This window comes from Rattus norvegicus, chromosome 7 (assembly GCF_036323735.1).
Source record: "Rattus norvegicus strain BN/NHsdMcwi chromosome 7, GRCr8, whole genome shotgun sequence".
Taxonomy (NCBI): Eukaryota; Metazoa; Chordata; class Mammalia; order Rodentia; family Muridae; genus Rattus; species Rattus norvegicus.
This window is the reverse complement of record NC_086025.1, coordinates 118,024,841-118,169,019: the sequence shown is the minus strand read 5'-3', so window position 1 is coordinate 118,169,019 and position 144,179 is coordinate 118,024,841. Positions and strand designations below refer to the sequence as shown.

Below are 144,179 nucleotides of genomic sequence, written 5' to 3'. Positions count from 1 at the left end.
TCCCTCCCTCCCTCCCTCCCTCCCTCCCTCCCTCCCTTCCTTCCTTCCTTCCTTCCTTCCTTTTTTTCCCCTTCTCCATGACAGGGTCTCACTATATAGCCTTGGCTGGCCTGACACTGACTATGTAGACCAGGGTGGCCTCAAACTCATGGAGCTTTCCCTGTCTCTGCCTCTGTCACCATGCCAGTCTCCATAGAGGAGCCCAGGGAGGTAAGAAGTGCTGTTGGATTCCTTAGAGCTGGTTTTACAGGCAGTAATTAGCCACCATGTGGTTGTTGGAATTGAACCAGGGTCCTCTGGAAAAGCAGCCCATGCTCTTAACCATTAGGGCATCTTAATCTCCAGTCCCTTCTTTTCTTTTTGTAAAGAGCTTATCATTTACCATTCATGTCTCAGGTAATCTTTTATATTATTTATTTGTAGTTGTGCCCGTGCATGCATATCTCTCTCTCTCTCTCTCTCTCTCTCTCTCTGTCTCTCTGTCTCTCTGTCTCTCTCTCTCTCTCTTTCTCTCTCTCTGTGTGTGTGTGTGTGTGTGTGTGTGTGTGTGTGTGTGTGTGTGTGTGTACAGTGGAGGCTGGAGGTGTCAGATTACTTGGCGCTGGAGATTGTCGTGAGCTGTCAGATGTGGGTGCCAGGGATGGAGTCCTGGTCCTGCGAGAGCAGTGTGTGTTCTTAACCACTGAGCTGCCTCTCCCACTCTCTGTCCTTCTGTGCTTAATACTGTCACCGGGATACTTTCTGACTTTTTCCCTCAGTCGTGTAGCATGTCAAGAGCCTGCCTCCTGACCACATGGTTCGGATGAGAACTCTGCAGTAACTTATGGCTTCCCCACAGGAAGAAGCATATACGGCTGTCAAGGATCTCCCTTTGTCATGACCGTGCTGTGTCTTGGTGGTATCAAGTTTGTTCAGAGTTGAAGGTTAATTAAGCCCCTCAGAGGTGTGAGTATTCCCCCTCTTTGGGGGGGGTCTTAAATTATGTCATCTCTACACCCTTTTCTTCATACAGAATTCCATGCCACAACCGTCCCCAGAGTCCTGCTGGGATCTCCTTTGAGGCTTTCTTCTATTGTTTTTATTGGACAGTTTCTATTTTTCTACATTTCTGTTTATAGAATCTGTTTCCTTTTGTGATCGACACTTACATGTCGAGGCTCTATTTTTCTTTTCTTTTTCAGACGTAATTGCCTTCTGAAACTTTTATCATTGCGGCCTCCAGACCTTGGCCTGATAACCCACCGTTCCTGCCGTCACCGCTGGCGATATCTATTTCTTGTCATTTTTCACGCCAATCGCCATCTCTCTGGCAGTCGGCGTTACGATGAGTGATTTTCCCGTTGAAGCCTGAACAGTTTCACATTTCACATGAGACTCTGGATCTGATTTAAGTGTCCCACCACAGCTGGCTGTTTCTTGTGCAGCTCTGGCAGCGGGAGGGGAGAAGACCAGCTTTCCTGCTCAGCCTTCCCAGATAACCTAAGGTGGGAGAGCTCTGTTCCTTGTCAGTGCTGAGTGGAAGTGACAGTTCCAGTTCTCCACCAGCCTCTTCCACCAATATCTGCCCGGAGCCATGAAGCTGGTGGAGGGGCAGCTCTGTCATCAGGGGGTGTGATGAAAGTCTTGAATCCCCTCCCTGTAGGAACGAGAAAGGCGCCGTACTATTCTAGGTGAGCGTCCTCTCTACTGACACCATGGCAAGGGTCCTGTTTACCCTGACAGGAATGAAGGTCTCTCTCTCTCTCTCTCTCTCTCTCTCTCTCTCTCTCTCTCTCTCTCTCTCTCTCTGCCCTGTCTTCTGCAATGCCAACTGGCAGAGTGTTTGTACGTTTCCTAGGGCTTGGCATGTGTATGATAATAGTCCCATCCTGTCTGTAGTGTCTCCCCCACCCTGACTGTTGGGCTCAGAGAAAGCACACCATTATTCTCTCTTGGTAGGCTGTGGTGTCCTGCCTCTGTTTGGCTGAATTTAGTCTGTGCCTATTCTGGCCAGCAACTTCCTGGGCTCCTTAGATCTGGATGTCCGTAGTTGGTCTCAATCTCTCTGTCAATCTCTCTGTGTCCAAGGATTTCAGTTTTACTTGCTGGGGGGCAGGCATGAGGGTAGTACCTCCATCTATCTGCCCCCACACAGTCTCTCTGGGTTGTCTTCCAAAACTTAAGGACTGTTGAGATGGCTCAGCGGATAAAGTACTTGCCACACAAACATAAGGACTGTAGCTCAAATCCCCAGAGCCCAAGTGACAACTAGTCCAACGTGGTGGCCACCTGCAATCCCAAGGTGTGGGAGGCAGGCAGGCGTCCCTGGGGCAAGCTGGTTAGATACACTACCCAAATTGGTGAGCTTGTGGTTCAGTGAGAGACCCTGCTTCAACAAATAACATAGAAGGCATCAACTTCAGGTTTCCTTGGGCACATACATGTGCATGTTCATCTGTGTAAATGCACATCCACACACAAGTGTATGCAAACATGTATACACACATATGCATGAAAAAAGTTAAAAATGACTTCCAATATTGAGGCCTAGTTTACTGAAATATCGGAATATAAGAAAGATATGACAGTGGTTCTCAACCTGTCAGTCACGACCCCCTTTGGCAAACTTTTATCTCTAAAAATATTTACATTATAATTTATAACAGTAGCAAAATTATAGTTACAGAGTCGCAATGAAAATAATTTTATGGTTGAGGGCCACCACAACATGAGGAATGTTACTAAAAGGTCGAAATATTGGGGAGGTTGAGAACCCCTGCTCTAAGAGAAGAAAACTATTTATCCATCCAAGTCAGTGCATGGCAAACACCAAAGGTGGAGCAGTCACAGGCCCTGAGGGTGGCTCAGAGTCACCAAAGGCTTTTCAAATGAAAAGCAGGAATCCTCACAAGGTTGATCTTCATGCTAAGGCCCTAGTAAGCCAATGAGGCTCCTAAAGTGGATCTTAGAGCTGAAGGTCTGCAGAGGAGCCAGCTTGGCCCTGTCTACTACAAGAGGCAAGGCCACAGGCCTAGCCCAAGTGGGTGTGTGAGACTCTGGGCTGGGAAGGTCCATCTGGCTGTGGACAGCCAGACCGAGGGTGGGAGCCCAGTTGGCCAGTCAGACTCCTGGCTGGAGAAGATTGGAAGCATCTGGAAGCATCTGGAAGGCATCATTCCCTTCAACCAATGAATGCTGGGACACTGAACAAACTGCAGTAAGCAGAGGCTGGGTGGAGCGCTCTCTCTCCTCTCTCTCTCTCTCTCTCTCTCTCTCTCTCTCTCTCTCTCTCTCTCTACCTTCCAAGTAGATTATCCATTTGGGAGTATTTCATTTAACTTCAGAATCTTCTGGAGAAGTCATGAGCATCTTAAGATCAAAGACATATTGATTTGCCCTCCCAGACAGCCGGCTGTATTCCCGAACAGAGAAAAATGTACCTGCTAGGTGGATGTAATTATCTTTGTGTTTTTGTTTTCATTCTGTTCCCAAACCATGGCCCTGAGGTGATGAAACTCAAATGCTGTTCCTCACTGTGCCCCGTCCTGTAGAAGACACAGAGCTGAATGAGAGCCAGGAATGAAGAGACTCTGGAGCTAGGGCGTGTGTGCGTGTGTGTGCACGTGTGTGTGTGTGTGCATGTGTGTGTGTGTGCACGCATGTGCATGTGTGTGTGTGTGTGTGTGCCATAATACTGAGAAATCGGACACATGGAGACCACTCCTTAAAGCAGTGGTTCTCAACCTTCCTAACGCTGCGACCCTTTAACACAGTTCCTCATGCTGTGGTGATCCCCCCAACCATACAATTATTTTCGTTGCTACTTCATAACTGTAATTTTGCTTCTGTTGTGAATTATAATGTAAATAATTTTGGAGACAGAGGTTTGCTAAAGGGGTTGAGAACTACTGCCTTAAAGTCACCTTTCCCGGGGCTGGGGATTTAGCTCAGTGGTAGAGCGCTTACCTAGGAAGCGCAAGGCCCTGGGTTTGGTCCCCAGCTCCGAAAAAAAGAACCAAAAAAAAAAAAAAAGTCACCTTTCCCTTGGAACTTCGTTGGACTCTACCTACCCCCGCCCCACCATCTTTTGATTCAATGGCCATAGTTCCCATCTGCTGTCCGCCCTGTGGTCCTAGACATTGGTTCTGTGCTCTCCTGCCTCTCCTTTGTGTTGATTCTGTTGTTCCTTGATTCCTCTCACTGTTCTTTTTTTTTTTTAAGATTTATTTATTTTATGTATACGAGTCCACAGTATCTGTCTTCAGACACACCAGGAGAGGGCATCAGATCCCATTACAGATGGCTGTGAGCCACCATGTGGTTGCTGGGATTTGAACTCAGGACCTCTGGAAGAGCAGTCGGTACTCTTAACCACTGAGCTATTATTTCTCCAGCCCCCTCTCACTGTCCTTAACTCCTTACACCTGGATTCACATCCCCAGTCAAGCTGTCCCCCCTTTGAATAGATACATACCCCCAACACTGTCACTTACACGCTTGCCCGTTTCTCCAAACTAACTCAGCCTATTTAAAATTATTGTTGGGATTCTGTCTAAGCTCCACCCCCACAGTTGCCTAGCAACAGCCAGCTGTGCCTGATTATATAAGGTGCTGCTTGCCCCCTCTTCTCTCTCTCACCCCATCTTGCCCTTTGTTCTTCCATTCTCTGCTCTTCCCTGTCCCTTCTCTCCCCATCCCCTCCTTTCCAGACACATGCCCATGGCCAGCCTCTTTTACTTCTCCCCTCCTTTATTCTTCTTTTCTCATTAAACCTCTCCACATGGAACCATGTTGGCCTGATGTGTTCTGTCCGGGCACGGGCCAAGATTTAAAGCCTAAGAGCTGTAATGGCTGAATCATGCCCCTGCCACCCGAACCCTAGGATCTCGCCACCTGACACGCTTGGAGTTAGTAAAGCACTGAGGTTTAATGAGGTCATCATGACTTGTCCTCATCCATTTTGGTGATGTCATTACAAGGACAGGGGAATATACAAACACACAAAGAACAACCATCTAAGGACACAGGGAGAAGATGGCTGTCTGTAAATAGCCAAGAAAAAAAGGTCTCAGAAGAAGTCAGCCTTGGGAACATCTTGGCTTTTCTGTTTTCTAGAAATGCAAGATGCCTCGTCCTACATGGCTTGGTCTGGAAACTTGAGTGGGCAATGAGCAGTGAAGAAAGGACAGGAACTCATACAGAAAAGCTGAGCCTGGGCAAGGTGCACTCTGCTTGCTCTGAGGGAGAGCACCAGCTGCAGCCCGGAAACGCAGCATACTTATTGTATCCCTTATCTCAATGGAATGGTTGTGTTCAACCACATATAGAGACAGGTTTGGCTACTCTGTGTTGGAAGTCCCTGTAGGGGACCTGTGTCAGGCTGCAGACATCCCCAGGAGGAAGCTTCGTTGGGGATTTTTGTTCACCTGTCCCTCATAGATACTTGTGTACTCAGGTCAGGAGAAGGCACTGACAATTTCCCTGAGCTTAACCCAGGGAAGGCTTTGGATGTCTATGGACCTGAGGCATTAGGATCTTGACATGGCCATGCTCATGTCAACGATACACATTCACAAGGCTTCGTCTTCTCCTTACGCCTTCACTCACAGCTCCCAATTCCCCACAGCTAGTTAGCTCATTTCAAAAGTTTAAGTTCCCTAGACTGTGGCCTGTTGTTATAGCAGTCATGGTCAATTCTTACGTGTGTTCTCACACCGAAGCTGGCTAACTTCGGTGACTGATACCACCAGCTGGCCAGCTGCAAGAGCAAAGCAAGGAGGGTTGCTTCTTCTCCCCTAGGATCCATCCCTGGCCATTCATGACCTACGTAACTGAGCCTCCTGAACAGGTTTCCACTATATTCGCATCTTTCTGCCTATGCAATCCTCCTTCACTCCAAAGGCTGACTGACCACCCAACAGGTGGAGTGGCCAGCCAAGCATGTCTTGGGATCTGTAAATCCAGCATACGTAGCAGCATAGTCACAAGGCCTTCTCCTTTTATGACTTCTGGGGCCTAAACACAGGTCCTGCCTGCTCAGAGATTACTACAAAATCAGGGTGCTAGGTTCTGAGACAGCACCATGCATGACACTGAGAAACTGCCCATTAAATCCAAGCATCATTCTATCTTACCAGAGCCACACAAGGCAGGGTGGAATACTTGGGGGCTCCATTATTTAGGCTTCTCCCACCTTAGAAACACCTCAACCCAGACTAACAGAGTCTGAGTATGCTTCCTCTGCAGAGCTATGAGGCCTTGTACTCGGTGCCTCATAGCCCGGATAGCTCTTAGGTGCTCTGTAGCCTCAAGGTTGCCAGGTGGTGGTGGTGCACACCTTTCTTTCATCCCAGCAGCACTCCGAAGGCAGGGGCGGGTGGATCTCTGAGTTTGTGGCCAGCCTGGTCTACAAAGTGAGTTCCAGAACACAGAGAAATCCTGAAATCCTGAAATCCTGAGCTTACATCGAGAAGCTGAGGATGTAAGCTCAGCTGGATCCGTCTCTGTGGGACTGAGACAGAGCTGAATATTCTGACAGCAGGATCATGTGGTGGGGGTAGATGCTTGTGTCAAAGCAACAAGTAATTAGAAAAACACAGGAGAAGGTAGCAAATATATATATACCCTTCAAAGACGCCACAAGTCATCCCCTTCTTCCAGTCAGGCCCCTCCTCAAACCTCTGCTTGCCAGCTGTAGTCTGCTCAGTTATTAATCCTTTGATGGATTAACCCATATCAGAAGTCAGATCCATCATGACGAACCACCCACCAGTGCTTGAATCCATCATCTGGGCACCGAGCCTTAAGCACCGGTCCCTTCAAGGGACACTTATGCCCAAGCCACAGCGTGTATTTTGTTCATGCACAGGACATCAGCAAAGCCGGGGCCCAGAACCATGAGGAAAGAGCAGAATGGAAGAAATCATGAAGAATTTAGCCGTCCTCAGAGAGAAAGACACTAGGGTTCTAAGGCGAAGGTTTGAATTACCAGTGAGAAGACTTAACTGGGGTAGCATGGGTACCAAAGGAAGGCAGAGGTTTAAGGGCGGAGTGACTCGGGTAGGGCCGGGCACTGGACCCTCTACAAATTCACTAGTCAGTATGGGCAAGCCTTGGAAGGATTTGAAGGCACAGACATCCACACTGCCCATCTTATGGTTTTTATAGCTTTGACAAAACACCATGACCAAAAGCAAACTGGGAAGGAAAGGGTTTATTGGCTTACACTTCCATAGCACTGTTTATCTATCATCAAAGGAAATCAGGGCAAGAGCTCAAACAGGGCAGCAACCCAGAGGCAGGAGGGGTATTGGCTTGCTTCCCATGGCTTGCTCAGCCTGCTTTCACATAGATCCCAGGCCCACCAGCCCAGGTATGGCACCATCCCCATCCATCACTAATCAAGAAAACACCCCACCAGCTTGTCTATAGTGGGATCTTATAGAACCGTTTTCTTAGTTGGGGTTTCCTCCTCTCAAATGACGTTAACTTGTGTCAGGTTGACATCCAGCACACCACATTTCCTTTCCGGTCCTGCTGTCAACCACAGGAGGAGGACAAAGGGCAGAGGTGTTGCCTGAGAGGCGCATACTACAGTCAGCATGGGAAAAATTCAGAAGCCAGAGCAAAGAAGCCACTGCCAGGGAGGGAGAAGTAGAACCATTTGCCAGGGAGATGGATGGGTAAGGGCAAGGCTGGGCTAGCATACAGGGCCATCATTATGGGGCTTTAAAGACTTTGTGCACGCCTGAGGTTAAACCTGTGGGAGTGATGAAGTCGGGCTTGCTTCTTGAAAGAACCTGGTCCCAAAGTTCTCAAATATCTTCATAAATGACAGCTTTGGGGGAGCTGAGGGTATAACTCAGTTGGTAGAATATTTATTGCCTACCATGCTTGAAACCCTGACTTTGATCTCCATTACCATGTAAACTGGGTGTGGTGGTGCGTACCTATAATCCCGGCACTGGGGAGGTAGAGGCAGGAAGATAAGAAACTCGACGTCATCCTCAACTACATAGCAGTCTTGAGGATAGCCTGGGCTACAACAAACCTCCTTGCAAACCAACCCAACAAAATGTGACAGACTTAATTTCTTCTTCTGTGGGGTAGAGGTAATAACAGAATGTGCCATGTGGCCTGTTTCACTGCTGAGTGTCACGGTTGTTCTGAATTTTCTGGAGTGGCATTTTCGGGAGAATGTAGCCTTACTGTTGAGGCTGGCCCTCCTGGAAGGAAGTCAGAAACCACACAGCAAGGAAACTGTCGGCTGCTCTCTTAGACAGGCCTAAGCCCAAACAACAGTGTGAATGATGGTTTGTGAGCTGACCAGACCAGGTATCTGAGTCAAGGGCCATACACACCAGGGTGCTAATCTTCAAGGCAGGGCTGATTTAGGGGAGATTTTCTGTTTCACATCTGTAGTACTAGGGTCCCAAGAACAGTAAAGGGAACTTCAATGTCATCCTCATGTTGAGGGGGAGCCACATGCAGAGAACAGACTTCTAAGAGTGGGGCTGAAGTTGGAGAATCACTGTACTAAGTGGGAGACTCCCATGATCCTCTTCCATGTCAGAGCCCTTCCTCAGAACTCATTTCCAGATTTTCATGGGATTCTGTATGCAAATCAAATCTGGACTCTCAGAAGTCAGGGTGTCTAGCCTGCCTGTTCCAGCACTGTGTGTCACACAGAAGAGAGGCTTAGTGTCAAGTTGTATAGCAATTTCCTCAGAAATAAAATATTCCATCTTGGAGGGAAGTTCATGAAGATATTCTAGGAAGAAAATAGTCCATCCTTGGGATAAAACACAGGATGTTAAAAGGGAGGGTTAACTGTTCTACAAGGAAACTCCTTAAGACACAGGATGTTTTGAGGGAAGGTCAAATGCTGCATCCTGTAGATAGGCTCCTCACGTTCAGGAAGTAAACCATTCAAAGGCTTCAGGAAGTCCCTGAAACTGACCAGAATCACTAGGTATCTCCCTCTCTGTGCTTATCTGGGCAGTAAGAATGGCTGAAGGGAGCTCTCAGTTATACTGAGCTGCCTGGAGAAGACAGATGAGCCAAGCTACCTGAAAGAGGCTGAGACCAACTGAACTACCTGGAAGGTAAGCTTTCCAACATGTTGAACCTCCTGCTGTGTATTCAGCGAACTCCAGGTTTCCAGCTTTCATGAGCTATCACTCATGCTGAGGAGGGTTTTCTTGACGTAGCTGCTGTTGAGACATTTCTGCTCCTATAAGTAACCCCTCACTCATTCGTATTCCTGTATGGAACGCAAATATGACTCACTGATGGACTTTGGTGTTATCCATACCTTGGTCTGACCTCTCTTCCTTACCTGGAGTAAGTAAATACTCATGCATACCTCTCCAGGAAAAGTGTCACACCACACAAATCCCAGGACAGAGTCAAGAAAACCTGGATCAGACCTTGCCTGGGGCTCCCTGAGGCTATGGCGGTGGGGGCTAGCAGCTGGACCTCCCTAGTCTTCTTGTCTCTAACCTGGTGTGATGGTAACTCATAGTTCCCACAACTCACAGGGGACAGGAGCCTGAAGTGAGCAAACCTGTATATAGCGCAGAGCAGGGGCCTGGCACAGGGCAGGTACCTCATAAACACCAGCAGGGAGTCATCGGGGGTGGGGAAAACACATGCCAGTACTTTCCACTGACGCCTGAATTCCGTTTGAAGGTTGTAATTTGGCCAGGGGTTTGTTTTAATTAGCAAGCTGCAGAAAGAGTGGGGGAGGGGAGGGGGGAGGGGGAGGGGGGATTCAAATGCTTGACGATTTCTCCAGGTGGCAGGGAAAAATATTAAATGAAAAAAAAATTTAAAAAAGCCTGAGAAACATTCCCAGGAGCAGGGCCTGTGAGCATGGCCTAAATATAGCAAAGGGCATTTTTGTAGATGGCAAAATGGTGCCCAGGGCTTGGAAGAAAACAGCATCTTTCCCAGAGTTTCCATCCAGCTCCCTCATGAGTCAAGGTGATCAGCAAGAGCTGGCAAGAGTCAGCACATGAGTGTCAGCCCCACAGCCTGGCTCTGGGCACAGCCTGGTGCAGAGGGGTGAGCACTTTTCCAGCTCTGGCCCGACTGCAGGAGCCTGCTCAACCGCACCTCCAAGGCTTTTGCAAATCTGCGTTTTGAAAAGGAAGCAGAGCTCCAAGGAAGCAGGATTCAGTCAAAGAGCTTCAAAAACAAGCTTAACAGCCTGAGTCCCACAAACCCCTAATTGGGTCCAGGTTAGCAGAGCCACAGCGGGGACTCCACCATGTGGTGTCTGACAAAAGCCTTCCTTCCCCAGCGGCTTCTTTCCTGATTTTTTGACATAAGCCATAACAAACACCATACAAAACCAATTACTCGGCGCCCCGTGGAAGAGGCTATGCTCTGGCCGGGATGGTTGGCTGTGGGCCCCTCTTAGGGTGCCTCCTCTGTGCAAAGGCCACTCCACTGCCAGTTCGGTCCAGAGCCAGGCCTGCCAGTCACCACAGAGTGATTGATGGTGAATTCGGAAATGTGGGCGGTGTGGCGGCTTCCACTCAGAAAGATGGGTTCATGAACGCTAAGTGACTGAAGAGATGCCTTTCTGGGGCTTTTAATGTCATAATCCAGGAGGGGCTCACACTGCAGAGGGAGAGTTTAGTGGGGTCAGGGTTGCTGTGTGTGCGATTAAGCAGGGCACCTCATGCTCAGTTGACAAACCTCTACTGAGTACTTTGTTCGAAGCTATGTGCTTTGTGGTTCCCTTAGAACATGCATTCCAGTTGTTCACGGCCTTACAGGGAGAGAGTACAAGAACATAGAAGGCGATGGTTCAGGGCTGGAGCTTGCCCTGCCACGGGATGGCACATGATGGCCAAGCGTGTTTTCAGCGGTGAGATGCCGGAGTTCCAGTCCTCGCTGCCCGTGTGACTTAGTTGCTAAGGGCTCAGACCTCTCATCTGAAGCTAGGAGTCCTCTGACCGTGGTACCCTCAAGGGTGGTCCTCCATACACCGAGAAACCCAAGCTAAAGGTCTCGGGACAAAGAGGGGGCTTCAATTTCCTTTCTGCTGAGAGTCTGTGGAGTTAACAGAACCCCAAACTGAGCTCTTCTGAGCTTGTCTCTTTGGGCGTGTCAGGACAGCCAGGCAGGGAAGGGAAAGGGGATAAATCATTTACCTAACACATGTTTATTTCCTGGCTGCCTTTTAAAAGCGATGCAAACAAATGCACTCCAATCCGCCCCAGAGGTGGTAGCAGACAGGCATCCCTGCACCACAGAGATGCTGGTCTAAGTCTACGGGGCTAATCCAGGTGAGGGATGGTGGGCCTATGTGGGCCTCCATATAGAGCAATGGTTCTCAACCTGTAGGTACAACCCTTTCACAGGAGTGACTTGAGACCATCAAAAAACAGACATTTCTATTATGATTCACAACAGCAGCAAAATTACAGTTATAAAGTGTTGAGAAAGTAATTTTATGGTTGGGGGTCACCACGGCATGAGGAACTGTCTTAAAGGGTCACAGTGTTAGGAAGGTTGAGAACCACCGCTGTAGAGGCTTCAGGGCACAGCCCTTGTGAAGGGCAGTGGGAAGTGAAAAGGAAATCAAGGGGCACATGCAGCTTTAGCCTTCTCTCTCAGTAGCCTGCCATTGCTGTACACTAACGCTTTGCTGGTCCACAGGGACCGGCTGAGCCTTTGGTCTGCCTTCAGCATCTCCTCTGTGTCTGGACCCTCTAGGACCCTTCTTTAGCCAACTTTACTTTCAACCATCCCAGACCAGAGCTCCTCGGTAGCAGGGGGCTTCATGACTTCTTTTGGTGAGAGACTAATAGGTGAGGGTTTCCTCATAGGGCTGCCGGTAACTCAAAAGCTGTTGCATCACCAGAAAAGCACACCCAGCACCGGTGACCCCAGTGTAGGTGACAAATCACAAAAGCTACACCCCTGGAGTCCCCGCCTCAGTCCATCTTCTACCTCATTTGGATTCAAGTACATCAAGGTGATGTGCACCTGAGGGTGCTGGGGAGGGGCAGGAGGGAGGGAGTGGCTGGAATCTTAAGTGACCCTCATCAGACACCTCTACTGCACCCCCAATCCTATGAGGGCCTCTTGCTGGTCATCACAGTTGCTTTCAAAACAGCAGTGGTGTGTCATACCTGGGGACAGAGGTCCACTAGATAGGACTACGTCAGAGCTATTCTGCTCCAGGACCTGGCCTGTGTATTACTAAGTCCCTCCACTAGACCACGGGTCCCTCTGGGCAGGACAAGGTAAGTGAACAGGAGGGATAGGTGCAGCCTGTGCCCTGTGTATCGGGCAGTAAGGGCGGTTTCTGAAAGGTCTCCCTTGGTAGATCCTAAATATGGGTGTATATTGATGACGTTTATAACTTTTCCTTGCAGGTGGAGCTCAACTTGTGAATACGGAGGGAGCCAGACCCCGGTTCAGGCTTTCGGGTTTTGTTTTACCATGTGTGTACAGATGCATGTGCGGAGGTCGGAAGGTCAACCTTAGGTGTGGTCCCTCAGTAAGCATCTAAAAAAAATCATTTGTGGGTTGGGGATTTAGCTCAGTGGTACAGCGCTTGCCTAGGAAGCGCAAGGCCCTGGGTTTGGTCCCCAGCTCCGAAAAAAAAAAATCATTTGCGTATGTTCAGCCTATAGTACATGTGTGTGCCGATGTGTGTGGAGGCCAGAGGCCAGTGCACAGGGTCTTCCTCTACCCTTCCCCACCCTGGTGTTTGAGACAGGGGCTTTCCCTGAGCCCAGAACTCACAGATTGGCTAAGCCGACTGCCCAGTGAGCTTCAGGGATCTGCCTGTCTGTCTCCGCCCTGCTGGGACTGGACTTACAGATGCATGCCATTGTGGCCCCTTTGTGATTGCATGGCAGCCGCTCTACTGACTGAGTTATCTTCTCGCTTCCTTTTTTTTTTTTTTTTTTCTTTTTTCTTTTTTTCGGAGCTGGGGACCGAACCCAGGGCCTTGTACTTGCTAGGCAAGCGCTCTACCACTGAGCCAAATCCCCAACCCCTCTCGCTTCCTTTTTGAAAGAGTGTTTCTCTCTGGGATAGTTTACCAGTCCATCCGTCTGGTTAGCCAGCGAGCCCCAGGACTTCTGTTTCCCCTGGCATGGGGATTGCACGTGCATATCACTGTGCTGGGCTTTTTACCTTCATACTAGATAGAGATCAAACTCAGTTCCTCATCAAACGCTCAATTGACTGTCTCTCCAGTCCCATCTTCAGTTTTGGTTATGGCTGAATAATCTCTTTTTTCTCTCCCCTGCTGCCCCCCAAGAGATCATTTTGGCTGGAGGTAGACTTGAAAAGACACTATTGGAGTCCTGCAAGGATTCGGTGTCTGGAGGGAGGCTGGATGCCAGGACTGGGCCAAATGTGTGGATAAGAGGGAATGATGTCAGGGTGAGAGGGGTCACCGGCTGGTAGTGGCAGCACGGGGAGGGGTCAGGAATGATTTCCAGATTTCTCTTGCAGGATCAAGGCTGGCTTTCATCAGTGTAGCATCTAGAGGTTGAATAGCAAGCCAGGTTGGAGGCAAATGATGGGTCTGGTTTTGACATGTCTAGGTAGAAGTTTCTAGGTGTGGTCAAGGAAGGAGCTCAAAGGAGAAGGCTGGAGATCAGATTGGAGCTGTGTGAGGTATCTACACCAGCCAGTGGAAGTCTCTGAGGAGGCTGCCACAGTCCCAGCCCACCCATGCCTGGAGAGAAAGCAGCAGGAGCCCTCAGGGTTGCGACATCCCTAGGAGATTTGTAGGAAAGATGTCTTGTGTGTTTGTTTCTCAGCAGGCCTTCTGGAGGGAATCTAAAACCCCACATTCTGATGCTCAGTGTAATTTCCAGTCATTTCCACCAACAACATTTGGTTCTTATTATCAAAAGATACTCACACAGATGCTGCATTAAAACCTTGGCTTCCATGGATAAAGAAAACAAGATAATCTGAAGTATTGCAGCAGCCCTCAGACATTTACGATTCCAAGAAACGCTTGTTGGCTAACTCTCCAGCAGATCCATTTCCAGTGTTTCTGGGTGGATGAAGGCCAGCTGCTCGCTCCGGGGATTCGAGGCTGTCATTTGAACTTTCAGCTGGGAGAGCCAATGGGAGGAGGCCTGGGCATTCCCCCCAACCTCCTGTCTCACATGCTAGGGGGGCCTTCAGACATGGCTAATCAGGGCTTGTTTACTGAGAAAAGAAACAGGCCAATGTCACAAGCCATTGCATGCAAAGCATTCTCAATTTGATGTTACTTACCAAAGGTTCTAGCAGCTTCTTACCAGGAGGGGTGATTTTTCTAAGACAGAAAAATATTTATGTGGAACTCTTGGTTTGGACTTTAGTGGGGAGCCTTCCCCTACCCCCTGTTAAATTTGATTTCAGTAAGTTTTGGTTCTTTCCATGTAGCATTTACTGGTATGTCATGCTACATGCACGAACTCTGGATATCCCCAAAGCATATTTTTTTCATGTAATTGTCATTTAAGTCTTAGGGTGACAGAGTGTTTATTACCCCATTTACAAATGTGGAAGCCCAGTCTTGGGATGTCTAAGTTATGGGCAGTAAGGGGATAGAAGATATCTGAGTGCAGGATGTGATACTGGGTTTGAGTCTCAGAGGTCACAGTGACCCAGGCCAGGCAGGATGTACCTTGTCACATGTCTCATCAATGATCAGACTCTTAGGTAAGTGGTTGGGGGTCAGATACTTGGTCAAAGTCACAGGAAGCAGAGAAAGGTGCACCTGGTCCCTGGGTGTTTCTCCCCATAGCCTGGACTCTGCCCCTCTCCCTGCATCCCCAACTTGGGCGGTGTAGGCGAATGACATAGCCTCCCTCCAACAGTTGGGCTCAATCAAATCAAGTCCTCAGCCCTGAGAACCCAGAACACTTCAGACCCCAAACTGAGAGGCCTCACTGGGTGGTGTGGTCAACATATATATAGCCCCTGCATGGAGACTGGGCTCCTAGAAAACAGACTCAAGTTTCTCAGGATGCTGAGAGCCACAGGGCTGACACCCAGAGTCATATCACCCACTCCTTCATGATGACCACAGGATCTCAGACATGGCTGCTAGTGTCACTCACTCATGGGGGTGGGCCTTCACATATGCACTGCATCCTGCTGTCCCTCAGCATCTACCAGGTAAGCAGGTGGAAGGCCAGAGTCCCAGATGAGCCTTGGAGTCACATGGCCTGGTTTCCTATCCATGCTTATTACTCTAGGGTCTGGAAGGAATCCTTTCCTTACCCTGAGCCTCAGTTTATCTTATCAAAATGGGTATAAGATTTGTTGTTGTTTATGTTTTGAGACAGGGTTTGTTTGTGAAGCCCTGGCTTTCCTGAAACTTACTTTCTAGACCAGGCTGGCCTTGAACTCACAGAGGTCCACCTGCCTCTGCCTCCCAAGTGTTGGGACTAAAGGCATGGCCACCACACCTGGCTAATATGAAGATTTAAAATCTGGGCCTGAGGACCCCCTCCCACCACGTCCGTGAAGAAGAGGAGTGGGATCCATGAAATGGACAGTAAGAAAGCACCCTGCAAAAATGCAGCCCCTCCCCTCAGGAAGATATGGAACATTCTAGAAGAGTATCCGCAGCAACTGTGTAGGCCACCTGAACTTCAAAATTAGAAAGGCCGTTTGGTTTACCACTGGATCTTGCTTAGTGAGTTAATTTGTAAACAGCCTCCTGAGAACGTTCCCCACCATAGGAACCTGGGTTTGTAGGCAGCTGGGTATGTCCCCTCAACTTCCTCGTATGAGCTTCCCCATCTGTGCTTCCACTGTGCTTGTACCTGTTTGGCTTAACCACCTGCCGCAGGTGTCGCCCCACCAGAAGACAGTGACTCTAAATGCCAGTAGGCAGACCTGCCTAGTGGGCTCAATCCAGTAGAACGTTCTAGAAGACGGCCTCCATTTTGTAATAGCAATACCACCCAGACAGTTTCAGTCCCCAGGCCTCAGATTGGTCACTGGCTTCCTTCTCCCTTCACATCAAATGTGACAGGATGCCCATATGATTCATCCTTGGCTCTGCCAGGTAGCTGATCCTGTTTCACCTTTTCCACTGCTTTGCCATGACTGGGTGATTGAAGCAGCCATGTCCTTCTGGTCTTTCTGTTGAGCCCTCGCCTTATCTCAGAAGCCACAGAGTCACCTCTTCTCCTTGGGGCCTTTGCACGGCAGACCTCCTGCCTTCAGCCTCGAGTGCTTACTGAAATACTCTCTTCCCTTACTCTGAGATGTTGAGAGTTGTCATTCAGACCCTCAGACGATAGATTTACCTCCCTGGATGGCTGTTGCTCTCTGAAGATTGTCTTGGCCGAAAAAAAAAAAAAAGTTGTTTGTCCTTCTAGAGTGGCCACATCTAATCACCAATGTGTGTGTGTGCATCTAATGGTTGGCTCCTATCCCCAATTCCATACAATTCTGACAACTTATTCATATGTAGAGCTCCTCATGGGCTTGTCTGGGGCCTTTGTGCCCCTGGGTCCCAGCTCAGTTTCTGTCTCTCTCTAAGCCTGGTTCCATTGGCTCCCACAAACCCGTTCATGCTAATGACACTGTCTGGAAAAAGCCCTTCATATTAACAACCCAGAGTCTACTCCTTGGGAACCAAAACAGTGGTCCTTGTCACCCACCTCTAGTAGCAGCACCCTTCCCAAAATGTGCCCACTTTCGTTCTCTTGGGTACCTGTCACCATCTGCACAAGTAGATTTTATTGTTCATATGTCTATGATTTATTCTCCCATCAAAATATAAGCCCTATAAAGGCAGGAGCAGGTTTGGTTTACATGCCTTGAATTCTGTGGCCTATTCTAGTGCCAGGTCCTCTGAGCATGCAGTCAAGACGCATAGACCAAGTAAAATCAATCTACACATCACGGTCAGTCGACAAGATTCCCCAGGTCAACTGTACGCCATCTGAGACTGTGACATACTGGGACCCTGTGACTAATTTTCAGAACTTGGTTGTAGACCTGATACCTTGTCACTCCTCAAGTCCAGAATTCTGCTCATTGTGTTGTGTGGATCCTGATGTTTGACTCTCACCTCCTGGAACCCAGGAGATCCGGTGATGCTTTTGGTTTTATCTGCCCCATCGGCATGGCTTTGGAATAGACCTAACTTGGGGGATGGGGAATGAGGAAATGACAAATACACACAGAGAAATGCTGGTGTTGGGTGGGCTGTGGTAGCTGGGAGCTGTGGTGGAGAAGCTCCATGTGTTTGTTTGAATAGCTCAGGGAAGGGGCTGGTTGAATGGTAGGGTCTGTCTGTAGGGGAGCAGTCTTAGGGAGGAGGAAGCTGTGGTTGATAATTTCTACATACACTGTCATCATCTCTACTTGGACCAGGACAAGACCTTGCTGTTCCCCTGAGCCTGACCCAGGGAAAGCCTGGCATTCCCACGAGTCTGAGGCATTGGTGTCTTTCCCACGGCCATGCTCTGGTCATGAATACTTGTTCATACAAGGGTACATAAGTTTCTTGCATTTATCCAACATGCTAATAAAAACATCAACATCACACTCAGCCATTTTGTGGGTCTATTTGAGTCGGGTCTTCTCTGTGTATTTGCTGATTTGTTTCTGTCCCTCTGCTCTCTAGACTGCATGGCATTTCTCACCTGCTCCCCAGTTGTTAGGTTTGAGCCGTAAGAGCTCTCCCACTGCGATGGGTTGAATTAGAATGTCTTCCATAGGCTCAGGTGCTTCAACACTTTGTCCCCAGTTGGTGGCGCTGTTTGTGTAGGTCTTGGAGGTGTGGCCTTGCTGGAAGAACTATGTCGGTGGGGGTGAGGTTTGAAGTTTCAAACGCCATATGGCGTTTAGAGTTTGTTGGCTTTGCTTCCTGCTTATCATTCAAGATGTGAGCCCTCACGTCCTGTTAAAGCCTGCTGCTTCTGTCATAATGGGCTTTTACGCCTCTGAAATCATAAGCCCAAATAAATTTTTCCTTCCGTAAGTTGCCTTGGTTATGATGTTTTATCACAGCAACAGAAAAGGGACTAAGACAGCCACTGTCACCACCCCAGCCTCTTAAGAGACACAGCCAGGCCCATATCACTATGTGTCTGCCATAGCATGAGCTCTGTGATGGCTTCAATAGGTATGACCCCCACAGACTAGTGTGTGTGTGTGTGTGTGTGTGTGTGTGTGTGCGCGCGCGCGCGCGCGCGCGCGTGCGCGCACTCGCATGCTTGGCCCATAGAGAGTGGCACTATTAGGAGGTATGTCCTTGGAGTAGGTATGGTCTTGTTGGAGGAAGTGTGTCACTATGGAGATAGACTTTGAGGTTTCATATATGCTCAAGCAATACCCAGTATAGAACACAGACCCCTTCTGCTGCCTTTAGATCAAGGTGAAGAACTCTCAGCTCCTCCATCGCCATGTCTGCCTGCACCCTGCCATGCTTCCTGCCATGACGATAACGGACTAAACCTCTGAAACTGTAAGCCAGCCCCAGTGAAAGGTTTCCTTTATAAGAGCTGCCTTGGTCATAGTGTCTCTTCACAGCAATGGCACCCTAAGGTAAGCTCTCTATAGGCACATGTCAGATAAATGAAAACAACAGCCCTTCCTTCCAGAGTGTGAGCTCTCGGGGACAGAAGCCCCATGCAGCACGTTTGAGTCTACAGAGAAGAGCTGCACAGCATTAGTGTACGACTTCCAGCCAAGCACAGGTTGAATGCGATTCAGGCTGAGTGCTGACAGTCTCTACATGTGGCCTTTCCAACCTAGGAAATGGTTGTCACATTCACTGACACTGTTGAAGGATTCTTCGACTGGGAGATGGACGTATTCATACTGCTAGTGGGGTTCGGGTGGGGTTTTAAGGCAGATGTCAGAAAGGTGTGTATTACAGCTGTCCATGGAATCCACCAACAGCAGGAAAACTGTCTTGCTTCCCTGGGTTGTCTTTTCCTTCCCCTTATAGAGTAATAAAGTGACCATTTCATCCTTTCCCACAGGGAAAAGCAGTCTTTCCAGAAGCAAAGGCAGCAGTTAACACTCACAGCCCATTACCCCAGTCTTATTTCACCTGCAGGCCATTAGGATCTCACAGGCATTCCCGAGCCAACGGCCCTTACTGGATGCCTGACTTCATAGTTAAGTCTCTTTGGACATCACAGGGGACTTTTGTAAATTATCACTCAGGTCTGAGCACTCTCCCAGGATAGAGCAGTTTATTTTCAGGATGGACAAAAAGCACAGTGTCATCAGGCTAGAGCTGGCTGTCATGTCCCTACAACAGCAGGCTTGGCTGAACATGCTGTCTGATAACCTCAAGTGTCTGTTTTTCAGATGCCACATCAGGTTTACCTTGCCTGGTTGTCCCTCGTGTCAGTGTCCTCTCCTCCTCCCCCCAACACACCACAGAGCATTCTCCATTATCAGCTAACACAGCCAGATAACTAGGCTATAACTAGGCTACAGTGAGCCTGGCCTGTTGATCCCCACCAGGGTGAATTTCTTCACTGGTGACTCCTCAATCACCATACCAGTCAGCTCCCAGGCTGCTCACCAGGGGCGAGCAGGAGCAGCAGCAAGGATACCACAACCCTGGCTGTTTAGGCTCACAATGGGAAACTCTCCCCAGACAATTTCCCCAGGCAATCAACATGTATCCTGCTGTGTTTGGGGCTCTGGGAGTAGCAGTGAGTGAAGCAGCCCCTTCCCTGGAGACACAGGCATCATAGTGTTGAAGAGGATGGCAGAGGTTGGTTCCCACAAATCACGGAGGTAGGAAGGGTGACATGGGGGAAGGGTAGAGAGACTCTCTACCTGGGGGCCAGGAAAAGCCCGCCCCCTATAAGGCAACTGCTGACCTGAGTTCCAAAGAAAGCGACAGCCAGTTTGCATCTGGAAGAAAGCTCAGAGCAGAGGGGTTGGTGAGTACGGAGGATGCCCACCGCAGGAATGTGGGGTAGGATCAGGGGCCTGCAAGGAAACAAGGTGGCGGGGATGGAGGGTGAAGAAGGGAAGCAGAGAGGGTGGTAGCAAAGTCATGTGACCTTCTGCTCATCTCAGTTGAAAAGACCTGCCTTGTGTGCACGAGAACACACACGCACACACACACACACACACACACACACACACACACACACAGAGAGAGAGAGAGAGAGAGAGAGAGAGAGAGAGAGAGAGAGAGAGCTAGCAAACAGGATTTGCTGATAGGGTTCCTCCCCCTCCCCCTCCTTTCTGTGTAAGAGAGAGAAAACCCAAACTTTCTGCCCAGAACAGTTACAAGATGGGGTTGACATGGATAGAGACAGGAAAGACTGTGGAGTGGATTCTTGGATTGGGGAGGAGGAAGAACAGCTTGCGCAAACTAACTTTTTAAAATAAAAATTTACTTTATGTATTTGAGAACACTGTCACTGTCTTCAGACGCACCAGAAGAGGGCTTCGGATCTCATTACAGATGGTTGAGAGCCACCATGTGGTTGCTGGGAATTAGACTCGGGACCCCTAGAGGAGCAGTCAGTGCTCTTCACTGCTGAGCCAGCTCTCCAGCCTGACACATTAACTTTTAAACAGGAGCTTTATTTACGGGTTGGCACGTTTTGCCTGAATGTGTTCATGCATCACTGTGTGCCTGCTGCCTAGATAAGCCAAGAAGAGGGCACCCGATCACTGCGACTGGAACTACAAATGGTCATGTGTTGCCATGTGGGCACTGGGTCCTGTGGAAGAGCATCCAGTGCTGTTAACCAGTGACCCATCTCTCTAGCCAGGACACTAATTTTGTCATGAGTTATCCTAGTTGCCTGGTCAAGATGGAATTCAAGACAGAGACTGGGGTGGAGAGCTACAGTAGAGCTCCACTCTGCAACTGTCTGCTGTACTTAGCTTCCTGCCTGGTACCCTTCTACCTGTAGCTTCCTTTCAAGGCCAGAATAAAGACAGAGCCAGGGTTGGAGAGCTGTACTAGAGAGTTGTGGGAATTTAGACTAAACCTGTCTCCATACTTGGATGATACAGTTTAACCCAAAGTGGCCTCCATGAGTGTTGGCCAGTAGCCCAGCCTGTTGTTTAAACATGGTAGAATTAATTAGCCCATGAGTTACTCCCGTTAATAGTAACTGAGCCTCAGCCTGTCACAGCACTTGAATTACAGCCGATCACAGGTTACCGACTGATCAACATGAGCTTGTTTCTGTGTAAATCTTCCTTTTTTCTGACTCTAAGTATGGCCAGTACACTGAGATTGGAGCTCTGTAAACTACCTTTGATCTCAGTCATACCTGCTTCTAGAGGCTTTTTCTTGTTTCAACAAAGTAAATTAACCCATTTCAGATTGTGTGTCTGATTGTGCATGTGTACACATACATGTAGAGGCTGTAGGTCTTTGGTGTCTTCCTCAATAGCTCTCATTCGACCTTGTGCTTTTCTAATGAATTAATTTATATTTATTTGTTTGTTTACTTATATATGCAGAGTTTCACTGTGTAGTCCTGGCTTACCTGGAGCTTGCTCTGTAGAACAAGCTGGCCTTGAACTCACAGAGATTTGTCTGCCTCCTCAGTGCTGAGATTAAAGTCATGTACCACCATGCTGGGTTCTACCTTGTTTTATGAGACAGGGTCTCTCACTGGCCTGGAGTTCATCAAGTAGGATAGGCTGGCTGGCCAGCTGAGCCTAAGGAACCTCCTGTCTGCACTCCCCCAGTACTGTGATTACAGGTATGTGGGACAATTTTTATGTGGGCCTGGTGATTGAACTCAACTTAGGGTCTCATGCTTATGGAGGCAAAATACTGAGCCATCTTACGTCAGATTTTCAAAAATATTCAACATTCCAAGAGTGCACGTGTATATGTGTGTGTGGTATGTGTGTGTGTGTATGTGTGGTGTGTAGTGTGTGTGTGTATGTGGTATGTGTGTGTGTGGTGTGTGTGTGTATGTGTGGCGTGTATGTGGTATGTGTGTGGTGTGTGTGTGGTGTGTGTGTGGTGTGTGTGTGTGGTATGTGTGTAGTGTGGTGTATGTATAGTGGTGTGTGTGTGTATGTGTGGTGTGTATGTGGTATGTGTGTGGTGTGTGTGTGTGGTATGTGTTTAGTGTGGTGTATGTATAGTGGTGTGTGTGTGAATGTGTGGTGTGTATGTGGTATGTGTGTGGGGTGTGTGTGTGTGTGGTATGTGTGTAGTATGGTATGTGTGTGTAGTATGAGGTGTGTATGCATGGTGTATGTGTATGTGTAGTGTGGTGTGTTTGTATGTATATAGTGTGGTATGTGTATATAGTATGGTGTGTGTGTGAAGTGTGTATGTGTGATATGTGTGGAATGAAGTGTGTGTGTGCGTGTAGGTCAGAGGAGAACTTGTGAGAGTTGGTTCTCGTCTGCACTATAGATCACACTTAGATTTTTAGGTGTGTACAGAGACACTAACTCCTTAGTTTCTGTCAGCTTTTGCTGAGCACCTCTCTGTAGGGAACTCTGCTGATGCTTACCTGTGGGCCTTCTATTCTGTGGGAGGTGACTTTGGAATCAGAATTGGATTCAATGCCTGACTTCACCTTCACCTGGCCCTGAGGACTTGGCAAAACTAGTTCAACTTTCTAAGGCTCTGATCTTCCACTGGGATGAGGAATGTGTGATAAAGGACGGTGAAGGTTTCAATGAGGTAACAGCATTGGACCAGCATGGTGCTGTGCTCCACAGCTGCAAGCCCACTGCTCCTTCCCCATGGGATTAAGGTCTGACCTACGACCTTCCCCTGGAGAGGATGAGGTTGGAGGTGGGGCCTATGAACTGCCCAACTAAATAGATGACTCTGGCTGAGAATGAACACTGGACCAGTTAGTGGACCACTCTAGACCTCATACCAGAGAAGCAAGCCAAGGACACTGAGTGATATTAAATAAGAGATTTAGTGGTGGCTGTCTGGCTTCTATTCTTGTTCCTAGCAGATCCAGATGCTGTGAGTCTTGCCCTAGGTTCTGCCTGGACATCTTGTCAGCAAAGGTACACTGTGGACCTAAGCCCTAGGTGGGAACCTCTGGGGTGACTAATTCAGAAACTAGTCTGTGTGGAGGAGATGACCCTGGCATTTTTTTCTTCAATGAGCTCTGGAGCATTCTGGTCCCCAAATTGTGGCAAGAAGAATTGGGGTTTCTCTGACACCGTTGAAAGGAGAGAGTTTAGGGCATTTCCTAATGACTGTTCCATTTCGGGGCCATGCTAAGACGCTGACCTCCTTCATGTTAAGTTTCCAACCCGGGACAAACAGCCGTGGTACCTATTTATCATATCAAATCAGACCTGGCCTCCAGGTCCTCCCAGCATCCCTCAGTCCCTATCTGTTACAGAGTATAGCTGGTCTACCCTGTCCTCTACCCTGAATGCTCCAGCCCGGGGTCTGGGCTGCCCTGCCCCCAGAGGCTCTTCCTTATATAATTCGGGCGTTTTGATTACCAGCCCCCTTTTGTGCCTCCTGGCTGCTCATCTGGTTCTCCTCTCTACTCTCCCCCCTCCCCCTCCCTCATACGGTTCAAGGTCACAATCGCTCTGGACTCTCGTAGACATGTCTGCCCCTGACTATGCTCTCTCTTTTATCATCTACAATGAACTTTCTCCTCCGCCATACCCAGGAGCAGTCAATGTCCTTTCCTTTTTCCTTCACCTCATTCATAGGAGAAAACAAAGAGGGCAGCTCTGGCAGAGGCCAAGGGCTCCACGGTGGGTGGGCAGTGTGTGCCTGAAGGTCATGGTTAGGGAAGAGCCCTGGACATCTGGGGCGTGGGGGAGCAATCAGAGAGGAAGCCCCACTCTGTAAATGAGCTCTCCACTTAGCTCCCTGCTTGGCTCCCATCTACGACCTTTTTACATCACTGTCTTCAGCAGTCCCCAGCCCCTCCCCATGCTCTGCCTGAGCCAGGCTCATGACTGCTGCTCACTGGACATCGTCTAGACCTATTGTCTCATGGCAGTGACACAGTGGCTGCTGCTCAGGTTATCAAGACGACCTTCCCTCTCAGCCTCCTTTATCTGCAGAGACTCCAGTGCGTGTGGAAACAAGATGGGCAGGGCTGAGCTGAGGATTGAGAAGCAAGCCAGGACCGCCACCTGCTGGTGGATGTGGCAATGGCCGAGAGCGACAGAGCTCGCTGAACACTGAAGCACCGGGTTTGCTACGGGTCCTCCTGGTAGCAGTGGAAGGGGGTAAATGTTATATCTGTACTTTTCCTCCACTCCTAGCAAGTAGCTTCATGTTTCTCTGCAGTCACCCCTCTGCCTCCCTGAGGGAAAGGATAGTTTTGCAGGTTCTGGGAACTTCCAACATGTAGAATCTTGTATTGCATGTCTTTCATATACAGTACGGTGTTTCTGCTCTTGGTTTCTGTCTCTTCCTTCTGGTGGAGTTTATCAGCACCTTGTTTCTTGTGGTATTAGGAGTACAACACAAATGAACACTTGGTTACCTGTTGGTAAACGCCGTGGCAGATGGAGTGGGGATATATAAAATAGAGGCACTGTGGCCATTTCTGTATCAGCCATTTTCCAATTGAATTCACTTATTCACTTTACATCTCAACATCAGCCCCCTCTCCACCCTCTATCCCCTCATGGGGATCATCTTCATTCCTCCCTCCCCTTTTCCTTAGAGAAGGGGGAGCCCCCCCCCACGTATCACCCCCTCACAACCCTGTGTAACAGTCATTTTGTGGACATACATTTTCATTCCTTTTCTGGTCCCCAGGGTAAGCACACGACTTTGAAAAAGTCCTCTTCCCAGTTGCGTTTTGGCTGTGACTTCCTCATATTATCCATCTTCTGTGTCTATTCCCGAGGGTTTTGGTACACTCAGTGTTCTCCAGCCCTCAGAACTAATTCTACAACATTCTCAGCACCCAGAGGAACTCTGGACCTTTCGCTACCACTTAAGCCTGTCCCTAGCAAAAGTCTAAGCTGCTTTCTGTCTCTAAAGATCTATTCTGGACATGTTCTACATAAAAATGCAGTTCTACTATGTGTGGCCTTTTGTGACAGGCTTCTGCCCTTGGCATCTTTTCAAGGCCACACATAGTGTGTGATCTGTTGGCATCTCACCTCTTTCTAGAGCTGAATGATCACTGTATAGAGACATCACATTTGTTGATTCAGTCAACGGATGGACATATAGTGTTTCTGTGGACACTCAAGTTTTCTGGAGTACTACTAGGTCATGTGTCTCTGAACCACAGCTCACTGTTTCTCTCTCTCAGAGGTCGTAGCCCTGAGCTGTTGCAACATTGGAAATAATTTTTAACTTATTTGGTCATTTCCTATTGCTTATAGAAAGTAACATAGTCTAGTATGGTCGCCCATTGAAGCTAAGACACTCGCACTTTCAAAACCGTGGCATCTGAGAGGTGCATCACCTAAGTTCCTGGAGATCCAGTGCAGATGGTCACTTCCACTAGCAGCTACCCACAGGGGCCAGGTTTTTGTGTGCAATGCCCTCACACAAGTCTTCTTTTGGTTTAATGTGGAGAATTTAACATTAGGAATGCTGTGGGCACAGAGTCGTGCCTGCTCTCTTCCAGCGCTAATTTCTAGTACTGTCTAATTGTTACCATCAAGTGCTTTTCCAGTCAGCCCCTCACCTTGGCAAAACCAACCCGAGACTATCAAATTAGGTTTTCTGCTGGGGGGTTTCTCTCACTTCTGTGAATAAATCGGCATTCTGGGACTACAGAGGAGTGTGCTTGTGGGTGTGAATTCTCAAGGACCACTACAAGGCAGTGCAGAGAGACACGGGAAACTACAGGGGTGTGAGAAGGGAGCAAAGCCCCTCATCCAGGATCTAGTTCGTTTTCCTGCTGGGTGTCAAGGATTTAATGAGAATATTGCAAACAGAGGCAACGTTCTTTTCCAAGAGATGTCTCCAGCAGGATGCAGAAAGCAGTAGCAGGCTGGGCTTGCTCAGAGCCAGAATGTACCCCGCAAAGCCTCCTTACAATATTATTTGCAGAAGAAACCTAAGAAAGGTAAGTAAATGGGTTCCTATGCCTTTCCACTTTGAACCCAGATAGTACATCCTTTCAACAGTGTCTAACTTCAAAGGCCACCAGATCTCACGTGCAGCTACTATTTTTCCTCAACACAACATTTTTATTAGTTATTTGGGAACTTCATACAATGTACCCTGATCATACTGGCTTCCCATTTGTCCCATATCCACCCACCTAACCTTGTGTCCCCCCTCAAATAGATGAGAAATAGAAAAGAAAACAACAATTATAAGCAAACAAACAACCCCTTACCAAGTTCAATTTGTGTTTTTCATATACTCATTGGGGTCTGGTCAAACTCCCAGAGCCAGCATCTTAAAGAAAACTGAGTACACCCTTCCCTCCCCTCCCCGCCATAATGTATCAATTGCCAAGATCTACATTTCAGCATCTTTTTTTTATTCATTTATTATGTATACATCATACAGCTTTCTGTCTGCATGTGAGCCTGCAGGCCAGAAGATGACCCCAGATCTCATTATAGATGGTTGTGAGCCACCATGTGGTTGCTGGGAATTGAACTCAGGACCTTTGGAAGAGCAGTCAGTGCTCTTACCCGCTGAGCCATCTCTCCAGCCCCCACATTTCAGCATCTTTATCACAATTTTTAAGGGTTCTTTAGCTTCATGTCTAGACAGTTTCATTGGGGGTGGGGGAGGGTGGCAGCCCAGAAGCCTTCAATGTCTTCCATTCTTAGTTATGATTATGCAGTCATCACCACTGCAGAAGATGCCTCCCTGCCTATAGCAGCTGGCGGCAGCACAGATCATATATACAACATGGTTTCCGGCGGCAGCTCCTGTCATAGGCATCAACCTGGTTTGGGGCAGTACAGATCACGGACATCAACATGGCCCCTGGCATATATAGCTGTTAGTAAGACACTCGAGGTTTGATTGTCTGTATAGCTTGGCTGGGTAGTGCCTAGTTCCTTAATGCTCTCCCCCTTTCTCTCTCAATGTCTGGGCAATCTCTCAACCTCTCAGTAGCTCGACCTTCCTTTGATTCACTCTAACTCACACCACAGTCCTTTTCGGAAGTGAATTCAAGGACCTTGCTTGACCTGAGTGGAGGTCTCTAGGGTGGAAACTCCTCAGACTTCTGGTAGTAATGTTGGGTTGCCATGGATACCATTGCTATCCTCATCAACCTCTTACTACCCCATAGTCAGAGAGAAGACTCATGAGTTTCTGGCAGTCTTCTTATATACGAGTGTCACACATGTTACAATTAATGGCCTACTACATGTCATTGTAGCCAGCGCCACTGTTGACCTTAGAAGTCACCCTGGAATGTTAGCCTACGGGCTTGAACAAAAGTCTAACACAGGCCCCACCCACATTAGACCGTTCTGCAGCCTGATCATGGCCCTCGGGTCTCTCTGCCTTTTCATCTCCTCCCCACTGCAGCCTCACAACCACTCCATAACTTTCTGCTTTTGTAGGTTTCACTGGAGGTCACACAACATGGAGCCTTTTGTTTTTGGCTTCTTCCCCTAAGTGATGAGCATTTAAGTTTTCCTCGGGTCATTACTCTTGGTGGTGGAGTCACCGCTGCCTGGTGTGTGGTTTTCCATCTCTGTTTACATTGAACTAGTCACTTTCGAGTTCTGGCTTTATCAATGAAAGTGCCGCAGGCATTTCCCGAGAAGGCTTCTGAGAGCTCGTGGGTCATTCCTTCGGCTGAGTTAAAATGACTTCCGAGTGCTGTTATTCCACCTTCCTGAGCTCTTTTATAAAAGGGTGTTTTGTTTTTTGAGAGCGGGTCTTACTATGTGGTCCAGGCTGACCTCAAACTCTTGACTCTCCTTCCTCAGTCTCTGGGGTGCTGGGATTAATGGTATGTGCCCTCACATATAACTTAGATCTGCCCTTTACAGGCAGCATAAAACACATTTGAAATGTCCACATTTCAAGAAGTAGATGAAGCAAAGAAAGCAGAATATTAACTGTAGATGTAGGCTGTGGGTGTGTGCATACTGTACAACTCCTTTTAGCTTTTCTGGGTTTAAAGTTTCTCATAATAGAATAATAATAAAATTAAAATACAAAGTCTAAAAGACTATTCAGAAACATAGTAGAGGGCTCCTAATCTGGGCTCAGCTGTGGGAAATCTCTTAGCCCATAATGTTGCTGAACTAAAGTGGTGTCCCAAGCCCTGAGGTTAACTCCTTTTTTTTTTTTTTTCCTGTCTGGCCACAGGGAACTGTGCTGCTGACCCCCAGCAGATGATGTCTGTAATGGTAACAGAAAGGGACTTTCTTTTGGGGACACACAGGCATAATTAGATACAGAACACTGGTCTACTGGAAATCGGTAGCAAGCTATGTCTCTGCACCCTAAGTCCTTGTGTGTAGACATTAGGACTGCTAATGACTTCAGTCTTTTGTGCTCATGGGTGACTCAACCTTGCACTCCTCTGCAGGAATGAATACTCTTCAGATCTTCCACTGGGTCATAGGACATTCCCTGCCTAGGGACTGTCATGAGATCGTCATGAGATCTCGGACTTGAAGAGGCCTTGGTGCTCATAGAGTAGAGAGACATATCCCACCCCACCCCTTACTGCCCCAGTTCTCACCGTACCTCCCTCATCTCAGTTACATTGTCTCTTGCTGTGAAGAGACACCTTGGCAACTTTTATAAAGAAAAGTTTTTAGTTGGGGTTGGCCCTATAGATAGGTTCAGAGGTTTAGTCCATTATCATCATAGCGGGAAGTACGGAAGCGTGCAGACAGACAGAATGCTGGAAAAGGAGTCGAGAGGTCTATATCCGGATTGGCAGGCAACAGGAAGAGAGTGAGTCACTAGGCCAGGCTTGACCTTCTGAAAAGCCAAAGCCCACCCCCCAGTGACACATCTTCCAACAATGACAAGCCCAGTCCAACAAGGCCACACCCAGTAATGTAATAGTGCCACTTCCTATGCGCCTGTGGGGGCCATTCTCATTCAAACCACCACAGTCCTCAAAAGTGGGAGGATCCACCACCTCAGCAGGCTGCCTACTGTCCATCAACAGAATGGCATTCAGCGCAGACCTGTTGGAATCATTGACAGACCCCTGTGCTCCTAGGCATTTTATTCTGTGGTGGGATGACTTGTGTTTCTGCCTTCCGATAGTTCAGACTGTAACCTTACTTGTGATTAGAATAGGTTTGACCCCCATAGACTCATGTTTGAATGCTTGGTCCACAGGTAGTGGCACTATTAGAAGGTGTGGCCTTGTTAGAGGAAGTGTGTCACTGTGGGGGTGGGTTTTGAGGTCACATAGTGCTTAAGCTCTGTCCCATGTGATCCAGACCCTCTTCCTAGCTGTCTATGAAGACAGTCTCCTCCTGGCTGCCTTCAGATCAAGATATAGAACTCACAGCTCTTCCAGTATCGTGTCTGCCTGGATACTGCTGTGTATCCCTCCATGATGATATTTGACTGAACCTTTGAAACTTTAAGCTCCAGTTAAATGCCTTAGTCCTGGTGTCTCTTCACAGCAATAAAAACCCTAAAATTCTTGGAAATAGGGTAATTATAAGTGCAATTAACATGAAGTCATTACATCCTATCTCAATATGACTGGTGTCATTATCTTCCTGGCATCTTCATCACAAACTTCTAACCCTTGGAACTGTAAAGAACTAGGAATGTCTACTCTGTGGTCTGCTGTAGTGCTTTCAAGGCTCCCTCTCCAAAACACCCACACCACGCTTTCTTCCTGGCCTGTGTTCTTGTCTCTTTTTTCTCCCCAACCCCCCGGAGCTGAGGACCGAACCCAGGGCCTTGCACTTGCTAGGCAAGCGCTCTATCACTGAGCTAAATCCCCAAACCCCGTATTCTTGTCTCTTAATGCACTCTTAGAATCAGAAGAAATGATGGCTAGGTTCTAGAGGTGGGTGCCCTGGGTTTGATAGTGGGGCCACCCAAGTATATAGATGGGCACTGTGTAGCCCACAGAGGTTCCTCTGAAGGGACTGGGCCCTGGCCTCTTCTCAGATGAGAGTCTTTGGTTTCCATGTGGCAACATTTTAGTCAGTGTCATAGGATTCCACATTGCTCTAAGAAGAGAAGCCTAGTTTCCTTGTTGCTGGAGCCATTCACAGGGTGTAGGGGTGGTCTCCGAGGAAAACACAAGGTTGTATGGAATGAGCCAAAGTGAAGCCTGTAGGCCCTGCAGTTGACCAAACACCGTGAGCCACTTTGTCACTACCACTGAGTCTGGGTTCAGGTGGGAGTTTTTAAAGGACATGCCTCCAGGAAACCTGTTCATAACTGTGGGCAAAAGAGGCAGCCACTGAGTGCACACTGCTCTGCTGACCTCAATTCAAGAACAGTTTGACCTTCCTGAAAGCCCAGCAGCTTCAGCAGGAGCCTATTTCCTGGAGAATGCATCTGTAATGGGTAAATGTGTAGGTCTCCTTGGTCTGAATGTCCTACTCTGGGGATGTCCAGACCCAGGAGGAACACTATTGCTAGTGGAAGTTCCAGACAGAAAAGATGGGAGTAGAGGTGAAATGAGTGCCTCAGGACCATGTCCCTGAAGGGAGGTAATACTTACTGCCCAGGATCTGGTGACAGGATGTGATGCAGGGCTGCAGGCTGGAGCAGAGGCCTAGACACTAGGAAAGGAGATGCTATATTGGGCACCAGAGGCTGAGCAAGTAGCAGAGGGCACTGGGTCCTCCCCAACCAGCAGGGCTCCCAGGTCAGCTTGCTTTTCTTACAGCAAGAAATAAAAACTGATGCTTTCAAGAAGCCACTGCTGCCTGGGGTCTTTGCTATAGGATCTGGGAGATAAAACAGCTGAAAGCCAGATTTGGTGGGTTCAATCCTGAGTGCTGAGATATTCTGGGGGGAGGGGTGGGCGTGGGGGATCACCATAAGGCCCTAATTTAAATGTATTCCTTTAAATTAGGTTCTCCCACTAGACAATGAGAGTGGTTATGGGATTAGGCCCTCTTTGTGGTGGGAATCCAAGTAAGGGATGCTTTATGGCAGAAATGATGTTCGCTGATATGGCAAATGACTCAGCAGCCAGCTTGGAGCTTGAGTAGCACACAGGCCCTCAGTGTAGCCTCTCTAGAATGGTTCACTGTGCCCTATGTCCTCAGCACCCAAAGCTGTGCTAGAGACCTCCACAGAGCAGAGCTAGGCCAAGTGTGCACGTGCCCATAAGGGGATGTTCAGACCAAGGAGTAGATTCACTTGGGAATGAGTGTGACTCCTAGGGGACCACACTACTGTAAACAAGACAAGAGGAGTCTTTTCCATTAGCGGCTTCTTGTATTAAACTGTGAGAAATAGTCTTCTGTGGGTTGACTTGAGGGGGCTGCATCCAATTGTCTTTTCCTAATGACAAAAGAAAACAGATGAGCAAACGTGGGGCAAAGCTCATGAGCAGATTATCCAAACGCTACAGAATCTGTTCCAACACTAAGGATGAGCTCAAAACAAAGAGCAATTGCCCTTGCAGAGAACCTTGGTTCAGTTCCCAGCGCCCACGTGGAGGCCCACATTAGTATGCAATTCCAGTCTCAGGGGATCTGATGCCCTCTTCTGGCCTTTGTGACACTTCATGCAAGTGGTGCACAGGATTCATGTAGGCAACACACCTGCCTATACATATATAAACCGTCAGTGACTCACGGTATCAGTGACTCATGGGGACATCCCACATGAGTATGACCGTATCTTTTTTTTTTTTAAAGATTTATTTATTAGAGGGCATCAGATCTCTTTATAGATGGTTGTGAGCCACCATGTGGTTGCTGGGAATTGAAATCAGGACCTCTGGAAGAGCAGTCAGTGCTCTTAACCACTGAGCCATCTCTCCAGTCTCAGAATATGACTATATCTTGTCAGGTCAGGAGTGCTGCTCCTTTTTTTTTTTTTCTTTTTTCTTTTTTTTGGAGCTGGGGACCGAACCCAGGGTCTTGCACTTGCTAGGCAAGCGCTCTACCACTGAGCTAAATCCCCAACCCAGTGTTGCTCCTTTTAAGCCCCAGTGGTTGCCATGGCAACTGTCAGACCCTGTGGTGACAGGTTCTAGTTGGAGCAGATTCCTGGGTTCCCTTCAATACTCAAGGATAGAGTAGCTGAGTGGTAAACACTTACCTGGTGTTCGCTTGCTACTTTATCTGGCATGGACACACCCCAGCGCTACTCTTGGGGTTCAGCCTGTACCCAGCTGACTGACATGTGAAAGGGCCTGGAGACACTGAACGTGGGCTACTATTGGACCCCCAGGCTCAGCTGTGAAGCCTCCTTCAGGAAGCCTCCCTGATTTCCCATGTGACGGGTGTTACTCAGGCACATAAGGTACCCGGTGACCTATGGGCTGCCCACCTACTCTGCACCAACTTGAGGTCCCTGGCACTCACTGTAAATACTGCTGCTTGGCCAGGCTGAGGTTGCTGCAGTCCAAGGCCCTGCGCTGTTCCCGCAACAAACGCTGCTGTTGTCGCTCCTGCAGCAGGCTGGCATGAGCCTTCCGGGTCCTGCGCAGGTCCCAGTCCATGTTGTGCTGGCGCTCTTCCTCCTGAAGCCTCTGCGGGCAAGACACGGGTTTACTACCTTCTCTTAGGTCCAGGAGCCTGGGGGGCTCACCTGGGAAGCCTGGCCTCTTTTTATGGATGGGGAAACCGAAGTTTGAAGAAGGGGAAAGGAGGTGACCTCTCCCACTCTGCCTTCTTCCTGTGTGGCTTGGCTGCTTTCTGACCTCAAATGGCATGAATACTCTCTCATTCCTGAAGGAACAGTGGGGACCTGCCTTCCACAGTGCTTCCAGCCAGACTGATTCCTGTCAGGTCCAAAGGAGGGTTCCCAGCTGGCTTTGCAACACCAACTCCCGCCCCAGCAAGCTGTCCAGCGTGGGGGTTGCTTGTAGAATCCCTGAACATACAGACATAAGCCTCACTCAGTGAGAACAGCGTCACCCTGGGGGTGTTGGGGATAGCCTAGTTCCAGATAACTTGCCTTTCAGCCCTAGACATGCACTCCAGATCCTTCTTTGCCTAGCATGGAGTCCTCCAGAGGACAGTGGGGGAGAAGTGGCTCCCAAGAGGGCTCAGCTCAGCAGACTTGCCACAGTAATCTCCCAGGAGAAGCAACAGGGTGGGCCAGGCTGAAGGAAAGATGTGTATCCACACCAGAGCGGGAGGGGAGTCAGCATGGCCTCGTGTCAGGACCAAAGGTCAGCCTACACTGATTTAGCTACCTGCTACCTGAGAGGAGTGGCCTTGCTTCTGGGAATCTCAGAGGCCTCTCTGTAAAGAGATTGCTCAAAGGTACCCTGCCAGCTACATAAGATGCATTTGCTTCAACATGAGCTCCATTTCCCAGATCACCTGGGGCTCAGAGAGCATGAGGAAGACAAAGCAGCAAGAGCCACAGAACAAGGGCCTGAGCAACAATTTTAATGTGGTCTTTTCCCTTTGTGTGTTCCTGCCTTTAGATCTTGTAGATTAAAAACTGGACCAAAATGCTAGGTTCAGGGTAGGTGGCCAAACTTTGTTGCACAGTCTCGCTGAACAGAAGTATGATAGACAGGCAAAGACTGCCATTTACGTTCTCTTCCCTCCACTCAGGCCAGCCCTCCATGTACCTGTCACAGGACTGCCCACCATGTACACATCACAGGGCTGCCCTCCATGTACCTGTCACAGGACTGCCCACCATGTACCTGTCACAGGACTGCCCACCATTTACCTGTCACAGGACTGCCCACCATGTACCTGTCACAGGACTGCCCTCCATGTACCTGTCACAGGGCTGCCCACCATGTACCTGTCACAGGGCTGCCCACCATATACCTGTCACAGGGCTGCCTACCATGTACCTGTCACAGGGCTGCCTACCATGTACCTGTCACAGGGCTGCCCTTCCTCACCCCAGCACTTCTGCCTGCTGGGTTGTTGAGGGGCCAGTCCACATCCCGGGAGTCACTTTGGTGCAGGGGTTTCTTCTCTATTCTCCAGGGACATTTTCCTTCCCTGACCCTCCAGGACATCCCTCTGGATCTGTCTACCCACCCCTCCCCCACTGGCTTCAACAGGTCCCTGCTTTATAAATGATGACCATGCCTGAGCCCCAGACCTCAGGGCTCTCCTCTTGTCTGCATTTGCCCACAATGGCACCCAGGATTGCTGCCTTGCTACTCTTTGTAACAACTCCCACACTTAAGGCTCTAGCCGAGACCTTGGTCTGAGTCCTGATCACACACCTGCTCCTCTCGGCTTTCCCACACCTACCCTTTATCTGGAAATTGTAGGCAGAACATGATATGAATTCCTCAGTAGCCATTATTCTCTTGTCCTCGATAGAAAAGGACTAGCAATACATTTCCCATTGTCCTTTATAATCAGATTAACTTTCTAAATGTTGTCTAATAAAACATGACTGGAAATATCTTGTGAAATTCCTTTAAACTGTAATCTCTGTGCTCACTTCGGCAGCACATGTACTAACATTGGAATGATACAGAGGGGATTAGCATGCCCCCTGCGGAAGGATGACACACAAATTCGTGAAGCTTCCATGTTTAAAAAAACAAAAAAACTGTTAACCTTTCTTCTCCCCAGTTTGTTCATGTACGTGATGGCTGGCATTTAAACAGCCATTATACACAGGGCAGGACCAGATGCAAAGGACGGCAGAACACAGTGGCCACAGAGCTTCTATTCAAGCCTCAGGCTGTTCTGAGGATCAATACAGACAGACAGATTCTACCTTGCTTAAAATGCTGGAGTTGATGCTTTGGGGGTTTCTTCTCTTTTGCCATATCAGGCAAATGTTGTGGTTTGTCCTGAAGTTATCTGTATTTTGATGCTAATTCCACTGCCCCAAGGACAGCTGCCTAGTCACGGACTCAGGAATCAGGTGACTTCACCAGAACCTTCTCCCCATTGATCTTGTAAAGTACAGGTGAAGAGAAGGAAGGATGGGCGGAAGAGAAGTTTGAAGGAAGAGGAGGAGACTAGAAGAGAAAGGAGAGACAGGAGACAGGAGAGAGGGGAGAAGCCATGGCAGGTGATGTTAAGATTCTGCTCTGTGTATTTACAGGTTGTTATCAATGTTCCTAAGGGATGGATGGTACCGGGCTTTATATGTTTAAGTGGGCAATTATATCTTACCAATTAGGTCAAAGATAATAATTGTGTTATGTGTTCTTTTATGTGAGGGTTTGAGTGTAGGAAAGTGTGTGGCTGGGATGTGTTTCTGCCTAGATATCTAGCAGATATCTTGGGCACCACGGTGCGGACCTAGTGGGGTAAAAGACCACAATACTTTTTTATTTTTATTATTTTTACGACAACAGGCAAACCTAATCCCACAGATGCCTAATGGACATTATGCAGTCCAAAGTTGTACTTGTAAGCTCCCCGATCCTCCCAGCCTGCCCCTTGGCCCAGCTTCCCATCTCTGGAGATACCAGTTCTATCCTCTAAAAGGCCTGTAGTCACCTTCCCCTCCTCCCTCACATTTGCTAGATACATCATATGTGGCCAGAGTTTCTGGCTGTTATCTCTCACCACAGTGAAAACGGCCTGCAGCAGAGGCAGCTCTCAGAGTGAGCACTGACACAGAAGCTGAGTGTGTGGGTAGCTCAGGGGCGCAGAGGTGGCTCTGTGGCCTGGGAGGGACTCACCAGTTTCTCATGGATTTGCTGCTTCCATGTTGACCAGATCTCCTCCAACTGCTCCCGGTTCATGCCCTTCCAGCGGTCAAGCATCACATGGCGAGGTCCAAAGTTGCTGGCTGCCTGCTGAGGGTTCTCAGAGAGTAGGTCCCCATGCAGCAGGTTGGTGATCTCGCTCATGTTATCCTCTTGTTCTTGTTGTTTCACTTGCCTCTTCCTTTCTGCCAACTCCACAACCTATGCAGAGAAGGACGTCAGAATACGCTGGAGTGACTACCAGGTCAAGGCTGGCTGGGGACCCCAGCTATCAGAGCACTGCTGGGCAGTGGCTGGGCTTTGGGTCATTCCCCACAGCAATGTGTATAACTGTGGATTTCTATACCAACTTGTCAAAGCAAGGCACTGCCCATCGGCTTGTCCCTAGGCAGTGCATCCATGGTCCCTAAAACCTTTAGACACCTGTGCACAATACAGTGTGACATCTAAGAGTAGAAGCACACTGCTGCCCCAGCAGTCCTGACAGTTTCAGCATGGCCCTGGTTACAAATGAGTTCCTGTCCATTTACCATTCAAGGCCTGGAGGTGAGGGACTGTGTGATTTGTACAGTGAGTCGCCTGCCCTTGCTAGGCTGCAGATATTTCCCTGTACAGTCAAGAGATGATGTGACAGTTATTCCTGGTTGTCAATTTGATGATATCTGGACTTAACTAAAACTCAGGCTGCTGGGTACATATGTGAGAAACTTTTATTGGATCATTTGAGGTGGGAAGACTATAGCAGTTTGAATAAGAATGCTCCCAAAGGGATTAGAAGGATTAGGAGGTGTGGCCTTGTTAGCAGAATTGCGTTGCTGGGGATCAGCTTTAAAATGTGTGGACTTTCAAAAGTCCACACCAGGCCCAGTGTCTGTCTCCCTGCGCCTGTGGATCAGGACGAAAAGTTCTCAGCTACCTCTCCAGAACATGCATGCCACCATGCTCCCATCATGATAATCCTCTGAAATTGTAATGTTTTAAATGCTTTCTTTCATAAGAGTTGCTTTGCTCATGGTGTCTCTTCACAGCAATACAACACAGAGACAAAGATCCACCTTAAATCTGGGCTCACCCCTGCGGGCAGCCTATATAAAGGACACAGGAGAAGGAAACTTTGCTCTTTTCTTGACATCAGTTTCACCAGCAAGTTCATTACTCACTGGTGTTAGAGCCTACTTCTTTGGAATTCTGAGGTATACTGGTGACCACCTCATAGACTGAATAACAACCACTGGGTTTCTGGACTTTCTGTCAGCCATTGTTGGAATAGCCTGACCCATGACCTGTAAAACTATAGCTATATTCATTCACTCTGTCAGTTCTGTTTGTCTAGAAAACCCTGACTGATACAGATGGATTAGGAGACACTTCCCAGCATCAGCCGATCTGCTTAGAAAGAATGGGCAGAGGACTCACAAGGTGGGTGTGGAATGGGTTTATAATTCTAGCTAGTCCATGTAAAAGACACACAATCCAGGTATTTCATTTACAAACTGTAAGCCTAGATTGGGCAGGCTTGGAGTTCTATTAACTTATTTTTTCAGTTATAAAATTCCTTGTTGGGGCTGGGGATTTAGCTCAGTGGTAGAGCGCTTACCTAGGAAGCGCAAGGCTCTGGGTTCAGTCCCCAGCTCCGAAAAAAAGAACCAAAAAAAAAAAAAAATTCCTTGTTACTTGTTGTTTCTCCTGGCCATGTGCTCCTGTCCATCTCCTCTCATGGCAGCCTCCTCCACTCTGTCTTCTTTCTTCCTCCTCTCCCTCTACCTGCAACCCCCTCACTAGATCCTAAATCCCACCTTCCTCCCTCCACTGCCCAATCACAGGCTCTAGCCTTTTATTGACCAGTTAAACTGGGGAGCAAGGCTCATAGAGCATCTCCTGGTGCATATGTGATGTGCTCATTGTGTCTGCAGGCAACTACATCGCGAGAAGCCAGTATTTAGCCAGTCTACAAGCAGCATGAGACAGACCCACTACAGGCAGGGGTTTGCAGGAGGACAGCTGCCCTGTCACCCAGCACAGGCTTTGTGGCAGTCAAGACCAAATTCAGATACTTACCATTTAGTACTTGGATAGCCTCGGAAAACTGCTCATCAATGATTTGGCATTAGTCAGCCTCTTTGGTAGGGCTGTCAAATAGGCTAACATGTTAACAGGGAATTCTTGCCAGGGTTAAAAGTATCAGCCACCAGGGCTGGAAAGATAGCTTATTGTTTAAGAGCAGAGGCCCTAAGTCCTAGTCTCAAGCACCCACACCAGGCAGCTTCCAGCTTCCTGTAACTCCAAGTCCAGAGGATCTGACAATTGGCCTCTTGAAGGTAACTGCATTCACATGACCCAGAATAAAAATAATCAAATAAATCTTAAATCGTGGCTACCCTTCAGAGTCCTAACAATGTGCTAAACTGTCCTAACACCACATGGGTTCTCAGATTTAATAGCAGGTGTAATAGTCTAATGCTGACTGTGACACTGTGCCTGACCATGGGCTTATTCTACCCTACAAAATGTGAGCAAGGGAGGCTGTGTGGGTTCTTGGAGGACATGGATGGGAACAACACATCCTTTCCTTTCTGTGCTGCTGGGACCCTCTCCATCACCTGCCCTGACTCAGCCAGCCTGGGATGGACACACAGCTGGAGGGGACATTGGTTTTGTGCTGGGAAACAGTCACTGACTTCTAAGGTGTGCTTTACTAGAGCAATAATGCGTGCCTTTGGGTAAAGTGGGTGTTGCCTTCACCCTCACTCTGCACATGATAAGACAGGTGTCTACGGGCTTGCCTAAGGCTGCAGAGAAGGGCTTCGCCTTGAACCTTACACTTACGCTCTGAAGCCTGCATGCTAAACCCTAATATCACACCATCTTCTGATAGAATAAGCAGTCCCCACTGTGCCTGCCCTGCTGACAACCAATAGCCCGTCTGAGATGTTCTTTTCTTCGTTGGGACAGGGCCTCTCTGTGTAGCCCAGCAAGGCCAGGAACCATATCCTTCCTTGGAGTGTCCGAATCACAGGTGTGGACTATCATGCCCAGCATGGAATTTTCTTTAACTTTTAATATTCCTGGCTAAATGGCAAAGTCTCATACCAGTCAGGAATAGGAGCTGTGAAGGCAGAGGCACTGTGACAATTCTGCCCCAAGTGTCCATGTGAATGGGGAGTGGTGGCGTCTGAGGGTATCACTGCAGATGCTTATTAAAATAGTATGGACTAAGCCAACCAGAGTGGTGGTTCATGCCTTTAATCTTGGTACTCAGGAGGCAGAGGCATGAAGATCTTTGAACTCAAGGAGGCCAGTCTCCTCCACAAACTGAATTCCAGGACAGCCAGGACTACATGGGAAGACTTTGTCTTGATTTAAAAAGAAAATCAAGAGTAAATGTGAAGTCTTCCTAAGACCATCGGTTTAGAGCCGGGGTAAATCACATAGTACCACATGTGGAAACGAACAGACAAAACAGCAACCAACAAAAACAAAACAAAACAAACCTCAGAGGAGGATGCAGTTTCCAAAGGAATAAGAAACTTGGAGTCACTTCAGGAGGGGCTGGAGGACAAGAGGCTTATGGGGCAGCGGATGGTTGGGAAGAGGAGGGTGTATTAGTCTGATTACTGGCCTATGGCCCGATAAGACTGAGACAAGCCCAGACGAAGGGTTGCTCATCTGGGCAGATGTTCCCATCCTCATTCAGAAGGTTTTAAAAAGTGACCCCCCCAAGTCCTGCAGCCTCTTGCATGGAGAACTTTATAGGTTTCACTCTTAGTTGATGGACAGGCCAAATCAGATTTCATCTACCTCTGTCATGGGGTGAGCCCTGTCAGAGCTGGTGGCATGAGTGGTCTGGTTTTGGAACCCCTCAAAACTCTGGAGCCCCTCCAGGGAAGCTGCTGTGTGCATGCCCTTCCCCGCAGACTGAGCTCAGGGTGTCATACCTGTTTCTTGTTGAACTCTTTCACTGCTGCGCAGACTGCCTTCCTGGTGGTGATTTCCAGCCTCTGCAAGTCTCTGGCTGCTTCATCAAACTTTAGTTCCGTCTGTGTGTGGAGGTGTTCTGCCAGGAGAGAAGACATATGTGTATGCTGACTAGAAGTACCCCCAGTGGTGTGGTGATTCACTCATTCCTTACCATGGGAGAGAAGGGGGAGTGAGTAGAGGGAGAGGAGACTTTACGCCTCACAGGTTCTAGGAGATTTAAGTGTAGCTCCTACATCTTTGTGAACAGGAGTACTAGCGATCTCTATGGATTGATGCTGTCTGTTGTGAACTGATGACGTCTGCAGCAGTCCTGAGGTAGATTAGTCAGGCCTCTAGTCTATCAGGGGATATTTGATGATGTCTGCAGCAGTCCTGAGGTAGATTAGTTAGGCCTCTAGTCTATCAGGAGATATTTGATGATGTCTGCAGCAGTCCTGAGGTAGATTAGTCAGGCCTCTAGTCTATCAGGAGATATTTGATGATGTCTGCAGCAGTCCTGAGGTAGATTAGTCAGGCCTCTAGTCTATCAGGAGATATTTGATGATGTCTGCAGCAGTCCTGAGGTAGATTAGTCAGGCCTCTAGTCTATCAGGAGATATTTGCAGCCTGACAAAGGCAAGAAGTGGTAGCACTCAGGAAAAAAGACTGCAGAAACAGCCGAGAGGCAGAGCAGAGCGCCAGGTCACAGACACTTGTGGAGTAGTAGCAGAACTTTGTTAGGCCAGTGAAGGGGACAAGGAAGGATGAAGGTCAAGGGAGTGAAGTAGAACGGCCTGTAGCCAGAACAGGCTTCCAAACATGGCCTAGCACTGTTAACAGCAGCTGTTGCTTAGCCTCTGAGCCCTGCCCTCACAGTGCTGACCTATAGCTTCTGCTTTCTGTGCTTGTGCTTTGAGGGGCTCCTCCATATTTCCCAAACCAAAGGACACAGACTCTTCCTTGTGCTGGGGACAGAGCCTCACACATGCTAGACAAGTTCTCCAACACTGTGCTACACCCCAGTCCCAAAGGACCAGCCCCTCTCTTTTGCCTTGACTTTCCTGCCTCTGCCGTACCTGCATCCACAGCTCCTTCTTCATTTGTTAGTCGGCATGCACCAGGGGGCGATGAAGAGCCCCATATTGCTCAGGATGCACACATGGAACTTGGAAACACACAACCCTCCTCAAACAGATATACAAAGGGTGATAGTCCACAGAGGAAAGGGAGGGGGAGAGAAAATGTAGGCTGGAGTGTGGGGCCCAAGAACCAGCTTCTCTAGGAGGACGTGTTTATTCAGATTCAAAGGACTAAATGGACAGGGCAGATGCAAAGGACCTGAGGTGGGAGAGACACCACAGAGTCTCAACATGAAAGCCAAAACGTTTGAAGTGCCATGAGTGAGCGATGTTGTCTGGGTGGGCAAAGGCCCAGCACGTAGAGCCTATGGTGCGCGATGAGTTCAAGCTTATCTACACCCTGTGAAGACACGAGACAGTTTTGAGCTGGGATGAGAGCATGGGTTGGTGTGGTCACTCAACTTGACAGTTTGGGGGAAGTCTTACTCTGCCTGTCATGTTGAGAGTGAATTAGACAGGGGAGTAACAGTTACAAAGCCATTAGCAGAGGCCCATCCAGGTGAGTCAGTGCCATGGCCTGTCTCACGGTGGTGGCAAAGGTGGCAGGTAGGGGTGGTTCAAAGTGTATGCAGGAGGTAGAAGGGGCACGGTTGAGATGAAAGTGAGGTCAGGTTTCTGGTTTGACGGGCAAGGAGGGAGCTCAAGGAGGAGTAGATCCAACAGAGCAGCCCAGGGAGGGAACTGGCCTTGGAGCCAAGTAAATGTGTACATCAAAGAGGCTGAGGCTTAGGCTGACTTCAGATAGGGGAGCAGGACAGCCCTGGGTCAGGCTGCTCACAGCAGCTCTAGGACATGTGGACAGAGGAGGCTGGGAGGGAGGGAAGACCACCAGGGAGAAAGGAGGCTTGGAGGAGCCCAGGCTGAGCAAGGAGACTGAAGCGGTTGAGGAGGGAGGGTGGTGGCTCCCACTTAGTTCAGGTTTGCTCTTCCTTACTCAGTCACTAGTGTTGCACCCAGAGGACCAGATACTGCTGTGACTGCCTGCCTAGGAGGGGCTGACCGCTCCATGGAGGCAGAATATGCTGGTTTTTTGTTTTTCGTTTTCATTCCCCCTGGAGAGGTTCTTTCATGTCTGCAGCCAGAGGTCCCTGGGTCCAGAGAGACCTGCTAGCACTGGGTCTATAACTGGGCTCCCAAAGTACCCAACAGAACCTCCATTTCCACACCCAGGAGACTTGCAAGATCTTCTACACTTTTATCCACCTTCCATACAGGCTGTTGAGTTCTGCCTTGGCTTCCCTCAGTGATGGACTGTGAGCTGTTAGTTAGATAAACCCTTTCCTCTCAAGTTGCTTTTGGCTAGGCTGTTTTTTATCACAGCAACAGAAAGCAAACTAGGACAACGAACATGCTCAGAACACGTTCCCTGTACCATGGCGGCACTTGGAGATGCTGACTCCTAGGGTTGAGGGTTTTGACTTTTGTAATGTTAGTAGGGCTTTGAAAAGTGTCCACTAAAACTGAGTTAGACGGTGACTTGCTGTCAAGACTCCTGTGCTCACCTCATCTTCTCTTCCCTTACCTGCCAGTTTGTGTTCAGCCTGGGCTCGCTCCCATTCCCCGTGCTGCTGCAGAGACCATTCTCGGTTCTGTTCCTTCTGGATTCTCTTCCTCTCTTGGAAGTTTAAATCCTCCCCCATGAACTTCTGCATGCCTGATATGGTGTTCCGCATGTCATTGTCTGAAACCCGGGCTGGAAGCTCTTTCTTAAGGGCCAGGGGGTCAGAAAGATCAAATTCACGGCGAGTTTCTGGCTTCTGAAAACGCTGCTGGAAGTCATTGATAGCTCTACATAGCTGCTTCCTGTGCCTCAGTTCCCGGTCATGCATTATGCACATGACTTTGTCATTGTGCCTCATTTCGGCAGCTAGCAAAGACACAGCATTCATATAAGGCACGGTGGGTAAAAATGGATCTACTTTAAAATAACTTCCATGACTTAAAGACGAGGTTCCAAAACCATAACCATTAAGGAACAGTATCCACACATATAAAAACGGATCGTAAATACACAGGAAAACCAACTGAAAGATGAGCCTAGGCCAGGACAGGCGCATCACTGTAAAGAAACCCAAGTGGGCATCGCACTTAGAAAGAAACATTAACCTCTCGTGGGGAGCATTTAATGAACTTCAGGAAGAAAGTTTAAAGCGTTGCTGATGGCTGCATTAGTAGTGATGTGAGGGATGAGGCTGAGGTTGTCCCACGCACCGCTTGTTGAAGCATAACGTTATACACTTCTAATAAGGCAATCTGACCCACCGACTCCACTCCAGGGTCCCTCTCACATGTACACAGGGGACATGTACCCAGGGGACATGTGGACAGTCACTGCAGCAGTATTTGTCAAAAAAGAAAAAACTTTAAAAATCTGGGTGTGGTAGTGTACACCTTCAATCCTAGAATGTGGGATGCAGAGGCCAGCCTGGTCTGTGTGGCTTCTGTGCTACCTGTATATACCAAATGTGCACACAACACACACACACACACACACACACACACACACACATACACACACACAAAACATACAAAGATACATAAAAGCAAGTTCTTATTGTTGTGGTTATATAAACAGTACAAGCATAAACACATTGGAAATGCACACTTCTGTAGAAGAAAAAAAAGGGGGAAATTGTAACGGGGCACTTGTGCTATATACAACACAGTTCTCAGAATGAATTTTTTTTTTAAATATGGAACGCTTCGCGAATTTGCGTGTCATCCTTGTGCAGGGCCCATGCTAATCTCTGTATCGTTCCAATGTTAGTTAAATTGGTGCTGCTGAAGCAAGCACCAGAATGAATTCTTAAAGGAGAATACCAGAGGCCTAGTGGCAGCTGCATGTGTCTGTTATGTTGGTGTTTGAATTACTTTACAAATCAAAATAAACAAGGCTGAAAAGTTTGGAAAATGTATAATAGTATAAAAAAATGGCAATTTCCCTCATAGTCCAACTATTCCGACATTAACCGCTGACAACGGATTCTGTCTTTTTCTAATCATGCTTTAAGACGTAAGTTGGTGGCCCATTTGTCTCTAAAAATTTGTATGTCCAGTTTTTTTATATTTAAAAGCCCCTATGGTATTTTTAAAAAAGCCAAATGTTCAACAGTTGGTGAAATTGCTGGCCAAGAAAGGAAGACTGGATTCTGTTAGGAATTTTGATCTAGGACCTAGGACACGAATTGAGCCATGTAAATCACCCAGATGGTTCAGAACTTAAAACTCAAAGCTGCTTTTTCTTGACAGGAAGAAAATGCCCACTTAGTTAACCGAGCACAAGGAAGTGTGAAATTTTAAAAGAAAGACAGTGAAAATGATAACCACGTGTGTATGAGTGTGCAATCGAACACGTATGTGCATGAGCGGGTATATGTGTGTGCATTCATTCGTGCTCCAGCATTGCAAGTGTCACTTGATATCAGCAGCTGTCCTCCCTAGGCCAGTGTTAAGTTTTGAAGCAGAGAATGGGTACATATGTACTTAAAGCTTTTCCTTTTTAGAGAAAAAAAATTAAAGAAAACACAAAACAATCCTAACTTTATTTAAAACATGTCTCCTAAGATGTACATTAAAATTCAATAACTTCTTTTTCTTGAGAGGAAGGATATGCTTATTAAGTTAACTGAGCACAAGAAATCACAAAATTTTAAAAGGAGAAAGACCATAAAAATGATAACTCTGGGGGTTGGGGATTTAGCTCAGTGGTAGAGCGCTTGCCTAGCAAGCGCAAGGCCCTGGGTTCCATCCCCAGCTCCGAAAAAAAATGATAACTCTGTGTATGTGCTCACACCTGTGCGTGAGTGTGTGCTTGAGTGCATGAGTGTGTGTGTGTGTGCGTGTGCACGGGCTCCTGTGTGTGCACTCATGAACAGTCAGGCCACTGAGTCCCAGGGCCCAGGAGACACAAAGCAGATGCCATGGTTTTCTCAATCATGGAAAAAGAAAGACATGAGGCCCTAAGATAGATGGGCCTTTTAGAAATGCTCACCAAAGGTTTCATCCCTAGCTTTTTCAGTTACTTCTTTTATCTTCTGGTTACGAACTTGAACATCCCAGGCTTGTGTGTCTCCCTAGGAATGTTAAAGGGAAGAGAGGTTAGAGCCAGCTATCGGTATTCAGTAGGCCACGACTCTCCCCACCCCACCCCGTCCCCAACATTGTTTTTTTGTTTGTTTGTTTGTTTTTCTCCATCTTTATTAAATTGGGTATTTCTTATTTACATTTCAATTGTTGTTCCCTTTCCTGGTTTCTAGGCCCACATCCCCCTCCCCCTCCCCTTCTCTATGGGTGTTCCCCTCCCCATCCTCCCCCCATTACCGCCCTCCCCCCAACAATCCCATTCACTGGGGGTTCAGTCTTGGCAGGACCAAAGGCTTCCCCTTCCACTGGTGCCCTTACTAGGCTATTCATTGCTACCTATGCAGTTGGAGCCCAGGGTCAGTCCACTTATAGTCTTTGGGTAGTGGCTTAGTCCGTGGAAGCTCTGGTTGGTTGGCATTGTTGTTCATATGGGGTCTTAAGCCCCTTCAAGCTCTTTCAGTCCTTTCTCTGATTCCTTCAACGGGGGTCCCGTTCTCAGTTCAGTGGTTTGCTGCTGGCATTGCCTATGTATTTGCCATATTCTGTCTGTGTCTCTCAGGAGAGATCTACATCCGGTTCCTGTCAGCCTGCACTTCTTTGCTTCATCCATCTTATCTAATTGGGTGGCTGTATATGTATGGGCCACATGTGGGGCAGGCACTGAATGGGTGTTCCTTCAACCTCTGTTCTAAACTTTGCCTCCCTATTCTCTCCCAAGGGTATTCTTGTTCCTCTTTTAAAGAAGGAGTGAAGCATCCGCATTTTGGTCATCCTTCTTGAGTTTTATGTGTTCTGTGCATCTAGGGTAATTCGAGCATTTGGGCTAATATCCACTTATCAATGTTTAAATAACACTCCTCTGTGAAGCCCTCTCTGTTTCCCCTCCAGGCTCCAGTCGGTGCTGGTGTGGATCCCACTGCATTTTCTGTGTTTTAAAGTCTGTCTCTTTCACAGTAGTGAAAGGTCTCTCACTTCCTGGACCCAGGGCATTTGTCACCTGGGGAACTGGCTCCTGCTGGGCCATTCCTGAGCAGGTAAGGATTTCCAAGTCCACCCGGCCAAACTTGGTGCTTTCAAATAAAGGCTCCATCAGAGCCTTGGCTCCTCTCTGTCCCGTTCCAAGTGTCTCACCCCAATGATCCTGTTTCTGGCGTCGAAGATCTGTCCCTGCCTGCACAGGTCCATGTACCGCTTCTTGGCTAGGCTGGCCTCCTGTTGTAGGTCTTTAGGAATTGCTACCTCCATGGCTCTGGAGTTTGGCAAGGCTTCAGGGGCTTTCTGAACAAACACGGTAAGAAAAGCCCACAGAAATAAGCTACAGCGCCGAGAAGCAGCGCCCACAAAAGTTTGAGAGCAAGTCTGTCCCAGCGGACACAGGCAGTCCGCTTTCCGCAACGATCTTTGTGGCGCAGGAATCGGATTCCCCGGGAGACGCCAACCTCGGTTGCTAAGCAACGGCGCCTCGCTCGCTCGCGCCAGTCTCGCGAGACTTAGAAAAATTCTTCCCGCGCTTTTCTCACGGGCGCACGAGGGAGCGGCTGAGGCACGGAGCGCAGCCATGGGGCACCTTGAGTTGCTGCTCGTGGAGAATTTCAAGTCGTGGCGAGGCCGCCAGGTCATCGGCCCTTTCAAGAGGTTCACCTGTATCATCGGCCCCAACGGCTCGGGTAACCAGCACCCCAGAAATCCGCGGCCTCGGGGATCCACGGGCCACAGTCGCCCGCTGTAGACCTGAGGGGACCCAGGGACCTACTCTCGCCTGTTGTTGGCCTGAGGAGACCGAGCCACCCCCAGCCCCCATTGTCGTCTCCTGTGGGTCTGCGGGGACCGAGACCACAAACCCCAACTCCGTTGTTGCCGTTGTAGTCCGGAGAGGAGCCAGGCCCTCTGTAGGCCTTAGGGGACCCAGGGTCCCATGTTAGACTGAGGGGGCTCGCTGTCGGCCTGAGGAAACCCGGGGGCCTGTCCTCACCCACTGTTAGCCTGAGGGGACCGAGGCAACTCCAGGGCCTCGCTGTTGCCTGCTGACTGCCCCCTTCCTGCTCCTACTCCACTGTTGACTGTTGTAGGCTCAAGGGAACCCAAGGACCTTTTGTTGGTCTGAGGGGACGGAGCTACCCCAGTCCCTGCTGTTGACTGCTGTAGGCCTGAGGGACCCACTGTTGGTCTGAGGGAACCAAACCCTGTCCCCAGCCCAGTCAGTCCGTCTGTAACCCTCCTCCACCTCCCCACGCTCCCCATCTATCTGAGGGGATCCAGGGGCCTCTGTAACCCCATTGTTGGCCTGAGGGGACCGAGCACCTATTCCCCCCAGCCCATCCACGCCCTCTCCTTCACCCGCTGTAGGCCTAAATGGGACCCAAGGGCCTGAGGGCCCACTGGCCTGAGGATTCAGTGTTTGCTAATGGACTATGCCCAAGAGCCCAGAATCCTGGGCCACCAACCCTTGCTGGCTGTCCTCATCCCCCCTTGGCCCTCCTGCCCTGTAGTCCCGTGTCTCGTAACCCCCCCCCCCCAATCCCATCTCAGCCCAACAGCAGCAAGTACTAAGAATGAAATGGATTTGTCCTTTGTTGGAAAAAAAAAGCACTTGTAACCCAAACATAGATCCTAATTTAGAGCCTAAACGTTAATTTCTGGAATAGTTTTCCTAGTGCTGTGTTTAAATCATTCACTGCAGATGTCTTCAGTCTGAGCACTTAAAAGTTTTTTAGTTTTGATAGAACAGATTCATCTTTAATATTCATTATATAGCAAATCTACCATTGGGTGAAGATCTCCACGACTACCCTGTGGTTTAATGATTTGCTAAGAGATCTTTCAGTGTTTGATTTATTGTTTACTCAAGGTTATTATGCATTACAGTTGAGAGGTATAAAGCAAACTCAGCAGTGGGAAAAGATAAATTCCTTCAGCAGTAAGTTCTCATGTTGAAATGTCACCTACCAAAGAATCTCATGGACACTCAGTGCACAGGGAGATGGCCATGCCCTTTTCTAGCACATACCAAAATTCCAGACTCCTAGAAGGAAGCACATATTTAATCCTAGTCATGTCTCACCAAGTTTAGGCACCATGAGCCATTATTACCAAGACATTGTAGATCCCTGTCCAGATCCAAGTATAAAAATCATGAAGATTCTAGCAGTCTTATTCTATACCATTAGAAGAAGATCGTACATTCAGTTAGCATTTAGCATTTTCAATTTTTTAAGTGTAGAGGTATATTGTGCTGTTGTAATGTTTATGTAATCATTTCTCTATAAAATAGGAGTTACTAAAATAGAGATGTTAAAGGATTTGCCCTAGTGTGATATCCAGTAATGGGAGAGTGCTGAGATTCATGTTTATTTTGGTTAGTTTTATTGAGTTAATTCATTTTTGAATCATGTATTTATATCCTTACATTCATGCCTCTCTGCCATGGCTACATGAAAGAAGCAGTCCACCTACCTGGAGTGTTTTAGTCACATGGATATCTGTACATTGACCAGACAATGAGACTTCTGAGATTTGCGTATTGTTTATATTTCACTTCTGTTGGTAGTTTGGGTTTGGCTCTGAGAAGGTTTTCAGTCATTGAGATTGAATCTTTAACGCTTTTCTTCTCCAGGAAAGTCTAATGTAATGGATGCACTTAGTTTTGTAATGGGAGAAAAAACAACTAATTTAAGAGTAAAAAACATTCAAGAACTTATTCATGGAGCACACATTGGAAAACCTGTTTCTTCTTCTGCAAGTGTGACCATTATATACGTAGAAGACAGTGGAGAAGAGAAAACATTCACAAGGATTATCCGAGGTAGAGGTGAAGGGTATAAATTTTAGTACAGGGTCTGATTGCCTGCTCTCTCTTTGAAGCCTGGGACTTACTAATCACTGGTATAGTGAATACAAGATTTCTCTTAGAAGCATATAACAGAACCTGTTTTATTTCCTATTAAGACTCTTGCTTAAGCTGACTCACTCGTTCTATAGTCTTACTGTCAAGTAACATTTCTATACTAGGATGTTTGCTTAAGATGAAGGAAGGAGCCTACCTCTAACATGGAAACATCATACAACTTTTTCAGCTTCTCTTTGCTTGTTTTCTTAGTAAATAATTACTTGTATATTTTTGGCTTATATATACCTAAAAGCAACTTGAATAAAATGTTTATTATTATTCATGAATTCTCTGGGTTACTCTAATAAACTATTAATGTCTCATCTGTAATAAATATATCATGTTTGGACTTTATAGAGTTATAAAAAGTAGGTATATATTTTATTGTTTTTTCTTGTTGCTGTTTCTATTTCATTAAAATGCATACTCCCACCTTCCTTCTCCCCTTCATTCCCTTTCTTGACAGGGCCTTGTAGTCCAGGCTGACCTTTAGCTCTCAGTCCTACTTGGTCCCTAAAGTACAGACATTGCACGCATGCACTATCATGTCTGACTTTACTACATTTCTAAAGAATGAAAACTGTATTACTAACTTACATATTTAGAAACATAATTTAAGTTTTTCTACATTTTATTATTTGGAGTAGTCATTGGACAGTTTTCTCACTTCCTTTTGGACATTTATTAGTTGTGATAGGATCTCAGAGTGTTGTTAAAACAAGCTCAGGTGATCCTCCTGAAGGAGCTAAAACTGTAGGCCATGTCACCATACCTAGCCTTTGCTTTTTAAATGAGAATTCTGCCTTTTAATAAAAATTCTTTTGTTCATTGTATTAAAAAGTGTAATACCAGCTGGACATGGTAGTGCATCACTCAGGAGGCAGTGACAGGCAAATCTCTGTGATTTCAAGGCCAGCCTGAGCTACAAATCAAGTTCCAGGACAGCCAAGGCTACTACAAACCCTGTCTTGGAAAAAAGCAAGAAAAAAAAAATCAACACCCCCCCCCACACACAAAGAAACATTCCAACCATCTTTCTTTTACGTTTTTCCCACTCGTTTCTGATACCACTTTCTCACATGCTATTTTATTTGAATATTTTGTTTATATCTCTAAGATATGAACTCTTAAGATCAAACACTTTTTATCTGTTACTACTGTGAAATCTTTAGTATATATTTGTTGAGTAATTAAATGAGCTTATTTATAGATATATTAGTTCTATTGTTGTAAAACCAGTCATTTCAATAAGAAAAACATTCTGTAACAGCTTATTTTGCTTACTCTAGGGGGGTGCTCAGAATTTCATTTTGGGGATAAACCTGTGAGTCGTTCTGTGTATGTAGCCCAGTTGGAAAACATAGGCATAATAGTCAAAGCACAGAACTGTCTAGTTTTTCAGGTAAGTAGTTTTATGCATTTTATTTGATTCATTTTTAAAACATATTACCATATTTTACATGCCGTTGTGCTTTACTAATAGGGAACTGTAGAGTCAATATCCATGAAAAAACCCAAAGAGAGAACCCAATTTTTTGAAGAAATCAGTACTTCAGGAGAGTTTATAGGAGAATATGAGGCAAAGAAAAAGAAGTTACAAAAAGCCGAAGAAGATGCACAATTTCATTTTAACAGGAAAAAAAATGTAGCTGCAGAACGGAAGCATGCAAAAATAGAGAAAGAAGAGGTAAGGTGTCCTGAAGATGTTACCAGTTAATAAGTACATATTAAATAGAGAAAATTATGTTAAAATTTTAAGTTATTATCCAGAAATGGTGGCGCACACCTTTAAGTCTAGCACTTACAAAACAGAAGCAGGCAGATCTCTTAATTTGAGGCTGGTCTACAGAGCTAGTTCCAGGGCAGATAGGGCTATACAGAGAAAGTCTGTCTCAAAAAAATTAAACAACCCACTTTATTAGCTGTGGCTACTAAAAGATTCCATCAATAATGTGAAACAAATCTGGCATTCAGTAGAAATTAAAATCACCCCACGTCTCCTGGAGACTGAATGTGTCTAGCTTGGCAGCAAACACAACTACTTGCTGTGGCATCTTGCTGCCCCAAGATTTTTATATATCTCCCTATAAGAGTACAGCAGAGGTACTGAACACTTTTGGGTCTTAACTCTTCTACACCTGTAAAAGCGATTGAGGATCACTAAGAGTTTTTCATAACAAATCACATTATCATTATTTATTATTATATTTTATTTATGTTTGCCAAGGACCAGCCCCTCCCCCCTCTCTCTCCCCCTCCCTCCCTCCCCCCTCACTTGCCCCCCCCCCCCGTGTGTGTGTGTGTGTGTGTGTGTTCTGCTTTGCTCTAGACAGCTTTTTCCTTACTATTCTAAAAACTCTGGTTGAGACAGCTCTTTCTTCTAGTAAGAATAGCAAAAGCTATTTGGATAGCTCATGGGTTTTCTGTCTAAAATCAGAAAGCCAGAAAAAATTCTAAAAGAGCTGTGTCAGCTCTCTAAGTGATTCTTGTTAGAATTCCTAGAAAAAATTCTAAAAGAGCTATGAAAAATTCTAAAAGAATTGTTTGCTCTCCTTGAATTTTCAGACTAAAGTCAGAAATCCTGTCAGAAAAAATTCTTGAAGAGCTGTTTTGATCTCCAGATAGCTCAGCTCTCTCTAGAAAAAAAATTCTAGTTCTCTAGAAAGAACTAACTGCTGTACCTTTCTGCTAGCTCATCTCATGCAGACCAAAAGCTCAGTCTTTTATTGACATATCAATTCAGCTTCCCTTTTTTTTTTTTTTTTTTCTTTTTTCTTTTTTTCAAAGCTGGGGACCAAACCCAGGGCCTTGCGCTTGCTAGGCAAGCGCTCTACCACTGTGCTAAATCCCCAACCCCTCAGCTTCCCTTTTGATTATCTTTTTCTTTTCTGCCCCCCCCCCCCCAGCTGGGGACCAACCCAGGGCCTTGCCACTGAGCTAAATCCCCACCCCCGCCCTTTTGATTATCTCATGAATCAGCATCCCTATCCTCTTAATTCGGGGTTGGGGATTTAGTTCAGTGGTAGAGCGCTTGCCTAGGAAGTGCAAGGCCCTGGGTTCGGTCCCCAGCTCCGGAAAAAAAAGAACCAAAAAAAAAAAAAAAAGATTGTAAAAGAACTCTGCTATATCTGCTTACTTCTGTTAAGCAATAGAGGGTAAACTAGCTGGGTTGGACCTCTTCCTGATCACCTCTTCTTTTGATCACAGTTGGGTCTGGACTCTCTGTGTCCCAAGCTGACCTTAACTTGGGAATCTGTTTGCATTTTTATGTGCCTGTCTTTATCTTTCTGACAAGCGGGCTCAGCCTTTGTTCCTTTAGATCTGTGAAGCTCCTTATACAATTCATATTGCATTCTTATATTTTTGTATAGTTGAGAAATTATATATTTTCTTTAAAAAAGATTTATTTATTTTATGTGTATGAGTACACTGTAGCTGTCTTCAGACATGCCAGAAGAGGACAACTGATCCCATTACAGATGGTTGTGAGCTGGGAATTGAACTCAGGACCTCTGGAAATGCAGTCAGTGCTTTTAACCACTGAGCCATCTCTCCAGTGCTGAAATGATATATTTTCAAACTCGTGTTTTTAGAGTACATTTCCACAGTCTTAAGGGTTGTCCTTAAGGTCCCACTGTTTACCATTTTGCTGAGACATTAGCTGTGCTTCCTGGGCTCATGCTGTCTCAGGTTATCATGAAGTCGTTAATGCTACCAGAGAGGGCATTCCTTGAAGGAATGTGAAAATATGTATATTATTATACAACAAGCCTTATGTCCACAGCAGCCATTGACACTCATAGAGGCCCATGTCCACTGAGTGACCCTGTTCCAGGGGCAGAAACCATGTCATTCTGTCCCCACAAAGGCCACACTGGACCCAGCAATGTTTCAGCTTTATGTTTCACTACTGTTTATGTGCATGGGTGTTTTGTATAAATGTATATATGCCATGTGCCTTTTGGGGCCAGAAGAGGGCAAATGGATCCTCTGTAACTTGAGTTGCAAACTGTTGTTAGCCATCACGTGGGAGCTGGAACCCCAGTCCACTGGAAAAGCAGCCAGAAAGCAGTGTTCTTTCTTTCTTTCTTTTTTTTTTTTTTTTTTGGTTCTTTTTTTTCGGAGCTGGGGACCGAACCCAGGGCCTTGCGCTTCCTAGGCAAGCGCTCTACCACTGAGCTAAATCCCCAACCCCAGCAGTGTTCTTAACTGCTGAGCTATCTCTTCAAGCCTGTTCTTTTTAAAACTAAAACTCAAAAAATTTTTTTAATTGGTTAAGCTCATTTCATGTTTACATAGCCAACATTTTAATGCATTTAGCAAATTATTATATAATAATTTCCTAAGTGTACTTAATGAAAAATAACTAAATTTTTCCAAAAAATTAAAAGAGCAACACTATATGTTTTGATATCTTTAATGTCTGGCTTAATAGAAAATAGTTGGATTCTAACAAAGATTATTGAGTTGTTTACACGGGTGATACATTACATCTCAAACTTTCCCAAAACCATTTCCTCATTAAATACTTGTTGTTTAGAACACCATTTAAATTAGTATCTCCTTTTAAAAATATCATATTACTAATTTTATTTTGTAACATACACTTCTATATAAAACTACCTTGTTTATTTTTGTTTGCTTTTTTAGTAGTCTCTGAGTCCTCTGCCCTCTATTGGAAAATTGAAATATAAGCTTTATAAGAACAGGGATGACTTACCTCATTTCATTCTCTAGCATATTCCCAACACTCAGGGCAAAAGCTGATACGTAGTAATTAGTAAATATTTGAGAAAATAAATGAAAGGTGGATATATTTTTCCTTAGTAATATTGCTTAGTTTCTTTATATTATAACTGTGTATATATGTTCTATATCTGTAAAAGGGTGAACAGTAAGTCAGAACATAGTGTTCACAGCATACCGAAATAGCTTATAGAATGGGAGAACTTAAAACATTTTTATAAAGACAATTAGAATAATCCAGCTTCCTGATTTTTTTTACAACATTCTTAATGGACCAACTTCTGTTTACAAGTTACTTCTGAAACTTTGTTGACTAGGACCTCACATTATGAGGCGGTGACTCCCTTTTTTCTTCATTTTTAGCGCAAATATTAAGAAAATTCTCCCTTTTCATGTGTGATTTAAAACTCTAATAGTCATGTTAGGTTTATCAGTGTAAAATTCCTTTTAGAGCAAGAATTGTACTTGGAATCATTTACTGTAAAGTGTTTATGGACTCATTTATTTAATCTCCTTTCAGTTATGGTAAAGAAGCAGACTCAGCAATGTTAAGGGACTTGTCAGACTTTCAAGGACCCATGCTAGCAGGTGCCACTTCACTGTTACAGCCTGGTCTCTGAGTGCATGAATGCAGGCTTATCTTTTGGTTGCTGTTTTATTTTGGAAATATAGCCAGAAACCTCCAAATAATTCTACTTTTGTTAAGGAATACCGTCTTTTGACTGGATGTGGTGGTGCATACCTATAACTTCAGCACTTGGTAGATAGACAAGAAAATCAGGAGTTCAAGGTCATCCTTAGCTGAATAGCAAGTGTGAGAATAGCTGGGCTACAGGAGACCATGTCCCTTTCTCAAATAATGAGAGTGAGAAGGCAGGGAAGAGACTATTCTTTTTATGATATGTCATTAGAGATAGTGTGCTAATTCAGTAGTCGAGTTCATGAACAGAAGCTTAAATGTGTGCTCTTTGCCTTCCCCTGTCCATATATAGGCAGAACATTATCAAAGTCTCCTTGAAGAATTGAAAACAAACAAGATACAACTGATGCTTTTCCAACTATATTATAATGAGGAAAAAATCAATGTTTTAAACACTGAATTAGAGCATATGGACAGGAATTTAAGTGTTGTAAAAGACACTCTTTCTCACCATGAAAACATAATTAAAGCTAAGAAAAAGGATTATGGAATGTTAACTAGACAACTACAGCAAACAGCAAAAGAACTGAAGTAAGTTTTAAAAATAGATGTTAGCAGTTAAAATTTTTATGGTATTTATTTAATCTGCATATGTGTGTTCATGTGTAGTATGTGTACACTTATGCACCAGCTCATGCTTTCTAAAGCATGCATGTGGAGGCCAGAGGATAATCTGCAAAAGTCAGTTCTCTCCTCTTAACCATGTAGGTTCTAGGAATTAAAATCAAGTTAATTTTGTCAGCAAATATCTTTACCCCACTGAGTCACTTCTCTGGCCCAACAGTTGTGTTTCAAGTAAATGGGGAAAATATAATTGACATTTAGAAATTGATATGTTTGAGGAGACAGTACTGAAGCTGAGCTTAGAGCTTCACACTTGGTAGGCAAGTGCTTTACCACTGAGCTATAGTCTCAGCTTAGAAATTCAATTTTTAAAAATTTGTTTTTATTTTGTTTTGTTCTGTTCTATTTTGTTTTAGACATAGTCTCACTGTGTAGCCCTGGCTGCCCTCAAACTCACAGGGATCTGCCTGCCTCTGACTCCTGAGTGCTGGGATTAAAAGTGTGCACCACCATCTCTGGTGGAGATCAACTTTATAAAGTGAACATTTTAGTTGGGAATGCCTCTAGATACACAGAAAAGTTATAAAGATCATGCCTTTCTCTCAGATTCCCATGCTATTTCTCCTATTATTAACACACTACATTAATCTAGTCTGTAGTTGGAAGAAGGGAGAGTTGAATAGCAGAAGCAGAGGGGTATTTTTTAAGTGGTTAAACTATGAATTTGTCAAAATTAAAGAAACTGTAGCACCAAGAGTGAACCTTAATGTAAACAAAAATTTAAAAATTGATGTAAGAGTGTTAGGGATACTAAGTGTATTACAAAATGTGACAAAACATTAACTATATTACAAATATATCAAACAACTCTAATAGTGCAGTGGGAAGAGAATAGTGGCTTAAGTAATTTTTAGATTCTAAATTATGTTTGTATCTGTATATGTATATGTATATACATATACTAAGTGCCAGTGCCTCTGGAAGTATAAGATCTCCTAGACCTGGAATTCTGAGCCACCCAACATTGGCTAGGGGAATTTAATTTGGGACCTCTCTGAGAGCAACTCCTAAGCCACCTTTCTAGATCCCTAGCCTAAGTAATTTTTAAAGTGCATAGATTTCAAAATCTTCAAAAGAAGATACATTATACAGAAGCACTGTTTTATAAGTGTAAAATTGTTTCTCAAGGGAAAATGCTATTTTTTTGAGACAGGTTTTCTCTGTCTAGATCTTGCTGTCCTAGATCTTGCTCTATGGACCAGGCTTGTCTAGAACTCCGAAATCTGCCCGCCTCTACCTCCCAAGTGCTGTGATAAAAGGTGTATGCTACTACCACCAACAAAACAAAACAAAACAAACAAAACCCCCCCAGAATCTCAGTAGTACTGTTTTCTCTGGCATCTACGGATATGCCTAACAATCTCTGTAAGCTAATTTTTAGAATTTAATTTTGAATTTTATTTTATCAAAGTTACTTTCTTTTTGGCCAGGGTTGGTGATTTATATTCATGCCTTTAGTCCTGGTACATGGGAGGCAGAGACAGGAAGATCACTGCATTCAAATCCAGCTTTGTATACATAGCTAGTACCAGTTTAACCAGGACTACATAGTGAGACACTGACTCCAAAAAATAAAAATATAAATAAAATAATAAATTAATACTTGCTTATATGCTAAAAATAAAAAATTATTTTTTTTCTTTTTAGATCTGTCGAAGCAGTTTTAAATCAGAAGAGGCCTCAGTACATTAAAGCTAAAGAAAACACTTCTCACCATCTAAAAAAATTGGATTTGTCTAAGAAATTGATAACAGACAATGAAAAACAATGTGCTAAGCAGGAAGATGGCATTCGAGCCTTAGTGGCAGAACTGGTTGATTTAGATAGAGCATGGAGAAGTTTTGAAAAGCAGATGGAAGAGAAAATCTTACACAAAGGAAGAGACATTGAATTGGAAAATAGTCAGGTGAAGAAAATGAAAATACTGGAAACATTTTTATTGTTTTAATTTCTATTTTTAATAAGAAAAAAATTAAGAGATAATCCCTATGATAATTTATTAAGATTATCCCATCTATGTAAATTGTAGGAATTATTTTTTTAATCTGTTCACAGAATCTAAATTTAATCTTGATACTAAGGCATTTTTCCATCATATAATTAGATGGTGTTATAACATAAATTAATTAAAGCCTGGTACTACCTGGAATTATATAGTAATAAAAGTTAGGTAATTGTTACTATTTTAAAGATAAAACAATTCTATCTTAGATACTATATGAGTGTAAAGATCAGATGTATGTGACTTTGAAGAGACTTAATTGACTAGGAAACTAAGATGATTTTAACTGTTCAATGATGCGTTAATAGTCAGTGTAATACAGTACACAAGATTAAAATTATTAATCAGTAAAATACACAGATAACCAAAAACATGTAAGTCAGTTTTCAAATATTCTTTCAATTAAACTATCATCATTCATCTTTCATTGAGTTATGCGAATCTTGTATCACCATATACATACCCCAAAATAATTATGACTAGAAAAGTAAAGTGCCATTTTCTCCAGATAGTTTTTTCCCTAGATTTTCTATCAAAGACCTTATTATAGTGTTTGTCTTGATTACTTTGTTATACTATCTAAAGAGTTTTTAATAAGGAAAATTTCATATTAAGTTCACATTTTACCTGGAGAAGATAGCTAATTATGATCTAATTTATATAAAGATTTTTGATGAGAGCAGGATGTCATATAATTTCTTTAAGGTGAGTAATATGTCAATGCTGTTTATATAGCTGGACCGTTATAAAGAGCTTAAGGAACAAGTCAGACGGAGGGTAGGTATAATGACACAACAACTGGAAAAACTACAGTGGGAACAGAAGGCAGAAAAAGAAAGACTGGCATTTGAAAGGAGGAGGCATGGAGACACTCAGGTACTATGGATTCTATAGTAATAGTTTAGAATTAATTGTAGTGAGATGTTGCTCCCTTTTCAATATGTAAGTGGATTTATATCAAGAAATTTAAAAAATTCTGAAGGGATAGGAGCATATAGCTTAGTGGTAGAACACTGTTGTCCTGGGTTTGATTTCCCAAGCACAACAAAATAGTTAAATCTAGTTTCTCTGTTGTTCTTAGAATTTTTAATTTATGTGCACTTTTATAGTTAAAGTAGGCCGTGCTTTCATACCTGTGTTTAAGAAGTGTTTTCTGTGCATTTATATGGTGATGAACACGGTCTGAGCATGCATTTTAGTTCAGTAGTGTGAGGAGGAGGATGGGGAGAGTGGAGACATTAAATACATTTAGCTCTCTGTATCTGTGGGTCTTGAAGCTGTGGATTCAACTGAGGATCAACAATACTCAGGGTAAAAATGTTTACTGAACATTGTTTTAGTACTTTTTGTTGCTCCCTGAGCAATACAATATAATACCTATCTATATAGCATTTATACTTTACTAGGTATTGTAAGTCTTCCAGAGAGGATTTGAAGTATATAGGAAGATATGTGTCAATTATATGTGATACTCTGCATTTTATATAAGGATTTGAGTATATGTAAATTAGGCAAACAATCATTGGTTCTGGAATCATTCCTTAAATATGTTGCCCAAGAGGAGCTAGCCAGTCTATGTTGGGAACAAGTGTTAAGAGAGCATTATATTCTTCCTCAGAGTAAGACTTGGCTTCCAGCCTATCTTACTCTTTACTTACTGTGTATAATCTCAGTAAACAATTTATTAGATTGGGGCGGGGAGCTTTACATTTTCCATTTATAGGTACAGTCAGAAAAAGTATAGATAGGAAAGAAAGATGGATAGAGGGGAGAGAGAAAGATCCCTAAAGCTAGTGTCTTTCCCAACTGTCAGCTGTTTCTCACAGTCATTCCTCCCTTAGTTCCACACAGTCTGCTTAAACAGTTCCTTCTCCCAGTTTTCCTGATACTATCAGCTCCAAAGTATAACAACTGCTGTGGCCTATCTGCTCAACTCAGCTTCTCCTGACTCAACTGTCTCTGAACAATATCTTCTCCACCAACTGCCTTCTCTTCTTACTCTCCTAGCCCAACTCACTTCGGACTCAGCCTCAGCTGGCTTTTTTATATCCTATCCTGTTCCCAGAATTCAAGAGGCAACCAACACTAAAGGTCACATCAAGCGGTTCTAACAGCTAAGAATTCTTAAAGGACCACTTTACTAGCAACTGGGGAATCCTTTAAAGAGCCAGGAGCACAAGATAAATCACACTACAAAGTCAAGCTCACAATGAAGGACAGACTTAGTAGCTACTCCCTCTTAATGCTTTATGACTCCTTTTCTAAAGACTAAGAACTGGGTATAAGATTACTACACAATCAACAGTAATAGTTCATCATACATTATGAAGTTTCTCTGAGCCACCATGTTATTTGGGTATATAGCATGCTAAGTGCTGCTGCAAGTCCAATCTGTGGTTGTGGTTTCTAAGCTTTGGGCTTTCTCTTACCTGTATTTACTAACTTGGTGATCTATAGTCACACATATGTAAACACTGCTCTAAAAATGTGAACATTTAACCCTCAGACCTTCAAAACTCCAATCAGGTGTTTTTCCAGCTGCTACTTCAGGTTCTTCAGGTTAGGTGTTAAGCAAACATCTCAATCAATCTTGGACTCCAAACTGACCTTCCAATCTTCTCACAAAATGTGTTCCACAGTCTTTCACGTCAATTATGACAGTTTAATTTTATTAGTTGCTCAGGTCAAAAATGTGGAGCTACTCTGACTCTCTTTTAGAAAACTGTTGGCTTTACCTTGAAAATACAACGAATGTCTTACTTTTTCTAATTCTACTGCTATCACTTTTGTCCATACTTTTGGTTTGGATCAGTTCAGTAGCCTACCAGCTTCCTTTGCTCCCACTCTGTATCCTGGATCCTACACAGTAGTCTCAGCATAACAGCCAGTTAATGCATTCAGTAAGTCAAATCATGAAATTGGCTCTTTAAATTCTCCAGAGGCTTCCCAACTTACACATGAAAGTTTTAGGTCAAAGTTCTTAAGTGACCTATATGGGCCTACCTGAGCTGTTGCTCAGTTTTTCTTCCTGTTTTTCTTTCTTTGATCTGTTATGTTGACCTCCTGTAATATTACAAACATGTTTCTTCATGAGATTTTCTATCTACAAAAGCAGTAAATTCTTGTAATCACTGAGCTATTTCTCTAGCCCCTGAATGGATTTTTTCCTTTTGAGACAGTGTCTCATTATGAATCCCTGGCTGGCCTGGAACTCACCATGTAGATCAAGCTGGCTTTTAATTCACAGAGGTCTGCCACCCTTAGCCCCTTGAGTAGTCGGAATAAATGGGTGTACTGCCGTGCCCAGCTGTAAATGGACTTAAGTGAGATAGTAGAATTTCAGTGTTGGGCTTCTTAATTTCAACATGTGTGTTCCATTAGAAAGGAAGCTGTCTTGCCTTATTTTGGAGGGAGACATATACATGTGTGTGTGTGCAAGTGAGTTCATGTTCCTGTTTGTATTGGTGCAGAGCTCAGAAGAATACATCAAGTATCGTGCTCCATCACTCTCCTAATATCCTTGAGACAAGGATTTTTACTGAACCTGGAGCTAGGGTAGCAGCCTGCAAGCCCTAGCAATTGTTCTATCTCAGTCTCCATAGCACTGGGGTTACAGGTGTGCACAGCCACTCCTGACTTTATGTGGGGATTTGAACTAAGGTCATCATATTTGTGTAATCACCTGAGTCATATCCTCAGCTCATTGTGGTCATTTTTGTAGCTCTGGCATCTAGCCCAATAGATGTTTGCTTCATGGATTATTGTTGATTAGATGGAAAAAAGGTCGAAGGTTAAAAATCTGAAACTAGTTGGAGACTATTCTCCCCATCTATCCAGTTTCTCTTCCCTGAGAAGTTAAAGCTCCCCTTTCAGTTTTTTCCCTGGCTAACAAAATGGGAAATCCAAAATATAAACAATTCATAAATAACTTACATTGTTGAATTGTTCTGTTTATTATTAGTTATTATAAGTGTGATTGGTACGCTTGCATAGAAGAAAACATGATTTGTCTAGGATTCAGTGATATGTTTTTAGGCATCTAGGAACATGTCTTTCTCAGGTGACAGTTTCTGCTGCTCTGCAGTATTTGGATTTGATGATAAAGGACAAATAGAGCAAGACTTGCATGAAATCCTCTCCTTGTGCCTGTTAGTTGCCCTGTAGTTCTTGCATCATGGTGGTACTTAACTACTCTATTATAATCACTTATTTTCTTGAGGACTGAAACTATCTTGCTCATTATTGTGCCTCTAGTTCCTATTACATGGAAGCCAGTGAATGGATATCTATTGAATGAATTCATTTGAAAGATAGATATGAACTTTATAGGTACTTGAAAATGTTTTTGAACTGGAGAGAGAACACTTGTCAATCTTTTAGGATTTAGTTCCCAGCACATACATGGTGGCTCCCAATAGCTCATAATTCCTTTTCCAGAGGATCTGACACTCTCTTCTGTGAACACCAGACAGGAATGTGGTGTACATACATAAATGCAGACAAAACACTCATAAACATAAAATAAGTAAATCAAGAGATATTAAAAAATTACTCGAAGTTTGAATTTACCAGTAAAATCACTAGAGATCAAATATTCCAGCAAAATACAATCAGATTTAATCCCCAGTCTATTAGCTACTAAAGCTTTATACTAGCCGGCCTTTTCAAAATTAATTTTTCTTTTATATTTTCTCTTAATTTTTAAATTACATTTATTTATATATATTTGTGTGTGCCCACGCTTGCCCAAGCACACTGTGGTGTACTTGTAGAAGTTAGAAAACAACTTGAGAGCATTGGCTCTTTCTTTCTCTTCTGTTTAGTGGTTGAAAAGAGTTCAGCAAGCATCTGTTAAGCCATCACACAAATCCTAAATATATTCATATAATCATATTTGATGCATTTCAGACTTTAACAGCTTTAGCATAATAAATTCTAGATGTCATCTTATTAGTTTAGAATGTTGTGATTAATTTTAGGCTTATTTCCCATTGTAGGGAAATCTAAAACAAATAAAAGAACAAATAGAAGAGCATAAAAAACGAATAGAGAAATTGGAGGAATATACAAAGACGTGCATGTAAGTAGGAAAACAACCTTTGTAGCTTTTTCATATCTAAATGATCCAGTGTATTCTCTAAGTAGTGAATTAATGTTACTAATGTGTGATATTCTCATTCTTTTGTCTCTGTAGATTGTTAAAAATTATACTTACCACATAATAAATATATATAAAATTTGAAAACAAAAATAAATGCTTAAAATTTGAAAATATATTGGGATGTGTAACATTGGTAAAACTTAAATCTCCTTCTGACATTGACATTTCATAAATATATAATGAATTGTGGGATCTGGAGAGATGGCTCAGTAGTTAAGAACACTGGCTGCTCTTGCAGAGTACTGGGTTTGATTCAAAGCACCCACATGGTGGTTAGACTCAGAACTATCTGTAGTTCCAGATCCAGGGGGTCCAATGCCCTCTTCTTGCTTCCATCAGCACTAACTACATAAATGCTCACAGATATATATACAGGCTAACACTTGTACACATAAAGTAAAAATAAACTTAAATTTTTTAAAAATGGTAATGAATTGTGTCTTGAAAACTAATTCATGATATTCAATCTACCAGTAAGGAATTTTAGTTGATTTTGCATTGATATTAAGCATGTGATGATTGCTCTGGTTTATATTGATCTACTCTTACTCTCATAGTAACCAGAAATATGTATTTTCAAATGAACAGAAATAACCAAAAAGCTTTTTTGCCTGTTTAGTGTTGGGTATGTTTTTTTAAATTTCTTTTTTAATTGATAGAGCACTACTCCATTTTTATACAGTGCTAGACAAGATTGTTTTATGTTTTAACAAACTGGTTTTTTTTGGTTGTTGTTCTTGTTGTTACTGTTGTAGGGATTGCTTGGAAGATAAAAAACAGCAAGAAGAAGCCCTGATAAAAGAAATTGACAATACAAAATCAAGAATGTCTGAAGTTAATGAAGAATTGAGTCTTATTAGAAATGAATTGCAGAATGCTGGAATTGATAACCATGAAGGAAAACGTCAGCGGAAAAGAGCAGAAGTTCTCGAACACCTTAAAAGACTTTACCCAGATTCTGTGGTAATAGGAATGAATTTTAAAAGCTATGTTCTCTCATTCCTAAAAATAGTGTTCTTACTTGAGATTGGAAAATATAACTGATGTAAGGAAGCAGAATTATTTTAGAAATGTTGTGTTTTGTATTTGACAATTTATATTTATAATAGTAAATAGAGCAAGAGATAAATAATTTCAAATTATATTTCTAAGTAAGTATTGAAAATGAATACTAACATGAACACAGTACCTAGCCAGTATACATTATGGCTGATATCCCTAGAGGAAAGATAGTATGACGTAGTCTTGGTCCTCTCAACAAGAAACCTCTATGCTCAAGTTCTTCATAATTTTTGACAGTATCACTGCCATGTTTTCATTTTCTCTCTATACCTAGTAGTCTTTCATACTAAGGACTTTGGCCAAAATGCAACACTATCCTGCTATATGGAGTGTTAGCATCATAGCATCATTTTCTATTATATCATGGGCCTCACTTCTGCCTCAGTGTGCCCTGCGATTTCCTTATGGCCTATTTTTACTCTTTGACACTTCACCATTGCTCTGTTCCAAAACACTTGCCTTTGACCTTTATGGTATTACATTCTCATGGCCACCTACTTTATCTCCTTTACACTGTCTTACTAGAACACCTTTTTTTTCTTTAAGAAACTGTGGGGGTTGGGGGGACTGAAACCAGAGCCTTATGTATGTGAGGTCAACGTTCTACCAACTGAGTTATATATCCTTAAGTCTTTGACGTTCTTCAATCTCTTTTGAATCATGGATATTAATAGAGGAATAGGGCTACATTGCCCAATCTTGCTTCTTCAGTTCATAACAAAATGACACAGCCCTACTTTTTAAAAACCCAGTAGTTCAGCAATCATGTCTAATGGCAGAAAATGGCTACTGTGCAGACTTCTTTTTAAATAGAGAAAAGGCTGGAGAGATGGCTCAACAATTTAAGTATAGTTTTGGTTGTTCGGAACTCCATAGAAGCCAAGCTGGTTAATTGACTAAATTCTGAAAATTCTTACCCAGTATTCCTTAATTTGGCAAGAAGCATAACTTATATACTTGTTTCCATTCAAAAATTGAGGGAATTGATTTTAAAAACTAGTAAATCAGAAGAGGGGGGAACTCTAATGCTCTCTCAATGTAGATAAACTCAATTTCTCATTGAAAGACGACATTTTGACTCCCTTCCACCAAATAAGGTATGCTTTTTCTACACAGAACAGAATCACATTGAAACAGGATGTTAATGTAAAACTCCACAGAGAATGAGATGTTCAAACAGTGTATTTTTACAAAGTGTCCGCTGAGCCCTTATATTTCCTGCCCTCCAGGGAGAGTGAGTAGAGCAGGAATATGGATTCAGTCACTTGTTGCTCAAAGAAAGCACTTGATTTACTCTCTGGGAAAGGAGTCAAGAGGTTGTCCATTATCAAAAATGAAAGGTCCACATTAAATATAAGAATTTTGATGAATTTGAATGTGACTATTAAATTAGACATATGAATTGTATGCAGTTATCTGTCATGCTTTATTACATTAGAAAACAATGAATTATATGTTTCTCGTTAATGTATTTTTTTTCTTCTTCTGTTCTGAAACCTGCTAAGTTTGGAAGACTTCTTGATCTATGTCATCCTATTCATAAGAAATACCAGCTGGCTGTGACTAAGCTTTTTGGCCGGTACATGGTTGCCATTGTTGTTGCCTCAGAAAAGGTAGCAAAAGATTGTATTCGGTTTCTGAAGGAGGAAAGAGCTGAACCTGAGACATTCCTTGCTCTAGATTACCTTGATGTAAGAATTTTACTATTTGGTATTTATTAATTACCAAATTGAATATCTTTATTTCTCTAAACTGGCAGCTATGGAATGAGGGTAGGGTGGGTGCAAGTGGTGTAACTTGAATGTCAGCTAGCCAGTCATTCAAGTGGCTGATGTTTCTGAACTTCAGGGGAATAATATCAGACAACTGCTATCTTTATGATTCATGTTATTTTTCCCTAATCTAGTATTGCTACAATTCTTAATGTCTTCAGTTTCAATCCTGGAGAAGAGCATACTATGTAGACCAGGCTAGCTTCAAACTCTTAAGAGATTTGCCTGCCGGCATTGAGAGAGGGCTCAATGGTTAGGAGCACTGACTGCTCTTCCAGAGGTCCTGAGTTCAATTCCCAGCAACCACATGGTGTCTCACAACCATCTGTGATGTGATCTGATGCTCTCTTCTAGTGTGTCTGAATACATAAAATAAATAAATCTTAAAAAAAAGTTTGAAAGAGATTTGCCTGCCACTGCCTCCTGAGTACTGGGATTAAAGGCATGTAAACTATTCCCAGTATAAATCATTTTTATTTGTTACTCATTTGAATTTTTTCAAAGTAAACTCATATTTTACAAAAATATGATACAGGAGAGTCTGAAATGATGGCTTAGCAGTTAAGAATACTAGCTGCTCTAACAAAGGACTTGGGTTAGATTCCCAATGGATGTCTATAGCAGCTAACAATCATCTTTCTGTAACTCCAGTCCTAGGATATCTGATGCCCTCTTTTGTCTCTGTGGACACCTCATGTATGTGGTACACAGACATACATGCAGACAAAATTGTTTTAATTAATTAAAATCTTATACAGGAAAAAATAACAAAAATCTTATACAGAGTCATCAAATGACTAAATAGATAATGGTACTTGTTACAGAGCATGACAACTTGAGTTCAAGATTTAGTTCCTCTACTCACATGGTAGGAGAGGAACCATTTCCCACAGGCTGTCTTCTATACTTCCAGAGACACACTAGAGGACAACCTACACACACCTACACACACACACACACACACACACACACACACACACACACTCTCTCTCTCTCTCTCTCTCTCTCTCTCTCAATAAATAAATAACTGTAAAAAATAACCTTATATAGAAATATATTATAAAAGGAACATTTCCTTTTAGTACACAGTTCTTAAATATTACTTAAGAGGTTTCTATACACTCAGGCCATATGAACATATGTATGTATATATGTGTGTATATATCTACTGTTTCCATGTGCATACAGGCACACCTTTTAATATACATAGGATTTTTGTTTAACAGAAATGAGATTATATTTGCTAGTTTTCAGTAATATGTGGCAGATATATTTATGATTTATAGACAGAAATCTGAAAGTACATCTATAATCTGAAGGCTACCCTGATCATTTCAAACTAGAGGGCTTTTGTTTAGTCTCATTTTTATATCTGTAGTTCTGTGCTGCTTTTGGGTACATACCTAAGTGACTACTGTATTCCACTATGCTTTATGACGTAAAGAACACAAAGCACTTCTCATTGTTCTGTTCCAACTTGTTAGTGGCAGTTGAATCTGGAAGTAAGTTCTTTCTTGTGGCTTTTGATGAAGTTTTCCTATTTTTGAAAAATATTACATGTCATAATGTGGGATACAGTTTCTCATGTTTTTACTGCAAGTGCATTGCATTAGAAGAGCATGTTATCAAGCCTTGGCTATACTGTGGAAAGAATATAAAAAGCATTTGGTTTTTATTTTAGTGTTGTTAATATACCAATTTTCCTTTAAACCCTTCAGATCAAGCCAATCAATGAACGACTAAGGGAAATTAAAGGCTGTAAGATGATGATCGATGTTATAAAGACCCAGTTTCCTCAGCTGAAGAAAGTGATTCAGTTTGTTTGTGGAAATGGCCTTGTCTGTGAGACTGTGGAAGAGGCAAGACATATTGCATTTGGTGGACCTGAAAGACGAAAGGTGAGAGACCTGAACACTGTTCCAACTAAGTTGAAGTGTGTTCATTCATTCATTAGTTTGGTCTTTACCTCCCCCACCCCTTTACTAGTATGTTCTTTTTAATAAGGAAAACCAGCTAGGGAAGCCTAAGATGCTTTCATTTGATGATTTTTGTTTTGAGACAGGGTCATGTAGCCCAGACTGGCCTTGAGCTTGTTATATTGCTGAGGATAACTGATAACTATGCTCTCCCTGCTTCTGCCTCCCAAGTGCTGGGATCAGAGACATGCATTATCGTGCCTGTCTGCGGATACTAAAGATTGAACTCAGGGCACTGTATGTTTAGGCAAGTACTCTCTCCACCAACTAAGTACATCTTCAGCTCTTCCGTTTAGTTTTGTAAAAATTCACTTCTGTAACGTTCTCTATATCACACATTGTATTTTAGAAATTTGATTTATTTCAGTATTTTAAGGCATTTGGGTTTTTCCCCTTGTGTGGAATAAATGTCCTTGTTGATCCCTGTATTTTCCCTGCATTGTATTACGTTTAAAGAGCAGGAAAGATTTTTTTGTTCCTTACTTTACATTTTTTGTTCTTAGATGACTTAATAGGAATACTTTGTACACTGAAGCTTAACACAATTATATTTAAAATGGCACAGTTGAGATGTTACTGAGTACTAATCTTTCACGGGAGTAATTTTTCTTTTAAAAATAAATATTTTAGGGACAGAGGAGATGACTTAATGACTAAGAATGCTTCCTCTACGAGCATGCAGACCTGATTTCAAATCCATAACACTCACATAAACCAAGCATGACTCAACATACCTGCAACTCTAGCATTAGAAGGTAGAGACATTTGGATCCCAAGATCTAGCTGTTTAATATAAATAACAAGCTTCTGGTTTAATGAAAAACTGTCTCAGAATAGTAAGACAGAGAGCAATAGACATGAGACCCCATATCCTGCTCTGGCCTCTACATTCATGCACATTACACATATATCCCATACATGCATGCACACACACAAATACATATTTTTTCTTACATGGACAATTTATATTTAGTTGAATAATGCTAAAATTATTGCCCAAGTAATTATGTATTTTTATTTTATAAAGTATACCATTGCTTAAGTGCATAAGCCATGAAATAAGGCTGACTGGTGATGCTATACAGTAAGTAGTTATGTGACTTTAGGTAATTTCCTGAACTCTTAATTTTCTTATCTAAAACTGAGGAGATAATACTAATAATACTAATAATACATAACTATAATTATGAAGCTTACATTAAGTGACATCAAGCATTGTACTGCAGAATACCTAGGGAATAATCAGCAAGTGGTAGCCACTTCATGAACAATTAACAGTTATCTAGAATGTCTAGTATCAAAAATCAATACAAGATAAGCTTTTCTTCTGAGAATTTCCATTCTTAAATTTAGCATTTTTCTAAAATGATTAATGCTGTATATTTATACAGTAGGTTTTTATTTTATGTATATGGGTGTTTTGCCCTTGCATGTATATCTGTGCCCTATATGTGTGCTCAGTACCCATGGAGGCCAGAAAGGGTTATCAGCTTTCTTGGGACTGGAATTCTATTGTAAGCTTCCATGTGGATCCTGGGGATCTAACTTAGGTCTTCTGGAAGCAACCAATGCTCTTAACCACTGGGCCATCTCTCAAGCCCCTTAAAATAGATTTTTGAAGATCATAAACTCAGTTTTAAAAGGCCACTTGAAGATAAGGTGATTTGTCCCTTAATTTAACTCATATTTACAATTTATTTCTTGTTCACAGCAACATGCTTTATCTCATATAGTAACATGTTCTTAGTATTTGAAAATTTTATTCTGGTTTCTTTGCATATCAACAGTATTTCAGAAATTTAAAAACATTTTCTGTATTTTAGGTTTAGTAAAATGATTTGAATAGATACCACATTTTCACAGAAACTCTTTTTTTTTTTTTGGTTCTTTTTTTTTCGGAGCTGGGGACCGAACCCAGGGCCTTGCGTTTCCAAGGCAAGCGCTCTACCACTGAGCTAAATCCCCTCACAGAAACTCTTTAATTTTCAATTTGTACTTTTGATTTTCTATAGACTTCAGTATTTTAAAACTTTACATTTCAAATGACATTACAAAATAGTCTGGTTTGTTTAAATATATAGCACACATAAATTACATACAATACCTACAAACAGTATAATGTAAAATTAGCAATTCTGATAGACATGGTGGCAAACACCTGTAAGCTCAGGACTTGGGAGGCAGAGGTAGGAGGGTCAGTAGTTCAAGCTCATCCTTGGCTATCCAGTGTATTTCAGACCAGTTTGAACTACATAAGACTCTGTCTCAAAAACAAAACAAAGCAAAAAACATAGCTTCTCACAGGGCTGGAGAAATGGCTCAGCAATTTAGAGCACTTATTGCCGTCCAGAAGACCTGGGTTCAGTTCTCAGCATGCACACTACCATCTACAAGTCCTGTATTCATAATTATAGAGAATCTGATGCCATCTTTTAGCCTCCACAGGCACCAAAAATGCACATGGCACACAAAATCAAAACATTCATACACAAATGTTTAAGTCTTTAAAATCTAAGGAAAAAAGATATCATCAGCAAAAGAACATTATGTAAAGCTGAGAGGGTAGAGTGCTCGTCTAGTATGCTTTTGACTGTGGCTTTACGTTTTTGTACGCTAATGTGTAGTATGATGCCTGAAGGCATTTGTACACGCAAATATTTCTCAGGGAAATACCTAAGAATTTATATATGCATTTTTATTGCCTCTTAGGAAAGCAATTGGGAGGCTAAGGCCAGGAACATTTCTTATTCTAATTCAGTAGAAACATTATAAAATGTTGAAAATTGATTAATTTATTTCATTAAAGCACTCACTTAGAGTGATGTAAACTCTGGATAATTTTATACCTTGACTCAAGTTTCATTCTGTATTTATTTTGGAGAATACAATTGTTTGGGAATATCCTAAAGTTATTAAGTCATTTTCGTAATATGCTGTTAATAATATATGTCAAAATCTTCAAAACAAAGGATTATGTATTGCAAATGATTTAATATTAAATATGGTTTTGTATCTCAGTATTATGTATGTTTGGACCTAATATACAGCTTATTTTAAACCTGTATAGTGGCTTTTAATATGTTGCCAAGTTTTAGTAAAATAAGTTTTATATTTGTGGTTTGTATTCCTTTAAAAATCAGTATTTTATTAGTAAAGTTCAGGAAATGTTTTTTGTTTGTTTGTTTGTTTGTTTGGGTTTTTTTTTGATGTTTGTTTGTTTTTTCCGGAGCTGGAGACTGAACCCAGGGCCTTGCACTGGGTTCAAGTGCTCTACCACTTGCCTAGGAAGTGTTTTTCACATCCACAAAATCTCGGCTACAAGAAGTATCTTAAAATACATTTCTCTAAGGTAAAATGTTTTTATGATGTAGGCAGTAGCACTTGATGGAACACTGTTTTTGAAATCTGGAGTGATCTCAGGAGGGTCAAGTGACTTAAAGCACAAAGCTCTGTGTTGGGATGAGAAGGAGTTACACAGTCTAAGAGATAAAAGAAACCAACTTGTCCAAGAGCTAAAGGTAAATCCTCATCGTAAAAATTATAAAATATTATGGAAAATAATTATGCAAAAACTAAGTATTTTTTCTTATTTAAATAAGTTCTTTAAATTGCTTGTTAACTGTACCTTTTTATTTTTCTTTTGTGGTTTTTTTGAGACAAGTGCTAACTTGGCTATCCTGGAACTCACTGTGTAGACTAATCTGGCCTCACTTTCCTCTGCCTCCTGAGTGCTGGGATTATAGGCATGTGCCACCACATGCAGCTTCCTATACACATTTTTGTATTAAGTATTACTACCTATTTTAAGTTATTTATATAATAACTAAATTAGTACTTACTCCTGTATGTGGTATAGAATTTCTTCACATTTTTAAAAAAGATTTATTTTAGCTGGGTGTGGTAGCACACACCTTTAATCTTAGCACTTTGGAGGCAAAAACAGAGCAGGTAGATCTCTGTGCATTCTAGGCCAACTTGATTTATGTAGTGAGCTCTTAGACAGGGAGAACTATATATTGAGACACTTTCTCAAAAATTTTATTACAAGATTTATTTTATTATTTATGTTTGCATGCATATGTGTGTACTTGTACATGTATACATATAAGGGATACCCAAAGATGCTAGAAGAGGACATTGGATTCTCTTCTAGGAACTGGATTTACAGAGGGTTGTAAGCTACCATGTGGGTGCTGAGAATAGAACCCAGGTCCTCTGCAATGGCAACCAGTGTTCTTAACCTCTAAGCAGTTTCTCCAGCTCCAAGGGTATAGTTTCTAAATAAAATGTCAATATAGAATCTTGATCAATGTAATAAGAAAATATGTATGACTCTAAAATTTGTTCTAAAAACATGTATTTTCTTTTTGATATTACACTTTGCTGATTGGTTTTATAACAAACTGACATAAGCCAGAGTTGTTTTGGAAGAGAAAAACTCAATTGAGAAAATGTTCTTACCATACTGGTGTCGGGTGTATTTTTCTTTTTTCTTTTTAAATATATATTTACTTATTTTATGCATGTGAGTACACTGTCTCTTGTCTTCAGACACACCAGAAGAGGGCATCAGATCTTATTACAGATGGTTGTGAACCACCATGTGGTTGCTGGGAATTGAACTCAGGACCTCTGGTAGAACAATCAGTGCTCTTAACTGCTGAGCCATATCTCCAACCCCGTCGGTGTATTTTTCTTAATTAGTGATTGATGTGAGAAAGCACAGTTCACTGTGAGCAGAGCCACCCCTGAGCTGGGGTTATTGTATTCTATACACAAGCAGGCTCAGTAAGCCATGAGGAGAAAACCAGTAAACACTCTTCTATGGCTTCTCCATTAGTTCTTGCCTCCAGATTCCTGCCCTCCTTGAGTTCCTCCTCTGACCCCTCAATAATAAACTATTACCTATAAGTGTAAAATGAAATAAACCATTCACTCCTCAAGTTGTTTTTGGTCATAGTGGGTTTTTTTGGTTGGTTGTTTTGTTCTGATTTGTTTTGTTTGAGACTGTTTGTCTCTGTGTAGGTCAGGCTGTCCTGGAACTCAGAGATCCACCTTTCTCTGCCTCTTGAATGCTGGGATTAAAGAAAAACATGTACCACTACCCGGTTGTCATGTTGTTTTATCACAGCATTATAAAACCTAATTAGGACTTACTTGTAACCCAAGATGTAATTGGAAAAGTTATATGCTTCTGTGTAAAAAAAGCATTTTATAAAATTTATATCTAGGTCTAATTGAAATACCAACTAAGAGAGTAATTGGTTTAGGGCTGAAGAGATATGTGATAGCTATTCTTGGTCATCAACTTGATTACATCTGGAATTAATTAAAGTCCAAAAATGGAGGACACACTGGGGAGGGAGTTTTTTGTTTTTTGTTTTTTGTTTTCTTTTTTCAGAGCTGGGTACCAAACCCAGGGCCTTGCGCTTGCTAGGCAAGCGCTCTACCACTGAGCTAAATCCCCAACCCGAGGGAGTTTTGTTTAATCTGAATTGAGAAGATTTACTCCTAACCCAGATGTTTGATGTGGGAAGAGCCTCCTCTAATCTGAACCATATCTTCTGCTAGAAGAATATACCAGGGATGGAAGAAGGAAGCTTCGATCTTTTCCAGACTTTTCTAAATTGCTCTCACCTTGCTAGCAAGTCTATTCTTTCCTTGGCATTGAGCCTACTTTGGGATTCTGTATACTGAAGACCAGCTGAGACATCCAACCTCATGGACTGCAGAACTACTAGATTCTTGGATCTTCCATTCATAAGCAGCCATTGTTGAATTAGTTAGATCCCAGCCTATAAGTCATTCTAATAAATCCCTTAGATAGATAGATAGATAGATAGATAGATAGATAGATAGATAGATAGATAGATAGATAGGCAGACAGGCAGGCAGGCAGGTAGACAGACAGACAGACAGACAGACAGTCATTATATAAGTTCTCTTGCTCTCGAGAACCCTAATACAGATTTTAGTGTTAGAGCTGGTTCTAGAGCAACAGTACTATAAGAATGAATAATATATTAAGTATCTGAAATAAGCTTCCTAGTTTGTTAGCACCTATAGTTACTGAAGCCTCTGGGTGCTTGGAGAATACTGAAAGCCCATAGTGTGAACTATTTTACAAACTTAAGGAGACAAATGCATTTAACTACCCTGATAAACCAATATTGAGTTGCAACGAATTTGGCGACTTTGTATACAAAACTTTTGACAGTTTGTGGAAAAATAAGAAAAATTATGATTGTGATGTGTTGCTCCTACTATCTGTGGATAAATTGGCAAATGCATTTATGAACTTTAAGAAAAAATTAACAAACTTCTAGCATCTCAGAATATGGTAAAGGACAACAATGGACTTAGTGATAAAAATTAATTGGGTCCAGTTATGTATTAACTAACAGTCTACAGATCTCTAAATGTTTCCTGAAAGAGAATCTTTTCAGAAACCACAGAGTTCAAGTTGCAAAAATCAAACCACAGTTTTCATTATAAGGTTGGTTGGATTATAGCAAAAATTCAAGTCCCAGCCTTAAAGGGTGTTAGCAGTTAAAGTAAGGACATTAATTGTTAAAGAATGGGATCCTATAATTTGGAATAGGCTGTATATGAGGACTCACCCTATTGAAGCTGAGAACTTTGACCCACTTTCTGCAGAAGATATACTGTTACCCTTTGAAATGTTGCCTTTTCTATCTTTGACTATACTGGTGTCCTTTGGAGCTCATTAATAGTTGCCTCTAATGGTTGGGGATTTAGCTCAATGGTAGAGCGCTTGCCTAGAAAGTGCAAGGCCCTGGGTTTGGTCCTCAGCTCCGGAAAAAAAAAAGACCTATAACCAGACTAAAGGCAAAGCAGGGTTCTAGAGGAGAGGTAAAAGTGTAGTCCATGAAGAAGTGCACTACACTAATAAAGAGCTTAAGGAGTTTGCTAATTCATGGAATAATGGTCAAAGGAACACAAACTGGATCAGGCTTAGTGTATTGATATGCCATTACTGAGATTCTATGTTTAATATGGAAGCTCATACAGTTTTTTAAAAAACAAACTGTCCACCGGGGAAATAAAATGACCAGACTTTGTGAGGTCTGTTGTATACATTCTGAGTTGATGCTGATTCTGGGAGAGCCCAAGAAACATTATAGCCCTCCAGTTAACATAAGAACTTATGGAGATCAGATAATTAATAGAGTCTTGACTTAACTGACTCACTGGAGGTTGAGTGGGTCCCCAAACTCATCCTGTGGTTATACCCTAGGATATATAATTAGAATCAATACAGTTGGCAGAAATCTCACATTGGTTCTTTGACCTGTGGAGTGAGGGCTATTATGGTTGGAAGTTTAAATGGAAGTCTTTAGAGTTGTCACTGCCCGGTGACAGTGAATCAAAAACAGAATCACATCCATGCAGAACCTACAGAAATTAGTGTTTTATCATTAAAGACTTGAAAGATTAAGGGGTGGTGGTCCCACCACATCTCCCTTTAACTCTATTTGGCTAGTATAGAAGACAGATAGATCATGGAGAATGACAGTTGACTAGCAAAAACTTAATCACTCAGTCAAGTAGCGACTTGCATTATAGCTGTTGTACCAGAGGTGGTATCTTTACTCGAACAGATTAACACATCTCCTGGTATGTAGTTTCAGCTATTGAAAAAGTGTCTTTTTCTTGGTACCTGTCCATAAGGACCACCAGAAGCAATTTGCTTTCAGTTGCATATTTTACCTCAGGATATATAACTGCCCAGCCCTGTGCCATAACTTTGCTTAAAGGCCTCTTGATAGTTTATCTCTCATATCAATATGTTATAACAATATAAATTATGTCAGTATATCACATTGGTGATTATATTGATGACATTATATTAACTAGACCAAGTTAGCAGAAGGTAGCAACCACGTGTGTGCATCAGAGAATGGGAAATAAATCTAACCAAAATTCAAGGGCCTTATACATCAGTAAAATTTGTAGGAGTTCAGCAGTTTGAAGTATGTAGAGATACTCCTTTTAAAGTGAAGATAAGTTATTGTACCTGGCCCCTCCCACCCAGGGGGGAAAAACCGTGTTTAGTGGGCCAATTTGGATTCTGGAGACAGCCAATATAACAAGTGACTCAGAAAGCTGCTAACTTTGTCGGGGGCCTGGAACAGGAGAAGGCTCTTCAACAGGTCCAAGCTGCTCTATAATTTGGACCATATGAGCCTATAGACCCAATGGTACTTAAGGTATCAGTGACAAATAGTGATACTATTTGGAACCTTTGGCAACCTATAGATGAATTTCAAAAGAGACTTTGGGATTTTGGAGCAAGGGTTTAACCATCATCTTCAAACAACTATTCTACCTTTGAAAGAGAGCTCTTACTCTACTATTGAGTCTTAGTGGAAACTGAGTATTTTACAATGGACCACCAAGTTACCATGCAACCTGAACTGCTGATCATAACTATGTATTATCTGACCTGCCAGTTCAAAATGTAGGACCACATAGAAGCAGTTCATTACCCAATGGAAATTGTATATACATGATTGGGTCTGAACAGGTTCTGGAGGCACAAGCAAGTTACAAAAAGAAGTTGCATAAATGCCTATGGTTTCTATCCATTAAAATGCTGTCCACCGGGGTTGGGGATTTAGCTCAGTGGTAGAGCGCTTGCCTAGGAAGCGCAAGGCCCTGAGTTCGGTCCCCAGCTCCGAAAAAAAGAACCAAAAAAAAAAAAATGCTGTCCACCACCAAGCATTACCTATAGTCTACTGGGATGTGCCCTCCATGGCTAACTGAGGAAGAGAAGACTAGGGCATAGTTTGCTGATGTGGAAAGCTGCAGCATGACAGACCCTTCCTGGGACAACCCTGAAAGACACCATCGAAGGGAAATCTTGACAGTGTGCTTAGGCAGTATACATGTCCATGTATTTTATTTGGAAGGAAAAATGGCCAGATGTGTGATTGTTGATTGATTTCATGGGCTGTAGCCAATGGATTGGTTGACTAGATTATCAGGGATTTGAGAAGACCATGATTGGAAAATAGTTGAGAAAGACATCTGAGGAAGGAGTATGTGGCTAGATCTTTCCAATGAGTGAAGGATATGAAGATACTTATGTGTCATGTAAATGCTTATCAAAAAGTGACTTCAGCTGAAGAGTTCAATAATCAAGTAGATAGGATGACCCATTCTGTAGACAATCAGTCTCTTTCACAGCCATTCCTGTCATTGCCCAGTGAGCCTATAAACAAAGTGCTCATGATGGCAGAGATGGGAGTTATGCATAGGTACAACAACAGAGACTTCCTTTCACCAAGACTGACCTGGCTATAGCTGCTGCTGAGTGCCAGATATGTCACCATTCCTCAGGGTAACCAGCCAGTGACCTGGTAGCAGGTTTATTACATTGGACCATTTCCTCTGTAGAAAGGACAACACTTTTTTTCTTACTGGAGTAGATATCTATGTGGTTATGGATTTGCCTTTCCTGTACATACTGTTTCTGCCAAACCCGCCATTCATGGACTTACGTAATACCTCATCCACTGACATGGTATTCTACACATTATTGCTTCTGACCAAGGAATGCATTTCTTAGCCAAAGAAGTGCAACAGTGGGCCCACGATCATGGAATCATCTGGTTTTACCATGTTCCCCACCATCCTGAAGCATCTGGCCTGATGGAAAGATGGAATGGCCTTTTGAAGACACAGTTACAGTGCCAATTATGTGGCAGCAGCATGGAGAGCTGGGACAAGATTTTCCAGGGGCAATATATGCTTTGAACCAATCTCCAGTATGTGATAAGTTTTCTCCCATAACCAGGATCCACAAGAATAGGAATGAAGAGGTGAAAAAGGGAGTAGTTTCACTCATTCCCCCCCCCCAGTGACCCACTAGGAAAACGTTTGCTTTCTGTTTTCACAATCCTAAGTTCTGTTGGCCTAGAAGTTTTGATTCCAGAGTGGTGGAGCAATCCTGCCAGGAGCCACAAATGTTCCATTGAACTGGAAGCTCAGATTCCTTCTTCCCACCAGCCACTTTTGGGTTTCTGATCCCTTAAGCCAACAAGCTAAGAAAGGAGTATCAGTGTTAGGATGGGTGATTGATCCAAATTACCATGGAGAAATTAGATTGTTTCTCCACAATGGAGTTAAAAATTATGTCTGGAGTGTAGGAGATCCTTTAGGGTGTCTCTTGGTGCTATCATGTTCTCTAATTAAAGTCAATGGGAAACTGCAACAACCTAATCCAGGAAGGATGACAAAGAGCACAAGATCCATCAGGAATAAAGATATGGGTTTTACCTCCAGGAAAAGAGCCAGCACCTGCTGAAGTGCATGCTGATGGTGGAGAAAATACAGAAGGGTAGTAGAGGAAGATAGTTACAAATACTAGCTAAGACCACATGATCAGTGGCAGAAACAAGGTTTATAATTGACATGAATATTTCTGTCATAGTCTGTTAAGATTGTGTTTTTGTTTTTTCAATTTCCTTATCATGTAATGTATTATCAATTAAGAGAATACCGATGGTTATCATATTTAAATTTAAGACTATAGAAGAATGTCCCTCAAAGGATATTGTTACCTATTCTAAATTTATAATGTGTTTGCAGTTGTAAGTAGGATAGTTATATAATGTAAGGCATAGTTATGACCTGGTTATTGTTTTCATTTGGAAATTAATCATGACATAAGATATAATGTGTGTCAGGTTGACACAGGGTGAACTTGTAATGGCTATTCTTGATTGTCAACCTGACTACATCTGGAATTAATTAAAACCTAAAAAGGGAGAGCACACATATGATGGATTTTTCTCAATTTGAAGTGGGAAATGCACTTTTAATCTGGATCTTAGAGAGTGGAAGACCCACTTCTAATCTGGGCCACACCTTCTACTGGAAGCCTTTATAAAGATGTGAAAAAGCTTTACTCTTTGTCCACTTGCTCTCACCCTCACTAACAAGTCCATTCATTCCTTTACTGGCATTAGAACCTACTTCTCCAGGATTCTAGGACATAGTGAAGACTAGCTGAGACATCCAGCGTCATGGATGTCACCGAATTCTTGGGCTTTCCTTTCATAGATAGCCTCTGTTTGATTAGCTAGAGCACAGCCTGTAAGTCATTCTAATAAATCCCCTTTCTATATAGAGAGATTCATTCTATAAGTTGTTACTCTAGAGAACCCTGTCTTATACAAGATAGCTCAACAGTTAAGAGATAGATCTTGCTGCTACAGCAGAAGACCTGAGTTTGTTTCCCAGCACCCATGTGGGGCAGCTTATACTCACTTGTAACTCTAGCTCCAGGGAATTTGGTGCCCTCTTCCAGCTTCCACAAGCACAGGAAACACATAGACACACATACTCAACTATGAAAAATATTTGGAAAAGAATCCTATTAGTGACTGAAAGACAACATCCATATGGTCGAGACATGCTCTTGATAGTAAACAAATTGAGATTGGTTTATTCTTATAAATAGGTTGAAATATTCAATACATAGTCCTAGTGAAAAGAACATTTATCTACTACATATAGACATTAAATATAAAAGCAATAATACCTCTAACTAGTCAGTCTCACTGTAGTGAATATCTTGCATGAAATAAAACACCAATACTAGAGAAACAATGGATGCCATTATTAAGAGAGTATTTTAATAATTTTGGAGCAGTCATAACTCTGGAAGTCATCCACCAAAAGAAAGATTTTAAATTACCAAAAGAAGCATAGTTCAGAAAAGCGCATTTCATGTGATTCCAACTTTCCAAAACAAATTCTCAGAAACCAATAAGTATGGGAACATTTATATGTTTATATATTTTAAGGGTTCACAGTAAAAGTACAGTGTTTCATTTACTTGTGGTTGAAATAGTAGGCAGAAGGGAATGAAGAAGGCAAGCTCCAAGAAGATGTTCTACAAATGTGTCAGATGATCCCAAAGAGACTGATGATGTGCACTGGGTGGGATAGCCCTCATTTTTCACTTTTCATGCCTGTATTTTCTGTAGGAAAGTGTGTTAAATTTTTGAGGAAGTTGTATGTAGTCTTACTCCAGATGACAAATGTTACTTTACACACCCAGTAATTTAAAATTTTATTTTTATGATATATATGTGTGTGTTGAAATACTCATATGATATATGTATACGTTTTAACAATATTTATTTAGAAACTTTACTATGCATACATATATCATATGAGTATGTATACATAGCTTTACTATGTACATATATATCATATGAGCGGTTTTGCCTGATTGTGAATATTCACCACATAAATGCTATTTGCTTGAAGGCCAGAAGAGGACATCACACTCTTTGGGATTAGAGACACAGTTATATGCTACCCTCTGGGAATTGAGCACCAGAGTCCTCTGTCAGAGCATCTAGTGCTTTTAGCTATCAAGTGTTCTCTTCAGCACCCTTACTCCTTTTTATGTATATGTGTGTTTTGCCTGCACATAAGCATGTGTACCACCTAAGTGTCTGCCTACAGAGACCAGAAGGGGCATTGGATTCCTTGGAACTGGAGCAACAGATGATTGTGAGTTACCATGTGGGTGCTGGGAATTGAACTCACATTGTCTGCAAAAGCAGTCAGTCCTCTTAGTCACTGAGACATCTCTACATTCCCCATACCCTGTCTCTTACTGGAAGATGTTGAATGATTGTATGTAAAATCAGTAAGTCTTTTTTATGAAAACACTAAAGAGTAAAAGTGCTCTTGCACTGTAAAATGTTCTTACATTTCTTTGTTTAGGAGTTAATGAAGACGCTCCGCAAGGAAACAGATCTGAAACAAATACAGGCATTAGTACAAGGAACCAATACACGACTCAAATATTCACAAAATGAACTAGAGATGATTAAAAAGAAGCACCTTGCTACATTTTACCGGGTAATGTAAACTTGTCAAAAATTTGATGGAAATTTATATCAGAATGTAGAATTTTAAGAATGATGCTTGAATACATTACATAATTATAAATATTTTATCCTTTGTTTATGGCTATATTATAGTCCTTGATAATTTTATAGTAGTTAATCATGTTATTTGGCTGTGCCTGTATCCATTGTACTAAGGACTCTTCATTTATTGTAAAAGACATCTATCATGTTTTTAGCCTTACTATATAAAAAATAAAATAGTTGTGTTATTAAGTAGAATTCTTTTCTTATTAGGAACAATCTCAGCTACAAAGTGAATTACTGAATATTGATTCTCAGTGTACAATGTTGAGCGAAGGAATCAACAAACAGCAACAAAAGATTGAAGAATTTCAAGATAAGATAGACAAGGTAATAAAACTGCACTTGTTATTAAATGGCACATAGAACACAGTTCTAGACCAAAGTTGTGGTTTTTGGCTGTGTACATATGATTACGAGTCAAGACTAGATTAGGAAGTCATCCATTGGATACTGGTACTTGTTCATGCCCAGAACAGAGCATAATATAAAGTATGATCTGACAGTACTGAGGCTCATAGAGCCAGCTTATGTCGTTTCCCATGATTTTGATTATCCAGTGGGATTAGTGGTAGTTTACTGCTATATCAGTCATATTACATTCTTGTTTAACTAAAATCCACAAGTTTCTGACATGATTTACTATTAAAACACTACTGTATTTGAGTCTAGATACTTTGTTGATTGAGATTATGCCAGTTTTTTAGAATTTATTACTGATACTGTGCTCTAACCTCAAGTTGTTTTCACTATTTAAGATGTTTACTCATTTAACAGAAAGGTTTTTAAAAATATAGACTATTATATTTTGGCATTGCTAAAGTAAATAGAATATCTACCTCTTTATATCAAATAGTGGATATTAAAGCCAATTCATGAGCTTTTTCATGTAGTTTTCTGAATAATAAGTTTGTTTGAAAACAGATGAACATGGTTTGTACAGATAAAGAGAAAGCACTGGGCTGAATGCAGTGATTTCCTTTTGCCTTAATTCATTAAAAACTATGAGCTAAACGTTATATTTAATCACTGCTTGTTTATTTTTTAAATGTGGTTATTAAGTCAGTTGTTTTAAAATAATTTAAAAGGTAGAAGATGACATATTCCAAGACTTCTGTGAAGAAATTGGTGTGGAAAATATCCGTGAATTTGAGAACAAACATGTTAAACAGCAGCAAGAAAATGATCAAAAAAGGTATTTTTATTTAAAAGATCGGTAAGCAGTATTGGTGTACATGCAAAGAAAACTATCTCCTAATGTGAAGGAATCGTGCTTGAGGGAGGTTGTATTCAGTTATGGGGGCTCATGTCATGGTAGTTGATCACATTTGCCTTGCATATATATGCTCTGCCTTAGTTTGATATTTAATACTACAGAGGGTGAAGAAGCTAGTAACTAGAACAAAAAGGAAAACCATAATAGGTCTTTTTATAAAGAAGTTGATTTCTTCCAAAGTTAATCTACAGTTTAAATTCCACCTATATGGTCATATTTTGAAATATACTAATTCTAAAGATCACATATGAAGTAAACAAGAAAAATGTGAAGGGAAGTAATGAGGAATGAGAATAGAATTCCCATATTATTCTTTATTTTATGTTAGAGATATAAGTTTATATGTGAATGTCTGTATTATGTTATATGCACATGTGTGAGACTTTCTATAGAGGACAGAAAAGAGTGTCAGAATCCCTGGAGCTGGAGATAAAGGCAGTTAGAAGCCACACTGTGTGTGCTGGGGAACCAAACTCTTTTTTCTTTTTCTTTTTCTTTTTTCTTTTTTTTTTTTGTGTGTGGGGGTGTTGTTGTTTGTTTGTTTGTTTTTCTGAGACAGGGTTTCTCTGTGCAGCTTGGACTGCCCTGGAGCTCACTCTGTTAACTAGGCTGGCCTCAAATGCAGAGATGCACCTGACTCTGCCTCCCAAATGCTAGGATTAAAGGCCTGCACCACCATGACCTGCTTCAACCCTCTTCCTAAAGGGTAGCAAGAGCTCTTAACCACTAAGCCATCTCTCCAATCCACAGTTCCCCAAATTTAAAACATTATATGCCTTGAGATACTAGCTCACAAGTACAATTCTGAAATATACTCCTGTCTATAAGGAGAGATTTGCTACTTAATATTTAATGTCAGTGGACAAAAGTTGTATTTTTTTAAAATAAATCACATTGAGATAGATGTGATTTTAAAATTCAATTCCTGGGGTTGGGGATTTAGCTCAGTGGTAGAGCGCTTGCCTAGCAAGCACAAGGCCCTGGGTTCAGTCCTCAGCTCCGAAAAAAATAAAATTCCTTTTTAACTCCTTACATTTATTAAAATGTAAGTTAAACTCAAAACCTTAATGTAAAAAAATAAAGACATAAAAATAGTAGAATGTGTCATAAGCAAATTTTAAAAATAATCACTTGGGGCTAGAGAAATCACTCAAAGTTTACTGGTTATTCCTGCTGAGGGACAGTGCTTAGTTTCCAGCACTGGTGTTGGAGGGCTTCAGCTCCAGGGCATACAGCACCCTTTTTTGGCCTCTGTGAACATCCATATGCATGTAGCATACACATACAGACAAAGACACATAAACAAAAATTTAAAAATAAGCCAGGCAGTGGTGGTGCACACCTTTAGTTCTGGGAGGCAGAGGCAGGTGGATCTCTGTGAGTTTGAGGCCAGCCTAGTCTGCTAAGTGAGTTCCAGGACAGATAGAGTTATTGCATGGAGAAACTGTCTACAAACAAACAAACACACCACAAACAAATAAATAAAATACAAATATATAGAAAAACTTAAATTATATGTCAAAAAGCATGAAGAAGATCAGGAGACAAAAATGATACCCCATAGGGAATGTACATGTATGTGTTTAGAAATGGTCAGGGCTGCCTTTGGGAAGGCTGAGATGAAAAAGAGTCATTTTTCTTTTTGTTAATCTAACATCTTTTGAATTTTGTGCCATATATCTCTATTGTCTATTTAAATATGTTGAAATATAGAAGTAATACATGTGTTTGAAAAAATGCTGTTGGTACAATGGCACGTGTCTTTAATCTCAGCACTTAGGAGTCGAGGCAGGTAGATCTCTCTGAGTTTCAGGCTGATCTATGTAGTAAGCTCCAGGACAGCCAGGGCTACATTAGAGAAAGCTTCTCTCCCCTTCCCACAAAAAGAGAAAAAGGTTTTCTCCCAAATCAAATTTATCAACAATATTTCAGTTAATCTCTGTAATTCTTCATATTCTGTGCATTCGTTCATTCAACTTGTATTTACTGTGTGCTTTTCATGTGCTAGACACCCTTCCTAAGGACTGAGAGTACATCAGTGTAGAAGAGTCATATCACCCTTCTTCCTGTTCTAGGTCCTTTACATTTCACCATAGATTTTAGAATCAGTTTTCAATTATTAAAAAGAACTTGTGAGACTTCTACTCAGATCATATTGAATTTAGAGACCAACTTGAAAAGAATTGACAACTAAACACTGATCCACAAACATGTTGTATATTTTAGGTCTTTTTTATGTTTTTTAAAGATTTATTTATTTATTTTATGTATATGAGTTCACTGTTACTGTCTTCAGACACACCAGAAGAGGACATTAGATCCCATTACAGATGGTTGTGAGCCACCTTGTGGTTGCTGGGAATTGAACTCAGGACCTCTGGAAGAGCAGTCAGTGCTCTTAACCACTGAGTCATCTCTCCAGCCTGAGCATTTCCATTTGTTTATTGGCCATTTGTATATCTTCTTCAAATGTGTGTTACTTTTAAATTTTACAAATTAACAGACCTTTAAAATATTAATGTAGTCTTCCTATAATTAAAGTTAATGATTTAAAGCATAAGATAGCATTTTAATCATCAGAATGAATTTTCTATCATTTTCAGTCATGTGCAAAATGTTATGAGTAAATTCTTCAAATATACTTTTAAAAATGGAAGCCAAGGAGCCATCCTTTTGTAGGAGACAATCTATTCCAATCTTCCTTCCAGTGACTTTGACTGTCATCTCTCAAAACCAGAATAATGATAAATTGACTGAAATCTAAAAGTAATCAACAGACAGGAAAACATAATATACTAGAATTTAAACTAGCAAAAATGGGGAATGATAATAAGGATTCAAGTTTTGTCCACAGTGTTTCTACATTTTTACAATATAATGGGTAAACTATCTGTATGTAGCCAACAGTAAATTTTTAAGCTTTGAAAGGCACAGAATCTCTGTTGAAATTATTCTGCTCCACCTTCCAAGCTGATGCAAGCATGCAGTAACTACATTGGATCCCATTTCTTAGTTTTTATATTATGTAGCTGTCTCATTGTTTTCTATCTATGAATCTGTGTAAATGAAGAATCAGTGTGGAAGGGTGTTTATCTGTTAGGTCAAAGTGACCTTGAGAGTTGCCATACAAGCCAAAAAAACTCTGTTGTAGGACAAATGAAGGAGTGCCTTGCACTGCCAGACAAAACGTGGGTTCTGATTGCTCCGAGTCTTCCTGTGTAAAGCACATCAAAGCTTCCTGATTTTGCCTTATTCCTGCTGCCAGTTATAGCAACTGTGGTACTTTGTCTCCAGTGGTTAGGTGATACTTCCCGGCCTTTGTGGAAGGCACTGTCTCCATCATTTTGGTGGTAGACTCTCCAGACACGGTCATTTGCCTCTAGATAACAGCTACCACAGTTCTTTCACGGATGCCAGAGCTCCTCTCATAGTGTATTTTTCAAAGCTTTGCAAAGACAGAAATGACAGAATCTCCTCCAGGAGTATAGTTATGATCTTTTAGTTACTAGCCAGGAGGGGCTGATTGAAGGTCGACCCCAACATGCCAGAAAAGGACCTCTTGCATTCGCATCAAACTCCGTTCTTGTGTCTCACTGGGGGGGGGGGGGGGGGGCGGGGCTCCCAGTAGTTAAGACTCACTTTGAGTCTTACAGAGCCAGCTTGTCAGAAAGATAAAAAGGCAGGCAGATACAAAGGCAGTTTAGGTCATTTTTTATTTCACTTATTAATAATCTTTAGTTTTCAGTGTTAAATTTAGCCTTATGCCTATTTCATGACATGTGTTCCTAAGCATTTCATATCTTGTGTTCCTTAGAAAATTGAATTGTTTTTTAATTTCAGCTTTAAATTGTATGTTGGTAGTATATTGAAATAGTAATTCCAGCGAGATGATTCTGTGGGTAAAGTACATGCCATGTAGCCTCGTGACCTGAGTTCAATCCCCAGATCCCAGATAAAGGTTCAAGGGGAGAATAGTTTCCACAACGTTGTCCTTTGACCACAGTTGCACATCTGCCTCCATACACATATCACACACACACACACACACACACACACACACACACACACACACCCCATAAATTCTAAATTTTTTAATGAATTAAAGTTAATTTTCCTTAAATGTATCTTTTATTCTGAAACTTGGCTAAATTCATTAGTTCTTTTAGCTCTTTGACAGATTCCTTAAGGTTTCTACATAGAGAATCATAGTCTCAATAAATAAAAAGGTTTTGTTTCTTCCTGACTAGTTGGCTTTTTTCTTATTTCTTACCTGTTACACTAACTTCATAATATGGAATGAAAGTGGTAAGAACAGACACTAAGTGTTAAGGGCAAAGCATTCAGACTTCTACAGTAAGATATATAAGCTTTAAAATACCTTTGTCAACTCGAAGTATTCTTCATGGAAATTCTCACTATAACGAATTGAGTTTTAAGTAGTTTGGTAACTACTTAGATCCTTACACAATTAGAGTTTTTAAAGATAATCTGCTAAGAAGCTTCAGTAATAAATTAATATTGATTTTCAAATGTCCAACAACCTTTCATACTTAAAATGAGCCCAATTTAGTCATCATGTACTAACTATCCTTTCTAAATATTTTTGGATTTGCTAAAATATTGTTTGGAATTCTTTTGTCTTTTTAAGTGTAATGACCTATATTTGTTTTGTTTAATATCGCTGTGGTGTTTGGTATCAGGGCAATGTTAAACCTGAGCAGTGCAGTCTCTTATCTTCCTTTTACAGGAAACTGTATGTATAGGATTGATAGTTTCTTCCCACCTGGCTACCCACCATTATGGAAATGTTTTTTTTTTCTTTATCTTTTTTTCAGAACTGGGGACCGAACCCAGGGCCTTGCGTTTGCTAGGCAAGCGCTCTACCACTGAGCTAAATCCCCAACCCCTATGGAAATGTTTTTAATATGTACAGGGTTATTCATCATTTTGTCTAGAGTACATGTATTTTTTGGAGTGAGCTTTGGAAGTTTGTATCTTTTATGAACTTTGTGTATTTTATGAGTTGTCAAACCTGTTGTCATAAAGTTATTTAAAATATACTTTTTAAAGTCTGTAGCATCTTTGCTGATGTATTTTATTCATGATATTGGTGATTTGTCATTTCACTTTTTTCTTGTTAACCATACTAAAGGTATCTCAGTGTTACAGATTCTTTCCAAGACATGAATTTTTTCTGATTTGTTTTTTCTGTTATTAATCTCTATTATTTCTTCATCTACTTATTTGATTTTCCTTTCTTTTGTAGCTTTTAAAGATTGAAGTTTATAGTACGTAACCATTTACATATCAAATATTAGACTACTAAGTATGTAATCCAAGCTGGCCTCAAGTTTATGGTTCTCCTGCCTCCACCTCCAAAGTGTTGAGTTTACAGACATGCACCAACATACCCAACTGACATCCAATTGACTGGAGTTTACGGAGCTATCAAAATAAGAAAATGTCAGAAATTTCTTAATTTCTCAATTTTGAAGTTTATGAATGAATAGCTATTCACACTAGCTATTTCAGCTTATCAATTTTAACTTAAAGAAAAAAGTAAGCACATAATGTATATATTATAAAGGATTTAATAAACTGTCAACTGCTAGGTGGTAGTGGTGCACGCCTTTAATCCCAGCACTTGGGAAGGAGAGACAGGTGGATCTCTCTCAGTTTGAGGCCAGCCTGGTATATAGAGCTAATTTCAAGATAGTCAGGACTGTTACACAGAGAAACTCTATCACAAAAAAATAAATAAAAAGATAAGTGGATCTCTGTACACTGAGCTAGTTCCAGGACAGGTAGGCCTACACTGAGAACCCCTGTCTCAAAACAAAAACAAAGGAAAAGAAGGAACGAAGGAAGAAGAAAATTTGCAAACAGCCAGGTTTTTTTAAAAAAATATTGGAAATTTTGGCAATGACAGTGATTACATGAAGTATAGTTTTATATTTTTAGGGTATAGCTGTTTATGAGTATGAATTAACAATCACTTTCATAGAGCACTACTGATGAAATTACTTAGTATCTGGTATTTGCTTCATATAATCCAGAAGCTGAAAATGGTACTGTAGGTCAACAAGAGTCAACATGAATTGATAATTACTAAATTGGGTAAGTTGCATAGGATTCATTATAGCTTCATTATACTTATATGTTCAAATTTTTCTATAAAAAATTAAAAGGGGCTGGAGAGATGGCTTAGTGGTTAAGAACATTTACTGCTCTTAGAGAGGATCCAGATTTGGTTCCCAGCACCCAGATAAGGGCAGCTCACAACCACCTATAACTCAACTCGAGTTTTAAGGGATCTGATGCTCTCTAGTCTCAGTAGACATCTGCACAAATGTGGTGTACATAAATCCACAAATACACATACATTTTTTAATCTGAGAAAAAGTTAAAATAACCAATGCATTCTGACCACTTATAATGCTTGACTTTATTATACTAGATTAGAGTTTGAAAAACAAAAAACTCGGCTCAATATTCAGCTTGAATATAGTCGAAATCAACTTAAGAAGAAACTGAATAAGATCGACACATTAAAAACAACAATCCAGAAGGGCAGAGAAGACATTGATAACCTAAAGAAGGTAATTTATTATGGGTGGCTGAAGTGCCAGCTTGTTGAAGTTATGGCTTCTTTTATTAAATAGCAATTTTTTTTAGCACCTGGTGGTGCCTAATTGGGATCAGGGCTACATATTTCAGAAATATGTAAAACTAGCAGAACTAATGACTTGTTGGATGCTAAGTTGGGGGTGGGGGTGGGAGGAGCATGCCAGAGAAAGCAAGATGACTCAAACATGTAAATGATGGGAGAATTCTGGACTGGAACCACAAACTTCAGAATTACTGGTTGACTTCTGGTTTGCTCTGTTTTCAGAGGCAGTTTCACTATGTAGCCAGGGTGGTCTCAAACTCAAAATTCTGTTCCAGCCTTCTGAGAGCTAGGTTAAAGACATGTTCTAAGTATGGCAGGAGTTCCTGGTTTGCAGGGTAATATAAAACCACATAACAGGATCTGAGACTATGGTCCAGTGGAGAACCAGTTGGCATTCTAGAAATCTCAGAGATTTTAGGAGGAAAGCCAGAAGAGGAGGCAGGATAGAAGCCCAGCACTGTGGGAAGGAGAAAGTAATGAAAACTGTTAAGACAGGCAGACATTTTACAGTCTCATGAGCACTTCTACTAGGCAAATGGAACTCTAGTCATGTAGCAGCAGATTGAAGAGTAGATTCAAAATGAATGACAAAGGCAGGGAATGATTACCAGCTTCCAAAGTCTATAGTACGAAAGAGAATCACAACCTGACAGAGCTTAGTAGCACACAAGATGAGGAGGTTTCTCTTAGGATGAGAGATGTTGTTAAGGATAATGGTAAAACTTGTTTGTATTAATATAAAATATTATATATACATAATATATGTATATAGAATCGTTGTGTATCATATATAATTGTGTGTGCATATTATATATAAACACACAAATTCTCACTGTTCAGACCGAAGAAGAGTGTCTGAAAATTGTTGAAGAACTCATGGTGAAACAAGAACAAGTTAAGGAAGTGCTTGCCACACAGAGTTCCAACATTGAGAAAATTCATATTCAAATTGAAGAGGAACGCAAGAAGTTTTTGGCTGTTGATAGGTAATAAATAATTCAGTTTGAAAGATCTGGCTAAGAACTTAAACTTTCAATTTGATATTATCTAAACTTCAAATGTTTATACTTTGTTGCTCTTGGTCTTCCAAATGTTCCAATAAGGGAAAGATCAGGACAGGTGATTCGTTGATAACACTGAAGTTCTTTTTGATGGATGAAACATGAACTCACATACAGTCCTTTACCCTAAATCTTTTGATCCTGGTATTTTCCTGTCATCCAATGATTTCTTCTTGTCTGTGTTTGCAGTTAAAGCATTATATAATACGTGACAAGTTTATGTGCCATCATGATGGTGACAATGCCTTGAATCAGCTGATCTGTGTCAAAATGACATCTGCTTTCCTGTATTTAACAGGACCATGAACACTTTTCTTTGGTCAAATCTTGGCATATGATTTTCCTCACTTCTAGAAACCTCAGTGCTTTGAGATTCAGTCTCTTCTATTTAGTTTAAACAGAATCATTTCTGCTTTTCGTTACATTCCTAAAAATCAACCATTCCTCCAACCCCCTTAATTTTTATTTTTTCTCTTTTTGTCCTCTTTCTGATCTTTTTTAAAGGTCTTTTTCAGCTTAGTGTTAACCCTTATACCCTACTTTCAGATAAGGCATTCCATGCATGATGGAAACCAGGTTGTCAGGGCTGTAGTAGTTGACCTGGTATTGGTCTGCTAAGAAACATTCTCCTAGTTTAAGCTTCTAAAGTATACAGCCTATCTAAAGAGGAAATGCATGTTGAAAATTGTAGATTTAAAAATAAAGTATTTGGGGCTAGATATAGTGACATTCCTGTAATCCCAGCAATTAAAAGTGGAAGCAGGAGAATCCAAAATTTGAGGTTAAGTAGGGCTTTATAGCAAAACCTTGTCTCAAAAAATAGCTAAAATAATTGAAGGAAAGCTGTATCTTTGCTAATTCTGATTAAAGAAATGTTTATGAAAAATGTTCCCTTGAGTCAAATGTGTACATACATTGATGGTCTTTCTCAGGAATGGTAATGTATATAAATCAGGGACTGGCACTTGGAACTCTCAGGAAAGTAACTTTTTCAGGCAAGTTTATAATGAATCATGTTCCTCTTTGTTGTGATTACATAATGAGTAAAGTCACTTTTCATATCTATATTTACAGGGAAGTTGGAAAATTACAGAAGGAAGTTGTAATCATTCAGGGTTCTTTGGAACAGAAACAACTAGAGAAGCATAACTTGCTCCTGGACTGCAAAGTTCAAGACATTGACATAAGTCTCATGCTGGGGTCATTGGAGGACATCATTGAAGTGGAGGTATCTAGCCAATAGCATAATATATGTAGTTATGCAGACTTAACTGATGTCTTCAACTGCTTGTGCTATAAGTTCTTTAACTCCTTCTAGGAAAGGAAAAAGAAAAATGTTTGTGGCTAAGTATTTAAAGATAGATATTAAAATGTTAAGCTCAATTAATATTGAATCATTACCTAAAAAAGAAAAGTAAGGTTTCTAAATTGGTCACAATGGTGTAAGCTTGTAAAGACTTGAGGGATTGGAAGGCTGAGAGGAAGGTCAAGTGTTCAAGATCATCTGGGCTATGGAGTAGGGCCATATCTCATGAATACATACATACATACATACATACATACACACACACATACATACACACACACACATACATACACACACACACACACGAAAGAGCCAATTTCAGGATCTTGGACTTTTTTATGTTGATACTTTCTTAAGTGATGTCAAGCTCTTACTTAACAGGGTCTGTCCTCTGGAGAAATTACTTTAGCAGAACCTCATCTTCTGAGGTTAACAATGCTTAACTGCTGTTACCAGACCTCCATTCAGGCATCCCTCACCATCCTATCTCATCTAAAGGAGAAAAAAATACTAAGAAGCTTGTGAAATTTATAGTCTAGGGGCAAAAGCTTGCTAAAGATTGGCACCTAGTGCTTCTCTCTTCCTACACCCTACCACAGTGCTGAGGGACATTTATAATAGCCCCTTTTGCACAGCACATCTCTATCAGGAAAAGTATCAGAACCAGCATCAGACTTAAACTAAGAAATGGTTGGGGCTGTTAACATCAGAATAGATATTTAAGACAAATGTGATTATTAATAAGCTAAAACCCCCACTGGATAATTTAAACAGAAATGGAAATTTTAAGCAGAACCAAAAAGAAACACTAAAAGAAATGAATACTTTAGATGGGCTTCCTAACAGATTGAACAAAGCTAAAGATCTCTGGGCTTAAAGATGGCTTTATAGGAATCCCAAAAGTAAAAGACAATGAGAAAAAAAGCAGAAAGAGATTTCCCAGGTACTCTGTAAAAATTACAAAAGGTATAAAATATATATACTAAGAAAGAAGAAATGGATAACAGAATAGATTATTTCCAAGAGAAATACTGGAAGATCAATAGGTGAAAAATGTGGGGAAAAAAAAAAAACAAAGCAAAGAAGAGTACCAGAGTAAAAAAGCAAACACCTTTGTAAATGTATCTTTTATTCACCAGATGTTATTGTCATCTTGGAGGCTTACTGCTTGAATAAGCTCACCCTTTCTAGTTCTTGATAAACTCTAGCTGGCTGATTCAATGCAGCTGTTCTGGCCCAAACTTCTTTCCAAGCAGATTCAAACTGACTTCTCTCCACTTCTGACTGAATTGCTCTTCTTGGCCTAAAACTAACTCTGGCACTCTGTTGTAATCTTCTGGCTTCTCATTCTCTGGTTCATTCTGTCTTCACCTGTAACCTGCCTATAACCTGTCTCTGTAAAACTGTCCAGTAAAATTGCTTCCTCATCCCCCCAAACTCTGGGATGTTGTCAAATAGCCTCTTTTTCCTGTGCTACTCTCATGAGAGTTGGGCATATCATATCTCTTGACTCATTCTGTCAAATCTTTCTCTGATTTGTTACTTTGCATCTCAATTAGATGTCACTTTCAAACATGGCTACCTCCTTCTACAAACTAACCTTACCTACATTGTTTAGGATTAAAAATGTGTACTAAGGGTGCATGTGTATTCCAACCAAATCATACTATAACCCAGGACATGTCTACATTCCAGCCAGATCATATTTTTGGATGTGCTCCCTTGCCAGAGTAGCCAAATTGATGGATTGAATTTCCTCTATGCACCATACAGTTCCAGCCATGACTCCTTGATGGAGAATGGGGGATAGAATCAATGCTGGTGAAAAGAAAGTGGTGATCTTGCCCTAAGACAAGCCCACAAATCTCAAAAGTTTAAAGGGGATCCAATTGGGGATTCTGGAAATATATTGACTGCTCAACAAAAGAAAGTAAGTCTGTTTTGTCGCTTCCCATGGTTCCAAGAATTTGTCTCAGTGCCATCTTGAGAAGGAACCTGTTATTTAAGACTGAACTACTTTGGGGTTGGGGATTTAGCTCAGTGGTAGAGCGCTTGCTACAAGCGCAAGGCCCTGGGTTCGGTCCTCAGCTCCGAAAAAAAAAAAAAAAAAGAAAAGAAAAAAGAAAAAAAAAAAGACGGAACTACTTTGGGAGCCTGAAAACAAGAACAAAAATCACAAGTAAAGGAGTCCGGAATCAACCTCCCACAGGCTCCTCAGCGCAAGCTCCACAGTGGCAAACAGCCAAGGAAGCATTGTGGGATGGAGGACTAGATGCTAACACACCAGAAAGATTTAGCTCAGGCAATGAAAAGTACAGTGGTTGGGCTGGAGAGAAGGCTCAGCAGTAAAGAGTACTTGCTGCTCTTGCAGAGAACCCATGTTCAATGCATAGCATTCACATCAGGTAGTTCATGACCTTTGATCTGTAACTCCAGTTCCAGGGGATCCATTGACTTCTAACATCTACTACATACATATAGTTAAAACATTTACATGTAGGATAAAATGAATAAATCTTAGTGTCCTATTGCTATAGAGAGACACCATGACCATGGCAACTCTTATGAAGGAAAGCATTTAATTTAGGCATACAGTTTCTGAGGTTTAGTCCATTGTTGTCATGAAGAACATGACAAGCATGCAACCAGACATGGTGCTGGAGAAGTAGTTGGGAGTTCTACAGCTGGATCTGTAGGCAGCAAGAAGAGAGAGACTGGATTCAATATGGGCTTTTTGAAACCTCAGAACCTACCCCCAATGACACACTTCATTCCTTCAACAAAGCCACCCCTACCCCAACAAGGCCACACCTAATCCTTTCAAATTATACCACTCCTTGGTGACCCAGTATTCAACTATGAGCCTATGGGAGCCATTCTCATTCAAACAGTCACAAAACCTAGTAAGTTTTAAAAGAAAAAGTACCCTGGTTAACAGACCTGCTTTTGCTTGGCAAGAAGCTGAGCCTACCACATGAGGATACCTGGAGTCTGAGAGCATCAAGCTTAAGGTTAGTTGGTACCTCAGCCCTTGGAGCTGCCTATCTTACATGAGGCTTAATAGGATTCTGAAACTCCAGTGCAGTATCTCCTGTGCACAGCCTTACTCTCAACAAAATGTTTAACACTTACCAGGTTTTGAAAAGATGATGATTCAAAGCCAGGAAGAAAAAGCTACTCTTTCTTCTTCATAAATAGATCCTTCCTGGCCTGTGTTGTATATATGTACATATATACAGATAGTGTAACTAATGTAAGCACATTACTAAAGTAGAACATTATGTCCTGTTACTAACAAAAAACATACACAAACCAATGGGCCAGAATAAAGGATCCAGAAGGAAATTTATACATTAGTCTTCATGTACTTTAACATACACTTTAGCAGCCTGATTTTTAGTAAAAGGGCTAAAGTCAGATATTGGAGAAAAGACATCCTCAGTAAAGGGACTGAAAAATTCTGTCACATATTAAAGAATGAAACTCTTTCCCTATTGCTATATGAAAATAAATTCAAAATAGATTGAAGACTTTAATGTGAGACTTGGAACTGCCAGGGGAAATAGAATCCTTGAAAATATATGGAGAGGTGAGGACTTAGTGAAAAGGATTCCAACAACTCAAGAACTGACAGCAAGAATTGACGCTTAGATCATAATGGCTACTATCAAGAAACAAATGGCAACATGCACACTGGTGAGGATGTGAGAAAATACATCATTTATACAATGCTAGTAGAAATGCAAACTAGCATACCCAACTGTAGAAATCTGTATTCTTGTTTCTCAAAAAAGTAAAAAAAATAGCCAGCAACAAAAACCTACCATATGATTCAGATACACTACTATTCTGTTATGTGTTCTGAAGAATTACCATACTACAGGTACACCTGAATATCTGTGTATATTAAAGTACTGTTCACCATAGTCAACATGAAAATAATTTGGATTCCAATCAACAGATGGATAGGTAAAGAGAATGTCTATGCACACACAAAAGTTTGTTCAACTGTAAAGAATGACATAACATTTGAAGAAAAATAGAACTTGAGATCATGATGTTAAAATATTTTAGGCAAACTTAGACAAAATCCATTTATATATGCAATGAAGTCATACTCATGAGATGTTGAGCTTTTGCAATACATTTAACACTCAGCTTTAACTTACATTTGAGCTGTTTTAATACATATTGTAACCAGACTTTTGGATACTTTAAGGTTCCCTTTCTACCACCCTTCTCCACCCTTATCCCACCTTCCAACCCTGCAATACTATGTTGAAGAGAAAGAAGGTTAGAGAGGGAAAAGGGGTACTGATACTGTTAGACTACTTCCTGCTGATTAGGGGTATGGAGTTCTTTGGGGCATGTTTGATCTTCACCATCAGGATATCCAATTTTTTTCTCATTTCTCTTCCCACAATTAATTAACAAACCACAACAACAGCAACCAGCAACAGCAGCTGCCCACCACTACCACCTCTCAGGACACTAGCATTTATATGCTCTTTCCAGAGTCTCCAGAATTCCAAACATCATACACTTGCAGAAACTATCTGTAGCTGTCAAAATCATGCTTCTGCTAGAGCATGAGGCAAATCATATCTCACATATGGATTTGCTACAAGACTGGCTTCCAGGCAGCCAAGTTGAGGATCTTAAAGCTCACACCCACAGTGACACACTTCCTCCAATAATGCCACACCTCCTAATAGTGCCACTGGCTGGGCCAAGCATATTCAAACCATCACATTGAGTGTTGATGGTGGGTCTCAGAAATGTAGATTAAAAAGGTACAGTTTGAGAGAAGACAGCCAGAAAGCAGCTGAGGTGAGAATTGAGCAGACATGCAGGGTGGGCTGCACTGATAACAGAGAAATATGTCAGTTCTGAGAGTGGGTCCCACCTGCTTTGTCAATAAGGTATGATTACAATAAAGTGAACGTAGGACACTGCTGCATGATTATGTCAAGATTGGCCAAGGCCAGTCCTTTTTGACTGTGTGACTGTGTAAGGATGGTAGCTTGATCTGAATGACTCAGTAAGTAGCTGGAGTAGAGGTTATCATCCAGGTAAGAGTGTCTGTTTTTCAGCTAACTGAAACAGAAAGTACCCAGGCAACGGCTGATATCTATGAAAAAGAAGCATCCATCCAAATAGACTACAGCCCTCTAAGGGAGGATTGGAAGGTAACGGAAAGATTTCTGATAGTGATTAATGGTAATATTGGCTATTAAAATATTATAGAATAATTTTTATATGGTTAGGTTTAAGATGTGTGGAGTTGGGTTAGTTGGTGGGGTTTATTTTGTTTTTATTTTGTCGGGGGAAGAGACATCAAAGGGGAAAAAAAAGAAAGCTGGGATAATGATTGAGAATGTCTGCAATCCCAGCTTCACTTGGGCTATAGACAGGGGCATCAAAAATGGACTGTTAGCCTGTGTGCCATGGAACTCCGTCTCCAAAAATCAAAATAGAAACTATAGAAGTGATCCAGTCAGTAAAGTGCCTGCCAAGTAAACATAATAGCCCGAATTTGGCTCCCTAGTACTAAAAAAAAAAAAAAAAAAAAGGCAGGTGCAACAGTTTTATGTTTGTAATTCCAGAGCTGGGGAAACAGACACAGGTTGGTCCCTGAAATTCACTGTCCAGCTACTCTAGCCAATCAGTAAGCCCCAGGTCCAGTGACAGATTCTGTCTCAAAAAATAAGATGGAGCTGCAGAGACGGCTCAGTGGTTAAGAGCACTGGCTGTTCTTCCAGAGGTCCCAGGTTTTGTTCCCTTCACCCACATAGCCACTAACAAATTATCTGTGACTCCAGTTCCAAAGGATCCAATGTCCTCTAGCCTCCTTGGACACTGCATGCAGGTGGTGCACAGACAGACATACAAGCAAAGACACTTGTAAAATAGAAATAAATTTTTTAATTAAATAAAAGTAAGGTAGAGAGAAACTGAAGTAGACAGCTAACCAGACTCTGGCTTCCACAAACACATGTGCACACACAAAAATGTGTGTGCACTACCAAACATCTGTATTAACAGTGCTTTCAACACCAGAGAGCTAGCAGTTCTTTAGTTCTCTGAACACCAGCTGGAAATGTTAAGAGTTCAGTCCCAATCTGGCACTGTCTAGGGTAGCATCAAATCCCACAAGTTCAGGGCACAGACTGTTTGGATGCCAGTCACGCAGGGGTGCCTTAACCCTTGAGTATGGTAATTTGCCAGAATTACACACAGAATTGAGAGTAATAATTTATTCTACATTTGCCAATTTGTTATTGAATGTCGGAGATGGAGAGGAAAGGACACGGCTGCTCCTAGGTATAGTGGAAGAGAAGGTTTATTGTAGTTGTGTGGGATAATAGACAGAGGCAGGGATATGTGGGAGAGTCCAAAGTGGACATGACCAGACTGAGTTGCTCCACGTGAGGAGTAGGGAGGGAAGGTAAGGAGAGGGGAAAGAAAATTGGGTGCAGCAAGGAAGCCCAATGGTACAGAAAGCAAGTAACCAAAATGGTTAAATTATATATGGAAGAGCAGCTCAGCCTCCTGGGCTGGAGAGTTAAAGGTAGGGGGCTGGTTATTCCAGCCACGTAGGCACCCTGTATTAGGATGCAGGGAGATCGTTCAGGATCCACTTTACTGTGTTAAATAGGCTCCTCAGATGTTTGTTCCAGGTTTGAAGCCAACAGTTATAAAAGATAACATGGGAAGAGCCAACTGGAAGAGCTGTACAGGACAGGGATGCAGGAGGTACAGAGCTCCCGTGCATTTTTGCCTCCTGTAGGTGTGCTGCCCTGCCAGCCAATCAATGTGTCCCCCAAACTGGATGTCCCTCTCTCAGCTGGTAACTTTGGTGATTAAACAGAATCCCTAGCTTCTCTTCATTCCCATTGAAGATGTGCTGAAAGTTACAAGCTTCTAATGCCATTTGGTACACCTAGCAATCAGTGTTTATCCTACAAATTTCAGTTTATTAGCATTAATTTAGGTTACAGTGAAAGGGGAAGATTGTGAATAACAATAGCAACTCCTTTTGTCTTATCTCTCAAGAAATGCCAAGCTATGAGCCTAGAACCACTTCTAATACCAAGTATCTGTTACAAAATAGCAGGAAATAGGTAACTTTTTTTAAATGAAACAATCATGCTTTAGGCCAGCTGACCTTGAACTGATGTGCACACTGTGAGTACTACTATTTGGGCTACCTACCTACATTACCAGTATCTTCAGAGAAGTGAACCTACCTTTGGGCTAGTACTGTTCTAAAACTGAAGTTGTTTCTAGAAAGCCTAAGCCGTTGTCTCCTGGTTACAGTGTGATTTAAACAAGGTCCCATGTTCATTCCTGAGCCAGTAACTTGGTAACCTTAGCCTTTCTCTGAGTCATTACTATTCCTACTCTACTATTCCTAGTCTCTTAGCATTTCCACACAGGTAAGAGTGACTCATCTTCTCAAAGCATGGGCTAGGTTGAAAATCAAGAGTGATGTTGAGTAGCCAGCCCCACATCTTTAAACATGTTAATATACTTGGGAGACTTATGGATTCTTTGATTATATCTGTGTCAGCTTTTTTCTTCTCTGCAGTTTTTATTTACTACTTTCTTTGCTTTAGTTTAGAAAAATCTTTCCTACCTCATTATCCAGTAAATTATTTTGTGTTGATGAAGTATCTGGTTTTTTTTGTTGTTTTTTGAGACAGGGTCTTGTGTAGCCCAGGCTGGTCTCAAACTCACTATGTAGTTGAAAATGACCTTGAACTTAATATTTTTGTTTCCATTTCCCAGGTACTGAGTTTAGAGGCATGTCCCACTATACCCAGTGTATAAAGTGCTAGGGATGGAACCCAGGCCTTTGTCAACACTAAGCAAGTGCTCTCTACTACCTGAGATACTGCCCCAGCATATGTCTTCTTTAGTTTTCATTTGCCTGCCTGGTCAGATTATATAAAAACAGCTGTATAGAGATAGAAGACAGAGAGAGAGGTTTCTTCTGACCTTAGGTGCTTATTCATGGGGGATGGAGGGCACTTTTGTCATCTATATGTGTAGATGGCCAAATGCCTACAGAAGATCACATGCCACCCCTTATAGGGATAGAAATGACTAACGTAGCCCCAAAGGGAAGCTGGGAAACTACTGTTTCCAACTTCAAGAGGATATTTAAAAATGTAGAATGTTATAACTGTTTTCTGCTAAGTAGTCTTTGTCAGAGGGGGAAAGTACTGGTCCCATTGAAGAGGAGGTCCTCTGGTCATGAAAGCAGGAGAGAGTCTTGATTGGCTATGTGGATTAGGTGATTGCCATCCTATGTTCCTGGAGAGGCTTGGAAAAATGGAGGGCTGTAAGCAGATGATTTTGCTACAGACTAGAATTGAAAGATTTTCCTGAAAGGTTGAAGGAACCAGAGGCAGGGGAAATGGAGTGTAACAGTGAGAGAAAGTGTTGATTCAGGGTGACAGTGACTGGTCCCATTGCCAGAACTGTCGCACCAAAACAAGTTAGCATAAGAAGCAGGGAGCTACAGAGCATCAAAGAAAGGGAACAAAATAAAATAGAGGACTAATGTAAAGAATAATATCTCACCTGGGGTGAAAGTGATAAAGATCCCTTTTAGCCAGAATTTCTCCACAGCATCCAAAAAGTCTTTTTACAGATGAGTCAGGAACAAGTGGGGTTGTTTTGGAGTCAGAGCTATCAGGAAAACATATGTAAAACATTTTCTTTGTGTATAAGAAGTTTAGTAGGGAAAACATTTAAAAGACATGGTGAAACATAGGTACGAGACTAGTAAGGAGGAAAGAATGGGCATGGAGAGGAACCAGTGAGGGAAAAAAACAGAAATAATTTTTGTTTGGTGTTTTCAAGCCCCATTTCAAATCATTTAGGGTTTGTTGGCATGGAAGCAGCATTGCTTGAAGAGGGCATAAATCCCATCCTTAGTAGTCAGATCTAGTCCTTTTTAATTTTGGAGTACAGCCGCAGTCAAGGAGTGAGGCTGGGCTTGAAAAGGAAGATGGTAAGCTGTTTGGGCTGACGAAAATTGTTACACCTATATTCCAAGATTATTTAGTAAATATATTTTATATTGTCAGGCTATATAAAAAGACATTTTAGTTCTAAATTGCATTCTACCAAAAGAAATGATTTTTAACTTTAATAAAAAAGGTATACTCCCAGAGACATTGACTTGCCTTGTCAAGAATAAATGATTCATTTTAAAGTTTTCTAAAATTAACCCTATAACAGAATGTAAAATTTTTATAACATTTCCATTCCGCACAGTCAACCAACAGATGGAAAAAATGTAAGCAGTCAGTCATGTCAAATATGTAATAAATAATTTACATGTAACAGGGACTGAACTAACAAAGAAGGCCAGTTCTTTACTCCTTTTGTTGATGGACAAATCTGTAGTTCACCACATACAGACAGCGGTAAGCATAGTTCTTAACACCATTCTATTTAAAAATAGATTGTTTGGAGGCATAATTTATAAAGCAAAATAACCAAATTAAATGAGGTTTTGGAATTTCTAAGAGGATATTCACAAGCATCACTGCTAAAGCCTATATACTCTTTGTAGAGCTTCATAGTAAGAGTGTAGGCACTGGCCCTGAAATGCCCTCCATCTGGGTAAAGATTGGATTATGGTCTGAAAGTACTACAGGTGAAGCTAAGTTGGTGAGACTCTCCTTCATCTAAGACATCTCCAGATGATTCTGAAGGCTTATGGGTTAATAGATATTACTTAATAGAATCACTTGTTGACTCTACAGAGACAAAAACCCAACTGCCAAAGATACCAATTGGATATTCTGAATACCTTTTCAAAGCTGTGGGTTTGAGGACAGAATATCTGGCAGCCTCCTTTAATCAGGGCACATGGGTAGTTAGAGTGTAGACCCTGAAATTAGCTTTTGATTTGAAGAAGAATCGAATGCCAAGGTAAAGGGTGTGGCTAACTGAACTAGCATGCAGGCACCATACCAGTCAGGTGTTAAGCTTAGGAACAAAGTTTCCTTGTTCACAGCATCCTCAAATGCCAGTTTGAAAGACGTTGAGAATAATTATTTGCCTCTCTCCAGTTCGAGACATTTAGGATGTGAGTGCAGACTGAGATCCTCCACTGGGCAAGAAAACCCATCTCCCTGTCATGTGGAGTACATGAGGAGTATTTCATCTTTAGATAAGGAGGGTGTTCTGTTTTGTTTTGGGTCAGGCGTACATAACCAGAGCTAGTCAGGCCTATCCAGCCAGAGGCAAATGCAACAGACTTCTAGTAGGCATTAATTCCCAGGCATCCTTGTCCTGTAAGGAGGCTAACAAGCATCTCTGATGGGATGATGCTCCATCGAACGGAACTTGTATTCCATATAAGGGAACAACTTGGCCTGGGGACTTCCTGCCATGGGAACATATTGTAAATTTAACTCATTTTACTCAAGCAGACTTTCTTGACCAATTTTTATATACCTGATTCTGGGTATTACTTTACATTATAAGCAAACCTTAAGTTTACTTTAAACTTGTTTTGCTTTGCTTGCTTTATCCCAGGGAAGCTAGGAAGTGTAGTCTTTCAGCAGGAAACTATCATACTTGATCACTTAAAATTTACTTTACTGCTATTTTTTAAAAGTCACCCAAATAATGCACTTTATTCAGTTTTCAAATACTGTTTTTCCCAGTGAGTTAAATATTACCTTTATTATGTATTAATAATCCCCTTTAGGACTCAAGAAAGTTTTCCTGGAAGAGTGTGGCTACACCTTCCCCTTCCCCTCCTATTTCACTGACTTTGGAGTTATGCATTATACCTCCAGGACATTTGAATTCCTTCTCTGTGCAGAGGGTGAAGTAGAGTCAGATAGTAGCATCCTTGCCAGGTGTGGTGACACAAACTTGTAATCTCAGCATTTGGGAGTTTGAGGCATGAGGATTGCTACAAATATGATGCTTATCTAAGCTACATTGTGAATACCAGACCAACCAAGGCTAAAATGCAAGACCCTATCTCAAGAAACCAACTAACCAACACCCCACCCCCAACCCCAGAATAGATGATAGTAGTCTTAGGCCAACAAAGTGGCTCACCAAATAAAGCCACTTGCTACCAACCTGAATTCAATTCCTTGGTCATACATAACTGAAGAAGAGAATCAGTCCTAAAAGTCATCCTCTTACCTCTACACACCTGCTGTGGGAGATATGCTCACTCACACAGAATGGTAAATCTTGTACTTAGGTCTTACCTTTGAGTTTTAAAAGTGTGCCAATCAGTGTTGTTCTTTGCTAATGACAGGCTCTACAATCAGATAAGGAGGTGGAGGCCCACCTCACACTCCTTCTACAGCAAGTAGCATCCCAAGAAAATACTCTACTGAAGACTGCAGCTCCAAACCTGCGAGCACAGGAGAACTTAAAGGCTGTCAGAGACAAATTTCAAGAATCTGCAGATGGTAAAATTACGTTTATAGTTGTTAGCAAGATTATATTCATCTGTGTTTTTATTTCTGTATGTGCCAGCAACCTCCTTGTATTGTACCTTTCTTTTATTAACATGCATTTTTCTCTGTCGCTGTATGGTGATGTGTGCTTTTTAATACTGAAACACAAATGCCTTCCTTCATAAAGAATGTTCTGCTTTACTTAAAAGTAGGTTTACTGGGGGTTGAGAATGTAGTTCTGTTGGACAAATACTTACCTAATATATATGAAGCCATGGAAATCCCCATTAACTGGGTTTTTGCATCTGTATAATACCAGAACTCTAGAGGTAGTCAGGAGCATCAGAAGTTAAGGGCCATCCTCAGCCACATAATGAGTTTGAGGCCAGCCCGGCCTCATGAGACTTTGTCTCAACAACAAAATAGCATTAATTATTTTAAAACATAATCAAGATTTTTCATACTAGACAAATAAGTATATTAAATACACTGTCAGGATTTGCTAACATTATTCAGATATTAGCTCTATCAGGAAAAGACTCCTCAAGCTTAAAATATATGTTATCAGAATTTAGTAATAAGTAAAGTATTTTGAATGCAGGTATATTCAAGACAACCAAACTCAAAAATAAAGATTATTGATTTTTTTCCTTAGCTTTTGAGGCCAGCAGAAAGGAAGCCAGAATATGTAGGCAAGAGTTTGAACAGGTGAAAAGACGGAGGTACGATGCTTTCAGTCAGTGTTTTGAGCACATCTCGGTCTCAATTGATCAAATCTACAAGAAGCTCTGCAGGAACAACAGTGCCCAGGTGTGTTTCTCAACCTCTGACACTAGAGGGAGCTTAGTGTCAATGATGGTGTTTGTTTTCTGGTGAGAAATAAATGACTATGGCATAGTCCTTAATGACAAAGTTGCAAAGCCAGTACAGGAAGACTGATCATCTCAAGACATGTGTTCTGGAGTCTACTCAACTTTACTAGTGGCACACAAGTCAGAGCTACTCTGAGTCTATTCTTCCACTTGAAACATGAGTGGGGTTAGATCATTTGTTGTCTAAATTTTTTCAAGTGCTGAAATTCTAGTAAAAATTTACTTAAACTACTGTCTGTATGGTGAAGAAATAATTTTGGTATTAACATATTGAAGGAGAGTAGAAAGAAAACTAAAGGCGGGATCAGATCCCCATAATATCCATTTGAATGAATCTCTGGGCCCATTTTATTATCCACCCCTGTTGTATTAGCAATAGCCATAGCAAATACTTGTAGAATTAAATGTGGAACAAAGATAGAAGTCAAGATTTGTGTACCAGCTCTACTTTGACTCACATTAGGACTGAAATGATCCTGAATCTGAATTTTAGGATTTCAGCAAAAATTAAATTTTTAGCAAAATAAGCATATTAACTCATCAGAAACAGGATTCATACATACACCTACAGTCTGTGGCCACTAATAAGTATTCAGTAAATGTCAGAGGCATGGACCATCAAGTAAGTTGATGAAGGCTGTTCATAAGTCTGTAGCATCTACTGCTGAGGTTCAACTGGAATTATAATGGAAAGAGATGGGCCGTGAATATGTTGAGCATTCTCTTTTCCCCTTAATCCTGATAACCTTGATATCTGTGGGTAATATTTATAAGTATTAGTATTTTTCCCATCAAAACTGGGGAGAACCTAACCAAGGGAAAGAATTTTTTCACTTAAATATGTTGCCACCTAACTTAAATGTATTAGTTACTTTTCTGATAAGGCTAAATAAATGTGTTTCAGGCATTTCTTAGCCCAGAGAACCCTGAAGAACCTTACTTAGATGGAATTAGCTATAATTGTGTGGCTCCAGGCAAACGGTTCATGCCTATGGACAACTTGTCAGGGGGAGAAAAGTGTGTGGCTGCTCTGGCTCTTCTGTTTGCTGTACACAGGTAAGGCCACAGGAAGTTACTAAGTTTGTCTTTCTACAGAAAGCCTGTAATTATTTTTAAATAATATTTAGCAAAGCTATCTTTTAGTCATAAAATTGAAGTTTGGTTTAAGCCTATTATATCAAGTTAGAAAATCTACAAGTACAATCTTTGATAAAATTTGTCAATAGCCAATAGTTTTCTAGCTTTATAAAAGGATGATACTTGGATGATCAACATAGGACATCAAGATTTCCCAAAAATGAACAAAAGCAATGACCTAGCTTACATGTTATTTTCCTAAGCCATACTCAGAGCTCTGCTGTGTAATGAAAGCAAAGTATTTCTTCCTTTGAAAAAAGGAAGTATGGGGGTCTTGAAATCCTCATTCCCACTGATGATGGCTGTACTGTTTCCCTTGAAATACAAATCAAGAAACAAAAGTTGAGTAAAATTAAGACAGATTAAGAACAGATTTCAGCAACCATTGCAGGCAATAGCAGTGTGGGTGCTCCTGTCTTCCCATCACCAGGAACAGAATATAGGAATTTGACTTCTGGTCTCAAGAAAGAAATGGGACAGGCCCCACAGGAGAGGTACAGACAAAAACCATGATGGGGTAGACACAGGATCACAGAATGAGATTATCACTAGGCAGCAACCCATCCCTTCACTCTATGAAATAATCACACTTTCAGGTACTATTGCAGGCTCTGGAGATTCTGTGAACCAAACAAAGTGTCTTTCTCAAAAATACTTAATTTTGCCAGTGGTGGTGGTGCCCACCTTTAATTCCAGCACTCAGGGGAGGCAGAGACAGGTAGATCTCCATGAGTTTGAGGTCAGCCTGGTCTATAAAGTGAGTTCCAGGATAGCCAGGGCTGTTACAGAGAAACCCTGTCTCAAAAAACAAAGAATGTCATTTTTGCTGGGGGCGGTAGTTCAGCAATAGAGTACATGTCTCCCATTTTGAGACCTTAGGCTCATTTAAGACACCATTGTGGGGAGATTTGTTTTCCTTGGAGGAGATAGTGAAGTACATTTGTAAACAGTTTCCCTAATATAGAGAATATTTGTAAATGATAAATCCCATAAAGAGAATAAAAGGAATGGAGATATGCATGGCCCTCAGGTACTTTACAACAATAAAAAGATTATATTACTTAAGAGTTAAGGGAACAAGTTATATAGATAGCTAAAGCAAGAAAGAATGCTCTAGATGTAACAAAACCAAGTGTGCTTAGCATGTGTGGAATATACATTTGTGTGGCAGTGATAGCAACAGGGTTAGGATGTTGTTCTAACAAGCAAGTGTTGACTTGGGACAATGTGAGAGCTAGAGGTTACTGACAGAATGGAATGTGAAGGAGTCAGTCATGGCTTCATGGGTTTAGTCTAAATAACCTTAATAATAGTTGTTGCCACTAGCTGCCCACAGGAAAGAACAGTGTGGGTGGGGGTTGGTGGGGTGAGAGGTTGCTGGGGAAAATGATGGCTTAATGTTCATGTGGAATCCAGTATGCAGACATATGAGAAGAGAGCTCAGAGCTGTCCCTCAAGTGTGCATGAGCTAGGCATGGTGGCACAAGACGCCTCTCAGAGGTCTTGATTACCTAAGGATTTTTGCTCTTTGCCTCTAAGTCTTTTATATCATAAAACAAATAGGAAGTTGTTACTCATGTGCATGTTGTTATTTTCTAGTTTTCGACCTGCTCCATTCTTTGTATTAGATGAAGTAGATGCAGCCCTGGACAATACTAACATCGGCAAAGTAAGTTTCTGATTTCATCCCCCCGTCACACACACACACACACACACACACACACACACACACACACACACACATTCCTTTTGGTTTTTCAAGACAGGGTTTCTCTGTGTAGTCCTAGCTGTCCTGGAACTCTCTCTGTAGACAAGGCTGCCTCAAACTCAGAGATCTGCTTGCCTCTGCCTCCCAAGTGCTCGGATTAAAGGTATGGTCTACCACTACCCAGCTTCTGTTTTCAATTTCTAGTAGAATGTTTATGTCCTAGTTTTATTTTATTGCTGTGACAAAATTGTGGTCAAAAACAACTTAGGGAGAAAGGCTTATTAGGATTATATTTGTGTCATAATCTATCACTGAGGACAATCAGGACAGACAAGCAGAAGCTTGAAGAAGAAACCATGGAGGCAAAGAGCAGCAATCCTTAGGGTAATCAAGACCTTTTAGAACCTCTGAGAGACTTCTTGTTTCACCATGCCCAGCTCATGCACACCTGGGGATAGCTCTGAGCTCTCTTCTCACATGTCTACATACATCCATTTGATGGCTTGCTTGTCAAACAAAACAAAATGACAAAACAAACCACTCAGAACTTGGGCACAGAACTAAGACTCAGACTTTTGTCTAGTATGATAGTACTTACCAAGTCCCTAAGATTGGTCTGGGTCAGAATACACTGGAACTAACTGTTATGTGTTCAAGATTCTATGCTTCTGGAGTACCACATACAGTACGTGAATAGACAGGTGAAAAAGCCACTTTTGCAGAAGGGACTCTGGTGTTAAGAGACCATGGTAGTAGCCATGATGCAGGAATTGAAGTCTTGGAATAGTGAAGTAGGAACAGGAGATAAGAGCATCCTATGGTCTAGATATAAAATGTCCCCACATAAAGGCTGTGGCAGTGGAAAGGGATTTTCTTCAATTGAGCTTCCTAAAGGAAACTTTGAGAGGGTAGGGCCTTAGTGAGAGGATATTAGGTGATTCTAGGCATTGCCTCAAGGATACAGAACCCTCAGACCCTTCACTTCTCTAGAATTACAGAATTACACCACCACACCCTAATCATTTTATTTCCTTGGAATTGAGCTTCCTGGAGGAGCTAGAATTCATCTTTACCCAAGACTTGATTATAAAATCATATACACTTGCCATGGTTTCCCAATCTTTAAGCCTTGAGTTATCAACTCAAATGTGATTTTTTAAACCTAAAAAGAAAGAAAAAGAACCATTGTTCCCAGAGCCCAAAGGAGGCCTTGCCTTGCTGGTGAAAGATGTGCTTTTTATTTCCTCCCAGGTCTCAGGTTACATCAAAGAGCAGAGTCAGGAACAATTTCAGATGATAATCATTTCCCTGAAAGAGGAGTTTTACTCCAGAGCTGATGCACTGATAGGCGTCTACCCAGAGGTAAGGGGCTGTGGGGGAAGGACAGGCCCCATAAACTTCTTTGACCCTGCCAGCCTTGGAGCCTTGGGATTTCCTAACACAATCTAGGAGTTTGCAGACATTCTAGGGTTTCTACAGTAGGTAAATATAAACCAAGTGATTTTTAAATGAGTAAAATTTATGAGTAATTACTCAGATACTCTCTGTGACAGAAAGAAATTTAAGACATACTTAAGTGAAAGAAGGAAATTAAAACTGAAGGTCATGACCCAGCAGACGGCTCAGCAGGTTGGGGCACTTGCTACCAAGCCTATTGACCTGAGTTTTACCATCCAGACCCATGTGATAGAGAAAACCAATTCATCCCTTCCCCACACAAGAGTAAATATGTGTAGTTTAAAAACAAACTCTAAAACTGCAGGGTAGTGAGGTACTTCTGTTTTGCAAATTAGTAACAGAAAAGTTAAAACTGTGCTTCATGTTCTGACTGTGAATATTTTGTGCAAAAATGAATCACTTATCAAAAAAACAGATTCACTAGAAGCTCCAAGGGGTACAGAAACTCTTAGAATTTCAACATATCCATTATAGGTCAAAACCTGAGGTAGGGCCATTAAGATGGCTCAGCTGGTAAAGCCCAGCTGCCAAGCCTGACAACGTAAGTTCCATCCCCAAGATCCATGTAGTGAAAGGAGAGAACCGAACCCCCCCCCCCCACACACACACACACAGAAAAAGTTAAAGCTGTCTTTTAACCTTCACACCTGTACCCTGCAGGCCCACACCTACAAATACACAAAACAAATTTTTAATTAAAAACCTGAGCCAGGGGAATAGAGCAATAATTTAAGACTTTCTGTTTTTAGTCTGTTCACCTTTAACCTAAGATAAAAATTAATTTACTGGGCTAAGTGTGGTGATGCATGCCTTTAATCCCATTACCCAGGAGTCTGAAGTAGACAGATCTCTCTACATTTCAGGACAACCTGATCCACATTGTGAGTTCCAGGACAACCAGGGCTACATAGAGAAACCCTGTCTCAAAAAACTCACACAGGATATCCCTTTTAAACGCATTATTAGATTAACTAATGACCTCACTTTAATAAATACTATTCCTCTGATCGGGAGAACTAAAACTGCCCTACCTCCATTTCAGCACGATGAATGCATGTTCAGCCATGTGTTGACTCTGGACCTTTCCAAGTATCCAGACACTGAAGACCAAGAAGGCAGCAGGAGCCACCGGAAACCCAGAGCACGAGTATCACAGTCCCCGCAGTCTCCCCAGTCTCGTTAGAAATGAAACAGCCACCAGCTGTAGAAGCTTTACCCTGAGCCTGTGGAGGTCAGGTCAGTCTCTGTTTATACCCATGTGTCATAGAAGAAAAATTTCTTACCATTTTGGTAGAACAAGTTATAGCCCACTCCAGCTAAGGAGTGCTCAACCCCATTCCAATAGAGGTTTCTTATGACAACAATGAATGAGGTATATGGTTTTCTTTTGCTTTTAAGGACTTCTGTTTTGAAATAAATTGGTTATAAAATTCTGCAACATCGTTACTCTAGTCTTGCCTTGCATTTATCTTTAAGGGAAACAGCTTGTCTGGGGTTTTATTTTTTTGTGATGCTGGAGAAGGAACCCAGGAAGAATGTTTAAGTGTTGTACCACTGAGTACCTCCCAGCCTTGATAGAGTTTTTAAAAATGTCAGTCATAGTACAGTTAATAAATTGGTGAACCTGGCTTATATGGGAGATTATTTCAGAGAGTGTGTGTCAGTACTGAAAACATAGGTAAAATCTCACAAGTTTTAAAGACAGAAAACTTGTGAGGGCAAAACTTATTTACATGTTTCAGTACAACTTTAATGTTTCTAAGTAGTCTAGTTTCTTTTAAGGGTACACTGAATTATAAGGCTTTGCCAGGTAATAGGGACTTCATGTAAATGTCATCGTGGAAGCTGGAATGTGGCAGTTTTCAGCAGTGCTTGTTCCTATTTCAAAATGGAAAAGGAGGACTCTGCAGGACTCCATAGAAATCAGATCTGGTCCAAATGCTGACCCAGGAACTGTCTCCTGAAATCTTAGCTCACTTCTGAATAGCACTTGTTTCCTGTACACAGCTCTATGCCTGCTTTGTAGACTGAGCAAGATTTAGTTTCATCCCACATATGCACACAGACACATACACACAAACACACCCACAAAAATAAAATGTAATAAGATACAATCATAGAACCACCCCCTGCAAAAGCAAAGATACCTTTTATATACATTAAGTGGTTAGGAAATACACAAATGCTACAATTAATAGTCAACTTACCCTGAAAGGACCCTGATGTTAACTTACAGAAAATAGGTATGTAGATGGCCATATGAAACTCATAGTACACATGGGAACTAGAGAGCCTCTGAGCCTTAGTGAGCTGAAGAGTAAACACTTCAGGGTATTCTCTCAGCTCCAAGGAATTGTGTGCAAACTGCAGCATTCACTTAGAACAAGGCTCAGCAGACTTCTTAGAGATCCGCAGTTAATATTTCTAGCTTTGGTGAGGCTGTAAGGAAGTTCTTGGAAGTACCTGAACAACTGCTTAAAATGTGCCAATTCTCTGGCTCTGGGCAATAACCACAAGAGTGGGCCAGAGCTTGTCAGCTAACTTCATACTTCTCACTGATAAAATGAGAAGCAAATAACCTGTGCTGAGACTATTTCCTAATACATGAATCACTGGAATAAAGTGACATTCAAACACATCATAACAAAAAGAATATAAATATAATTCATTATAGCAAGAGAATTCATATCCTTCACTGTGACACTAGAGCTTTTCATAGACTGATTTGTTTTCAGTTTGTATACTGCTTTTATAGCCAGCAGAATGTAATTTTGCTAAACAATGTATTAGATCAACTTTAATATTTACCTACCTACCCCTGATAGCACTTGGTAAATGTGTTTTAAAAAGAAAAAAAAGGCTTGCTGCTAAGTCTGTAATCACAACACTTAGGCTGAACAGGAGCATTGCTGTGAGTTGCAAGCCAGTCTGGCCTACAAGGTAAGACGCTATCTCAAAATCATCATCATCATCATCATCATCATCATCATCATCATCATCATCATCATCGTCTCCTCTTTCTGTTGAGGGGGGGGTCTGTGCAGATGTGTGTACAGGTGGCCACAGAATCCAGAAGAGGGCACTGTATTCCCTGGGTGGTTGTAAGCCACCTGATGTGGTGCTGGAAATGGAACTTGGGTCTTCTACAAAAGTAGTATGTGCTTTTTTTTTTTTTTTTTTTTTTTCCCCCAGAGCTGGGGACCGAACCCAGGGCCTTGCGCATGCTAGGCAAGCGCTCTACCACTGAGCTAAATCCCCAACCCCGTAGTATGTGCTTTTAACTGCTAAGCCATCTCTCCAGCCCTCAAAAAACAATTTTCAAAAGTTCATTTTTTTTAATTAAACACATTCAAAAGAAGTCATTTGCTTGTTTCATAGTTCAGTGGCGATTCAAGCTAAACATATACATACCGCATCTTATTATAATTAAAGAAAAAATGAGCACACAGGGTTGACTTTAAAATTTTATTCATAACCAGTGACATAAAAGATTTATTTTCCACACTTAGAAAGCACAGGGTTAGGGAGTTGTCTTCAGCCTGTCTCTGGCTTCTACTTTATTCCTTGTAGCAACCTGTTTCCTGTTCTTAATTATCAATGTCCCTTGAGAGCTACAGTGCCATCCATGCAATGTCACAGGCAAAGCTTGGCATCATTTATCAAAGATGGATAGCCTCAAATGAACCATGCAGGACCTGTTTCTAAGAAGTCTTCCTTTCAGGACTACTCTGTACAACATATGAGCCATTGCCACAGTCACTATCAAAGGAGCTGTGGGCATATGCAGTACTCTGAGCATGGGTGTTTCCCCAGAAGTTAACCTTGAATGTAGTTAAAATTTGGCAAGCCCTTTCAAACTAGTGCCTACCATACTCCATGTAAATTTTAATATGAACCATGGGAAGAGAGGAGAACAGAAAGGATGGGCCTTATCCTGGAGAAATAAGACTTGGAAAGCTTAGAGCTTCTAAAAGTTTAAAGCTTGGTCTTGTGCTTCACTTTCCCTTTCTAACTTGGAAGTTACACAGTGGATCTAGACAGCACTAAAGACTTTGGGAAAGGTCTTCAGTCTCTCTGGACTTAACACTCACTAACAGACAGTCTACCATTTCTTTGGAACAGAAATTACTGAAATGTTACAATTCCAAAGAAACCAAATTGATCTAGTCATCCCTTTAAAAACAACAATTTTTACTAGCGGCTTCAGTCCCTTTACAGTCCTCTTGTTCTTTACTGTTTAACACTGTAACCAACATATCTTTTAAAAACCTTCTACAGTAAAAGATATTTCCACATAAAGATGTAAAATATAAATGTTTATGTCTTATTTTCTCTTTGGCAACTACAGTTGCTTGAATAGTCCTCATTCTCCTCTATTTATTAGGAAAAATAACACCCTAACATAGGAAAACATGTCAAATGGGAAAAGGGAACAATGTCAGGTACATCCCACCTCCCACCCTTCAATTTGGTCCCTGAGGTAGCTGTCCATTAGTCCGTATAAGTATACCTGAAGTGTGTCCATGTCACCTCCTGAGCAGCTAAACACATAGTAGAGCTCTGTCATTCAACCACAAAGGCCACACACCCACATGGCTCTTTTGGGGGTATGTGACAGTTCACTATTAAGAGATCCATATGGAGTCCTCTGTACATTCCTCATCGCTCGGGCATGGCACTGTGGTTACAGAAGGCTGGTTTTCAAGTTTCAAGTTTTAAAAACTTCAAGACCCTCCAGCATCATCTGTTAAGGCAAAGAAATACCAAAGTGTTTTAGTGCAGCTAAAAAAATTATATCAGAATTTCTGTTTCAGCAACTACCTCACATGCTGAAAATTTCAAAAACCTTCCATCGTAATGGTAAGAGTAGCCACTGCCTAGAAATGGCATTGCAGAGCTATAAATACTACCACGGACCAGGTACAGTAGAGGTTGTAAAGACTTATGGATGGAGATCTTTACCAGCTGCAACTCAAAAGCGAAGGCATGTTCTAAGTATGGATAAGAAATGAAGGCTCAGGGGGCTGGGGATTTAGCTCAGTGGTAGAGCGCTTACCTAGGAAGCGCAAGGCCCTGGGTTCAGTCCCCAGCTCCGAAAAAAAAACAAAAAAACAAAAAAAAAAAAAGAAATGAAGGCTCAGAATATACACACAATTTGACTACTACACATGGAGAAACACCATTCTTCTGGGGATCTTAAGGCTCCAGTATGGATGGCAGGACTAAGAATGTGGCTTTTGGCCTTTCTCATCTACATGCAAAACAGGTCAAGGCTTTCTGCACATCAGAGACCAAAGAAATCCTCAAGCAAACATGACTGCCTAGGGAGAGGCAAGGCTGATAGCAGTTGCTAATACTCAGGGGGAAAGCTCTTTCTGGGTATCAAAGAGGATCCCTGGCCCACTGCTCTATGACATTGTCTACCAGGCAGTAGCTCCAGCACCTGAACCAGCAGCATTCAGAGATCACGGAAATATAAAGCCTAGTATACAGGTGATAGCAGGAAAAGGAAAAGAAAAGAGAAGAAACCTTCACAATTGTCTACTGAAAACAATCACTTCATACATCAGCAAACAGTGGAGGAAGGTTAGATGTGAGGAAAACCAGAAACATGGAGTTAACAAGAAAAAAAGGACCTGCCCAGAGGTAGCAGTTGAAGACCATCTGTAAGTCCGTGCCAACTAAAACCACAATCGAAATGAAAAGATATCAAAGAATTTTGTTTATATGCAACCAAAATTGAATTTTCCCTATGTAGGAAGAAGCATGCCAACTGCAGCAGCTGTTCCCAGCCATTGTCCCAGAAGGACCTCGACTCACTCCCTTGATACACTTCTGAACTAACTAAGCCTCTACAGCCTCCTGTCTCTTACCACCCATTCCAACTGAGTAATTCACACTAAGATAACATGTAAAAATCACCTATTTGTTTCATTTGTAATGACAGATGACATCACTGCTCTCAGAGCATATAGTACTATATGATCTCAGAACATATAGTACATATATCTTTTATCCAAATATACTAGTATCCCTTATCAAATCTATCCAATGCTTCAGGAACGAAATGGTAACAGATAATCAGACTCCAAAGATTTAAAAAGACTTAGCACTATATGATTGATAGTAGCAAGGTTAAATAAGAGAAGAACTCTTGGAAACTTGAGTTCACACTTAAAATAAGGATTTTAAGCTGGACATGGTGGCGCACACTTTTAGTTCTGGTACTCAGGAGGCTGAGGAAGGCAGATCTCTTGAGGCTGAGGTCAGTCTGGTCTATACATGTTGAGTTCCAGGACAGCCAGAGACCCCATCTTAAATAAAAGTTTAGATGCTCAAGATGTATGTAGCCCATTGTACTTAGCATGTACAAGCCCCTGGCTCTTATCCCCAGCTCCAGGCACTCAACACCTTAACCTAAGCAATAATATATAATTTTGAGAATCTCTCAAAGTGTTTTAGTGAAGATTAAAAATGAAAATTAAGAAGCACTAAAGGAGCCAGGCCAGAGGTAGCACATTATTTAATCCCAGCACTTGAGACACAGGCAGGTGGAACTCTGTGAGTTCAGGTCCAGCCTGGTCTATGTAGCTAGTTCTAGGACAGCCAGAGATACACAAAGAAACTCTGTCTTAAAAACAAAAACAAGCACTAAAGCAGACAAAAGATAGTGGAACTAATCCAAGAGAATCCAACTAATATGGCTCCCAACATGAGAAGACAAAGACACAAGGAAAAAAATAATTATATTGAGACAATATTTATGAGACAATCAGAACTGGAAGGATGGAGTGTTAACTGATACTGAGCATCCATCTCACAACCAGGAAGTCCCAGCCTTGGCCCACTAACATTGTATACAAGCCAAAAGGAAAGAATACAGATGCCTTTAATAAAGTAAATGCTTTTATTTTCTACTTTTTAGAATCCACAAAGAGTAGAGGACTTGCTTCCTTTTTATCCTGTATCTAGATGCTTGACACTGGGAATGTTAAAAGCTTGGAGTTGGGGGAATGAAATAGAGAAGGGAGAAGAAGGGAAAAGCTTCAAAACCCAATCAACAGATTCAAATCCTACTTCCTAGTACTAAGTAACTAGAAATGCATCCTACCACAGCAGGGGCAAGGGGAAGAGGAGAAGGGAGGAGGGACACAAGTAGTTATCCAGATGACCTCTCCTAGTTTCAATTGGAAGAGTCTACTGAAATGAACGGTTGAAAGTTTACAAGTGTATTACATCCCAGTAGGAGAGAGAACACAAATCAACAATCTCAAGTTGTTTCCTTAGAGATTAATGTGGGCACTCTGATTGGTGGAGAGATACTTCCCAAAATGTTTTGTTTGCCAATTTGGTATGACCAAATGGGTGTCTTCCTCATGAAAACTCACTGAATTGATATCATATAACTTGCTTGTTTTCTTTCAATTACATTTTAAGAGAAATTTTGGGAAAAATAGTAGTGTGAAAGGTCAGGTTCTACTCAAAAGGTTTGTGTGATTTTGATAGATGTATGTACTGATCCTTCCCATAGACCAGAGTGTTAAAGCAAAGCACTCAGTACAGATACCTACAGACCCAAGAAAGTTCCCATGAGAACAAACAATACCTACCAGTATCTGACTGTCTAACTTTTTTTGTAACTTCAATTCCATTCTCTTCCAGCTTCCTCTTTGCACAGTCCTGACATGCATTACCTTAAAGGGGAAAAAAAGTTATTACAAAATTAAAAAATTTGTAAATATAAATTTTAAAAACTTTACATTAAAATAGCCCAGGAGAAAAAAAAGGCATCAAAAAAGGGTGAACAGACGGGATATTCTGGGAATTTATTTACTCTCCTTGTGTATCCTTCAAATTGTCCATAATAAGTGAAGATATAGTTTGCCTACTTTGTATGTATGTTACTTAAAACCTTACGAGTTAAAGGCCCTAATACAGAACCCAAAGCTAAGCTGTTGGGGGTAGTGATTAGATCTTGGGGGCTCTGACCTAATCCAAGCTATTCCTGGAAAGTAAAGCCTGGTTGGAAGAAGTCAGTCACTCAGGACTACTCAGTGTCCTTGAATAGACCTTCATCTTTACACCCACTCTCCTCCTCTCACTCTTGTTATGCTGATGTGAGCAGCACATCTCTGTCTTGTCACAGGTCCAGAAACAGTGGAGCCAGGTGACCACCGACTCAAGCCTCAGAGCCAAGTATCTATTTTAAGTTGCTTTTTCTCTAGTAATTTGTCACAGAAAGGTCAGTAGAGAACTGGTGCAAAAATGACTATGTGAGTATGTGCTCCAAAAACTAGTGTGAACTAGTGTGCAGGAGTAATTTATAGCAGTTTAGAGAAGCATGTTAGGACAAGCTTAGAAATGCTGAGTGATCAGAAGCCCAGGATGCTGATGGGAAGGCAAAGAATAGGACTGCTCACTAGATTAGGTGAAAGTGAAGGCTCCAGGGGTCAGACTAGAGGCCATTCATTTTACATTCTAGAATATTTAGTTAATTAAAAGCCTACACTTTGTCTGTGTCCTGACACTTTTTAAATGTTTTTTTATGTGCATTGGTATTTTGCCCAAATATATGTCTAGGTAAGGGTATCAGATCTCGAAGTTACAGTTGTGAGCTGCCATTTGGGTGCTGAGAATTGAACCCGGGTCCTCTGGAAGAACTTTCAGTGCTCTCTCATAACCACTGAGCCATCTCTGTAGCACCACCCTGAGACTTGTATGAGGCTAAATTTTAAAATGACAGACTAATCTGGTGATGAAAACTGCAAGGCTGCATAGTAGTCATGCTGAGGCATGGGTGTTACTAGCTGCTTTTAGCCAGCTTCACAGTGAGAGTTAAAGCAAAAACCAGAAAAGAACTGGAGAACTTTGCAGTTTGGCCGGAAAAGTAGGATACTTGAGGTTAGGATTAAGGAAGGTGTGGCTGCCAATTAGGATTAGCACCATGAAAAGCAAGCCCCATACTTCAAGAAGCCTTGAAGACCTCAGAAATTAGCTAGGGCTTTCAGCCACAGGCTCAAGGGGGTAAAATCACAACTTGAGCTTTGTTTCATGAGTTCTAGGGCTGTTTGCTTAGGGATGGCTAGGTAAGCTTCACCCACCCACGCAGTCATGCCAGCTGGATGCAGGCACTGCTCCTGCTCTCAACAGTGCTTCTGCTCTGGTTTTGCAGACACATGAGTTGCAGAGTCTTGGAGGCTTCTACCCAAATCTCATAAGGAATCCAGAGGGGCCAAACAATATGAAAGGGTTAGGGTCCCTTAGAACTGACAGCAGAAGCATGAAGCTCAGCAAAGGCAGAGCTATGATGCAAGCTCCAATTGGCACAGGAATATGAAATATCTAGGAAGCCTGCCGGCAACAAGCAGACCCAGCCCAGGAGAGGCCATATGAACTGTAGCTGACAAGGCCATGGGATAGATCTACCTAAACCATTTGGGTCAGCTTGTACCTTGTGCCAGGAAGTGCAGCATACTTCTAGCAAGGCCACACTTCCCAAGCCTCCCAAAACACCACCACCAGCAGCTGGAGATCGAATGTTCAAATGCCTAGGATTTAGGGGAGATCTCTTATTCAAACAACCAATTCCAACAACCAAACATTCTCACTATACAGCACAGCATGTAACTCACACTGAGTCTGTACTGAATGGGCTGTAAGAAAGATTTGATTGGAGAACGGGGGGCGGGGCACTGGGAGCATGTATTTGAAAGGCATGTCTTGTCCCTGGCCTCTTCTCTGTACTCTGCTCTGTCTTATTATGCATAGGAAGAGAGCCATGTGACCACCTGCTGAAACCTAGTGAGTCCTTTCGTTTTCTAAAGTATTTTGTCACTGTGATGGAAAGCCTCCTCAGGCTGACCCACTATCATAGAATCTACTTCCAGGAGCCAGCTTCTGAACCTGACTTTATTGGGCACTGGCCAGGGTTTCCCTGCAGAGCACTGCATGTTTTATCAACTGAGTTACTGCTGCTTTCAAAGATTCTGGGAATCATATCTAAACTACAGCAAAAATATCCTTTTATGCAGACACGGAAAGCAGAATATAGTTCTTCCCACTCCTGGACTGAGTCAAGACTCCCACCACTGACTCAGACTGGCACTAGCTGTCCCTACACTGCCACACTCTGTCTGTCTGGACACACTGGCCCAACAGGCAGCAATGTCAGGGCTGACTAGAGCTCCTGCTCACTGACTGGAACCCCTTTTAGCCTGACTGACTCAGGCAGTAGAGACACCTGGTTAATTTGCCCTCTGGAAGATGCTGGTAGCTGTTGAAACATCAATTTTACAAACTCAGCAAGAGTGTTCACACTTCAAAAAAGTATTAAAAGAAAAAATTATATAGAAGTTCACACACTGCTAACGAACAGGTTACCCTAGATTACTGGATCCTTTACTGATAGCATAATACAAATAGAACATTTCTCTTATTTCCTGTGACTCTTGGTTCTAGGGCAGAATTTATTCTCTGCTGTCAGCAGACAGTCCATGACTAGGCTGTGCTTCCCAGTGGAGGGGATGGACTTTTGTGCCTTTACCGTAGTGGGGACCATCTAAAGGTAGAGGTATCTGTCCTTTCTGTCCTATTTAATAAGGCAAATTATTGAATGTAAGGTACATTTTCATGGTGATGAATAGAACATGCAAGCAAAAATCAGGTGAGAAAAGTCAAGATCTGCTTTACCCAGTAAGGTGGTACTGTCTACTCGCTCAGCATCTGAGAAAAAAAAGAAATAGTCAGTGGAGTCACAGCTTGGAGTATTCATCCTCCCCAGGCCTAGAATGATTGGCAAAGACTACCCTGAGGCCATCCACTGATTTGGCCAGGCTTCTATGGATTGGATACCATGGATCCCTGCCTGTCTCTCTCCCTTCTTCACCTGGCAGGATAGATGCCAGAACTCACTGAGTGGCATGGGAAGCTGCTGGGACTATAGACACAGTGAGGCACACATCACAACAGCTAATGCCACTTTCAGCCAGTAGGCATCCTTGCCCATCAAGAGAGAAAAGAAACTCAGATGTCCTTCAAGACAGGCACAGATGAAAGCCTCAATGACTTTTTACTCTTCTGGTAGCTGCCCGGTCCCGGAAAAGGAGCATCAGTGGTTCAATTGCTTCCTCTAGGTACCCACACTCAATGGCTGGATGCTGGGCTCCCAGGGAGTCATGATTATGGACAAGAAAGAGCTGGGAGATCTCAGAAGAGGGAGGTCTTGGAAGATCCATGCCCACATCTGGTACCAAGACATCTTTGTACATGTTAGTCCAGGATCAAATCCTAACTTCAAAGTTCTGGCACACACAGGGCAAATGTTCACCCCTCTCGGCTGATATCTCTAAAATCACCTAAATAACACAAGCACCGAATTAAAAACTAAGGGCAGTGGAACTTGGTATGCAGGCTACTATTCCCAGCACATGGGAGGCAGAGGCAAACAGGTCTTTATGAGTTCCAGGCCAGCATGATCTACATAGTGAGTTCTAGGACAGTCAGAGATCCATAGTGAGACTCTTGCCTCAAAGAAGATAATAAAGTGTTATTGTTCATGGCATGGCTCTATGACATGAATTCTCTGTTCCCACTCCCAGTAAGAAACTGACTACTATCTTGTTACACAGCTACTCATGATTTAAATCATCTACTAATTATTAGCAGCTAAAGTATGGGAAACTCATGGTTGCTCTACTGTGTCTGTCTCTCACTGGTGCTAACCTCATTCCACCCCTGGTGAGCATCTAGGTTCCCTGTCACCACAAAAAGCCAGTCAATACAGAACTTTCCACGCTTGCTATCACTCATGTTTTATGACACTGAAGTCAAAGCCATTAATTCCCTTGTGTAAAAGTGACTCATCAGCATTTCTCACTATCTGGTCTTTCCTGGCAAAGCTGTGACACCCTCCCCCTCCCAAGAAAGGCCAAAGAGCAGAAATGAGATGCTTCACACCCCAGAGAGATGTGCAGTGAGAGGGAAAAAATGGAAGCCTCATAAACTTTCCAACACACTATCACAGTCAGTAACACTGATCTGATGGCTTTTCTTGGCTACAGTAACCTGTAATTCGGATCACTGTGTCCCACGTTTGAAGCAAGTTCTCAAGTTCTACTTACAGATTGTTACCTATACCAATCACTCCATTTTCTACTTTTAAACTCAGAAGGATTAAAAATTAACTAGATTGGTAAATCTTATAGAATACAAGGTGGAACAGCTAAAGGAAGAACCCATGATTTCTGCTTGGAAAGTAATGACAGAACTCCGCACCTGGACTTCGCTGTTTGCAGATCTGAGTGGCGAGGTCTTGCACATATCCTGGGAAAAGTTCAAAACAGTCCCCATAGGACACTACTTTAATTCCATGCAAAAGCATATCTGCCTGATGCTTAAAGAAATGGTCTTCATTTTCCTTGAGCACTACCATGTAGTGCTCTAAGTCCACCTTATTTGGCACAGAGTACAAGAAGAGCGCTTGGAATATCTGGTCACGCAGTGTCTCTCCGCAGCCCACGAACAGGAATGATTTGGTACGGTAGAGATTTTGCAGGACTTCCTGGAGAAAGCCAATAAACAGAGGACACTCCAGTGAAAATCATCAGCAGGATCTCACAATTAACATAAAGGCCCCTGTGTTCATTTATATCTTATCTTGTACCCACCAGGCTTCCCAAGAGCCATACTGAGGAGTACTAGGAAGACTAGGAGCTCTTGACATACTCAGATCAACCCCATGCAGTGATCTGTGTGCAACCCTTGGTGAAGCTAGGCTGAGATCCATCTCTCAGCTAGGAAAAGAAAGAGAACCAGGAGAGGCAATGTACTGGCCAACCTGGGCAGCATGAATGCACCTCACAGTGAAGTCAGCTTATGGTAGACCTATGGCTCGCCAAGTCAACTCCTAGATTTATATACAATCTTAAGCCATAAAAGAACGGGGTTGGGGATTTAGTTCAGTGGTAGAACGCTTGCCTAGGAAGCGCAAGGCCCTGGGTTCGGGCCCCAGCTCCGGAAGAAAAAAAAAAGACATAAAAGAACATTAAAATGTTCTCAGTTCCCCTTGGTGTGGTGGCACATATCTTTGATCCTGACACTAAGGGAGGCAGAAGCAGTTGGATCTCTGTGTAAGTTCCAGACCAGCCTGGTCTACACAGCAAGCACCAGGCCAGCTGGGACTACATAGTGAGACCTTGTCTCAAAAAAATTTTTCTTGGTTCAAAATTGTGTACAAACAATACCTTGAAAACTAATGAGTGGACAGATGAGCCAAATCCCAACAAGGAAGATGGGGTAGATAGATTTTGGGGAGTGAAGGCAAGAGAGCTGCCAAGGGGAGGAGAGGCAGTAACCTCAGAGCAGCCTATGAGGGTCACTCAAAGGAGCAGTAGTCAGTGACTCGGACACGAAGGCCTCATACCAGCAGCTCGCCCTCAAAGAGAAGGGGCTCAGCAGCATCACCTCCTAATTGCCCAGCATTCATCTGCTGATGCTATCTCTGGTGTCAGAGGCCAGAGAAGAGCTCCAGAGAACATGCACCTGATACTGAGGATTACAATAGAACACACTGACTCAAGTCAGAGTTCTAGAAAGCATGGGACATGCCTATAATCCCAGCACTTGGGAGGTGAAGGCAAGAAGACCAAGAGTTCAAAGATACTTAGCAAGTCTGAAGGCAAACAGACTTGATGAGACACTGTCTCAGAAATGGGGGAAGGAGCATACTAGGACAGAAGAGTCAGCAGCATATTGTACAGGGCTTCTCTACACATTTTATGTGGACATCTGTGAGGCCATCAGCAAAGGCTTTGCAGGCTAGGAAGATGCTCCATGGTTAAGAATGAGCAAGCAAAATTCTTCTAGAAGACCTGTTCAATTCTAGCACTCATGGTAGGTAGCTCAACCACTTGCAACTCCAAGGGATCCAAAGTCTCTGGTCTCTACAGGCAACTGAGTGCACACATCCACCCTCACAAATCTGTTTTCTTTTTGGTTTTTCAAGACAGGGTTTCTCTGTGTAGCCCTGGATGTCCTGGAACTCTTCTATAAACCAAGCTGGCCTCGAACTCTCACATGTGACACAAGTGCCCAACCACAAATCTCTCATTAAAAAATGAATAAGGCCTGGCATTGTGGCAAATACCTTTAATCTCAGCACTCAGAAGGCAGAGGCAGGCAGATTTCTGTAAATTCAAGACCAGCCTGGCCTACATAGGGAGTTCCAAGCCAGAGCTCCATAGTGAGAACCAGGAAAGGCAGAGCTCTGTAGTGAAACCCTATCTCAAAAAAAAAAAAAAAAAAAAAAAGCCCACTAAAAGAAAAGAGTGAAGAAAGGCTTTCATAAAATGAAATGCTAACTGCTCTTGTCTGCTGTGCTGGCATTGAACTAAGGACATGAGCATGCTCAGCAAGAGCTCGACCAGAGCTCCATTCTTAGCTCTAGTTTTAAAACAAGGTTTGGAAAGCTGAAGAGACTGCTATGTAAGGAAGGCGAGAACTACAGACAGAAGACCTTGGAGTATGCACAGAGAGATGACAAATGGAACAGAGGAGCAGACTTTGGACTACAGACCACAGACTACCAGCATCAGGCAAGTCTCTCCTGCCAAGCCCCTGGCCAAGACACTGCAGCGTGCTAGTGCTGGCACCAAGAGAGAGGTTTCTACTTTCTAAGGAAGCACACATGTCCTCCTTGAGCAGGTGTGCCCTGAGCAGCTATTCGAAATGCAGTACCATACCAGGGCCTAGAGACATGGCTACAAACAGGAAAATATGACCCTGTCCCCAGCAGCCATGTGAAAGGGGGGGATCAACCAGAGGACCAGAATGCCTGGGAAACACAGCCAGATGGCTGGCTGCCACCATCAATTCCCTAGAAGAGGCAAGCAACCAAAGCCTAGTGAAAACAGGCTTACCATTACTTCTGCATCTTGAGTGACATCTTTATAGCCCGATGGATCCAGCACCATCCCACAGGGGTCCGTGTACAAGCCATGAATATGAAGGACTCCATACTTGATATGGCCTCTTGCCCATTGAAGGACCTATCAAAAACCAAACCAAGACAAATATAGCCTGCTGTTACTTCAAACAAGATACAAGAACAAAATTATCTGAAAAAGCAAATGTTCCCACTCATAATTATAACTTTAAAACAGAAACTAGTTGTCCTGCCCAGAATCTCAGCAAGGTCTCTTCTGAATACAGTGTGGAAGTAACTGTTACGCAGCTGGTAGTGACTGTGTAGGGGACAGACCTTCTTAGTTATATGGGGATAGTTCTATGTTGTTGTGGGGTTGTAGATGGATGATTTTGTTTCCATTTTTATGTTTTGTGGTTCTGCAGGTAAAACCCAGGTCTTCCATCACACATACTAGATGAGTGTTCTTTCTACTCTGGGCTACAATTAGTTTTACACCATCAACACTATATATCAAATAGGCCCTTGCATTCATCTCAGTTCAAATTACAGAGCCAAGCAGGTTACAGGCCATACTTCATGTCTCTCAGTGTGGGGCCTCTGCATCTGCAAGCCCTACAGAGACAGGCTCACTAAAGGCAGAAATCAGCAGACAATTAATTCTTTTACCCACACTTGACTAGTCATCTTCAAAGGTGCTGTCATGCTCAGCCACAGCCTGTGCCGCACCCCACCATAGGGCCATGTCACCGTGCAGGATACCAAAGCAGCCAGCCAGGCTAGCAGAGCATGCACCACAACTCAGTGGGCAACCGCACAGGTGGTGTCTGACTCCCTAACACATAACATAAGCACAGCACAAAAATCAAGCATGCCAAAAATGAAAGTGATCCATACGATCAAACTGTTCCACCTCAGCAATAAAGGGAGAAAACACAGAACTTTTGCCTCTCAGAAATACACTTGGCTATTTCTTTTTCTTTCTTTCTTTTTTTTTTCTTTTTTCTTTTTTTTGCACATAAGCGCCCAGACTTGTCTAAAACTCACTATGTAACTCAGGGTAGACTCAAAATTTATAGTGATCCTCCCGCCTCAGCCTCGTGTACTAAGATCCCAGATATACACTGCCATGACTGCTTGCTTTGTTTTTTAATAACTCCATTGCAGGCAAGGGACAAGGAATGGGTGCTCCCATACAGAGCTGGGGTTCACCACACTAGGCTAAAATCACTGTAAACAATTTCCTGGGATGCTTTTCCCTCAGAACCCACTCTCAGAAGTTCTTTTCACACTTGTCTTTAATAAATCTTCATTTGTTTTTATAAAATTAAAAATAATACAATTTGGATTAGAATAGCCCTCCAAGGCTCATATATTTGAACACTTGGTCCCCAGTCAGTAGAACTGTTTGGGAAAGATTAGGAGGTGGGGCCTTGTTGGAGGAGATGTGTCATTGGAGATGGCCTTTGAGGTTTCAAAAGCCCATACCAGGCCCAGTCTCCCTCTGCCTCCAATATGTGGACCAGATGTCAGCTCTCAGCTATTGCTCTAGTGACATGCCTGCCTGCCTGCTGCCATGCTCCCTACCATGACGGTCATAGACTCACCCTGTGAAACTATAAGCAAGCCCTCAAATAAATGCTTTCTTCTACAAGGTGCCTTGATTATGGTACCTCATCACAGCAATACAGAAATAACTGAGACAAATAGCTCAGGCATTGTAGGATATGGTTGTAGTGCTAGTACTTGGAAGGCAAAGGCAAGAAGACTACTATAAATCCAAAGCCAGCATGGTCTATACAGTGAGCCTGAAACCCAGTACTTGAAAGCAGAGGCAGGTTGAACCCAAGGATAAAATCTGCCTAAGCTACTCAGCCAAGTCCCCATCTCCAAAAGGGAAGGAAAAAAAATTAAAAACTGGTTTAAAATGTTTACATTCATTAAATCACAATTTTATAAGAAAAAAATCCCCACTATGAAGATTGTGGGTGCCTTCTCTTGTACTTGCTCTATTGCCCACATTTCCACAGTGGTCACTAATCAGCCAATGCAGATAAACCCTCGTAGGAGTAGGAAAGAGCAGGAAAAGAAAACAGTGGATAGCAGGAAGCATCGCAAAGGGGTGGGGAAGGACATGGTTCCCTGGCAGCTCCTAGGCTGCCTGAGGGAATGTCAGCATGGCATCAAGGAGCAACCCAGAGCAACCTGCCCACATCAGTGACCTCCCTGAGCCTTCTGCCCATTCAGCCCGCACCTTCGTCTTGTCCTTCAAGTCCAGGGACTCCATGGGCTTGCTCTGCTGCTGCCCAAAGATCTCCAGCAGGTTGTCATAGTTCGTGGTCAGCACCATGGTGCCTCTGTCCATCAGGCTGAGGATTGACTGCAGCACCACAGGGTTCTGGATATGCTGCTCCAAGCTGTCAAAAACTTCCATCAGGCAATCCTGGAAGAAGTTGGGCTTGGTGTCGCCTGTGCGCTATGGAGAGGTAGATCAAGAGTTAGTAACACATGCTAGCCATGATGGTGCATGAAACAGGGGCAGAAGCAGAAGCAGAAGCAGGTGTATCTCTGTGAGTTTAAAGCCAGCCTGGTCTACCTAATGAACTACAGGCCAGCCAGGTTTACTTAGAGAGGCCCTGTCTCAAAATGACAAAAACAAAGAGAAGTTTGGAACAGCAGAGACAGATCACAGCTGGGACCAAGCAGATGGCACATGAGTAAGGCACATTCTTACCAGAAGAAAGAATGAGGGCAGCCTCAGGGGAGGACAGGCCAAGTATAAGGATGTAGCACTGCAATAAACACATGGGAGAAAGCAAGGCAGAGAAGTGAGCATAGGCAGGCAGAAAAGGCCCATGGACGTATCTCTGAGACCTGCGATGGGGAGCTCTCAAGACTGCTGAAGCAGGGGCAAGTACAAAGGCACTGCAGTGTTCATGGAAATGGGTCCTGTGTGTGACTAGGAGAGGAGCATGGAAGATTAACAGAGCTGACCCAGAACCAGGTCATAAGGTGCTATGGAAAGTCCCTACTTTCCAAGTGGGACAGAGAAGGTGGGGAGCTAAGAGCTATGACAATAGTGGATAGCCTTGCTGAAGGGAACCAAGATGGGGTTGAGCGGGACATGATAGGGGTCAAGGGGTCATATGCCCCCCAAGAAAAGCCCTAACATAGGCTTTCTGTAGCAGCACTGAGTCTCACAGTACCAATTGAAGGGCCCACAGGTCAAGACAGAGCCACCAGGGGAGCTACCTGTAGGCCCCTCCTTCTCCTGGGCAGCTATGGTGATGTCATCCTGAGGCTATGCCCCTGGTGCCTGCTAGTCTTCATCTTTATCCATGAGACCATAACCTTCAATAAAACCAACTTGGTGTCCTCTAGGATGGCTCAGAGACATGCCAGCATGACAGGAAAAGGCCTGCTGACTTCCTCACCTGATTCTCCTTAGGAGGCTTGGAAGAGTGCACAAGGATACGAAGCATCAGATGGAGCTTCAAACACATCTGACCAACAGTGACCATCAATACAATGGCCTCTCCCTGAATGAGCCACATACCCTTGGTGCTGTGCAGTCATCCCATAGGTTTCCCTTACCCAAGGGTAAGCCCTCATCTTCCTATACAAGGGATCAGCATCTTTTGAAGTGCCAGAGAGTAATGTTAGGCCTATGGCCATAGCTCCTACTGCAACTACTCAAGCTGGCCTCTGGGCATGAAATAAGCCACAGACAATGTACCAGCAAGAGGGTATGGCGACATGCCAACCCAACTTTATAAAAATGGCTAGCAGGTCAGGTTTGGCCCAGCCCTGCCTATGATGTCAGTTGTCCTTGATTAAAAGAACACCCACATTTGGCACAGCTACTTAACTGAAAACGCCCCCAGCCTGGAAAGGTGAAATGCAGCACTGGGTGAAACCAGTAATCTAGTGACTCCATGCAAAGCCACAGGAGGGAACGGTTGGCAGTCCCATCTGCTTACTGGAAGAACTATACAAGACAGGGAACTTTAGGCTAAGGATGGCAGAGCCCAGGTCCCCAATACCACTGAGCTCCCTGGACGCTTCTGGGCTATTTCCCCAGTTTTCAATTTAGGAATCAGAATTACTATCCCAATAAAACCACAGCATTTAGGGTCTCTGGTCTTTTGGAGACCCCACACACCAGTCCTGTCCTTCCTGATGACCATTTCATGGTCCTATCCTCTGTTAAGCTCCCATCTCAAGTCTCCTTCTGCCTCCTCTATATGCTGACTGCACATCTCCATGAGGACAGACCAGTGAGAAATAGCCTACTCCAGCTTCTCCCACGCTACTGCTCAGCCATACCAGGCAACACAGCCACTCATCATCTGGCTGTGGCCTCTCAGTAACTTAACTGTCCCCTATATCCCCAACTCTGTTACCTTTGCTACCTCACTTCCACTGGCAGATACTGACCTCCAACCTTAAATATCTTCTGAAGACCAGCTGTTCTCTGAAGAGATATGAGTAGCCTACTAAACCAAATCATATTCATAGTGTCTCACAAACCTCACACTAAAAATGGCAGTGTAACAACATTCAGAACCAGCTAGTCGATGGGAACCATTACTACAAGCTAATCCAGCACCTGCAAGCAGTCCAATATTGAGGTTTAAAAGGGTAGGATCTTGCTGGGCACAGTGGCAAACACCTTCAATCCCAGCATTCAGGAAGCAGAAACAGGTGGATTTCTGAGTTTGAGAACTGCCTGGTCTATAGACTTAAGTTCCAGGACAACCAACGCTACACAGAGAAACCCATCTTGAAAATCAAAACAAAACAAAACACCCCAAGGATGGTATCCTGTTTGGCTGACCACTAACAAACAGTACCTCTGCTCATGGAAGCCTAGTGTTCAATTTACACGCTTCCTCAACCTGGTCTAGAACCTAAAGCTAGTGCTGTGAAACCTGATCTGTTTGAGACTCACAGGTGACATCTTCCGGATCAGATCATGGGCCACAACCAGCAGGTCCCGGTCCTTCATCACCTTCCTCCGGAACTCTGCCACGTCCCCAGGGTGCAGAACCTCCAGCTGCTCTGCAGCCTCGATGACGGCCTCGATGCAGCTCCTCCAAGAGCAGAGAGCCCGGATACCTGGGGCCACCGCTGCGCTCACGCCGGTCCCAATGACCAAGAGCAGGTCCTGGGGTTGCTTCCTAATGAGGCTCTTTAAAAACTTTCTATTTAAGAACAAGGAAGAAGGAAGCCAACTGTAAGCTTGGAAGTATGGAGATTCCAGTCTGGAAATATCTAGAACATTCAGGTCACAAATTTGCCTTTCTGTTCACTACCAGAAAGCAAAGTCCCTGCAGTCTACAGTGATAAATAATTTACAGGTGACTATGAACAAAAAGTTCAGCCCTCTCCTCCTCTGACACTGCAAATAGCTGGTAAATCAGCACTGTAAGGAACAGAGTGATCTTGTGTGGTTACAGGCAAGAGAATTTCTAAGTGGGCCTCCTAAAGCCCACTGCATTCTCCAGGTTCAGCAGTTCACTCTGCATCATTTTCCAGTAAGTGAGACCTGTTGTCCATGCACAGTCCTGTAGCCCTTCTCCACCCCACCCCAGCCCCCAGTTCCATGTTGCTTGGACTGGAGATGGGGGCTCGGGTAGCTTCTTGGAGCAGAAAGCTACTTTCTGGAATGTTTCTTGTGTTGGAGCAAACCATGGTGAGCAGCCATGGGTCCCCTTCCCAGTCTCCCTACTGCTGGGGGCAGTGCTACATGTCCCCAATGTGATGTGAAGTCAAGAACCCTCTACAAGGAACTAGCTACTTACTTACCTGCATTTCTGTTCACTTCTGTTCGTTGTCTTTTCCACTGACTCCATCTGTGAATCCTAAAGAGAAGAAAGATGTTTGATGAGTGCTCGGAAAACTGTAGAGGATGAAACTGAGTCAAAGGTCCTGACTCCCCTTTAAAATACCCAGAAAGTGCCATCCAGAAAAAGTCCTACACAAGTGGTTCCTCTGTGGCCACTAACCTTGCCTAGCTTCCCAGGTCAGGTCTTGAGTGTCTTCTGAAGATAGAAACAAAAACATTCACACAACAGCCAGATGGAGCAACTCTGGTGAACTGGCTCCAGGTAGTGTGCTTTTACCCTGGAAATGTCTCTTTAAGACAAAACCATCTAGAAGTCTCCCTGAATTCTAGAGCTAGTATTTATTATACAAGGAAATAGGCAGAGAACCTGGTGTGAAGGCCTACAACTACTATCACTGAGAATTATAGTGCCATTTCCCCCTTTTCCACCCAGCTTTTTAATATTTTTCATGTCATTTGAGAGCCAAGTACATGTCCTAGTTTTAGTTCCCCTGTGTTGTTAGAAACTACTCAAAACTAAAAGTCAATGTCACACAGGACTGAAAACCTGTGTTCACACTCAAATCTTTATTCCTCTTGAATTAGAATTAGGTCACCAAAAATAACTCTAGGAGAGACCACACAGCTCAACAGATCTCTAAATCATACCTTCAGTCTTGAGAAAATGGTATCCTGTAGTCACCCATGAAAACATTTGCACACATTCACCCTCCCGCCTTTGAGGGTACACTCACAGCTTCCACCAAAATCTCTGAGGGTCCATGACCTTTCCTCGGTGCTAAGAAACCAGTTCATGGATCAAAACCTGAAGCTGGTGGAGGATGCCACCTGCCCAAGGGACAGAAGGGCAGGGAGTGTGGCCTCCTACATCACTACAGTTACCATATAAAATCAAGTCTATTTTGGCTTTGTAATCTATTGGAAATTTTCTAAGGCAAGTTATGACTATTCTATTTCATATAACCCCTCCACTGCAAATAGAAGCCCCATGGATCCCACCCCAAGTGTCCAATGAGCCCACATATTTATCTATTCTGCTACGAACTGTAAAGCATGGATTCCTGCTAACTGGCCAAACTTCCAAGCTCAGTCCTCTTTGGAGAGCAAGTACTCTGCAAACCAAACTGCTGGGCCAGGCAGTGGGGCTGTGTCCCAAAGCTGAAACCAAGTGTCAGGACCCCGAAAGACAGAACACTGAGCTATCCTGCTGCATTTCCTGTTTGAACTTAACTTGAGCACACTCCGTATCTTCAGAGTGGTTATGCCTTCCTGTCTGGGGGAGAGCCCTTCATCTTAGCCTGCTCTAACCAGCACTTTATAGCTGACTTCAGCCACTGGCAGTCTGTGTGCCCTAGAAATGACACAGCCTCAACCTTTACCACATAAAAGATTTTTAAAGTTTCTAATTCCTTCCTCCTGTTCAACTGCTTTTCACTCACCATACACCTGTAGGTATCAGTTAAAATCCAAAATGTGTACTTCAACCTCTACAAAGTAACACAAAAGCAAGTGATTTCAGTTCTCCAAGAGACCCAGAGACACAGAACAGAAGGGAGCTCTGGCCTGCACAGGCATGCTGTGGCTGGTCCCTGTTCTGCCCTGCCTCAGCATGAGTTGAGGGATCTGGAGAGTCTCTGCAGCCAGCCCCAATATTACAAGGGTTCCCACCATAATGAAGAGGGGCCTCTGTCTGGGCTTTTAAGCTGCTGAGGACCTCAAGAGATCAAAGCAGCCAGCAGGGGACGCACAAGACTTCCTCTCAGGACCCATGTGGTGATGAACTGAATAGCTGCCCATATTTAGCCATTTATAGTTCTTTATAAACACTACATGCTTAAAGACATTACCTCATTTCCTGTTTTTCAGCAGCCAAAAGATCAGAGCCAGATCTCATATAATTATCCAGAGATTGTCCAAAATCTCCCCTTTGTTTATAAACCAAGGCCCAAGTGAGAGATTTTCCTAGCCTGACCTCTACTGGCAAGTTTTTGGAGGCCAGTCTATCTCTGATTTACCAGTCCCTTCTCAAAGGCCACTCTTTTAAGCCAATCAGATTCCAGACTACAGCAACAAAACCCTTCAGAGGCCTCTCAGATGCTGCAGCTTTCTGTTTCCTAGGTGACCATGTCGTCACTAGTTTCCAGACTCAAAACCAAGTCATCATAGCAACACATTTTTTCATAAAAATCTACCAGTATTTTCTAAATGTAAATTCACGCCAAAAGCAGATCTCAAAACAGTTACTATCCTTTTTATCTAAAACCTTCAGCAGAGTCTTAGCAGAGTATTTTGTGCCTAGAATAAGAAATCCTACCTATATTATGAATGAGCTCTGCAGTAACTAGACTGCCTTGTTTTTTTTTTTAATCCCTTGACATCCAACACTAAGTACATGTTCATCAGAAGGGCTGGAGAGATGGCTCAGTCAGTGGTTAAGAGCATGTACTGCTCTTACAGGAGTCCTGACTTTTGTTCCCAGCACCAATGTCAGCTGGCTTATCACCTCTAGCTCTAGGGGATCTGATGCCTCCACGGGCACCTGTACTCACATGCATACACTCCCACAGTGTATACTTTAAAATATACAAATTTTAAAAACATTTCATCATCAGAGTTCAAAAGGTGACTGAGTACAGAAGAGGAACTGATCATCTTCATAAAGCTGTGAAGCAGAAGCCCCACTTTCAAGCCAACACAGTAGATCACTGACAATGCCCTAAACCTCCAGATGCCCACACCCTGCACACTGCCTCTAGTCTGAGTCCTGTGACTTCTTTGGCCCCTAGCACACCAACAAATGGGATACAAGTCAAAGTTTGACAGGCACTAGACAGCGTAGTTGATCCTCTGCAACTCAGCCTTGTAAAGCAAGTCCAGCCTCCTGGGAGAATGTAACCTACTTGAGGAACAAGGTTGCTTGAGCCAATCAGGTCCAAGAATACTGTATGTGCCACCCAGTGTGGAGCTTTGCTGAGCCAGGCCCAGTCCAAGCTATGCAAGTAGCCCTTGTCTGAATGGCTGGCTACAACCAAGGTTCTACACTGCCACAAAGATCAGAGGAGAAAGAACAAGTCAGAGTCATGAAAGTGGCCATAAAGCTGGGAGGAGGGGGTTGTTATTAAAAGTGAACAAGCAGAGTGAATCAGGATCCAATTCTGTGGGAGACTCAGAAATTATGCTTTGAAAAAAAAAAACAAAAAAACTAGACTTCTGCCAGGCATGGAAGCACACACCTCTAATCCCAGCACTTGATAGAGGAAGATGGATCTCTGGGAGTTCAGAGCCAGCTAATGCTATACCAAAGTACAGGCTTTAAATACAAAAATGCAGGAGAGGTAAAGTTACAGTTCTGTGGCACAAGGCACCCTCAGCTGGCTCAAAGCCCTTGCTCCCAGGACCTCACACACAAAAATCCTGCAAGAAGTAGTTATGGGCTGCATAACTCAATCATACAGAAGGAAAAGCGAACAGATACTCAAAACCCCACTCCCTTTTCCCAGCAGGAAGGGCAGGCATCACGCTTACATAAGCAAGTGGGCAGCAGTACCCCTGACGACAGACCTTCAGATGGCAAGACATATAGCTCAGTAGTAGTATGCTCAGCTGTTAAGAGCACTAACTGCTCTTCCAGAGGTCCTGAATTCAATTCCCAGCAACCACATGGTGGCTCACAACCATCTGTAATGGAGATCTGACGCCCTCTGCTGGTATGTCTGAAGACAGAGACAGTGTACTCATACATGAAATAAATAAATCTTAAAAAAAAAAAATGCCTACAGGCTATAGGCACACAGCAAGCTTCCAACTGGGCACCACTCTCTCAGAGACTTCCCACAACTGTCACAATAGAACCACTGCTGCTGTAATCAGGGAAGTTGAGGATGAATTGTGTTCTCCAATTTAGAGAACAATGCTAGGTATGGTGACTCACACCTGTAACCAGAGCATGCAGGAGATTGAGGCAGGTGGATCACTCTGAGTGGGCATATAGCATAAGATCTGCTTCAACACTCCTCCACCCCCCAATCCCCTCCACTCACACAGAGACAGCCAAGCATGCCCGCTTGTGTATCCCCACCCCCCAACAAGGTCACCCAAGCACAGTTCCTCATGCCTGTAATTCCAGCAATCAGGAGGCAAAAGAAGCAAAAGAAAAGATACTAAAAGTTTAAGCCCATCTGGTCTAAATAGTGAATAGTGACCTACACAGTGAAACCCTATCTCAAAAATACTAGGGAGGGGGATGGCTCAGTGGTAAATAAAAAACAGTTACATCACAAAAACTAAGACTTAAGTTTGAATCACCAACACCAACTTAAAAACTGTGTGTGGCTATGTGGGCCCCACACTCTTGTTGGGGCAGAGACTGGAAGATATCTGGGAATTGTTGGTCAGTGAGAGCCTGTCTAAGAGGAGAAGGCAAAGAGCAGTAAGAAAAGACACCTGACATTCTCTCCTGGCCTCTCTACAACGCAAGCACACACTTCAAAGCAATGTACAGAAGACACAAACCTGACCTTGAGCACATGCTACTTGACCAATCACTAAAATAAAGAAGAGTATTTTAGTTTTAGTTTTAGAAAACCTATTTGTAATGCTCAAAATGTGCTAACTGAGCTAGGCATGGTTAAACAGGCCTTTAATCCCAACACTTAGGATCCAGAGGCAGTCAGATTCAATGTGAATTCAAGGTCAACCTGGTGGTCTGCATAGTGAATTCCAAGACAGCCAGGGTTAGGTAGAAAGACAATCAAAAAGTGTGGGGGTACTAGATAACTGGTGTCTGGAAAGCAGTGCCCACTCCCACACTGCTTACATATTTGAGCCCAAATTAAGAAATAGCTACAAAAATAGAGAAGTTGTCTTAATCCACCCCCAAAAGGCAAATGAGACAAATGATTGCAGGGTCGTTCACTGACCTCCACACATACTGTGCTCCGTGCGCTCACACATACCTTACAATGATGAGAATAATACACACTCTACAAAAGAAAACACAAACCCCACCAGCACCACAACTGAAACAGTTAAGTCCATAGTGCCTTCAAAAGATAGCATTGTCCAGACATGACGGCACACATCTGCAATCCCAGAATTTTAAAGATAGAGGCAGGAGGATCCTTAGTTATACAGAAAATTTAAGGCCAGCCAGGGTGCATAAGATGTTGTCCAGAAGATAAACATTAATAACTGTTGCTTTTAGGAGAAAACATGAAGCACTCTGCATGTGCGCTCTCAGTAGGGCCTATAGCTACATGCATGCTCTCAGCCAGGAGCCAAAGAAGTCACAGGACTCAGACTAGAGGCAGTGTGCAGGGTGTGGGCGTCTGGAGGTTTAGGGCATTGTCAGTGACCTACTGTGTTGGCTTGAAAGTGGGGCTTCTGCTCCACAGCTTTACGAAGATGACCAGTTACTCTTCTGTACTCAGTCACCTTTTGGACTCTGATAATGAAATGTTTTTAAAATTTGTATATTTTAAAGTATGTGTATGTCACTGTGGGAGTGTATGCATGTGAGTACAGGTGCCCGTGGAGGCATCAGATTCCTTGGAGCTGACTCTCAATGAAGTGCCAACAGCTGTCAGCTGCTCAACTCATTCTACTCTAAAGGCAGCCATTAGGCTGCTGTCCTACCATCCTGTTCTACCATCAGTGCTGGGATGCCAAACAACACACAGGATGCTTTCCAGAAACCTGCCATAATAAGGTAAAACACCCCAACCTGGGCCCAGGTGAACCCCACCCCCACCCCAGCCCAGCGCAGCAAAACTACAAAACTTTAGAGCTGGAGGGCTCTAGGGTTTCTGTAATGACAAATGGCTTCACATTTTTGAGGTGAAAGCTGAGACTCCAGTAATTTGGTCAGCATCTCCCCGGGCATCAGCTGTAACTCACTTCTGGTTTGCATTCCTGATTCCTTTAACTCTCACCTCACTACCTACACCCTGCAGCCCCAAGTCCCCGGCCCCAATCATGCTCATTTTCACCCTGGGCCCCCAGGTTGGCTGCTCTGTTTTGCCTGCTGGCCCTCTGCCATTCTCCAGAAACACACCATCAGGAAGCCCAGAACATAGACTGACACATGGACGGACATGGAGGGACACACGTGCGCGCACACACAGAGCCAACACATAGCTCTGTCACACAACTGCCTGCAGAACGCAGTAACTTTAGCAGAATTCATAAGGAGAGCTAAAGAAGAGGTGTGGCCATGTCTCTAGGCAAAAGAATCCAGCTTCAGGCTGTGGAGGAAAGAAAGATACACAACCCATAAGGGCCCCGCCAACAACAGGTGTGTGTGCTCACCCTGAGTCTGTTCCCTGACACGTGGAAAAGGAAAAAAGGCACTTCCCAGGTGGCTAGAGGCATTGCATGGGATAACATTATAGCAACCTACATGCTTCCCATGACCCCTAGATTTAACCCATTAAACCCTAGCTATAGACCCTGTCACTATAGGTATATACTAAGTGCCGTCAGTCACGTGTAGCTGTGGTGGCCACAGAGAGTCCTTCTGCACTAGTCTATTTCCATCTCACTCTCCAAAATCCAGGCTTCAGTCATTCTTCTTCATAATCCCTAATCCACTGTCTACAGTGTGTCACACCTTAAAGTGCTCACCTGTCTAGACATCCACACATCCTGCTTGCAGCTTCAGCCCTTCCAGTTACACAGACAGTGCTGACACATCCAAATGCTCTCCTTTTCCATTCCCTTCAGTCTCCGGCTGACTGCAGGTCCTCTTCCCCCCTACCAAAGCACTGTGTCTTATACTTGGATAGCAGACACTCTGGTGAGGTGCTAAGGTGAGCACCACCTATGAGCAAACAGATAAAAGTCTCACCTAAAAAAGTTCCCATGTCGGGGCTGGGGATTTAGCTCAGTGGTAGAGCGCTTACCTAGGAAGCGCAAGGCCCTGGGTTCGGTCCCCAGCTCCGAAAAAAAAAAAAAAAAAAAGAACCAAAAAAAAAAAAAAAAAAAAAAAGTTCCCATGTCTAAGCTTAGTCAAGCCCTAGAGGGCTACTGAACCACACATCCTGAGTCCAAATCACACCTATCTTTTATGGTCTTGCTGCCTACAAACAAGTCTCTCCACCACAGCTAAAGTGACCACTGGAAAAATATGTAAGCCAGGACTAGGGACATGGCTCAGTCACCAGTCATCTGACCTGTAAACATAGACCTGGGTTTGATCCTCAGAACTAATGTAAAACAGAACAAAACAGAAAACAAGTCACGAGTGTTGGTGTACGCTGCTGGGATGGTGAAGACAAGCAGGTCCTTGAAGCTCCTTGCCAGGCAGCCTAGCCTAACTGATAAGCTCTAGGCCAGTTAGAGCCCATGCCTCAAAAAAATATACTGGGTAGTACCTGAGGAATGACACCCAAGTTTGTCCTTTGCCTCCACATGCACACAGATATATATCCTATCCCCTACCCCGACCCCATGTGGAATGGGTATGTACAAACACACATACATACATACACACACACATACGCACACCCAACAAAAGTACAAGTCACTTCACTCTTCTATAAGCCCTTCCATGGTGTCCTGCTCCTCTAAATTGCTCAGGCCTCTGCTCAGCATAGAAGTTCAATGCCAGGTTCCACCTCAGGCCTTCTTGCTATCTCTCCATCTCAACTGGGAACACTTACCTCACAGGCCTTCTTCATCCTACCTTCCTTCTTTCTTTCCTTCCTTCCTTCCGTCTGTGGCCAAAGCCCTGCCTACTACGTAATGGCAGAAGCAGTCACTGAAGAAGGCGTGAGGGAATGAGGGCTGTGGCATCTTTCTGTATCATCACTACAAGGATACCCCACCCCCAAGACAAAGCTCTGCCACCCACCGGCAGAGCCTCTAAGATCTGGTGTGCTGGGCCTGTCCCTGACTTTTCATTCCTTCACCTTCAACAACTTCCATCTTTAAGAGTCTGTTTCCCTGTTACCTCTAAAACCCCTTCCTCCCAACCCCAGCTACCTTTAAGGCCACCGCACTCTAAGTACCACCAACTTGGCTAATTGTCCCCACCTCCCAAACCTTACCAGCTGCAGCTGTGCCATCTGCCTCCAGCACCAAGCACTGGACCGAAGAGAGCACCCACTCCCTCTTTAAAAATGTCTGGCCCTAGTCTTTCACAATCATCAAGACAGGTATGTTCTTTCTTGGGGCAGTGCCTCAGGGTACCAGACCAACTGTGTACTAAGTCAGGGACTGTTTATCAATGACAACAGCCTGAGAAAATGATAATCCTTATAGAAGGACTTCCAGGACTGAAAAGGATAAGATAGATGTGTATCATTTGGTCCCAAACCTCTACCTCAGGGAAGACAGCCACCCTTGAATCATGACCCCAGAAAGATGGATCTTGAGGTTGCCGTCTTCCCATTTATTAAGCCACTGTAATAGAGCCTTGCTCTCTTGGACTGGTTTTGGTGGGCTGTGTGTGATAGAAGAAGTTACCATTGCATTGAGGCAACAACCTAAAAGAGGTATCGCCTGCCCAACTCCCTTACTCCCAGCGATGCCTTTCTCTACCATGAGTCGGTCCCACACCAGCCTTCACTGCACTGTGAAAATAAATGCACATGCGAAGCCCCACATCCCACCTCCTCTTTGGTTATGCGTAGTCCTCTGCTGACTTGTCAGATGGTTCTACTTTTATTCCTATTAACCATCCACAAACCTCAAGAACACTCTAGTAGAAGCTGCAAGGCTCTGTGGACCTCAAGTTTAAGAAAGGGAGGCAGGAGATCCTAGGAAGGAAGGCCTCCACACAAGAAGAGATGGGAGTCCATGGGCCTGGAGACCTGAGAAGTCTCTGGAATAGGACCAGAGGGGATCTGTTGGGCTTCTGGATTAGATGTAACGGTCTCAGGCCTTGAAGCCGCTGAGGTCTCCTGTGTGCTGAGTCTGAGGGAAATCTGGAGGACTTGGGGTTTCCTGGGTGTGAAAGGTGATCAAGTCCACAGGTGGCCGCGGACCCAGGGATCCCCAGGGGATGTCGGAGGCAGGGGTCCCCAGCGCATCAGAGGGCACTAGGGTCCCGGGCACCCAGGGCGGGTCCTGAGGACTGGGGAGACGCGGGACGCTGGCATCCAGCCCGAACCCGCCGCCTCACCTGCCGCGCCACGGAGACGCCAGTGTTGCTCGCGCTCTCGCCGCCTCCCACCCGGGCCGCGCCCCTTGGGCTGGGTGGAGCCGCCGGGTGGTGCGCCGGATGGCGCTGCGCGCGCACCACGCGGAGCCTGCCGAGCCAAATCTGCAGCGTTCCCTCAATGCCTTCCCCCGCGCGCGCGCACTCCCCGCGCGAACGTTCCGCCCTGAAATTAACGGCCCCGCGGCAACGGGAAGCCCCGCCTGAAGGGGCGGATCCAGGCCTGCCCCACCCCCCAGAGAAGCTAGGACTGTGGGCTGTGCTGTCGTGTACGCGTGGAGCCAAGTCTTAGAGACTGATAGAGGCTCGTGGCCAGGCTTCCCAGCGCTGCTTTATGTCCTCAGTTTCCCCATCTGCATGCCTGGACAGCCCTGCAAAAACGCAGAAGGCGTCGAGCTCGGTCGGAACCACCCTTCCAGCCAGACACTCGGGCTCACTCCATCTACCACAAGCCACAGGTCTTGCTGCCATGGCCTAGCTTGCTTCACGCTTCCTCCCACCCATACCCCCACCCCCACCATCACCCCCACCCCTGAGGTGACGATCTCCCTCACCGCCTGTCAGGGCAAGCGTCTGGCCCTCCTGTGTGTCTGGGGGTCCCTCTTGGATACGTCGAATTTGAACTGGAGCACTCAACTGAGAAACTTTAAAGATTCAGTGACACCTCTCCTTTGGCTAAAGAAGGCTGGGATGGATCAAAACCTATTCCCTCCTCCTCAGCTTCCCGGGTCTGCCTGCCCGGGCAAGTTATTACGACTTCCTCTGCCTCTGGCTCCTTTTGTCTACCTGGGTTTGCTGTAAGCATCCTTTCAGTCCATAAGGAAGTTGCATATGTGACAAACAGTGACTTTTTTGTTTGCTTGTTTTGTTCTTTTTTTTTTTTTTTTTCCCAGACAGGCTTTTGTTGTATAGCTTTGGCCACCCTGTTAACTAGCACTGTAAATCAGGCTGGCCTCAAGTTCACAGAGTTCCACCGACCTCTGTGGGTGCTGTAATTAAACCTAAGTCTAGGCAACTACCTGAGCCTTTGAGAAAAAATTTTTAAAGATATATTTATTTATTTTATGTACGTGAGTACCCTTCAGACACTATCAGAAGAGGAAACTGGATTCCATTACAGATGGTCATAAGCCACCATGTGATTGCTGGGAATTGAACTCAGGACCTCCAGAATAACAGTCAGTGTTCTTAACTGCTGAGCCATCTCTCCAGCTCCCGAGAAAATATTTTCTTAGTCCTCAGAACAACCCCAGTGAGGACTATACCACATTTACTTCATTTAACAACAGGAGAGGAGGAAGCCCACATTATATTGGCAATACCAGCTATACATTGCTTCAAAGGTCTGGGCTTCCCACTCCTAGACTGTACAATTTAAGTTTGATGCAATTTAGTTCACAAGCTCCTGCTCCTAAAGAGGGGTCCCAAGACTTGAACCTGTGACATTGGAGAAGTTCCTGAGTCCCAGGGAGAAAGTTGTTCAAGGAGACTGTGGGCTAGAAGCTGAGGAGTCTGAACCCACAGTACACACATCACACACACACACACACACACACACACACACACACACACACACACACCTGAATGTCCTCCAAGGTCCAGTGTGCCCATCTAAGGTCAACACTGACTGGAAGTCTCAGCCAAGCAGCCTTACAAGGACAAGACCCATAGAAGGGACAAAAGGGACACCTTAGAAACAATGCCTTCCTTCTCCCCTATCCAAGAGAGACAGATGAGCACCTACTACTCAGCATGGCAGTAGGACTAGCATCACCCTGATGTACAGGGGAAATCCCAGAAAAACTGCTTTAACCCCTGGCCACTGTGTTCCTTCTGAGTAGATAATGTGGCTCTTGCCAGGAGCCAGAATGGCACCTGCCAATGTGCTGCTGCTGTCCACCAACTGTTGAACAAATTCATAAATAGGTGTGTGCACAAAATAAGTTTCATGCCCTGAGTTCAACAGACCAGATTCCTTTCTTTGTTATACCAATGGTGGCACATGCATCCCCAGGAGATGTCAGTGTGTTTGAAATGCACACTGTGGAAATCTGTGAGAACACAGTAATGATTACTAAGCACACGTTATATGCTAAACTCCTCTATGGCATCTCTTCCTTCACTCACACAGCAGCCCTTTGCAATAAGGATTGACTCTTTGTTTTTTTTCACATATTCAGAAAACAAAGTCAGGACTGGGAGACAGTTCCAAGGTGGGTAAAAACCTTTGCCATGCAGTCACGAAGACCTAAATTCGAATCCCCAGAACCCACCTAAACTATTCGGGCATAGTTGTACACCCACAGTGAAATGAAAGGCAAAAACATGAGGAATTCTGGAACTTCCAAAGCCAGCTAGTCTGGCACATAAAGCTGTGAACAACATGAAAAGGACCCTGTCACAAACAAGATGGAAGGCCAGGACCCAAGACCAACAAAGAAGTTGGTTCTCTGATCTCCACAGTAATGCCATGCACATGCTCATACACATAAATGCATACACACATACACACATATGCATACACACACACAAGCACAAGCACACACACACACACACACACACACACACAGGAGAATTTAAAGTAACTAGTCGAGCTGCTGCCTAGTTTGCTACAGAAAGAGCTTTGCACAACCATAAAGGGAAGAACTGCCAGATTCAATGAGACATGCCAGGGTGGACAGAAAGGACACGAAGTGACATGTGACAATGTGTTATCACCCCACACACACACCAACACATTTCCACCAGAGATGAAGCTGTTGCTTTGTTAGTTATAGCATTGAAAGGCCTCCATCAAACAGGCCCTGCATCAGTCTACAGGACAGGCAGACACAGATCTTGGTTGACTACCACAGCCTATATAGACACCAAGAACTACAGCCCCTCCCAGGTAGGTATCATCATGCAATAAGCACTAAACACTAAAGATAGAGGAACCAACAAAGTGCTTTGACCCCTCTCCTCTATCCCACATACATCCAAGTCAGCTTCTTACCAAAGTCATTCAGGTTACCCTGACTCTGGGCAAAAAGGACTGTGTAGATGATGCAAGATGGCTTTGCCGGTAGCACAGCCTAGGGAGAAGAGAACCTCTCTGAGCCACGTCACCCCTGTTGGTCGTGCCTGCCTCACCCCCATAGCTCACCTTACTCCAGGTAGGGCCTCCTTACTGCTGACCTGAAATTTTGCAACAGGCTGCTCTGAGACCCTCTTTTCACAGGTCTCCTGCACTCCCGACAGCTATGAAGTAGCTGGGGAGAGGTAGGCACTGAATAAATATTCATGCACCCACTGTGGCTCAGGACACAAGGGAAAAGCATACTTGCCCTTTGTGGAGCTAACTGTTTAGCCAAGGGAAAATGGGAGTGGTGGAGCCAATAAGACCAGGGAGAAAAAAATAGGTCACCTAAGGGAAAGACTCAGACTATAAGAAACTTGGAAAATGAATGTATGTCTGACCAAGGACCGGATCTAAAATATATAAATAACTCTCCCAGTTCAATAAGAAGGAGGTAAAGGTCCAATCTTTTTAAAAACCTGCAGATTATATTTATAAAAGCAAATTGAAACTAAACAAGAAGGCTGCAGCTCACTTCGCATATGCAAAACCAATGAACAACCCTTAGCAATGGAAGATTTAAGAAATGTAATTGACTAAATATTTGAACACACGCTGCCTCAAAGAAGACATGATGGCACCATGTGGGCACCTGGAAGAGTACTGTGTGCTATTATCCATGAGGGAAATGGAAATCAAAACCACTCAGAGGTACAACTACTCACTAGAATGTTCAGAATTAAAAAGCCAGATGGAGACAGTGCTGGGTGGTATGGAGGAACTGGAATTCGATCTCACTTCTGGAGGGACTGGGCAGAGTTTCAGCCATTGCACACCCAACATAAGGCTAAAGTGAAAAATAGCAACCACATCAAGTGCTGGTGAGGATGTGCAGAAACAGGATGGCTCAATATGTTAGCTTACTTTGCTTCCCATCAACATAAGGAGTCCCAGAGCTAGCTAGGTCTCCTGTTCACAGAAGGTGTTTTGGCTGGGCAAGGTGGTACACACACATTTTTTAATTCCAGCACTCAGGAGGCAGAGGCAGGTAGATCTCTGTAAATCAACAAAATGAATTCCAGGCCAAGCAAGGCAACATAGTGAGACCAATGACTCTCTTCACCCAGCACACACATGGTACAGACATACATGTTGTCAGTTCCTAGAACCCCTGCACGCCAAGTGAGACACCTGCAGTGAAGCAAGCCTACCGGAAGGAACACAGCTCCATAGCCTGAGACCTCATCAGAATCTGCCACATGAGAGGATATCACTACAGCTTCCAGGATGATGGGATTGCAGGGTTTTGGAGCAGTGGATCCCATACCTCTACCGGCCCCTCTCCCAGGACAGCAGCATGTCCTGCCAAGAGTGAATGCTGGGAAATCCTAGTTCACCGGGCTTGTGTGGCAGTCTGCCAGGGTGGCAGATCTCCAGGAGAGTGCCCTAGAGTGTCATAAAATGCAAAGGCCCATTTACTGTTGAGAGGACAGAGTCTGATGTAAGGTAAGAGTAGTAGTGGAGAGACATGTGTGTGGCTCTGTGGAGGCTGGCTTTCACAGCATAGAAGATAAGGACAGAAAAGCAGTAGAGGGAAGACTCTTAGGCTCCCTCAAAAGTAGCCACCAGTGTATCACTGGCCAGCTGATGACTGCCACCACATGGACTGCCACCACATGGACTGCCACCACATGGACTGCCACCACATGGACTGCCACCACACGGACCACCACCACACCCACTGACTGCCACCATATGCTGGCACTTCATATCTGGATTCCATAACAATGGATCAAACAAACCATGAATCAAAAAGATTCAGAGAGAGCATGAGGGATGGCCCCAACTCACTTGCAAAAGCTAGTTGTGGCTGTGCACTTCTCTAACTCCAGACTGGGTAGGTGTCTGTGAGTTTGAACTCAGCCTGATCTACAGACTGAGTTTCAGACCAGCCAGAGTTACGCAGTGAGACCCTGTCTCAAAAAAAGAAGAGATCCATATGTGGTGCTGCACACCTTAAATCTCACCACCTGGGAGGCAGAAGCAGGCAGATCTCTGTGGTTGAGGCCAGCCTGGTCTACAGAGCAAGTTCCAGGACAGCCAGGGTGTCCTAGTTAGGGTTTTACTGCTGTGAACAGACCCCATGATCAGGGCAACTCTTCTAAGGACAACATTTAACTGGGGCTGACTTACAGGTTCAGAGGTTCAGTCCATTATCATTAAGGCAGAAACATGGCAGCATCCAGGCAGGCATGGTACAGGCAGAACTGAGAGTTCTACGTCTTCATCTGAAGGCTTCTAGTGAAAGACTGACTTCCGGGCATCCAGGGTGAGTCTTGAGCCCACGCCCACAGTGACACACCTACTCCAACAAGACCACACCTCCAAATAGTGCCTCTCCCTGGGCCAAGCATATATAAACTATTACATTCCACTCTCTGGCGCCCATAGGCTTGTTCTATACATGAGTATATGTGGGCCATATCTAGCCATAGCATAATAAAAAGTACATTTAGTCCAACTTCCAAGTCCCCATAGTCTATAGCAGTCTCAACAATGTTCAAAGTTCAAAGTCTCTTCTAAGATCCATCTATTCACTTAACTGTAATCCCCAAAGCAAAACAGGAAATCAGCTGGGCAAACCCCAAACGCTGCATCTCCATGTCTGATGTCAAAGCAGTTTTCAGATCTCCACCTTTTTCATCTTTGTTGACTACAACAAACGGCTTTTCCTGGGCTGGTTCTACTCACTGTTAGCAGCTTTCCTCAGCAGATATCCTGTGGCTCTGGCATCTCAAATATCTTGGGGTCTCCAAGGCAACTTCAATATTACAGCTTCTTGTTTCAATGTCTGGGATCCACACATAATCTTCTTGGCTCCTCCAAAGGGCTGGCATCACTTCTCCAGCTCTGCCCTCTGTAGCACTCTAAGCTCAGGTTGATCCACTCCACTGCCGCTACTGTTCTTGGTGATCGTCTTATGGTATTGGCATCTCCAATACACTGGGATCTTCTGCTGTAACTAGGCTTCACCAATAGACTGTCATAGGTTATTTTCATGGTGCCAAGCCTTAACTTACTCCTTTGCATGACCCATTCAGTCCTGGGCTGTCAACTACAACTGAGGCTGCACCTTCACCAATGCCCTCCTATGGCCTCTCACAGTGCCAAGCCTCAGCTGTTCTCAGTGACCCCTTCATGCTTCACAACCAGCACCACCTACACATTACCAAGTCCAGCTGCAGCACAAGGTACAACCTTGGCTATGTCTGGAACACAGCTTCTTGGTGCTCTCAGAAAACATTTCCCAGAAGACTTCACCTCAGTGACGCTGGTCTCTTTTTAATCACCGCTGATGTCTTAGTTAAGAAATTTACTTATTCTTAACCATCATCAACTGTCCCAATAGTCCCTTCTATTTTTTACTCTAAAGCCAGAGACACATGGCTGGAGCTGCTGAGTTCTGCTGCTTGCAGGAACTGGAACACGGCCCCCTTGTTCTATTACATTATCACCAGCTTTCTCATTTCCAAGTCCTTCAATGCCTGAGCTTGGCTGTCCTGGACCTTGCTCTGTAGATTGACCTTGAACTCAGAGATCTGCAAGCTTGTCTCCTGGGATTAAAGGTGTGTGCTACCATGCTGGGTAGAATCTTGCCCCAAAATCCCACTCCCTTAATCTGCTATCTCCCAGGACACAGGATTCAGCTCCATTTCCCTTCCTGGTGCCCCTTTAATACTTGAACCTTACATTTTATATTTTTCCTTTCTAAGCTTGATTCACTGTTCAAAATGCTCTCCATGAGAGTTAACTAAAGAACTAAAGTCTCTGCTGGGCTTTTTTGAGTCTTCCCTTGTCAATGCAATTAATATAAATCTCTTTACTTTAGCCTCAGGTAGACTCTTCATAAAAAGCAGACACATTCTTCACCAAAATACCCCCAGAACAGTCTCTAGGTCACATACTGACATTCTTCTCCACTGAAACATATTGGGCCAGGTCTGCACAGTTCAAATCACTCACAGCAACAAAGTCCTCCATAGTCCCACTACCATGACTCATTACATCCCACTTAAAACATCCCAATGCTTTCCAAATACAACGTTCCAAAATTCATATTCTTCCAAACAAAGGCATGGTCAGGTCTATCACAGCAATACCCCATTCCCTGGTACCAACTTGTGCCTTAGTTAGGGTTTTACTGCTGTGAACAGACCAATGCCAGTCTTATAAGGACACCATTTAATTAGGGCTGGCTTACAGGTTCAGAGGTTCAGTCCATTATCAAGGTGGGAGCATGGCAGCATCCAGGCAGGCATCGTGCAGGCAGAGCTGAGAGTTCTACATCTTTATCTGAAGGCTGCTGCAGAAGACTAACTTCCAGGCATCTAGGGTGAGGGTCTTAAGCCCATGCCCACAGTGACACACCAAGTTCAACAAGGCCACACCTAATCCAACAGGGCCATACCTAATAGTCACTGGAAAACCCTGTTTCAAAATAATGAATAAAAAATTA

General features: G+C 43.0%; 3 protein-coding genes and 2 non-coding genes across 15 annotated transcripts; 2 read left to right on the top strand and 3 right to left on the bottom strand.

Moving 5' to 3' along the window:
* Nucleotides 1-31,247: 31,247 nt before the first annotated feature.
* On the bottom strand, nt 31,248-46,298 carry Ribc2 (RIB43A domain with coiled-coils 2). Of its 2 annotated transcripts, NM_001013949.1 has the most exons (7): nt 45,968-46,253; nt 44,745-44,826; nt 42,276-42,620; nt 39,593-39,711; nt 35,631-35,858; nt 32,365-32,531; nt 31,253-31,333 (listed from the first exon to the last, which is right to left on the bottom strand). In NM_001013949.1, exons 1-7 carry the CDS (start codon nt 46,079-46,081, stop codon nt 31,255-31,257), a joined length of 1,134 nt encoding a protein of 377 aa, NP_001013971.2. In that variant the 5' UTR covers nt 46,082-46,253; the 3' UTR covers nt 31,253-31,254. The 2 variants fall into 2 exon arrangements, with proteins under 2 accessions (XP_038934779.1, NP_001013971.2); XM_039078851.2 differs by lacking the exon at nt 42,276-42,620 and having other exon boundaries at nt 31,248-31,333; nt 45,968-46,298.
* Nucleotides 34,422-34,528, top strand: LOC120093908 (U6 spliceosomal RNA). Its single transcript, XR_005487626.1, has one exon. It is a non-coding gene; the product is annotated as a U6 spliceosomal RNA (small nuclear RNA).
* On the bottom strand, nt 43,441-43,543 carry LOC120093910 (U6 spliceosomal RNA). The gene has a single exon (XR_005487628.1). It is a non-coding gene; the product is annotated as a U6 spliceosomal RNA (small nuclear RNA).
* Nucleotides 46,299-46,336: 38 nt separating the features above from the next.
* Nucleotides 46,337-108,122, top strand: Smc1b (structural maintenance of chromosomes 1B). Of its 2 annotated transcripts, NM_001130498.1 has the most exons (25): nt 46,372-46,503; nt 48,450-48,638; nt 50,012-50,124; nt 50,206-50,409; nt 54,461-54,699; nt 56,440-56,698; nt 57,530-57,670; nt 61,792-61,874; nt 62,711-62,918; nt 64,523-64,708; nt 66,508-66,687; nt 70,137-70,283; nt 79,534-79,671; nt 79,956-80,072; nt 80,831-80,937; nt 87,476-87,617; nt 88,529-88,674; nt 89,824-89,977; nt 95,149-95,244; nt 101,361-101,517; nt 102,161-102,315; nt 103,282-103,433; nt 105,114-105,183; nt 106,474-106,584; nt 107,723-108,122. In NM_001130498.1, exons 1-25 carry the CDS (start codon nt 46,395-46,397, stop codon nt 107,861-107,863), a joined length of 3,744 nt encoding a protein of 1,247 aa, NP_001123970.1. In that variant the 5' UTR covers nt 46,372-46,394; the 3' UTR covers nt 107,864-108,122. The 2 variants fall into 2 exon arrangements, with proteins under 2 accessions (XP_063119399.1, NP_001123970.1); XM_063263329.1 differs by lacking the exon at nt 106,474-106,584 and having other exon boundaries at nt 46,337-46,503; nt 107,723-108,115.
* A 2,009-nt stretch (nt 108,123-110,131) lies between these two features.
* Nucleotides 110,132-136,707, bottom strand: Fam118a (family with sequence similarity 118, member A). 9 transcript variants are annotated; one of them, XM_039078847.2, is made up of 10 exons: nt 136,570-136,707; nt 134,070-134,265; nt 127,409-127,464; nt 126,552-126,804; nt 123,855-124,076; nt 121,596-121,724; nt 118,954-119,239; nt 117,370-117,402; nt 114,291-114,374; nt 110,132-111,424 (listed from the first exon to the last, which is right to left on the bottom strand). In XM_039078847.2, exons 2-10 carry the CDS (start codon nt 134,079-134,081, stop codon nt 111,405-111,407), a joined length of 1,095 nt encoding a protein of 364 aa, XP_038934775.1. In that variant the 5' UTR covers nt 134,082-134,265; nt 136,570-136,707; the 3' UTR covers nt 110,132-111,404. The 9 variants fall into 9 exon arrangements, with proteins under 9 accessions (XP_038934775.1, XP_006242219.1, NP_001166807.1 ...); XM_006242157.5 differs by having other exon boundaries at nt 136,058-136,587; NM_001173336.1 differs by lacking the exon at nt 134,070-134,265 and having other exon boundaries at nt 136,570-136,659.
* Nucleotides 136,708-144,179: the final 7,472 nt, after the last annotated feature.

Coding starts and splice junctions, on each gene's coding strand:
- Ribc2 (NM_001013949.1), bottom strand. CDS start 46,081: ATGGAGGTAGCAATTCCTAAAGACCTACAACAGGAGGCCAGCCTAGCC. Junction 42,621..44,744: donor AGCTAGGGATGAAACCTTTG/GTGAGCATTTCT, acceptor TGTCTTTGCTAG/CTGCCGAAATGAGGCACAAT. Junction 35,859..39,592: donor AAGAGTTCAACAAGAAACAG/GTATGACACCCT, acceptor TTCTCTGCATAG/GTTGTGGAGTTGGCAGAAAG.
- Smc1b (NM_001130498.1), top strand. CDS start 46,395: ATGGGGCACCTTGAGTTGCTGCTCGTGGAGAATTTCAAGTCGTGGCGA. Junction 88,675..89,823: donor AAGTTTTTGGCTGTTGATAG/GTAATAAATAAT, acceptor CTATATTTACAG/GGAAGTTGGAAAATTACAGA. Junction 106,585..107,722: donor TGATAGGCGTCTACCCAGAG/GTAAGGGGCTGT, acceptor CCTCCATTTCAG/CACGATGAATGCATGTTCAG.
- Fam118a (XM_063263324.1), bottom strand. Junction 117,403..118,953: donor CTGCAAACAGCGAAGTCCAG/GTGCGGAGTTCT, acceptor TTTTTTTCTCAG/ATGCTGAGCGAGTAGACAGT. Junction 114,375..117,369: donor AGACAGTACCACCTTACTGG/GTAAAGCAGATC, acceptor TTCCCCTTTAAG/GTAATGCATGTCAGGACTGT.